General features: G+C 40.3%; 2 protein-coding genes across 8 annotated transcripts; one reads left to right on the top strand and one right to left on the bottom strand.

Moving 5' to 3' along the window:
• Nucleotides 1-416: 416 nt before the first annotated feature.
• Nucleotides 417-42,849, top strand: ESRP2 (epithelial splicing regulatory protein 2). Of its 4 annotated transcripts, none has more exons than XR_006169256.1 (17): nucleotides 417-564; nucleotides 798-950; nucleotides 1,841-1,969; nucleotides 21,782-21,895; nucleotides 23,701-23,815; nucleotides 24,572-24,670; nucleotides 24,792-24,846; nucleotides 26,045-26,155; nucleotides 26,336-26,468; nucleotides 26,638-26,680; nucleotides 27,140-27,441; nucleotides 28,992-29,213; nucleotides 30,089-30,287; nucleotides 31,082-31,274; nucleotides 32,244-32,421; nucleotides 34,267-34,349; nucleotides 38,779-38,857. XR_006169256.1 is itself a non-coding variant. In XM_042821307.1 (17 exons), the coding sequence occupies exons 2-16, from the start codon at nucleotides 816-818 to the stop codon at nucleotides 38,866-38,868; spliced, it is 2,106 nt and encodes a 701-aa protein (XP_042677241.1). In that variant the 5' UTR covers nucleotides 417-564; nucleotides 798-815; the 3' UTR covers nucleotides 38,869-38,890; nucleotides 41,451-42,849. The 4 variants fall into 4 exon arrangements, 3 of the variants coding, with proteins under 3 accessions (XP_042677241.1, XP_042677240.1, XP_042677239.1); XM_042821307.1 differs by lacking the exon at nucleotides 34,267-34,349 and adding an exon at nucleotides 41,451-42,849 and having other exon boundaries at nucleotides 30,089-30,275; nucleotides 38,779-38,890; XM_042821306.1 differs by lacking the exon at nucleotides 34,267-34,349 and adding an exon at nucleotides 41,451-42,849 and having other exon boundaries at nucleotides 26,048-26,155; nucleotides 38,779-38,890.
• Nucleotides 42,850-58,416: 15,567 nt separating this feature from the next.
• Nucleotides 58,417-118,755, bottom strand: NFATC3 (nuclear factor of activated T cells 3). 4 transcript variants are annotated; one of them, XM_042821286.1, is made up of 11 exons: nucleotides 118,608-118,754; nucleotides 102,623-103,754; nucleotides 95,819-95,981; nucleotides 83,998-84,197; nucleotides 82,799-82,971; nucleotides 81,913-82,053; nucleotides 80,080-80,135; nucleotides 79,319-79,445; nucleotides 76,679-77,725; nucleotides 68,102-68,203; nucleotides 58,417-61,768 (listed from the first exon to the last, which is right to left on the bottom strand). In XM_042821286.1, exons 1-11 carry the CDS (start codon nucleotides 118,705-118,707, stop codon nucleotides 61,644-61,646), a joined length of 3,366 nt encoding a protein of 1,121 aa, XP_042677220.1. In that variant the 5' UTR covers nucleotides 118,708-118,754; the 3' UTR covers nucleotides 58,417-61,643. The 4 variants fall into 4 exon arrangements, with proteins under 4 accessions (XP_042677220.1, XP_042677221.1, XP_042677222.1 ...); XM_042821287.1 differs by lacking the exon at nucleotides 68,102-68,203 and having other exon boundaries at nucleotides 118,608-118,755; XM_042821288.1 differs by lacking the exons at nucleotides 58,417-61,768; nucleotides 68,102-68,203 and adding an exon at nucleotides 75,872-75,962 and having other exon boundaries at nucleotides 118,608-118,755.
• Between the last annotated feature and the right edge of the window lie 8,678 nt (nucleotides 118,756-127,433).

Raw genomic sequence — 127,433 nt, forward strand, 5'->3', positions numbered from 1 at the left:
ACAGCAACGTCCACAAGTGCAATTAATTAGAAGCAGGTGACGATTTTTCGTTTTGAGGATTTCAAAGCTAAGAAACACGTTGTGCTTTGGGAAGCACACGTGCATACTTTCCAGATTTGAAAATCAGAAAAGGAGGAGGAGAGGGCCGGGGGGAGCGCTCAGCCCCCATTGAAGCCCCCGGGCGGGCTCGCCAGGATCGCACAGAACTGAAAGCAGGTAGAGACACTTCCTGCAGGCAGCACCGCAGAAGGGAGTTTTCCTCTGATCTCCCTCAAAAACCAATCAGGCCAGATCAGCCAGGCGTTGATTCTCCTTCTGTCCCTCCTACACCTTTCCCAAAGACCCAATGGCCTTGTCCCTCTGGGAGATTGACTAGAGTCACATGAGCCGCACCGAGGGCAGGTAACTCAGGAGAGGCGAAGGGGGGGGTAAAAAAAAAAAAAAAAAAAAAAAAAAAACCAGGCTCAGGCTGGGCTTCTGCCATGATGTCAGAGGGAAAGAAACCCACAGCTTGCTAATTTCACCTCCCAATCGGCCCCGGGAAAAGGAGATCACCGGGAACAGGTAGAGATGCGAGTTTTCTCCGTTTTCCTTTTTTTGGCTCTCCAAAGATCTGACTTCTGACCAGCTCTTTCTCTCCTCTTAATACCGTACTCTTCATCTCTCCTTTCCCCTTCGATCACTTGGAGGTAGGGGGTGAACCTTTGCGGGATTTTGTTGTTCCTTTTTTGTCCGTTTGCGTGTCTTTCTTTTACTTTTTTTTTTTCTCTTTTTTTGACCTCTGCTTTTGATTGTAGTTGTTTCCCCCTGTGGTCATGACGGCTTCGCACAGTGACTCTTTGGTGGTGTTGTTTGGGGCAACAGCTGGTGCATATGGGGCTAAACTGGGTTCGGATGAGAGGGAACTAATTCTCTTGGTGTGGCAAGTTGTGGATCTCCCCAGCAAGAAGGTACGGCTTCGACACCCGGCGAGGGCGCGTTGCGGGCGGCTGCCGTTTGTTCATTTCACAAATGCACCCCGGGCAGGGCAGACCGGCCCTCCGCTCACCGCGTTACTCCTTCACAAAGCCCTTCCGTCCTTGTCGGTTTTGTGCCCGTTTGAAGGGAAGAGAGAACGATTTTAAGGAAAGCTAGGCCGCTTCCCGCCGCCCCCCGCCCCGTCCTTGCCGATCCGTCGGTGGTTCCCACTTCGGGGACGTCTGCAGCCTCCCAGCACAAAGCTGGCTGCAGCTCGGACGCGCACGCTGCCCCGGCGGCTCTCGGCGTAACCGTCGGGCCCGGGGCGGCCTGCAGCGGGCGGCTTTTGTTGTTTTTTAACCGACGTCTGGCAAACGCTTAAGAGAACCTTAAATTCCTTTAATTTTTATGCTAATCTGAAAACGTGTTCCAGTTTCCAACCCAACCCCCCCCCCCCAAAAAAGAAAAAACAAAAAAAAAAACCCTATTACGAATAAGAATCCCTAGAGATAAAAGGCTTTGACAAAATGAAGACGTTTGCTTTGATAAAACGATCCATTTTGTGAAGAGATCTGGGAAGCTGCCTTAACACTAGATGATTTTCCCCTTACGTTGAGCAACTCCCTCTAAAATGAGCTCTGCGTGCCATGAAGGCCAGCTCTGGTGCCCGGAGCAGACAGCGTGGCTCTCCCGGGTGGGAGGGGAAGAAACCCAGGCGAAAGGTTTCGATTTGTGAAATCGACAAATGCTTTTTCTCATTGTGATCGTTACCGGGGCAGAGATACTGCACCTTGCTGATTTTTTTCTGCAGTCTGAAAGCGTGTTACCAAGAGCCCGTTCGTTTGTTCCTCACTTTTGTCCCTTGTTTCTTAAATGTTTTTAGGTAGGGACGCTACACAAATCCCTGGTGAAAGCAGACAATTTGGAGTTAAGTGACCAATGTCGTGAAGTGAGTGGTTTAACACCAGAGGGACTGGGCAAAGCTGAGCCTCTGGACCGGGTTCTTCAACAGGTGAGATGCTGCTCTTCGGAAAAGGGGCTCTTCAGGGTGAAATCTGGGGACGACACCCAACTGTTTGGTAAAAGAAATACTTCAACTGTCTTTCACTTTGAAGTCATTGGCAAGTTGTTGTGTTTGTGACAAAGCTAACCTAAACAAGACCTGAAACAGTTGAATTGGGAGCCCTGGAATTCTGAAAGAGTTGTGTTCAATGCCAGCTGATTCTCAGAAGCTCTGGCTTCTGATTATTCTGATAGGCACACTTGTGTTCCAAATTTCTCTTGCCCGAGACTTTTTTTTTGTTTTAAAGTAGAATGATAACAGCAGTACTGCTTAAACTTTTGAAATGCAGGTGGCACATGTTAATATACGGGCTCATTGCTGAGTGTGAATCATCTCTCAATTGTTATTCTTCAAACTGGATGAATTCTTTAAAAACTATCTTATGTGGAACGCAGCTTTTTTATCTATATCAGTCTTCCTGATGAGCTTAATTAGTGATTGATTGTTTCTTCAGTTTCTGTATTCTACTCTGACTTATATCACACTGATATGTGATTTGGTATGGTCCTTTCACTTCTAGAGGCCATCAATTACTTTAAAGCTTTTAATGTGAATACTGTGTACTTACTCAGTTCCTGAAATTTTACTTTCTTTCCCTTTTATACATACAAAATGTGCTCGAGTGGAAAAATACAATAGTGCATTTTTGTGGAACATATAAGACTGGCTTTCCACACCTTGTCTGAGTCACTTGTAGGTGTGTTTCAGCAAGAAACTTGCTTAGGCAGTAGAACAGGTTCGTGTTGCTGTAAGTTCTGGTGACACAGAGATAGCTTGGCAGACTGACTCCTAACCCTCTTTGATATGGAATGGCTAACATTTCACTCTGGAGGGGTATCTTTAAAAACAGAAATATGTAACTGCAGTGTGTCTTAGAATTTCTTGACATCAGCCATGAATGCCATTCGTTACACATTTTGCTGGATTCTAAGATCGAGAGGTGATTTTAAAAAAAAAAAAAAAATTTAAGCTTCAAAATAACCCCTGAGAAAATGCACAGCTGCAGGTTTGGTCTTGTCCCAGATCTTGCACTAAAGACATCTGGAACAGCTTAGCCTAGTACACTCTGTTTACCTTTATAACAGACACACTTTAATTATACTCAATACTTTATGAGAGATTGTATCTTATTGCTGTAAATTGCAGTGTAGGTGGGTCTGCGTTAGCAAATAAAAGGAAATACTACCTTTGCGTGTAGGTGTGGTAGGGACTCTTGAAAAACAACAATTTTATCCCTTTTGTTGGACATATCTGTGCAACTAGTGATTTTGTTGTTAATTGTGGCATACCCGTTGTGATGCAGCTGGTTCTGTCTTGGGACTCCTGGAACACCCTTCACCTCAGCTTGTGTCCCTGCCCCTCCATGCTTCCTGTCTCTCTGGGAGTTTGTGGAGAATTAGTTCCTCCTTTCATCCTTTCCCCTCCAATTGTAGCGAAAGGTCAAATTCTGTATTTTTTTAACAGAAAATCCTTTTCTGCATATTTTTTTTTAAGTCCATTAAATGATTTAACTGCATTGTGTATTTTTAAGGATGTTCCAGCTGTTTATAGGTACATGTAGATTTTTTTTTTTTATCCTCATTTAAGTATTTTGATTAGCCAAAGCACAGGTAGATGAAGTGATTATTTGAAAAGGAGGAGGAAAAGGAAGTAAGCTTGTACCTTGATTTGAGATAATGTTATAGAGTCTGTGAAATTAGCTTTCCACACCCTGCTTGGGTTGTGGTAGAGAATCTGATGATGCAGCTGCGAATTGCTCACTTGAACACTCAGCCTTACAAATAAACGTTCTCAGTGCCTGCTTCTGGCTTTTTCCTTCGGTTCTCAGCCTCTGCATGTAGAGGGAAGTGAGACTCTCCAAGCATAAAGCCATTGTAACTTCTGTCTGCATTTCGGAGGTTTCTTCCGACCTCAACCACTCTTTGATTCTGATTTGGCAAGTCATAACTGATAAACAGTAGATGAACTTCTGTGGGCCTGGAGTTTTTCCACTGACTGTGGAAGACCTGCTAATTTTCAGTTCACTTTCCAGGAATGGTGGAGTCTACCAGTAGCCTATAGTCTGTGGTTATGTCTGTCCTCCCCAACAAAGCACTTCCACAAATGTTGCATCATTTCAGTTGTATTTCATATTCTGCAGCATTGCATCTTACACAACTTATTACTTGGATTTGACTTCAGTATCCTGGAATAGATGTTTTCCCTGATATATTTTACTGTGTAACTTTACAGAGAGACATTCTGAATCTCAGTGCCCCCTAAATAAACAACATTTATATTGTGTACATTTTGCTGCAAGGTTTTAAATATTGGTTTTGTCCAAGCTCACAAATGTTTGATTCCACACGTGCTAGTGCATTTATGGGATCCACCTGTATGTTCTGGCAGGTGATGTGCCATGTTTGGCATGAATGTTTAGATAGCTATTTTGGTTGGGGAAGAGGGAATCCTCGCAGCGTACAAATATTAGGGTTTATTATTATTATTTCACCTTGGAAGCAGTCTGCTTGATGTATTTAGTTCAAAGTGAAAGTTGTAACTTGGCTCTGTTTTTGAGCCACAAATGGTGAACATATAACTGCTGACAGAAATGTGTTGTTGTAAGTGAAGAATGCTACTGGGTAGAAAAAAAATGAGGATTTTTTTTTTTTAAAACAAAGTAGGAAATCTCAAGTTCAATGTATGTCTGGAACTGTCTTGAACCTGTGATGTAAACCCCTTAGCACATGTTACCTACAGGACTTACTGAAGGGAGCAGTGTCCTACATTGCTTCCTGCATTTCTAGGACTTCCTTGCCAAATTACTTGGGTCAGATCTAAATCATAGCGCTGGCTTGTTTAGGATGTGATTTAGAGTTTTCTGAATAACTGCTGTAACTTTATGGTTTCCCAGTTTCAAAGACTATAGGGGAAGAAGAGGTTTCAAGTTGCTCTCTGAAACCTCACAGGATTGGAAGCTTGCTTTAAAGGAGCAAAACCAGAATGAACTTTGCCTTTCTCTCATCCCCATGATTCTGTCATTAAAAGGGCTAACATCTTCAAATGCTTCTCTTATTATAGCCATGGGGATTCTTAAGTTAAAGATTGAATATGAAGTTGAAAGTGTTGTGGATTTCCCATGCAGAAAACCTGGCTGAATCAGCATGATTTGCCTTAAGACATATTACTTTCCTTTTGCAAGATGTTATTTGCATGTCACCCTGACAAAGGATACAGTCTCAGAAGAGCTAACAATTTTGAAGATCTGACTGAAGTATTTAGCTGTAATTACCTTCTTACTTTGAACGATATACATGAAAAGGGAGTTTCTCATGAGAGCTGGGTCTGCTTTGAGCCCGTTGAAAGCATCCAAATTTCACCTGTGGAGTGACATTTCAGCATGAAGAATTTGTCTGCAAGACTGTCCTACTCTTGCTGATCTTTCATCACGCTGTGTTGGATGCAGTATGTTAGTGATGCATTTGGTTTGGATTCTTAAACATAGAATGACCAACATGTTCATTTTGCCCTTCTTTGCTAAACTGTGCATAAAGTAAAACTAGTGAGACTGTCAGGTCTCATCAGGTGATAACAAGGTACTAGTTCTCTAAAGCCTGTTTGAATGTTTATTGATAGTTCACCTCAGTTGCAGGAGCAGTTTATTTTCTGAAGTATCAAGAAATTCTGCAAGAAACAAGCTGGTTAGGTGAGCGTTGGGAAAGAAATGGGGGAAGAGGTAGAAGAACCACTGAATTCCTCTAACCTGATAAACCGGGTTTACAACTCACAACTTTTTAAAGAGAAACTTGTTCTGCAGCCTCCTCTTAAAATGCTAGCAGAAACTGTTCCTGGCTCCTTCTTTCCAGCTGTCACACTTTCACTTTGGATAAATGATTTTTTTTAAAATTTTTTTTTTTAACGCACCTCTTAGGCTTCAGACTGGAGAAGGAAGCCTGAAAATGTGTGCTGACTGCCAATCAAAATAAACATGAACCCAAAAAATACAGGATACGAAAAAAAGGAGATTCATATGTATGTTAGTGGTAATGCTGAGCTGTTCTCCTGGATTAGAAGGTTAATTCATGTTGTTTTGTTTTTGACCACCTTAAGTATAGCTAACTCAAGAAGAAAGAAGCATATAAATATTTCTCTGTGTTCAAAGACATTTTATTGAAACTGATAATAGCCTAAATTTTATTTCTTTATTTGGTGCTGTGTCTGGTCTTCCAGCGTGAGATTATTTGGTGACTGTATTGGCCCAATGTAACACTTGTTAGAGTCTATATGTTGGAGTATTTGCTGGGTCTGAGTCTGGAAGTTTTGGAGCAGGTGTTTGAGAAACCTTTGGCAAGTGTTACTGAGCAGGCTGTTCTTTCCACAGCAAATATTTAGGGTGTAGTTTCACAAGACTTGGCTTCAGCAGTGAAGCCAGCTTTTTCTTCCCGTGTCATAATTTGCCATCCTCTTTGTTGTGACAGTAAAGCTTTTTGTGAAGCTGTGCTATGATCAGGATCACTGAAATGAGCAGATAGGGTGGGATCTTCTAAACTGCTTTGCTGTCCAAGCTTACATCCCATGAAACTACACCCTTCGACTTCTTTCATGATCCAGCTTGTTTGATGGTGATGCCAGCTTAAAGTATTTCTGCCCCCACATCATGCTCTCAAGCTGCAGTTGCACAAAAACTTTGTGGCACCTTTCACTTAGTGGTTCTCACATGGACGTCTCTCCCCTGCATTCTGATAGTTCACAGGGTTTGGGGGCTGCAAATGGAGCAGGATGCAGTTCTGAGTTGAATACCAGCTCTGGAGTGGATCTTTCTGAGCAGTGCAGCAGGTAGATAGTTTGAGGACAGCCACAGTGCCAAGGTGAGGGCAAGCATGCAGGTGAAATGAGAGAAATGCTTTAAGGCAGGTAGGATGCCAAGCAGTTTGTAGTGTGGCCTTGGTTTTGTGTCAACAAGAAGTGATGAGGATCCCCTGAAAGACAGAAGGTGGCCTTCAGGTTGTCAGAGCAGGTGAGACACAAAGCCCTGCTCCTGGAGGATGGCTGAGACATACAGTCTTATGTGTTGTTCTTAATTTGTGTTAGCATCTAATAGCTTCCTGTTCTGTCTGATAAATTTAGCTGAGCATTAGTTAAATGGTTTGACACCTTATACTGGAATACTTTCAGTCTTTATGTTGGGGAAGTAAGGGTGTGGTAATGCTTCCTGTAGCTTCAGGCCTCTGCAGTTTGGAGTTTTGCTGTTTAGTAATGAAAATGGACAGCAAGTGAAAGAGCTCTAGTGATTCTGTTAACTCTGTAGTGGGCTAGGTAAAAGATTTTTTTACTACTACAAATTCTCTGTGCTACTCAACTCCCCCTGAGTTATCATTAAAGCACTGAAATCTGCTCTCTTGAACAGTTGAGAGTTAATAGAAGAAACAATCTCTGTGTTTTATATCTATAATGTATGCATAAATATGCATAATGTGGGTGCATTTGTTGTTAACAGCATTTGTGCTCTGCTAGCTTTCATGGAAAAAAGCCAGCTAAAGGCTGTAACTTTTATCTGAATTCCTAGAGTATTTAAACCTAGCTTTGTTTAGGTGCATTTAACTTTAGAATGACCAGAGGATTAAATAAAGAAATTTGTCTAAAGCTGTGTATTAGTTTCTCTGAAAGCGTAAAAATGTGGTATTCCCAGTGAGACGGGCTATCTTCTTCCTTCTCTTAAAATGAAGGGAGATGGCAGTATTCATTAGGGGTGAATGATTTGACCTGAGCAGGCTGCTTGTGGCAGTGGATGCTGCTGCTTGTTCCAATGAAGATAAGCATTAATGTTAATTCTCTCACTGGGATGAGATGGATGAGAATATATAGAAAATAAACACTACAATTACAGGTGTGGAGAAAGGCTGCTCAGAGTGGCTTGAAGTGCCTGATTTTGTTCAATGTTTAGAGCTGTATCCCTAGCAGTTTGCAGTGTCCTCACTGCTGTGTTACACCAAATACTGGGACTTCTCTTGAAATTGTATTTACAACTTTTAAAAAGCCTCTGGAAGATGGTAAAGTGCAGGGTGGAAGCTTGTTAATGAAAGCATTGCTGGTGGTGAATATGTGATCCTCAAAATTCTTGAACTTTGTTTTATTACTTGCCATAAGTAGTTACTGAAAAAGTCCTTGGAAATGTGTTAATGAACTATTTTCAGGGCTTTCAAAATTGTCAGAAGGATAATAGAAGAAGAATAAAGGACTTGGATTCCACTATTTTAATAATAAAGACATGCAGTGCTTCTACCAGTCCTTACACGTTAACATGGAAGCAGTTGAGAAAATTCTCTGTGGATACTCTAATGTCTGCAAACCTGCACTGGCACTTAATCTGGCCCTTGTCACAGCTTGTGGGAGGGCTGTGCTGTTCTTGCATCAGTGTGTTGGTTTGCACAGAAAACAAAAGCACCTTCAGGTTAATATGCAGCAGATCTTGTGTGGCTGCATGCTTCCAAATGAGAGCAACACTTCTGTCAGAGTGTTAGCAGCACTTCCCTGCTGAATGTTTAGGTTTAAGAGTGACACAGTTACAGATGCTGACAGGAGTTGATGTTGTCAGCAGAGCAGAGTTGTGGCCAGTGCCATAAAAATGCTGATTGTGATTTGATTTGTTCAGGAGTAGCTATTTACATAGTGTCAGCTCGTTATTGTTTTATGCTTCTTGTGGTTAAAATTAGAGCTTCTGTGTCTTTCAGTTAGAAACATAAATAGAAACACTGTCTTTTCTCTCACTTGTATCTGTGGCCTCTCCTTAGCAAATTGTTGCCATCTAAAGCTTATGAACGTGAGTGACTCCTCTCTCTGTTCCTCTATCTGTTTGGCAGTCTTTCTGGTGAAGCCAGAAGGCTAAAACCAGCAGGCTAATATGGAAGTACTGCGTACAAGTGGAATAGTTACAACTGACAGGATTGTAATTAGGAAAATGGAATATCAAATAATTTAAGGTTATTAACAAAGCATCATAGAATCTCAGTGGCTGTGGATCTCTGTGTCTGGCATGTTATGTGAAACTGCGTGGTGAAATGCTTACTGTAGCAAGCAAGTTTTAATCTAGGGCCATTTTGGTATCCTCAAGTGAGAGAGGAAAAAGCTGATGCCATGTAATTTTATTCCCCAGAAGTAGGACTTCTATATGTATTTGAAATTCAGTAGAATAATGAAAGATTTGTCTTAGACAAATCTTGTGTTAGAAATCTTTAGCAAAAAAAATAGGAACAATGAATTGAAAACCTATGGATGTGTTAATTGCATTGGTCTCAACTAACTTACTTTGCTGCTTTTAAAATTCTTTGCAAGTTTAGTGATTTGGTGTTGTCCTCATATAGATCTTGGCAAATGGTCTTTTTTTCTTCCCTGTTGTAACTCTTATTCCCTCTACTGATCTAGAAATATATTTTTTCGTAACAGTTGCTGCTTTTCATGAAGACTGCAAGGATACCATATTGTTCTTTTTCATCAATTTATGCCAACTACATGCTCATTTCAAGCCAGGAAAATATCAATACTTAGAAAGGCAATTTTGTGTATGTATCCTCAGTAGATACAGGATCTGAAGCCACATTTGCTCTGGAAACCTTGTTGCATTGCTCTGATAAATGTGCTGGTATTCCTTAAACTGTTCACAACTTACTCCAATGTACTTCTATATGGTAACCTCTGTTTTGCTTTGTTATAAGCAACTGCTTTACTTATCTGTCCCTTGCTCGTTAAATCCACATGCTGTGAACTCTGTGGTATGTAAGGTAAATATTACAAGGAAATTATTGGGAATTGAAACTTTAATGTGCTCACTGTTTGTGAGCATTTGTAGCTTGTGAAAAGAACAAAAAGCCATCACTTCTGTTTGAAAACTCTTGAGTTTTTCTTTCCCATGGCTACTGTGCCATACAAGAGAGGGGCAAAATGTACTCAGAAGGGGATATTGTTAGTGCTAAAATATTGGAAGGAAACTTAATTTCAGGACTGTTACTCCTTGTATCACAAATCGTTACACGATGAACTTCTGCTTATTGTGAAGATTGTTGAAGGACATCAGGTAAATATCTAAGGCAGAAGAAGAAAGCTGCTGCAATTGTGATATACATAAAGAAATACAAGAGAATATGAATCATCTCCCACTGCTACACTCACACCTCGGATAGAAATTACTGATCACAAGGAGCTGTGTGGTTTGCTTTGTATTCTGTACAATTCCCATCGAGTCTGCTCGGTCACAGAGTTCCATAAGCAAAAAGCTACCTGGGAAAGAGAATGCAGTTCTCTGAGATTAAACAGCATTTAAATAACGCTACCATTCATGTTCTTGTTCTGCATTGGGTAGGTTTGAATCCCTTGGAAAGCCCAATGTAAGTGGACTGCTCAAATCTCAGAGGTAATTATTTTGCTTATTTTCACTTGTCCTTTTATCAAACTTAATATTTGATGCGTGGCCTTGTTGCTTCAGTCTGTGACTTCAACATTTCAGAGGCTAAAGGCTAGCTGGCTTAGAGGTCTGCTTCTCGTTTTTGCTTTCATAATGGCATGTTGAACAAGAAAGGGAAAACTTGAAGCAGTTTCGTGGAAGTTTTACCTTTTTTGCTCATGTTTGTAAGTTTGTGCAAGGATTACTTGGATTCTTTTATAAGCAAAAATACTTAATGGATCTCAAGTCTGTTATTCAGGACAGTCAAAGTGTATTGTATTCTTACTGTACAGGTTAAAGTTGAGGCAGAAGTATGAAAGAATCTAGAAGAAAAGAGAATTGTGGATGATATATACGTCTTCTTTTTATACTTCCTCTTCTTTCCTTGGTCATTACTGCAAAAAGAACTTATAAAAAGAAAAGGGAAGAATAACAGAAAAAAACATTTAATGTTAAAGGCATTGGCTGTTCTACAACTGGTTAAGCTTGCACTACAAACAGTGAGGTAGTTGAGTAAATAGAGCAGTACCATGCATTACAGTCAATAGAGCCAGTGCTAAAGATCACATTGCTATTGAAATTTGTCCTTGAAACAGAGGTAAGAGAGAGTGGGGGGTCATATAGAATACTGTGAGAGAGAGCTTGTGCTTAAATTTAAAAAAAAATAGGAAATGCTAATAGTACCATGTTGAAACTTAGAGTTCAGGAGGTGTGTTCAGCATTTTCTTTCAGGCTGTGGTGAGTTGTTCTGTGAGCTGAACTGACAGCCAGCAGCCTATGTGGTGTGTGAGGCACTACACTGTTGTAATCCTGCTTGAAATATAGGTAAAAGGTTGACAGAATATGGATTATTATTGTTTTTGTTGTTGTTGCAAATATTTCAGGTTTCCTGAATCTTATCTTTTGTATAATGACAGACTTGTGAATCACCCACACAAACACATGCTAAGGTGATCTGCAAGGTTTGTAATTTTTCTGCATTTTGTTTATTATTGCTTTCTGGTGGCCTCTTCCATAGGGGTTAATTTAAACAGAAAAACAACCTGCTTTTTCTCTGCAAGTGTTTCTTATTGGTTGGTTCCCTGACACATAATACACTTGTGAAGTAAGTCCAGAAACTGCAGTTCTTATGCTGCTGGACTGGGCTTCTTTTGTCTCACACAAGACTAACCTCTGGTCCTGTGCACATTTCAGCACTCTCTTATTAAAACAGACCGTGCTTTTGAAGATAAAAGCTGTGACCTGATTGCTGTGACATTTAGGTGGTCTGAACCACGCTCTCCTCTTTTATGCGTAATGCATTACCCGAATTAGATGCTATAGATACCGTAGCTGGAAAGCATACAAACAAGCTAGGGCTGCAAACTTCTATCTGAGAAATAATTAATCAAATATGGTCATAAAATCCTCAAGTGATGTGGGTTGGACAGGTCTTTGTCTTGGCAGAAGGCATTCTTTCCTAGGAAAAACTAAACTTTTAGGTAGTTTTGTTTACTTTGTGACACAAAGGCCCAGGTCCAGTTAAAATGAGGCAAGGAAATAAATAAGGTATAAACTGTTTCGAAAGTGTAAAGTTTCTGATGATGCTGAGTCACAGCAATATTTTTGATGCTGTACAAGCTGTCCCTGGGACAGACAATCCATGACAACCATTGCTTTGTTTCTGTATTTATATTATACTGGTTACTGAACCAGCAACGGCAGGTTAGCTTCATGTAAGCTAAATGTACGCCCTCTCCGTGTAACTGTGAAAGAATATGGTGAATTTAAAAGTTGTTGAATGGAAGAATGTAATCAACTGGAATTTTTTCCCTAAGAGGTGTATGTGGCTATGCAGCTCCCTGACTTTGCCGTCACACTGGTCACCATAGAGTTGTAATGAGGACAAAGTAGTATTATTTATTGAAATTTCAAATTCCCAGCAACCAAGGATGAAAATGGATATCTTCAGATAGCTTTAAAAATAGTTATCCTGTATTTATTTATTAGCTGCATGTTGTTTTGAAGGCTTACTGTGTTTGGAATTTATGGCAGAACTCCAGGCAGATGTTGATTGAGGCTTTAATCGCACTATCTTTTTTGGTAGAAGTTTGTGCCATGTATGGAGAAGTGTGAAGATGAGAAAGGAAACAAGAAGGGTTTGTGTCTATACAGATGCTAAGTGTAGATGAAACTGTGTTGCAAAAGCATCAGAAGCAGCAGGACGTGTGGTGCCTGCTTTGCTGTTGTTGAAACTCTGTTCAGGTAAGAATACAAAATGACAAGGTTAGTAGGTAAAAAGAGGTTGCAGAGAAGACTTGAGTGGAAGCCAGCTTACAGTGCTTGCATGCTGGGTGCCATTTCCTGCAGCTCCTTGAGGCTGAGGTAGGCAAACCTGTTCTTACACTTTGGAATTCCAAAGCTGGACGGAAACTGTGCTGGCTGAGGGTAATACATGGATCAACAGTGGTATAACATCTCAGGTATGCCTATGGTGGCCATTGTGATTGATTACTCAGTTATTTCGTACCATTTCAGTACCTTCATGCTATAGGTGACCATGCTGAGCACTGTTGTACCATCTGTGGCATGCTAGAAATGAAAGCCACACCTTTGTCCAGGCTAGTTTTCAGTTGCTCAGTAATCTCAGGCATTGGTGTTGAAGAGAGTAAAATCAAACTGGCAGTATTGTTTTCTAGTATTTCTCGTGAGTGGACCTGGGCTGCTTGTGTCATCTTCAAGTTTTCTCCACAGAGAAATGAAGCCCAGAGGCAATTCTTTTTTCACACTTAAATGGTATCTAAATGTAGTAACTTCTATGTAACAAGGGGTGGGGGTAATCAGCTGCAGCTTGTTGGCTTAAGTGTTGCTTTTTCTCCATACAGCAGTTTCAGTACAAGGTCACCATGCATCCATTATCAGCCATGTGGAATAGCAGTTAACAGATGAACAAAGGCAATGGCTTACTATAGGGTTTGCTGTTTAAAAAGTTACCTAGCACAATAAAGGGTTATCATACTTGTAAATACTGCTGAAATGCAGTCTGCACACTTTCCAGTAGTATTGGCATGCTTTAAATTCCACCATTGCATGGATAAAGCTGACATTATCAACAAGGTTTGAAGAGTGAAGGAGTAGAAAACTGCCAGTGGAGAGTATTGTAAATAAATGTGAAACCCTTGTGGGTGTTGAGTCTAAGGCACAAAGTCCAGGTGAGAGCATATTCCAAAGCCATCATATCACACATGGATATAGTGTGTATGTTCAAGCTTTGTATACCACACGGATGAGCTGTTACTCGTGAGATTTCTCATGCTGTTAAAGCCTTTAATTCTTAAGGGAGACTTCCCTGGGTGGTTTTCTTTTTTTTTTTTTTTTTTTTTTTTCCAGCAGTGCTCCAATCTTGCTTATGTTTGGTAGCAGAAGAGTTATTTTATCAAACTCTGCTGCATCTCACCCTTTCTCTCAAGACACACAAACTCCACATATGAGCTAAGGTGACACTGTAACAGTCTTGTTGAGCTGCAGAGTAGACAAAACGAAGAGCCCTAAGAGACCAGAGTCATAGAATAGCTGAGGTTGGAGCAGACTTGTGTTTCTAGGTCAACCCCTTAAAGCAGGGGCAGCTAGAACAGGCTGCCCAGCACTGTGTGCAGTTGAGTCTTGTGTATCTCCAAGGATGGGGAGATTGCAAATTCACAGGGCAGACAATGGAAATCTCATTCCAGGAACTGCACCTGCAAGAATATGCTTGGTTGAGGCTGTTCTCTGGTGATAAATTGTAGAGGGCACTCTGTGAAATCAGTCTCCAAGGCCTGCAATATCTTTGCCTGTGTTTCGTTTTTTCATTTGTGTTTGATGCTTCTCTTAGCAGGAAGAAGACATCATTGTTTTGTGACGTGTGCTACAAGCAAAGAATAACTCACACCAAGGCCTAAAAGACAGCTTAAAGCTCTGATGTTGTGACTTACAGTAATGTGTAATAAGTAATGGTTATTTTCTATTTTTTTTTTTTTCTAAACACAAGTCTGAATATCATATATGGTGACAAGTAGTCTGGCTTTAGTTGAGGCATATGAGATGCACATTTAGGCTGCACTTTGCAGTGAACTAATGTGTGGTCTCATTGCTAGGAGAGCTATAATTAGGAGGAAAGTTTAGTGTCTTTTTCAATTGACCAAGGACATGTGTCAAAGTGGGGGAGTTTGCATGAAAATGGACTCTGATGTTTATGGGTTGAAGGAAAAAAGCACTTTATAGTTGCTATTTAAGTTGTTTCTGTAACATAAAACTGTTATATGTGCAAATCTGAATAGATCTTAGTGTCAGTGGTACGCTGAGGTAGATAAATTTCTTTTGTCAACCTGTCCAATAAACCGTAGTTCTCAAAATTCATAATGCTAGTAAAATGTAATGAAAATGTGATAATTTTCAGCATCCAAAGCAAAGCTTTGAGAAATAATGATGTGAAATTTAGAAACCTCAATTTCATGAATTTAGAAAGCCTGAGTTATTAGACATGCAAACACAGATGCTCAACTGATCTGATAAGATTTCCTAGTTTAACTTGTCCGTATGCATAACTCTGTACAAAGAAGATCCTTACATAGACATCTGTATGTAGGAGCCACATGCCTGTAATGGAGCCTATGCTGTCCCACTCTTCATTCTAGCAACTTGTTGATGGAGGAGATCTTTTACATAGATTAAAGAAGGTGTTTGCAAAAGAGACCTGAAGTAGATGTTAAGTTCCTGTTTTGCATAGAGATGCATGCTTATTAGAGACAGAACTTATTCTATTTTAGAAATAATGGGGGCCTTAAGAGATAGGGAAGGCACATCTAATTTTACAGGTTTTAGCAAAGGGGATGTAAGCAGCTCGACTCCTATGACTCAGATAAAACTTTTAATCTCAAACAGCACATTATAAAGTTCTGTGGAGTGTATCTTTGCTGTTTGTCGTGGACAGCTGTGTATGAGTAATTTAAGTTCAAGGGAGTATAATGGAATATAGGATTCTAGGTGAGCTAAAATAACTTTTTTTTTTTTTTTTCTGAGTTATTCATGAAAGTGTTCCTTTTAATTGTGACCAAAAGATGTCACTCCTGCATAAGGTTGTTGTTTATTTTTTTTAATTAAGCATATTCTCTGTCAAAGCAACAGTTAGAATCTTCTTTTTGTGGAAGAGGCAAACACTAATGTGTGTGTATTTGTGTATGTGTATAAAAATGGGACTCCACACCTCTTTTGCAAAGGACTCTAGAACATGGAGGCTGTTTAGTTTTTTTTTTTGATGGGCTTCATATTAAATCAGGTATCATCTGTTGGGTTTGCGGTCTTAATTTTTGGCTGGACCAGGTGTGACTTGACTTCCTGCAGTCTAAAGATGCCATAGAAGTCAAAAATGAGCACTTTTAAATAAGATAATGTGGCAGAAAATTGATTATTTATCCACATGTATTAGCACCAAATTTTAATCTCTAGGTAATTTAGCAGCATTCTTTTAATTTCACTGATATGAAATGATGCTCTTCCACGGTGAGGACCATCCAATTGTGCAGAGAACATTGATAAATCTTCCAGTACCATCTTTCTACGTGGGGATATGGATACATGTCTAGCTTTAGTGTGGGATGTAAGCTGGGCTTCTTTCTGGGAGCTGATTTTGTCCAGAGTTAAGTTCCAAAGATGCCTTTAATTCTTTGGCTTTGTGAACAGTTTTGTGTTTAACCTGGTTTCATTAGATGCATTGGGTCAGTAGGGCTAACAGAGTGAAGCAGATAGTGCTATAAACAGAAATGGTCCAGGTTTGAAGAAGGAACAAACCTGATGAGAAAGAAGCAGCCAAAAGTTTGTTAATTTTCAGAGGTGAATGGAAGAGAGAATCTCTGCAGATTATCTTGGTTTTAGATTTAGAATCACAGAATTATTTATGTTGGAAGGGATCCTGCAGATCATTTAGACCAACTCCCTTGCAATGAACAGGAATGTCTGAAGCTCAATTGAGTGCTCAGAGCCTGGTCCAGCCTGACCTTGAATGTCTCCAAGGACAGGACAGCCATGATCTTCTTGAGCAAACCTTTTCCAGTGACTCACCACCCTTATTGTAAAAAAACAAAACAAAAAAACCCAGAAAACAAAAACAAAAACAAACAAACAAAAAAAAAAACTTTATCCAGTGTCAAGCACCCCTCCTTCAGTTTGAAACCATTTTCCCTTGTCCTATCAAAACAGGCCCTGCTAAGGAGTCTGTCTCTTTCTTTCTCACAGCCCTGCTTTAGATGTTGAAAGGCTGCTGTCAGACCTCCCCAGAGCCTTCTCTTCTCCTGGCTGAACAGCCTCAGCTCTCTCAGCTTGTCCTCGTAGGGAAGATGTTCCATTCCTTGGATCGTTTTTGTGGCTCTACTGTGGATGCACTTTAACAGGTCCACATCTCTCCTGTGCTGTGGACTCCACATCTGGATGCAGTGCTCCAAGTGAGGCCTCACCAGTGCAGAGTAGAGGGTCAGGATCACCTCCCTTGGCCTGATGACCATACTCCTTTTGTTGCAGCTCAGGATACAGTTGGCTTTCTGGGCTGTGAGGGCACATTGCTGGATCATGTCCAGCTTGCCATCCACCAGTGCTCTTCAGGTCCTTCTTGACAGGGTTGTGCTCCATCCTTGCATCACTAGCCTGTACTGATAGTGGAGTTTATTGTGACCCAGATGCAAGCTGCTGCACTTGGATTTGTTGAGCCTCGTGAAGTTTATCTGGGCCCATTGTTCCAGCCTGTCTAGGTCTGTCTTTGGGTGTGTTGACTGCATCACACAGCTTGGTGTCATCTGCAAACTGCTGAGGGTGCACTCAATCCCACTGTTGATGTCATTGGTGAAGATGTTAAAGAGCACAGATCCCACTACTGACCCCTGAGGGATGCCACTTGTCACCAGTCTCCATCTGGACATTGTGCAGTTGACCACCAGTCTCTGGGTATGACCCTGCAACCAGTTCCTCATCTGTTGAACAGTCTACCCATCAAATTCTTATATTCTCAATTTGGAGAGAAGCATATTATGGACAACTGTGTCAAAGGCCTTACTGAAGTCCAGGTAGATGTCATCAGTGGCTCTTCCATTGTCCTGTTACGGTTAAACCATCCTAAAAAACAGTTTTGTTGGTCAGGCAGGACCTGTCCTTGGTGAAGCCAAGCTGGTGAATATTTCTTGGTGAAGCTGGTTATCACGTATCACCTCCCTGTCTACCCTCTGCCATAGTGTCCAGCAGGATTTGTTCCATGAACTTGTCTGGCACAGAGGTGAGGCTTGCAGGTCTGTAGTTCAGATACAGTTCGCTTGTCAGATGGATGGCTTCTGCAACTGAATTACGTCTGTTTCATTACCATCCCAGCCACAGACACAGCTCAGATGCAGTGGCCTTTCTCAAGGATGGGAGCTATTTTTAGTTAGGGAAATGGGAATATCCAAATAGCCAGAGGTTTATTTTAGTGCACTGTAACTACTGAAAGAGCTCTGAGGAATCTTCGTGTTTCTCTAAGATCTACAGCTTTGTTCAGTTAAGGCTCCAGGAAGGGGGCTGTGTCATTTCAGCCACTTGGGATTCATTTGTGGAAACACAGCAGCTTGTGCTGGCTTTCATCCAGCTTTGCTGCTGGCAAAACATGTCTCTGCGCTCTCTTTGTACTCTCTGCTCCATGACCAAAAGCCTGTTTAGCCAGTTTTTCAAAGTAGTCTTCTGACTCCCTCCTTCCCTCTCAGCACATTTTCCCTGAGAAATGTTTTGTGTTTCGTGGAGGTAAATGTATAGAACAGCTTGTTTAATTTTTTCTCTTTTCTCTGCTTGATTTTTAATCTGTGTATCGAATTATTGAACACGTTCCTTTAAATATTTAAGAGTGATTCATCAGAACTCTAGCACAAACTGAGCGGCGGAACCATGAGGGGTGGAGGATGATGCCTGTACACTGTGCTTCCTGCAGTGAGGACTGGTTGCGAGATGCAAACAGCGATAATTAGCGCTCTTTAACTCAGTTACTACAAAATGACTAGGTGAACAGGGAAGACAAGAGGGTGTGTGAGCTTGGGGGAAACCTGAATGTGGGGCAGCGCTGTGGAGAGCAGGACGAAGGGGGATGACAGGAGGTAAATAGCTGAGATGGTTTTTCTAAGTGGAGTTGAGGGAATGTGGGTGGAGTTTACAAAATGGTTGAACTGTGGACAAGTTGTTGAAGGTGTGAGAGAAAATTGTAATGTAAATCTGGCACTGGTCTTAACGTGTTTTTATCTTGCTGTATTTGGTGTACGAACGTTGCAGGTTGTGTTCTGAGGTGCTGCCTGAAATTTGTAGCGTGAAAAAGGAGGCTCAAGTGGCCTTTCAGCTGAAGCTTGTAATCACTGAACTTGTATTTACAAAGCTGCATTAAAATGTATGTGCAATAGTTGCTTTAACTCCTGAACGTGTGTGATAGACTTTATCTGTCTTCTCAGTTGTATGGGAAACACAAAAGAAAAAAGATTAATATTTCAGTGCAACAGTCTTGATTTGTTTATTTTTACCAATGTATTTAATACTGTTTGGTCTAAGTGCTTCCTCTCTTATCCAAACATTTTTTCCTTTTTATTTTCTAATTTGAAGACTTTTTGAGAGCAATTTGCTTTACAAATAAATAGGAGTTTCCACTCCTGCATTTCCTGCTTCACTTCTTGATTCTGATCAGAGCAGCTCTCCAATTGCACTTGAGTTATATGGCCTTCTGTGCACCTTCAGAAGCATAAGGTGCAAGGTTGGAGATCTAGGAGTGTTTTGTAATTGCTCTACAGTAAGGCTCTGCTTTGCTTTGGCAAGAGCTCCTGTACATCTTCTGGAGGCTAATGCCTACTTCCATTTCCAATCCTTTCTTACAAATATTTGCTTTTTACTGTGCCTAGAAGTTAAAACAGGAGAAAGATGTTGCATTTAGTAAGAAGGCAATTCTCATTGTATTTGTTATAGTGAGAATATTTGTTGCTGCCCCATAACAGCGTTTCTGAAGTGGTTCTTTTTGAGCTCTGGCATTTTCTTCTTTTTCTGGTGTTTACACATCTGTTGAGGTATTTAGAGCACTCTTGGAGCTCAGTTTTCTGACTTTAAATCATTCCTAAACAATGACTTGCTTTACAGCCTCAGGTTGTCCAAGCCTTCAGCTCATGGTGGGAACCTGGGCTACCAGTCAGGAGGAAACTGGCATTCTGGTCTGCAAGAATGTCTTGTGGTTTGTTTGTTTGCTTTGATAGTGTGCAAAGAATTGCTTTGGAAAGGATTAGAGGAGATATTTCACCCTTTAAAAAGTTTCAATTATCTTCTGTTTTTATATAAAATGAAGTTATTTAATATCACATATATATACTTACCAGGGCTGCTCTGACAGTAATGCCTCCTATTTTATCATGTTGGCTTGAACCTTTCCACTGATATTCTGTTACGCTGTGTTGCTGTGCGACAGATGGCAGCAGAGGGGCAGTCTGATGGAATGGTTTCTGACATGGGAAGTGTGAAGAAACCAAAGGTGTGTTGCTGAATTCCTCCTCCAGATGGAAAATAAATGGCACCCACTGACATTCACTGATACTTGCTGAACATGTGTGGAGACCAAACAGTGGATGTGAGCAAAGGGAGGCAGTGGGTGATGTTTCAGCAGTGTTGACAGTAACAGTGGGTCACCTCTGCTACTGTAGGATTTTGAGTGTGGTAAGCAGGCTCCCGGTCATTGCTGGTGAGAATGCTAATGGTGGTGACTATGTTGATAAACAATGTTTTGTAGCTGACAGTTTGCTCTACCAAGTACTGTTATTGCCCTCTTTTTATCTGTTGTAGTTTCCATGGGAATAAATAGGAGGCATTACTTTCAGTGTGACCTACATACAGAGATATGTAGATACATCTTCAAATTATATCTTTATTATCTTTAAATTAGGCAAGCTGCACAAGATGCTGATGTAAGTAGCTTTCCTTACTCACTTCTGTCCCCAGTTCTCTGTCTGGGGACATGCAATAGCTGTCACTACAGTGTTTCTGAACTCAGACTGGCAGAAGAACACGAGCTAGCTGTCCAAGCCTAAAAAGTGATTCTATGGTTCTATGATTCTAAGTGGACCCATGTTGGGTTTAAGCAGTTACTTCAAATTAAAGCCTGGGTAATCTTGTCTTTGCTGCTACCACTGTGTCTAATGTAAGATTTCTCCCTTGTGAGACTTACCTTTGGGACATAATTGCTATGTTTGTTCAAAGTTATTGTGTCGCTGTGAGAGCAGATCATTAGGCTGTTGTCTTTAGAAAGCAGAGACTGTAACTATGTACAGTGTTGCATGTGTTGATAATAAAACAAACCAGCTGTTATTTTCCACATACACAGATTAAAAGACAATATATTTATATCTTTGCAGTTACAGATTTGTTCTTATTTAAAGGAGAGGTGTTTTTCTGCTGTAGGTTATAGCTGAGAGCAGTGGGTGGCTGCTACTGCATCATGATTAGTTATTTCTTTGTTTGTGATGTGATGCTTTCCTGGGAGTGAGTAGCATCAAGAGGGAAGCTTAGAATAATTATATTTGTCACCTTGAATGTTAGTTAACAAGCTCCTTTGTACAGATTTCATATATGTAGAAACTATACTGTGTTAGTTACCAATTAGGAACAGGGAATTTAATCCTGATATGGGCTAATAAAAGGCCAGAAGCTGTTATCCAAGGATGGAAAATAGTACTGAGTGAGACAGATGCAGCCCTTTCCTCTTGAGGATTGACCTTTTTGGGGATAATCCATTCTACATGGAATAACTTGATTTTAGCTCACAATTTCAGTTCTTAAGGCATCAGACCAAAGTTTGTTTGTTTTTCCTAGCATATAACTTTTGAAACAGTAAATTGTGATGGGTTGGATTTTGTTTTGTTTTGAAGTTTAATTTAAAGCAAAATATGGAGGATATAACTGTTGTCAAAGGTGTCGTAGGTTAAGAAAGATTGTCATACAGTTAGTATTCTGATTGATCTTGGAGGGATTTTTTCCTTTAAAACACTGCACAGCAATTTTTAATTATTAGTTCGGATTTTGAAGCTTACTATTACAACACCACTTCCTTTATATGATCACTAAATTCTTCCTAGTTGTCCTTTTTGTCTTATTGCTGGTGTTCTTGATGGATTTGCAGAATATAAAATGTTTTTTGTCTGCATTTTACTTAGGAGCACACGTCTGTTCTATATCATTTTTTTTCAAAAGTTATGAATTATTGAACTTTTTACCTTTCTAAAAAAAGAGTTTTTATAGTTACTGCTTGTTTTATTGCATTACGTGTGTCAGTCAGTAAATGCAAGTTATCTCTTTTTCAGTTTATTCAGCTGGTATCCAGTGATTTGAAAGTATTTGGAAGGAACTCTTACACCCTTTGCAGTGATGGCCAGTTACTCATTCGACAAGTCCTCCACCCAGAAACATCTAAGAAGGTATGAGATCAGAACTGACATAAAAGAGCACTACTGTGTTTAACTATATTCTCTGATGTCCTTCATCCGAGTTTGAGATGAGCAACACAGTTCCACCCTGGGAACTGTAGTGCTCCAGGAATACTTCTGATGATCCTCACCTTGTAGACTATTACTGTATTTCAACGCTTATTCTGGAAAATCAGCTAGAGCACTAGAGGACAGCCAGAGAAGCATTATGAAGAAGAAAATAAGGAAAGACAAGTTAGAAGAAAAACTACAAGTTGCCTGTATTCTGTGTTGTAGGGCATGATTACAAAGGTCTGACCTCAGTGGACGTGATAGAAGTGTTCCTCTGTTTAGGTTTGAATTAAGTCACTGGTCGCTAGCAGGGTTATGTGTTTGTACCAAACCTGAAGTTGGTGGGACCATATGTCAGTGTCCTGTAGAAAGTAAATGTGCAGGCAGTGACTTGGCCTGGAGAATGGCAATTGTTTCCCGTCTGTATTTATTCAGCAGAATGCAGTACTACAGCTTATTTGCTACTCCCACACAAAGCAGCAGTTCCCAATCAAGCCTGATTTGCACAGGAAGAAGCTTGCCATTGTTTGGGGTGGTGGCTGCCGAGTTAACCTGCTTGACAGGGACTGAAGAAATCCCACAGGAATGGGAGCAGCTGACATTGGAGTTGATCAGCTGTGTTTTTTTTCTTCTCTGTATAGGTGTACTGGTCATGCTGAGTTTTTACAAATACTTGTTTGGCATTTGTGTTGTATTATAAATCATATCATTGTGACTTTTCATAAAAACACATGCTTTTGTGGGAATGAAACACGGAAACAATGATATTCAGTGTTCAAATGTGTTAGCATTGTTTGTTTCTCTTTTAATATGCCATCCTGCTGTATGGATTGTGGGTAATTCTTTATATTTCTGTCTTGACACAAATGAACTAAAGCAAGACAAACAAAAAAAATATCCTGGAACTGGAACTGCCCATACCTGATCAAGCAATGGACTTGATGACATTCTTAATCTTCCAGTACTGCATTTCTTTCTTTTCTCTCTCTCTTTTTTTTTTTTTTTTTTTTTTTCTTCAATACATTTTCATTTGCTGCAGTTTAATTTTTCCTGAACACTAAGTATTATTAAGCCTCAGAAGCTGGTTCTTGCAATTGCTAACAAGGGCTGCTTTGTGATTTTTCTCAATTATTTTCAGAGCAAAGGCAAACTTCCATATAGTGAAACAGTTGGGGAGAGTAAAAGAGAAATTATTAGCAGAACTTGTTCTGGGCTATAACATGGGGACAGGAGCCAATGTTCAAATGAAAGAATGCTTAAATATTTGTGTAATAATGTTATATAACTGAAGTTGTTATCAAATATGTAATAGTGAAGAAGGAATGTCTTTAAGTTTGTGAAGATATTTTCTACATTGTGACAATATTGATACGTACTGTTACCATGTCTCAGTACTATATTGCTTTTAAATGTTGCCTCAAAAGAGGAAATAGCAGTGTCCTAATGGGAAGAATATATATAGCAGGAAAAACAATTTTGGAGGGTTTTGTGACTTTTCCTAGATGTGGAGGTGTTTTGCATAGGCCTACCTCTCAGCAGCTACTTGGGTGTGCTCATGTAGAGAGAGAATTCTGCAAGACTGCAGTGTCTGAACTGTTCAAAAGGGGGAAAAAATCCAACCTGGTCTATCTTAGACAGGCTGATGACATGCAACTATGTAGCTCTTGAGATGGCATCATTCAGTCCAGAAATACTGATTAGAGTGTGAAGGAATGTGTACAATGCTTTTTTTGCTTTCCTTGTAGAATTTCCTGCTCTCAGAATGCTTCTATTCCTTTTATGATCTGCGCAAAGAATTTCACACGTGCTACCCTAGTTCAGCCGCCGTGAAAGACCAGACAATCAAGACCATGGCAGAATGTATCCTTTTGCTGCAGTTTTTGCAACAGAATTGATTCCTCTTTTTTAGGTTTTATTCTTGTGATTGTTATGGGTTTTATTCTCCTAAATTAAGATGGGTTTTAAAAAGTCTCATGGCTGTAAAATCAAATTAACGTTTGCTGAAGTGTGTGTGTGTGTGTGTGTGTGTGTGTGTGAGAGAGTCTGTTTGTAATGGTTTTTAATCTTTGTCTCTAGTAATGGAATCTAGACCATATTTAGTAAATTACTAAGGTGCACACCAACACTAAAATAAAACCATCCCTTGCATGTGTATTTGATCTTAATGGAGAAAGGTTTAGCTATCGGTGGGCCTTTTCAGAGCTAGATGGCCTGCAAATTTCCAATGTTTGCAGACAATTATTATTCTTTGATTCTGTTTTGTGTAAAACAAAAAACTAATTGAAAAAATGGACAAAATAAACCACTTCTATGTCTAAATTTTAGGAGTAATTCTGTGGCTCCAGAAGAATGTGGTTAAAGTTCAATTATATTTGAAGTGATAGGAATTTATTCTACTTCTTTTGAGCTGTTAACACTATCAGTAGTTCTCAGAATGTTGACTGTGAAAGTGAATATTAACCAGTTTGTGAGCACAGTCACAAATGCCTGATGGCCATGTGTCCCTGTGAAGGCTGGTATCACTTGATTATCAATTTTTTGTTAATAACAGGAAAGCCTATGGCTTGTTTACGACTATTTGTTCAAGTCTGTTATTTTCTCTAATTGCCTGTTCAGATCTAGGCTTAGGGACAGATGAAGCAGAGGAGGACTTTGGCGTGTGGCAAGTAAAAACAATGGTGGCTATCATTTTCAGCATGCTCTCTGAAAATTGCGGTAAGTGATCTATTTACACAGAATGCTGAAATTTTTTCTTTCTTGATGAATGGCCAGTGGAACTGTCATTCTTAAGTAACCTCTGACCCTGGTTATGTTTAAACTTCCCGCTTTGTTGCAGATCACATATTTACTGACCCTGAAACTGTGAAATACAAGTACGAAACAGGTCCTTGGTAAGTGCCTTTGTCACAGTTCATTACAACCAAAGCTGAGTCTCATCTGCAGCAGAGAAAGCTTGCAAGTGTTTCCCTGCTGTCACTATGGAAGTAGGTTGGATCCTGAGAAGAGTAGGTGTATTCAGTAATCTGGTGCACAGACCATAGCTAGTGTACTGAATTCTGTGTTTTACTCTGCCTTTCAAGCCACAGCAGGTGGAACACTGTTCACTGGTTTCTGTTTTGAATGGGAATGAGGTTGACTTATCCTAACCAATCGTGAAAAAATATTTGTGAACGCTCCCTGTGTCAACAGGGGTTTGTGCACTCTGTATGGAGCTGAGCTATGTAATACTTTTGAAGAATTACCTATGAAGCTGTAGCTGAAGCAAATGAGAAGAAAATCATTTCGAGAGACTGCTTAAGGGGTTTTTCTGTCTGACAGAAGCATAACTTACGCTTTTGTGAAAGCCTTGATGTCTAGCCAAAGAGTACCTGGATATATTTTTATATTTTCAGTTTGTTCTTTGTTCGAGTGTCAAAATGGAAGCTATTGACTAAAAGAAATGTTCCTTACCCAACTTCGGGTGTTTTTTCTGTTCTGCCTCTTCAGAGGCTCATCAAAATGGGCATTTCCCTGTACCATATTTTGATTTGAATTACAACTTTGGAGGCATTTTGACTGTATACAGGTCTCTTGTTGTGGGTTGTTTTCTAGACAGACAGCTCTACTTTTCTGCAATCTTTTTTCCTCCTTTTTTTTTTCCGATTTAAATTGAATTTGGCTTAGGCCGACAACAAACAGAGCAGTTCTCAGTTTTCAAATATACTTCATGAACTGTAGAATCAGATATACTAAGCATAAATAATTCACATTTAGGACTGCTTCATAATCATCTACAATGATTTCAGGATTTAGGATAAAACCTGAAGATTGTTAGAACTTCTGAATAAAATTTGGAAGCTCCTTATTACTTCAGTTTGAGACATTTCTTTTTTTTCTTAAAGAACTGGATGTGATGACAACACACCTTGGGCATTGTGTATCTGAAGGGATTATCCCAGTTATCTTTGTTTTCTTTACTAAAATGAGCAGAATTGAAGAATCTCAACGATGAGTATACTCTAGATTTTCAATTTAAATGGAAATTTGATAAGATAATGGGAAACCTAGACAAAAGCTTAATTTTACATATTTATTTTTCTTTCTGTGCAGCAGCAAATCAGAAACAGTGGATAGTGAGACGGTAATACGTGCTAGAGGTTTGCCATGGCAGTCTTCAGACCAAGATATTGCCCGATTCTTCAAAGGGCTCAATATTGCCAAGTAAGAAGACAAAAACTTGTTTTGCCTTTATCGCTTTCTTTAACATCGTGTGTGTTTAATATTTAGTGCACTCTCTCTCAGAAGTCCATGCTAATGTTTCCCCTGCGTGGAAGCTGAGAAAGTGACAAACGGCGTGAGATCCAACATCACACTGCTTAATTTGTTGGCTTTACGTTCCAGAGGTGGCGTGGCCCTTTGTCTGAATGCTCAAGGAAGAAGAAATGGTGAAGCATTAGTTCGATTTGTCAATTCTGAACAGAGAGATCTGGCACTGGAAAGACATAAGCATCACATGGGTAGCAGATACATTGAGGTAAGAAGTAGCAACTTGAAACAAATATTTGAAAAGCAATCTAAATATTTTAGAGTATGATTTTAAAGAACAAGGTGTGCTCCTAAGTTGCTCAAAGTAAGCAAAATACACTGCCTCACACACGAAAGAGTTGAATGTTGTAATTTTCATGGTTTCTTTTTTCTTTAAGGTTTACAAAGCAACTGGGGAAGAATTCTTAAAAATTGCAGGAGGTAAGTGATCATGGAGCTCAGTGTTACTTTCATTAAATTGTTATAGTTCTGATTTTTCTGTTGGCTGAGGGCATAAGTAATTCCTGAGGTAGCTTTTCCTGCTTTGCTGTCTAAGATTCCTTGACCCTGTGAAACTTTGCTTTCATTTGGTTGACTTATAGCTGTGAGCGTTTGGACTGTGATGTTAGCAGGCTCAGTTTGCTGAGAGGAAGAGGAGCCTTTGCAGCAGAATTATCTTTGTACCTGACACTAATCTCTTATTTGTTTCAATTTTATTAAAATATGAACAACTTTAGGGATAGAGGGTCCACTTCAAAATAAATCAGTTTGGGAGTAAGTAGTGCTTCTGGTCTTCTGTGGGTTTCTTGCTAGCTACTTACTGCTGTGTTGCTCCTTAATGTGCATCTGCTCCTGTGTCCTATGGAATTGGCTGTCCATACACTGTTCTCTTTGTACTAGGTACCTCCAATGAAGTGGCTCAGTTCTTATCTAAAGAGAATCAAGTTATCATCCGGATGAGAGGTCTTCCATTCACTGCTACTCAGGAGGATGTTTTAGGATTCCTGGGGCCAGAGTGTCCAGTCACAGGAGGGAAAGAAGGACTTCTCTTTGTCAAGTACCCAGATGGCAGGCCCACAGGAGATGCATTTGTGTTGTTTTCCTGTGAAGAATATGCACAGAATGCACTTAAAAAGCACAAAGAAATACTTGGGAAGCGTTACATTGAACTCTTCAGGAGCACAGCAGCAGAAGTTCAGCAGGTTGTAACTATTGGCTGTGAAACTCAAAACTTAACAGTTAAAGATTCCTTTCAGTACTTGCACACAAATATCCTGTGGACAACTGTGCGAGTCTGATATACTAAAGATGTTTAGTTCTGGGAAGGGAAATATGCTTACTGATTGGCAAGGAAAATTGTGCAAATGTTTTTTTTTCTTTCTTTTTTACTGTCACGTCCCTCAGATCATAAAGTAATTATTGGATTATTTTAAATAATTAAATCAATTAATTAATTAAAAGAAATTAATTAATCTGGAACCTGAAAAATTATACTAGAAATGTTCAAGATTGTAGTAATTACATGATAGTAATACTTGAAATGCTGCAATATTGTCTTTAAACTTATCTCCAGTGCACAGAATTGAATGCAAAATTTAATCTAGCTACATTAAAATAGCTTTTGCTACAGTTGTTTTGTTGGATGCTAAGAATTAGCTGCAGGTATCTCATGTCTGGCGAAAGGAAGTGAGATGTTTCTCAATCAATTCCAATATTTTTCCTCTTATCTTTCACCAGTTCCTATTGCCATCTTCTTAAACCAGTAAAGCACCAGTTTATTTTGGCACCACCAACTTTGTACTGAATCGCATACTAAATTTCTCTGCCTGACAGAGTATTTCTAGACTAATAATGCCAAAAAGCACTATTATAAGATTTCATCTTGCCTTTGAGAAAACAGTGGCTGTATTTATATAGCCATTTATATATATAATATATTTTTAAAATATATGTGTATATGTATATAATATATTTCTGGCCTGAAATGTGTTTTGAGAATAGATTCTTGAAAAAGAGACTCCTATTGAGAGGAATTCCTTTTGCTGAATTGTTACTGACAAAGCTAAAGATTTGTAATCTCTTTATTTGGTGCCTCTTTCAGTGGAAGGTGTTTCTGATAATCACTGTTAAATACATCTTTCAGCAATAGATCCCAATCATAAGTTGTTCCCTTTGTCACGTGGGATGAGTCAAGAGAAAATAAAATGTTGAGATCAAGGCCTCCTATAGCTCTTACCTTCATTTCAGAAACCCTGTGCCTCAAGATAGTTTTTCTAGTTAAACAAGGGTCTTTGTTTATTAACCTGTTAGCTTTATGAATGAATTAGAGCTAGACTTTTTACTTGTCATTTATTTCAGGTCTCAGTTCTTTTAAATTGGCTGGCTTTAATTTATCCTAATCTAAGAAAAAACTGTAAGTGGCAGTACTGATATATTAGTGAAAATGTTGTTCCCAAATGTTTCTTTTTGGGATGGTCAGAAATGAACTGTTATCTTTTCATGTAGTGAACTTACAAAAGTCTGTTAGTAGAGTCTAGCAGGTTAAATATATCAGATCTGTATTGTCTTCCTTCAGAGTTATGAATTTGAAATGCCCAACAGAAAGCTGCCCACAGAAATTGGTTTTAAGAAAATGTTTTTCTCTGATGTTGGACGTGGATTTATTTAACTGTATGAAATAGCATCGTGGAAACTGATTTGTGCTTAACTAGATGCTGTGTAAATCTCTATCCAAGTGTTTTTTTCCTTACAGGTACTTAATCGATACATGTCAACGCCTCTTATTCCCACCCTCCCAACTCCCATCATTCCTGTTATACCCCCACCATATACAATTGCCACGGGTAGCATACGGGACTGTGTCCGGCTTAGAGGCCTTCCTTACACTGCTGGCATTGATGATATCCTGGACTTCATGGGAGATGCCACAGCTGATATAAAGCCTCATGGAGTTCACATGGTCCTTAATCAACAGGTAACAGCACTGCATGAAAGCTAAGTTATTGAAGATGTTATTTCCAGTTATTGGAGATGGTTAGAAGTCATGGTACCCTACCTATTATTTGCTATGCCTTAGGTCTTCTATAATTTTGAGAAAATACTTCAATATATGTCTTTTCTTCTCCCACATTGTGCCCTCCCTTCTACGTACATATCTGTGTTTCTTTCTGTACATGTAGGCTTAAGGTAGGGGAGGACGATGCTTGTGGCAGGACTTGTTAACAATAGCTTTGTCTTGGAGGCTGCCTTGAAATAGTCCTTTGTGTTTCAGACAAGTTCTGGAAATACACAGAATAGAAATGGCTTTTTTTTTTTTTTTTTTATTCAGTGGTAGCTGCATTGTTTGAGTGGCATTTTTGGACTTCTTTTTCTAACATGATTAAAGACTTACTGGAGTTTAAAGGAAGCTGCTTATTTAACTTATGTTTTGGATATATTTTATTGGTGCAGCTATAAGGATATTTTTTAACTTGTCTTCCTGAGTCAAGAATAAGCACCATTGACCACAGAAACATTGAGATGCTACTCTTTGTGTAAATAAATGAGAGAGATCTACAGCATCTTCATCTCCTGGAGATGTTTGAAATTCAAACAGAAAAGATCACATGTGGGCTGATGTAATGTGAATGTTAGCTCTAGTCTTTTTTCTGCAGAAGGAGGTAGTATTAAGTTAACTGGGTGATGGATACCTGAGTCTTGCCTTTTTGCTTCTAAAAGTAATTATTGACTTATTAGTACTAGATACAGAAGAACAATATGTAAGTAGGTATTTATCTTGGGACTTTTTGCATTTCTTGTGTTCTGAATGGCCAAATTACACATTAGCTTATTGCTTTTTCTTTTCCAAAGGGACGACCATCAGGTGATGCTTTTATCCAAATGAAATCTGCTGACAAAGCCTTTATGGTGGCTCAAAAATGTCACAAAAAAATGATGAAGGACCGTTATGTGGAAGTATTCCAGTGTTCAGGAGAGGAGATGAACTTTGTTTTAATGGGTGGCACTTTAAATCGTAGTGGCTTATCCCCACCGCCATGTAAGTTACCATGTAAGTCTGCATTTCTTCTGCTCTCTGCTGCTAAAGGCTGATATGTGGTAGGTGCTGAAGCTTTGTGGCCTTTCGCCTTTTGACTTGGGTTTTGCCGTGATCAATAATCATTCATCTGTATACATGCTGAGATTGGAGTTGTTCCCTCTGGGCAATAATGGGACTGATTGGAGGCATTTTTTTTATTGAATTTTCGGTGGTGCGTAGAGGGCAGCAAGGCCTTGCCAGTGAAATAGTTGCACACTTTGCTTTTTGTGGGTGTACTGTTCTTCTGAGCTCTGCAGTGGACTTGCTTGTCATGAAATCTACTTGGAATTAGAGGGATTTTTAAAAAGGGAATAATTCTGTATGCTAGCTGTCAATGAGTGTTCTTGCTGTCTTGCCTTAGAGCATTAAGAAGGTACTCTTTGGGTATAGCTAATTATGGTTCTCTTGTCTCACAGAGAACGACTTCTGTTAGAAAGAAGAAAGGGTGTGTTGGTGTGCACGCCTGCTTTCTCTATGCACATGGCTTTATGCTTTCTTTGAATAACTCTGAAGTTCCCTACTTACCATTTACATATAGACAGGGATGCTCAACTGTAGGAGTTGTGAACTCTTAGGAAGAACTCACTTCAAATGCTACAGTTTTCATTCGCGGAAATGCGGCTCAGGGAGAGGCTAGAGAACAGTATTTGTATGTGTTCATAAATCATACCCAGACGTTAAGCTCACTGGGATGAACAAGTCTTTTCTTAAAGCCAGGGATCTGCGTTCTGACTGCTTTTTGTTCTCATATCCTGGTTTGTTTTTAGGTCTTTCTCCACCAGCTTATGCTGCTTTTCAAACAGCAGCTGTGATCCCAGCAGAAGCAGCGCTTTACCAGCCACAAGCCCTCTTGCCAACAGCAAGGACTCCCCAGGCCTCAGCTGCTGCTCCTCCAGCTGTTACCTACTACCCAGCTCAGGCTGCTCAGCTTTATATGAACTACACAGCTTACTATCCCAGGTATCCCCTAGACTCGGCTGCTTCTCTTGTCATTTTATTGCGACAGATTAGGCAGCTGTGTAATTACCTTTCAATAGCTATTTAAATTGTACGTCTCACGTAGATAATGCTGAGAAATTGTTGATCAGTGGAGATATTTTAACTACTCTGTGGCCTTTTAATGATGCTCACTCTTCTCCATAGGATCTGGTTGAACCTCGCAATAATGTAATTCTAATGTTTAGCAGCATTTTTGGCACTGATGTGATGTCATCAAGACAGTTCTGTTTCTTGGCTAAATATGAAGCCATGCCTCTACTGTCTTCTCTTAGCTTGATGTTGTACTTACAATACTGTTTTCATACTGAAAGGCTTATAATAGATATGTACTAGCTTAAATGTCTTATATCCATGAGACCAAAAAATACTTTGTTTGTATACAGAGCAAATTATCTCCGCCTTTCTTCCCTCACTGATGTTATCAAGATGGTTCACTGTAGCCTGGTGGTTGGATCTGTGGGGAAATAGTTTATTGGCTCTTCCTAGGCTCATGACAATAGCCTGAGTACGTGGTAACTTGTCAGATGGGCCTTGAATGGAGATGCTGCTTTACTCACTTTTTGTGGCTTAAAAGCACCAGATTTTTTCCCTTGATCTTCGTTCTACAATTTTTCTCCCATGCTTTCTTCATGCTTTTGTTAATGATCTTAGAAGAAGTCATCTGCAGCTCATTTTTCTCCTCCCCAGTGGAACATCTGCTTTTTTTACCTTATCAACTACAAATGCTGGCTGTTTTCCTCTATGTCCCTTCTGCAAGTCATCAAATGCTGAAGAGAAGTTGGAAAAATTGACAAAGTTTCTGTATCAAAGCTGCTTGTTACCTTTTTTTTTTTTTTTAACCTTATTCTTATATTTGAACTTTCAGTTTTTCTCTGCCTGCTAAAATCAGTTATTTCTTTTGATAACAATTTTGCCTCTTCTCTCTTATAGTCCTCCAGTATCCCCTACCACAGTGGGATATCTTACAGCTCCTCCAGGAGCTGTAGCTGCTGCTGCCACTGCCACCCACACTCCACTTCTACCCCAGCCTGGAGCATTAGTCCGAATGCAGGGTTTGCCGTATAACACAGGAATGAAGGAGATTCTAAGTTTCTTCCAGGGATACCAGGTTAGTGTGAAGTCACTCTCCCTCCCTGATGTTTTATTTACACCTTTAAGTAATGATCACACCAAGCAAGACTGCTTTTGGAAATCTATCAACAAGTATACAATTTCAGCGTTCCCTATTTAATTGACAGACAGTAGTAGTAAAATTTGCTCTATTTTTTATGTAATAAACACAACTGAATTTGAAGGCAGTGATCTAGTGCTCACATGAAAGACTTGTTAAAGACTGCTCAGAACAAAGTTCTAGTTAACAGGCTGCGATGCAAGTCGCCACACCCAGGTTACAAAAGAGGAAAGATGCCAGTGTCAGACTCTTGCTTGGGCCATTTGTTTTGCTTGTAGGCAGCAACACATGCCTATAAGCAAAATAAACACATTTGCATTACAGCTATTCCAACTGCATTACACTGCAACCTGAAGAGAACTGTATTCTCCAACGCAGGTTGTACTGATAGCAAGTATGCGAAGTGCTGCTATAGGTAATTTCAGTCAGTACCTGCTGCTTCAATACTGTATCAGCAGGAAAGCATAGATATTCATCTCCTAGAGTAAAAAAAAAAAAAAAAAAAAAAAAAAAAAACTACTACCATGTGCAAAGACTTTTTTTTTCAGCAGTCTATATTTGAATTTGTGGAATGGGTCTTTCCATGTCATCTTCTTTTGATCTTGGAGGATATTGTATCTACATATACCTATGTTTTGTCATCAGATATTTACTAAAATGGAAGATAATTGAGTGTGGTGTGTATTCTGATGAGTATTTATCTTGTTTGGGTGACAGCATTTGTACAAATACCAGAGCTTTCCTTTGGTACTACTCAGAAGACCTGACTTAGAATCTACTTGGTGTGTCTCGAGCACCTGTTAAGTGGTATTCATAAAAAGAATGCAATTTTTGCATGAGTTTGTCTTAGAAAATTCAGTAGGTTGGTGAACAGTGGTATTGTTAAAGGCTGGAATTGTTTTGTTTTGTTGAGCATATTTGTTTAGCAGTTAACATGAAACATTCAGGCATGATATTTTTTTTTCATCCTGAAGGGCAGTAGGCATTAGTTTGTAGAACCAGGTATTTGCTATGCAAATGTATGCAGAATATGAACAGGTACTTAAATATATACGTCCTCAGTTTTAAGTATTTGGAAGATACGTGCCTCTTGAGGCATCTCTTAAAATGTTACAGTTATGTTCACAAATAATTTTGCATACATGCTTTTTTCAGTGGAAAAATGTGAGGGTCAATTTGTAACAGGTGTGCTGAATTTTTGACACGCTAAGAACGTGCTAAACTTAGTTGTATCTTTAAGGATTTTTCTTCAACAGAGCATCTACAGAGTTAAAACTAAATCAGATGTTTATGGATTTATTCCCTTTTCTCTCCCCCTTCTTACACCTCTTCCCCAACAGAGCGATAATAATTTGTTTCTTATCTGTTGATACTTCACTCTTTTTCACCTGACTGGGTTTTTTTGATGGATAGACAGTGGCTGAATTAAAACCTTAAGTGAGGACTGTCTTGTTTTCTAAACTGAAATTCAGCCAGAAGTGTAAGTGTGCTGTTGAAAAAGGACATGGTCCTATCCTGGGAATGGAGCAAGTCGGTGACTTCCAATATCTTCATCCACTACATCTTCAATTTAGTGAAGCTGGGCTTTGGGTCTGGTACTGCATTTGACCTTGTACTTTTTTCTGCATTTAGAGATTAGCTTGTAGCATTTGATTGCACACTTAAATGTTTGAAACTAATAGAAATTTTACCACAATGTGAAAGCAATTTATATTCTTCTGCTGCAACCTTGTGTCGTCATCAGTTACTTTATTAAATTGGTCACCTCTTTGATTTCTTTAGAAGATGTTGTCCAAATGAGGTCGGGTTCAATATCTTAAAGGAGCCAAGGAGTTATTTTGAATTGTTCTTGGATCCCACATGTGGTAATGCTAGTTTTATAATCCCTCATTCCTTTAGGGGAAAACTGAGGTGGTGACTTGCTTTACTGGGACAATATTGAGTCTCTGGAGGAAATACTAATTTTCTTTTTTTTTTTTTCCTTCTCCTCCTCATGTTATGTATTTCACTTACTGCTGCTGCCCAAGGATGTATTGCTCGATGCTTCTGGTCACTTATAAAGTGAGCCCTTAATAATTGTCAGTGTTCTGGGCGTGGTTTTAATCTCTGCCTAACTAATTGATGTTGGTATTCAATGGGCTTGGGAAACAGATTGGAGAAGCTGAAATTGGAGGGTGATTTTTTTTCTCTTTGTCTGAAAGGAACAAGTTTTAAGTTTGAGTTCCTGCTTTATGCTCTGTTTTCTTCCTTCAGTCTTCATGGGCTCCATATATTGCATGTATGCACACGTTGCTACTGAAGTGAAAACACCTTCTGTACCAGACCTGCCTCATAAAAGACAGACTTTGTGTATAATGGGCTTCAACAAGCTGGTCTCAACATCAGTACATGCTTCTAATAGTAAATAACGTAAACATCTGCAGATCAGCATTTTATCACTTATTTCCATTTTCAATTATTTTATCAGCACAGTTCTCTTGTTGAGTGGTTCACATAGCTCAATTTCTTCCTATAGTTACGCTTTTTTTGTTATTTTTACCATTGAAAATTCCTCCCAGCTTGCATGTGTTTAATGCATTTTGCATTAAACACAATCTTAGAAAGCTTGTGAATAATCTTAATAGCGAATCTTGGAGATAGTAACTTTCCCAGTCACCTTTCTGTATGATGTTGTAGTGCACTGTAACATTTAAAATAGCCAGTATTAAAACTTTCTGATTTAGTAATTACTCTGTTAAACTGTTGTTTGTTTTTTCTAAGTTGTGTTCTGTTGTAGCTGGGCCAGTGATTTCACTCCAGTCATGTACAGGATTTGTAGCTAAAAGATGCTTTAAGAGGGGAAGATAATTAACAACAAAAAAAAGTGTTTATAATTAAAAGTGGACAGCGGTTCTTTAAAAATGTAGTGGGCTTACATGCCTTTTATCTGCAGCTGTATAGAACTTGCAGTGTGTTAATCCTCCAACTCTTTAGGGACCCAAAATTCAAGACTTGCTGGAGTAGGAAGTTGTACTTAAAACCTTAGTAAGGAGTTAGAAGGGGAAGGATGGATGGCTAAATTCCAAGAGCATTAACGACCTTTCTCCCTTGTATCAGGACAGCAGGCTTCATTGTTACAGACTTCTTAAGGACTAGTTCTTTTTCTCTGAAATGCATGTTTGAACAAAGAACTATTCTCTCTTTCCATTGGGTTCCTTTTGAAATCTGATGCTCCATAGTCAGAGATGGATAGCCACTGTCTGTGTGCCTGTTCTTGGCGCAGCACCTTTGGTCCAGGGAAGGGAATAAGGGGATATGATGGAGAAATCCCACTTACTGTTGCTTTGTTCCTAAATTTATCTTCTTTCTGAAACTTTGTTCTTGTAGGTAAAGCCTCTGTGAGCATGGGACTAGTAAATTAGTGGTTACAGTTTCTGTCAGTTGCCTCCTGCGTTTGATGCAGCAAAGTAAGGCAGTACTCCAAGCTGTGATTTTCATAATCTCTTTAAGGACAGAGGTGTTTGTTGTTGTTTTTTTAATATACATCTGCCACTTAATATTATTGAAGATTATTATAATACATACTATTTAATATTATAGTGTTATTTAATATACATGAGTTGAAATGCCTCTGCCAATTCAAATGTTAATACCTAGAAGGGTAGATACACTTGTACAATAATTCACTGGCTCTATTAAGAAACAACACATTCTTCAGCAAGCATTGTTTTGCTTTACTTTTGACAATGTCCCTGTTTTTCAGTCCCTTTTGTTCAGTATGTATGCATATTCCTTCTGCCATCGTGCATCCCCCTGTCCCCGCTGAGTGGGTGTGGGGGAGAAATTGCTTGCTTCTGAATCACAGGATCATTTAGGATGGAGGGGAACTCTTCACATCAACTTCAGCCCAGCCCTTGAAGAGCCATGGGCTCAGAAGGTGAAAAGGCAGCAGTCTGAGGAAAGAAGCTGTGTTTCAGTTCAGAGAAGCAAAGAAGGTGGGACTGAGATGATAAGGAGGATACTGGAGACTGGAACAATGAGATATGCTTATAATTTTATTGCATTTAAAGGCAACTATTGCAGTATTTCTTATTGATTGTTTGTCTGTTAAGGGTAGAGTTCAAAAATACAGTATGAAGTTTCATATTGTCTCAGTAATATTTATGGCAAGCAAGCTCTAGAACCTAGCTCAGTGAAGTTGCAACTAGTCGTACGAGGCATTAAATCACTGGGTGGAATTTCTCAGATCTAAATGGAAGCAGAATTTGGCCATCAGCAGAACAGTATTTTCATTTGGAGCACTGGGATTATAGATTCAGCCTGGATTTTACACTGTCCATCCTGAGTTGTTTGATGTTTTTATTTTGCATGGGTTTCTGAATTGTGAACAGAATCAGAAGTATTCATGATTGTGTTTTTAATCAGGCAAACTAAGGTCGTTTCTATTTCATTCACATGTTTTTGTTCCCCCACTTCTTTTTCCTGTCTTTGTTTGCAATAGTTCTTTTTGTGTAACCTGTAAATTTGAATAATTTACTATTCCATAACTTATGCTTTAATTAAATGCAATCTCACTTTCACTTGCTGTGATTGAAAGCTACTTCTATCATTAGGTATTTTTATTTCCATTTTCTTTTTCAGGCCTATGGCTAGGCCTAAGCTACAACTTCCATGTTTCTTTGCTGGGTAATTTTCCTACTTTCATGTTTTCCTCATTGCTTGTGTTTTGAACACTTGCCCTCAGTAGAAATTGTAGACCTTTACTTACTATACATCTACTGATAATCTAAAGTATGTACTATCTTGAGACATTCTTTCCAAAGAGTAAACTTACATTTTGTAGATTTGTTTCAAGGGCAGGTCTGGGAACTGATAAATCTAATATTTGCACGTTCTGGTTGCCCTGGCAGAGACTATCTGGAAAATACTTCTTACATTTGTCTTTTACTTACTGGCATGGTTCTAGATGTAAGAGGTGGCTAGAAATAGTAGTAAAAATTCTGAGAGTCTCTTTTCTTTTTTGTTCTCTGGGCTCTTGGTTTTTGTTCTCTGTGGAAGGTGTATATTGTGATGGTTGATTTGGTTTTGTTTTTTTTCTTCAGCTTCGCTTTGGATGAATACAATGTGTATTGTACACCCAAGTATAGTATCATTTCCTCCCTAAGCTGGCAGGAGACTTCTTGTATTATAGAAATATCAAAGAAAGCAGTATGTGTACTTTGTGTGCATTTGGCAATCTTCTAAAAATATTAATTCAAAACCATTTTCGGGGATGTAGAAAACTCTCCTTGCCACTGAAAGGTTGTTCTGTAACTTGAGTTGTGGTAGACATTGTCATCTGGGTTACAGGAACCACTCCAGTAGCGTTTGTACCATGTGCAAGTATGCTCAGTCCTTTTCCAGGATATGTCAGTTTGGAGACAATGAGAGACGTGCAAAACAATGTTCCATGTTTCCCAAGATAATCTTTCTGATCATAGATCTCATATTTGTACCAGGCTCCCCGGCAGTGTGCATGATAACTGTTCAGATTCAGGATCTCAAATATTTCTTAAATAAAACCCACATATGTGGGGGTTTTATCTTCTATTCATTGGTGTGACTGTACTGTGCAGTCAGTGTTTTTATTAGAAATATTCTACAAGTCTATTGTGATGCAGTTAACCTGAGTAGCTTTTCTTTTCTTACGTGGAAATAAGCTATATTAGTATAAATGCCTTCAAAAAAATCTATTAAGTACATTCATGCTGGGACATCGTTTTTGATTGACTTTGTTGATGTCAAGTCTGTATAATGCAAGTATTTTATACAGCTGAAGTGTGTTTAGCACTCTGCACTAAGGAAACTGCAGATTATTTCCATGACTGCATAGAAGATCTGAATGAGATCTGTACACTTCTAATCCCAGTATGCACGCTGAAAGATGCTTAGCTGTCCCAGTGAGAGTCATTTCTGGAGCATGATTGTGCAGACTTAAAATATTTGTTAACTAATGCTACTGTCTCACGAGTACAAGTTGAAAAGGAATACTTCATGGTCTAAACTGTTTCCTTTTGTTAATTAGGAGCAGCTCAGATACACAGTTCAGAATATTCCCCACGTGCTTATACTTCAATTCCATTTTTACAACCAGTAATTCAGTTGATGGTTGTTTTTCAATCTTGCTTTAAAATAGCATCTGTCAAATTCACTGTCTCCTGCCAGTTGTTATAGCTAATGCTCTTAATTGTGGTTGCAAATGATAGTCTGTGTGGCTTGCTGTACCAGAACTGTTCCTTCTCTTGCTGATTATCATATGTCACACTTGTACTATAGTATGCACCTGATGACTACAATGGCCTTATTCAGCTGAGCGAACAAGCAAGGAGTGTGTTACAAGCACCGAAAGAGTGGGTCTGTTTGTAACTCTTTGTAACTTCCAAAGAAGGTAAGATGCAACTCGAAGCAACTGGATCTCCAATGGTGTATGGGAAGCTAAAGCAGGGTTTCTTGATGCAGTTTTTGTTTTCTTTCCCCTTTCTTAGCTTGCGTCGGGATCCTTGCTTTAATCTTTTGCTTTTGTCCTATTAAAAAAAAAAAAATCTACTAACCTAAGCAAAAAGGCCAATCATGATCTGTAATTGGTGGAGTAGCTGTGGTGAGATTGCCTGGTTTTGCTCAGATAGTGTGTTAGCCTTCCAAAAATGTGTTTGTTTTCATGTAAAGCTTTCAGTCCAGTATCTAACATACAGGCAGATGGTCTTTTTTTTTTTTTTTTTTCTTGATGTGACTATAGAATGTGTGCACAAAATTCCCAAACCTCTGGATCTTTTCTCTGCCTCTTGATTTCACTGAAGAAATGTGAACTACTTTTTTTGTTTTTGTTTTTAGGAGAGATTTTTTGGTATAGTGGTTTTCTAATACCACAAACTAATGGCGTACTTTTCAGTACTACCATATACTTTGAAGAGAAATGCCATTGATACTTAGGTGCAATTAATCATTTCTATTGTATTCCATTCAAAATGCTACTGATTAGTTGCTGTGGGATTTTTTTCCCCCTTTTGGAGGGTTTAAAAAAAGTTTCAGTGCAACAAAAGGGTAATCAAATACTTTGCCTTAATAGCAGTATCTTCATGCCCTCCGTAATCAACATAACTACTCTCATATAATCAGCATTTGCTCAGTTGTTTTTGAATTACTTGCTTTATAATGTTACTATTAGATCTGCTAAGGAGAAGCCGGAGCAGAGGCTGTATTTTCTGTGGTATGCAGAATACCTGCTACTACTTGGAGCATTTTTGTGTTTATGTAGTCTTGGACAATCCATTTGTCTCTCTTCATTTACCCAGATTTTCTGGAAAGCCAACCAGCAATAGGGTTCTACTGTGTATTAGATGGAAATGGTCTTTGACTAGAAAAGAAGTTGTAGAGTAGCTCAATGTGAATTCTACATACTTCAAAGATTATAGATAACATTCCTGCTGTCTTCTGTGCTCAGCAGTCTAACTATGCTCCATGTATGTTTTCAACTGATTTTTAACAGCATTATTTAGCTTAAATAGAGGACCAGCAGAAAATGACTTGCTGTTACAAGGATCAGCAGTAAAGAGCTATTTTAGAGCAGACTATCTTATCTCAGATTTGTGCAATTTTTCTCTTTGAGCACAGTGTCATTCTGGAATGAAACTCAATTTAAATCTGAACTGGGCTTCAGACATGATGTTTTGCCTTTGAATTTCTTCCTGCATGCTATTTCTTAACTAACTTTATAAAATGAAATGTGAAGTCTGTGCTAGCTGTCCTTATGCTATGTCCATGCTTTTAGTTTCTAAAATATGTTGTTGCTTCTATCTTTAAGAATAATTTTATTGCCTGCCAAATATTTGGGTTTGTGAAGCTCCAGCATGTGTTACTTTATTTTTCTATGTTTGAATGTAAAGCTGATCAAAAACTTCTTCTGATAATAACTGAAAAATCTAGTATTCATTTCAGACAGTGAGGCATACATGAATTCTATTCAACTTCAGTATTTTGATCCTTCATAAGCTCAGGAGGGCAGATGTCGCATGAACTTAAGTCAGGAAAATACTCCTAAAATGGTTGGCCTTGCAGCATAGCTTGTGTGTTTTGTTTGGCACTGAATTCTGCAACAGACTAATCTTGTATGCTGGGCTTTTTTTGTTTGTTTGTTTTTAATCCTTCAATCTTTTGTTTAGAAATTTCACTCAGATCCATTTCTGTCCAGTGTACAAGTGGGACTTCTGAACTTAACCTGTACAGGTTTCCAGTGCTGTAAGAGATGGCTGGGTACCACAGGGGAGCAGACACATCTGCTTTAAACTCAGCATTTTGAAACTGTCTTCTATATCAGGAACTGCAGGTGCACTCTGCAGTAAATAACTAATTTAATTTGCTATCCTGTCTTTTTCTTAGCTTCCTTAAAATGATTAAAAAGTTTTCCTTGGTTCAGTAAGATTTGGTGCAGTACTTCAGCTTTCTTTCACTGAGAAGTCTTTCTTGCTTTGTAAACCTGGGTTAAGATCAGCGGATCTTCACAACACAGAACTGTAATACATCTGTCTCTTTTTGTAATCTTTGCATGCAAGTCACATGCTGTTACAGCCTTTGTCAGTTGGCCAGTAGTCCACATATTACAAGAATTACCTTCTGAATGCTTGCATTTTCTTGCTCCTTTAATCCTTTATTAACATCTAAGTCTTTCCGGTCAACCTTTAAGCTGAATTACTTCTCTAGCAAAAACTCTGCATGGAATTATGTCTACATCATTCTGTTCAGTACACCAGCAGAGTAGGAGCTGATGCTGAAAGCATATTTCTGTTAATCTTTGGTCTCCTCTCTTTTTTTCTCATTCTTGCATCCAGAATCTCTTCACTGCAAACACAGGAGTGGAATGAACCTGATACAGAGAATGAAAAAACTGCTGTTCCAGATGTCAGCTCTGGTTTTAATAGCACATTTCCTTTTGTCTTTTTGTACCGTTGCAGCTCCACACAGATTCCATCCTCATGCTTTACAACTTTAGTGGCCAGCCCAGTGGAGAGGCATTGGTGACTTTTCCAAGCCTGGATCTAGCTAAGAAAGCAGTGGCTGAGAAAAACGGACAGCTCCTGGGAGGCTGCTGTGTAGAACTGTTGCTGGTCTAACTAAACACACTCTGGGGCATGGGGAAGGAATGTCATGCTGAACACTGTGCCTTTTACAAAATAAGGAGTCTTCCCTTGCCACCCCTGCAGCGTCAAATGTGCCTTTTCAACATGCTGTGTTGGAATGTAGAATGGTACATGTCCTGTATTTAATTTGAAAAAGGGTGTATTGTATGCCAAAGATAAAGCAACAGGAAAATATATGCAGTTAATTTACTTATTCTCTTATGTACTTGTTTGAAAATAAGCAAACCCCTTATTGGCAACTTGTTAATTCTGAAGACAGTCTAATAGCACTTCAGCTGTCGCAGCCATGGGAGGAACCTATTGCCTGTTCAGTAGCATTTGAAGTGGAAAGTGAAGCTTGAGTCATTCAGATTCTTCTGTGTTTAGTTTTTAAGAGTTTACACTTGGCAAAGTGTCTGTTTTTTGTAGAATTGAAATGTCTTTATAAAGGGCTTTTGGAATGTGTAGCATTCCCATCTCAAAGCATATAGCTCATTGATATTTTTTTTTTTTTTTTTTCATGGTTGTTCTTGATTGGAAAATACCAGGATGCTGGATCCCAATACAGTTGTGCTTTCTCATGTTTTCGTTATGTTGTTTTGCAAAAGCCATATTTGTCTTTCCTACCAATGTACTGTTGCCAAATGTGTAAAGCAAAAAATAAAAACAATGGCAAAAACGGAAGAATCCTCTGTGCCCAACCAGAATTCCCTACCCAACCCCAAATTTTTAATCTCTACAGGACAAAAATGGCACATAAACCTGAGTACTAATAAGTTATATTTTTTTATTTAAGCATAATAGCTTTCAAATACTGTATTAAAGATTTTGCTCTAGTTTATGTGCATGCAGTTTGTTTACATCTTTGAACTACTTTATTTGTATATTATGAAACAACAAGATATGTTGAAATCTAAATTCTCTAGTGCATGCTTTTTTCTTTGTGTGTATATACATAAGCTAGAAGAAGTACTTTGTCATGTAGCATGTGTTTAAAAAAAAAAAAGACATCTGCTGTAGAAGCACTAAATGACTTTGTTTTTACCGTGCCTTACTTCAAAACTATTCCAAGTGCAATACCAGCAGAGCAAAACATGAGTCCTTTTGTGACATGTTCATGGATGTCTGGATTGATTTTTTTGTTTCGTTTTGTTAGCGTACAATGCGTTGTACTTAAAGGAACTGAATGATGTATGCTTCTTTATATTACAACAAATAAAAGAGATGCTTACGATGTGTGTTGGTTTCTTAAAGTAACTTACGCTTTAACGTAATCTCACGGGGCATCATTTTCTGATAATAACCTTTTATCTACTCTGTTCACCCCTTGACTTCAGAGAGTGTATGTATTTTGTGAGGGAGTGCGTAGGGGTGTCTTGTTTTTCAAATGTTCTGGTAAGCCAGAAATGTGTGTAGTAAACACTTATTTTTTCAGTGGAACTTTTCTCAGAGGGTGTTGTAACATTTCATATGCTCACTTCTCATTCTGGTGCCAGAAGAAATTGAGTATGGAACCTGAAATCCAAAAGTGCACACAGTTTCCACTGCTGATGGGTCATTCCCTTTTCTGTGCAATCCAAGTGCTGCTTTTTGTTGTGACAGAGCTCAATATAATTTCTGCAGAAAAAAATGAAGAGGGAAACATCTGATTAAGATGGTTCAAATCAAACACACCCAATTATCTCACGGCACAGCTGCTGTCAGCGTTACCACCTCCAGGTGAAGCCTTGCTGCTCACAGCTGTGATGGATGATGCTGTTTGGTGCTCTATGGAGGCTGTTAGCAGCAGGCTCGCTTCAGGCAAATCCTACAACCAGAAACAAATCTGAGGGGAACTTTCACAGAAGATAGAACCACGCCATTATAATTACTGCTCTTCTCGTGTTTCTGAGGAGCACAGAAGGTAGAAACTTGGTTAGCAGACAGTTTATTACACTGCTACATTGTGCCACACCACCGTTGACCATATCTCGCGGCTTTGCCAGCAGTTGAAAAGACTTGTTCTTCTCTTAGTACCCTGCATTAAATCCGTGATTGTCTGCTATCTGAAATGATGCTCCATTTACCCGGGAGCACCTCCTTTCTTATGGCCCCTTCCCTGTTCCTACGCGCGCCTTCCTCCACAGCCTCAGGGCTGAGGGAGGCTGCGGCCGTTGCTCCCCTCAGCGCCGGCTGCGGCGGTGCTCTGCTGCTCCCGGCTGCCGCTCGGCCCCAGCTACGTGGCCAAAGCCCCACGAAATCAAAAGCAAATGAGGCTTGCGAGCCTCAGGACCTCTTTTCCTCGTCGGTTGCCCCAGGACGGTCGGCTGTAAGGCCGGGGTTGAGGAGAGAAGCCTCGAGGAGCCGCAGCGGGCTGCGCTGACCCGCCACAGCCTCCCCGTGCTGCGTCCCCTCCGCTCCGGGTTTCCTCCCTCGCCCAGCAGCGCTCCACGTGCACGTGAACCCGGATAGCCGAGGCCCGGCTGGCGGCCCGAGGCGCCGTGGCACAGCTGTGTGCTGCCGAGGGGAGGGGCGGTGCGGGGCGGCCAAAAAAAGGCCGCGGGAGGAGGTGCGACTCGTGCTGCTGAGGGCCGCGTGCTGCTGCTGCGTGATGCGGCCGCCTTCACGCCGACAGCTCTGTGCGAACGGATCGCGGCTTCCCTCGCGTGCTTCCAGATGACGACTTGCAGCGCTGGAGAATTCACGGTAAGGTCGAAATTCACTTTTTTTTTGTCTTTGGTGTGCGCGTTTATTCTTTGCAATTGAATTTTTTGACCTGCCATGTCGCAGAGAATGCATTGAGGAGTTTATTTGCGTGTTCCTGTTTGCTTGATGCTGGTGGTTGTACGTAGGAATTACTGATACGTTTGTCCTTTGGTGTGTTGCTCCCAGTTTTGGGAGAAGGTGCTGCGTGCTTATTAGCTGAGATTGAGGTGAGTTGAGACTGAAGAGCTTTGAAAGGCAGCTCCCTGTGCTTATGGCTGCAGCTGTGCTTCTGGCTCAGGTGTTCTGTGCTGGAATTGCTTCATCTGCAGAGCAAACTCTTGCCCTATGTTAAGTTTTGCTTGTTTATGTTAATGAAGATAGTTTCAGTGAACGTTAGCTGGTGAAAATCCACTCCTTATTTTTTGAAGCGCTCTTTGTATCTTTTTGGCCCATTAAAATAAATCAGAACTGTTGCTGTTTAGCTGCTTGCATCCCGTTCTGTAGAGATGTGTTTGGCAAAGTCCACGGTAATAACTTTTGGGGCTGATACAGCATGTCCTACGAGTTGGTTGTACCTAATGGTGCAAAAGCCTAAAGCAGAAATCTCTCCTCATCCTTGTCGAGGTCTGCCTAGCGACAGGAGCCTCGAGATTTCTCAGCTGCTTCAGTGGGTTTTAGCTGGGCGCTTCGTTAAGCCGGCCCATTCCTTTGTTCGCTGCCTGCACTGAGCCGTGTTGCCGCTAGGGGGCGCCCTCCCACCGGCTGTGCGAGCGGCTCGCGTGACGTGCGAGAGCGTCGATAGCGGCTGCAGCGGGAGCGACGTGCAAATGGCGATGTGCCATCCGTGTCTGCTGCTCCTACAGTTCGAGGTCATTAAGTTCACAAAAAAAAACAGATTTTTTTTTATTTTTTAATTTTTTTGGTTTGTACCTGTTTTTTGTTGTTCTTAGTTTCTTAATTGTTTTAAATGTTTTCTGCCTGCGGTGGTTTGACAGAGGTGTTTAAAAATGTACAAAACCCCTCAACCAGAGGGAATAACCGCTATGAACTGACAGTATTCATAAATTCTTTTTGGTGAGGATCTTGTGTACACTAATCACTCAGAGGACAGTATGTACATCATGTAGAAAGAAAGGTCACAGAGTCACAGAATGGCCAGGGTTGGAAGGGACCTCAAGGATCACGAAGCTCCAACCCCCTGCCACAGGCAGGGCCACCGACCTCCACGTATCATAGCAGCCCAGGCTGCCCAGGGCCCCATCCGACCTGGCCTTGAACACCTCCAGGGATGGACGGGGCATCACAGCCTCTCTGGGCAGCTGTTCCAGCACCTCACCACTCTCATAGTACAGAACTTCCCCCTGACATCCAACCTCAATCTTCCCTCCCTCGACTTAAAAACCATTTCCCCTTGTCGCGCTGTTATCTACCCTTTCAAAGAGTTGACTTCCTTCCTGTTTGTAGGTGATGGTGATGGTCATAAAAAACAGGACAGGTTTTTAGTGTTGCTCTCCTGCTTCCCATATCTCGAGACTTTTGCTTTTAACAGTCACTTGTCATGAGCACTAAATTTTCTGCTTGGTGGGGAGGGAAGTTGATGGGTTTTTTTTGTTTGTTTGTTTTTTTTTTTTTTTTTTTTTTTTATGCGTATCTTCACTTGAAAAACAACTTGGAACACTTCAAATGGATGTAAATGTAGCTTTTAGAAAATGCTTGTGTGTATAGAGCTTCAAAAGCTTTACTCTGAGTGTTTTTAAAAGAAAAGTATGTAAAAGTATGTGAGAACAGGATGAAGAGAGCATATTTCCATGCTATGTAGTAGCAAGAGAACTTACCTCTTTTTGTTACATCAAAAGCTAGTGCTTAGGTCTTACTTTTCCTTACATGAATGCTTTTTCCGAACATTTTCTGCACTATTTGCTGTTAGGGCTGTGTCTTCCTAAATCCATCTTTGTGGATGGCAGATACAGACTGGCTGTGGGAGAACAGCATAAGCAAGGTGTAACTGAACTGAAGGAAGAGGTGAGCTGGCTGCAGGTGTTCCCTGGTCTGCAGTCAGGGCGTGAGGGGTGAAGTGAGGAAGGGACAGACTGGGTCTCCTCTGAAGTCTAATGTATTTTGCTGTAACTTAATCCAGTGAGTTCTTAAACATGCTCTGAAGCATGGGTCTTATTCTCATTGGGCTTGGTGGGTCTGTCTTCTGTTTAATGAAATGCATCCTTCTACCACCATAATTTTACTGAGAAAATCCACACAAATCACATTTAATATTAGTTGTAACAAAAGCATTAATTTTTAAATATCCATTTTTGACAATTTTGCTTAGTTTTTTTTCTAAGTGATGTAATCTGTGCTTGAGTATAAAGTTGCAAGATCACTTGTAATGCTGTAGTATTTACACTTTCCACTTGCAATTGTGTAGTATTTACCTCTTAAATCCTCCTAAAATGACTAATCAATTCATGGGCATCATATTGGTAATGCAACCTGAAAAGCAGGCCAGATGATGATCTGCAGACACCCTGAGCAAGCAGTAAGTAGTTAGTTATACCTGCTCACAGTCCTCTGAATAATTGGCCACTTCTCTTGCTTGTAAAGAGGGAAAAGCTTACAGTAATGGCAGCTTCCATGTGTTCAAGGAAATGCAACTTCTGCTTATCTCTGAGCTTAATCTCTTTGTTCAGCCAAAAGAGATTGGGGAGTGAGAGATTACAGTGTGGCAGTGTCCTCATGAGAGGGCCTAGGCGCTGCTGATGGCATCACACGTGTCAGTATGCTAACACCGAGGGGAAACTTGGGATGCAGTGGCAACAATATTGAGGGTTTTCTTCCTATTCTGGTCACTGGCACCAGGAGATCTCGCAGCTGTTCCGTTTTTAAATACGGCAAGTCTGAGGAATGAGAATGGTGACGTTACAGTGTAGCAACTTGCAATTAAAGTGGACCTCAGACCTTTCAGTCAAGGGGAAGTTCAGTTCTGTATGCTGTGTCTTTTGAAGCTCTGTAATGACTGGACTAGTTTGACTAATGATACAGAGATTAGCATCTGCCTTCTAAGGATTTAGAAAGTGCTGTGATTTTTTTCCTGACCTGTTTTGAACAGGAAAAGCAGGTTAGGAATATGCTGAGGACGCCGTCTGCAGCCTTAGCAAATACTCTGGGTAGGATGGGATGTGGTGGAGGCTGAGGGCATTACTGCTAAGAGACTCTTTTGGGGATAACTGAAGCAGTGAAGGTGAGGAGAAAAGTGCAGCAAAGTGAATAGATTCAGCTGCCTATCTCTGAGCAGGTAGCTGTGGAATGGTTAGCACCACAGCCTCAGCAGCACTGTGTGGTGTTCAGTCAAGAAGCTGGGCAGACAGAGATGTGGTTACAGGACAGAGGTGGCTCTGCTCATGTTGCTGGTCTCGTGAGCTGCAATGACAAGTGGTTACAAAATAATGGGCTCTAGATGTTTTGAGGCACTCCAGATAAACCAAGTTGGGGAAAGATTGCTGGGAACATGATCATGACTTTTTGGTTATGTGTCTGTCATTGAGCATAAAAGAAAGTTTAGACTTTAGATACAGAATGGGAAATTGTATTTGGAGTACAAAGAAAGGGCCAAGGAATCACTTTTCTTGTGCCAGCTCTGCAGTTTTCATAGCTGCATAACAAAGCTTATTTAGCAAGAGGGAACATGTAGTATTTGTATTGAGGTCACTGTAAAAGCACTGTTTGCTTGAGGTATAATTATGGAGCTGGTAAAGAACCAGACAGCCTTGGATCTAAGCAGCCTTAAATTTATAACTGTGCTATTTGAGTCAGAAATTCTTTACAAAAGCTGTTACAATTAATAAGTAACTTCTGAATTCTATTTGGCAAGCACAGTAGGTCTCAGCAGAAATTCTTCTTATTCCTGTCTATTGTTACTAAACTCCAGAAGTGCTGTCTCACATCAGCTATAGGTATAAAACTTGTACAAAATACATGGGTATGGTTGCTGTTTAACAGACTGTGCCACTAAATCTTGAACTCTACGAACTCTTTGTGTAAGAGGACTTGCATTTTTCCCTGAATGCTCTAAACCACTGCCCTCCCCCCCACACTTGAATGTTTTTCTCTATTGTTCAGAGTACCCAGGAAAAATAAGACTGTGGTTTATCGTTCATTTTTGTTTTTTGCCCACATGAAACATAGGCTGTTTTTAAGCTTTATTAAAAACACTCTGTTCTTAGTGCTCCAAATCAACTGGTGAGCAATGATAGTGAAGAGATGAGCTTTTCAGTAATTTTCTTGACATAAGCAACAAATGGTGCTTTGCAGATGCGTGTTGTTCAGTGTGCAATGTGAGTGAGTAGCTGTGCAGAAGAGTAACTGCTATGAGAATCTGCTTCTCTGGAAGATGCAATGTTAGAACACCAGTCACTCATTCTTTTCTCTCAAACAGATTCTGCTGGCATCCTTTAGGAATTACAGAACGCTTCATACTTGCTACTCTTCAATTGCTTCTATCAAATTTCATAGGTTTAGAAGGTGTCTTTCAGAAATGACAAATGAAATCTAAGATCTAGAACTTAATGTGTTCTATTCCTCACCAATGGATTCCTCACCAATTGGCTTGCAAATAGCTGACCATGAAGGATGTGGAAGACAGCCTGAACTGCTCTGTCACTGAGGTAGCTTTTCAGTACTAAAAGGAGTAAACAGGCCATTGGTTTGTTTGTTTAGATGCGAAAATTGAAGTGGCAACTTATACCAAGGATGCTATACTAAAACTGCTGTGAAGGGAAAGCTTTTGTCCTAGCTTTGATGCCTACAGGTATCTCCTCAAACTGTGTTTGCAGAACTTCTTTGTGGCACAGCCCTGGGCTGCTTCAGATATTATAAGGATCTTGCCTTTCTCTGACCTGTTCTTTGTATATCCTGCTTCTGTACAGTGGGCTCTTATAAACCTGCTTGCTATGCGGAGGTTACTATCATTAACTGTTGCATGATTTTCTTCAACCTTTCTCCAAATGGATTGCACAAGCAGGCTAGACCAGCTTTCTGCTCAAAGCAAGAGGCATTATGGCCTGAGTTTCCTATGACATTCCCCAAATCTAAGCTTCATTTGCAAAATGAGCTCAGCTTGTTTTTGTTTTAGTAGTTGGGTATGTTTGAAGCATCACATTTAGTTCAGGATTACCTTGGTTTGCACGGTCATCAAGAGTTTTGTCATGCAATATCTCACTGAATATCCTCTTGAATACAAACTTGTGATTTTTTTCCCTCGATTTCTTGAGGTTTTTCCCCTGCATTAATTGTTCAGGCTTTCATTTACAGGCACGCACAGCTATTCCTAAAACATGCTTTCTAGGCAAATGCAGTCAATTTCTGGCCAAATGTCAAACCACACAAGTAATCTTTTGACTCATATGTATTAAAATATTGAAGATAATGTTCTCTTGATAATTCTTCATGATGGGAAAATGTTCCTCCTTTTCAAAAAATGCATTTGCATTTATCTTACTGTAGCATTCGCTGAAAGATTACTAATGTGGAGCCTTATAATTAATCCTTTCTGTGCTGTTGTAAGAGTGATCTAATGGACATTTCTGGGAGGACTGCTGATGGGAAGATATTTATAGAGAGTATCAAGGGATGTCTGACAAACTGAGGCACGTAGTTTGGCTTTTAGATATTTGTAACCAGCTCAGAGCAGAGCTGGTGTCAGTGCTGGTGAGTCCGCAGCTTGCTGCTGTGCAGTGTGAGCACACTCTGTGCCTACTGTTCCAGCCCACCCACCATGTTCTGAGAAGAGCTCAGCTTTTCAAATGTTGTAAACACTGCTCCAGCTGTGTGAAACCAGTGGAGTGGCTACAGGAGTTGCTGGAGGGCCAACCGAGGCCAGCCTTAATTATGCAGGCTTTAGAGAAAATAATTTAAGCAGTCCCAACACTGAGCAAGCAAAGATTTCCTCTTAACCCCGTGATAGCAGGAAACCCTGATCTGGAAGGACAAGGCTGTTTTTCTGTGTTTCTCTTTCAGAATGGCTTTTCTTCTTAAAAATCCACACTGAATCCTCAGCTGTACCTGGCTGTGCCTCTGAATCCAGGCCCTTTAGTTTCTTGTTTCTTCATAAGGGAGATTTACTCCATGCGAAACTCTGCAGTGCTATGCTGTGGATGTTCTTTTGTCTCACCTTATGGGACCTGCATGTGGTAAATTTTGGGATACCAGGGATCTGCTCTGAAAATGGTAATGCTGCCTTTCAGAAATGCACCTTCATGTGGTCCTTTCCCTGGTTGTGTTTTTTGTCCTATCAAAACAACCGTTTGTGTAACGCAGCCTTTCAGGTAGAAGCTGTTCTGGTGGGGAAATGGGGTGGTTACTTGTGCCCCGTGTTTGAGGCACTTTTTTCCTGTGTTTTGGATGGTTCTGTGCTGATGGAGGAACAATACCAGGAACATTGAATTGTTTATGTATAAATTATTGATTAATTTTAAATGAATGGAACTGACAAGAGAAGCACATGTTAAAAGTTTCTAGGGTTCATCAGTCACCATCTGTTACTGAAGTGAAAGTGCTGATGGGATGTGAATAAGGCATTAGCTAGACCTGAGTATCTTTCAGTGACAGGAAAAAAAATAAAAAAATAAAAAAATAAAAAAATTAGAGCTGAGAAAGAAGACTGTAGATACAAAATAACAGCAACAGAATGGAGTGAGATAATACAAACAGCTCTACCTGCAGGCAGGAGTCATTACTGTCACTGTAGATCTCTGATACAGATAATGTAAGTGCTTGAGTAGCCGTGTTTTTCCCCCAGCTTAGTTCATCCCCACACATTTGCTGCCCAATAGCTTGCTTGGTGGGTGCAGGGAGAGCTGGGGACTCGTGGCCAGTGCATCATTTGAACGTGTCTAATGCTGGTTCTTGAATTAGGGTTTGTAACAGGGAGGGTCTGTGTCTCTGGTCCTTTTCCTCTCCTAAATGGAGTCTGATATGGATTACTAGGTGGCATAAGGGAAAGGGGGACAAAAAAAAGTGATTATCTTTTCATTCAAGCCTTAGATTTCCTTGGGTTTCTAGACTGACTTTAAATGCTGAATCTATCTGGAATGGCAGAGAGATCCTTCATGAAGCTGTGAGCAGTTAAAAGTTTGAGTTACGGGAAAGATAGGTGATGAAACAACTCATGAGGGATATGTGGTACGCTGACAAATACTGAGGCTGTTGAAGTGCGTGTCATAACTGATAAGGCTCTAAATTGCTTTATATACGTGACCTGAAATGCCAACCGTTGAGTTCTTGGAATTGAGCATTACAGTACTTCAGAGATTTTATGTTATCTCTGTGGGATACAGTGGAAAATAGCCTGATGGAATTCAGATGATGATTGCTTGATACTACTTAAGAGAACAATTTACCTTAGTGTTCCACACAATTCAGGTGATGATGTCACACCTACTTGAAACTGTTCTGTATTTCAGCTAGCTATGATATTTTGTAATGTCTGACTTCCTATGGTTACTATTAAATACTGCTTTCTGTCTTAGTGGTGGTTGTCTTCTGACAACCACTATGACTTGCATGATTTATTTATTTATTTATTTAGCATATATTTGAAAAAGATTGTAATGAAAAGTGATTTAAATTCAGAATTATAGGACAAACAGTCTAAGATACAGCAGTACTGAAAATATGGCAAATCCTAAGGCATACCTCTCCACTTTACCCAAGTTTGTTCGATATTCTGATGCTCTGCCATGTAAGCCTTGGGGTTCAAGTACGTACCCAGTAACTGACTGCCCCCCATAGAGCCTCCAGTATGACTAGTAGTTATTTTTGCTCTCTGGCCCAGATTGTCAGCTCTTCCCTGAGCAGCACTGACTGAATGGGAAGCATCTTTTTCCACACGCTTGGTTGAAACTAACAGAAATGGGGACCTACGTTACTCACTGAAGTGTTCTGAAGTCTCAGTTGACAGACACAGCTTGTGCCAGGGCAAGGACTGTCTGGCAGCTATATACAGGTTGCTTTAACTATCCTGAGCTAAGTGGGAGTTAGACTGTCAACATAGAGCTTAATAATAATGCTCAAAAGCAAAGCACTTTTTTAAGTATAGAAGGAAGTAAATAAGTTCAGGTTTAGACTACTATGGAAGTTAGCTCTTCTTTTGTGCATTTGGCTCCTTCCCCTTCTGGTAAGAGCTGCTGAAGAGTTTAGCCTTTCTTTTCATCCTTTTTGATTGAGTACCTTTAGGTTTTACAGCCAGTATTCTCTTTTCAAGTCTTTGGGGGTTTGTATCAGTTAAATCTCTCTTGCTATCCCCCTGCTTCCACACACTGTGCTCTTCTTGAGGAGACAGTCTGACCATCCTGCTGGTTTGAATATACCTCCACGTATTAAGTATCAGTTCTTTTACTAAACCATTCCTTTTCTTCTCTGAAGTATTAAACTCTCTCCTCGTTCTCTGATGGATAGCACAGAGTGCAGTTTTATTGAGGCCTGTACTCAGTTTGTCTGCACAGTGGAAAACAGCAAGCTACCATCTGACACAGCTCATTACTGCCTCTTGATACAGACCACACACTGCCCACCCCTTTGCAGTAGCAGATTTCCAACCTTTCCTGTTTATATACTTCACAGCATTTTCTTTCTTGTAAAAACAAATTTCCACCAAGCTACTTCATTTTTTTTTTTTGTTTTGTTTAGTTCTATGATTAAGCATAGGTGATTACTGTATTAGCAGCAGCACCGGAAGTCCAGACTTCCCTTTGTTTCAGTTGGAAACGACACGTTTTGGTGACATTGTTTCATTAGTATCTTCTGGGAAAGGCTAAAAGGTTATTTTCTATCACTGTGGTTTTTTGGTTTTGTTTTGTCTTTCTTCAGGAAAAGGTAAAAGATAGGCCAGTCCTTGGTTAACTGAAGTAAACCAAGGTAGTTTGGTTTACTTCCAGTTAAGTAGTAGTGCAGTAATGACTTTACTAGAAGCAGTAATGACTTTACTAGAGCTTGGTACAGAGGGGTGCTAAACAAACTGCAAACCTCCTGATCAGTTCAGTGCAGGCAAACCAAAGCTCTTTTCCCATGTCCTCTCTACATGTGCAACTTCGTCTTCTGTTCTCGCTTATCTTACGTGGCAGGGGGTCATACTGAGAATGGAGTGACTCAAAATATACAAGAGGTGAGAAATCATTCCCACTCCACATGATCCTGGATTTACCTCTTGGCTAAAGCCCAGTGTGCTATAAACTTCTCGCCTTATGCTGTCTGTGCCTTGAGAAATCTCACAAAACGTGATTCAGACGTGCGCTTCTTGAGCACTCACCCCACCTTCCCTACGCAAAAGGGACTTCAGTTAAATGTTGTGAGCTTCTGGAGGGAGAAGGGAGGAGAGCTGTATGTCACCGTGAACTTTTGTTTCTTACCCCTGACTTTTCTAAGGGGTGATTAGAACACGTGGCAAAAAGAGGGGATCTCTAAGTTGATTGAGTGTTTTACCATCCTCTCTACACCCCATCTGCATTTTGTCTTTATTACCAAAAGAAAAAAGGCAACAGCAACAAAAATAATCAAAGAAGTCAGAAATAAGTCATATTGGTTTTATCCATCCGAGTGCCAGCAGCACCAAAGATCTGGAGGTACCTGCATGTTTTAAACAAAGGTGTTTGAGATACGCTTTTAGAACAGCTCAACAAACAAGCTCTGTGCATCTCAGCAATGTGTTTCTTTCAACTTCACTTCTGAGCATTTTTGTGGCGCCCAACCACCAGTTTGATCTGATCACTTGAGCCCACCTGCAGCAGATTCTTGATGTCTGCAAAATGGCATTCTGTGCTGAGTGAGCTTTTGGTGTAGATTTTGGGTAAAGGCAAAGGTTGTGAAGTTACAATGTATCTTACAAGCTGAGTGGGAAGATGTGTAATCTCCTTTCTCATTTTCACTTCTTTGTTTATGAAAGACTTAGTCCCTATTTAAATATTTAATGTTGTCCAGTATTGTACTGTATTTAGACTGTGGTCCTCCAACCAAAAGCAATCTTTGTGTTGCAAATAATAGAATCCCTTTTAATCGAACTAGCCTGAAAACTATTCAAATTGCTAAGGGTTCATGTACTGTTTAGGGAGGGGAAAAAATATATACTGCAATACATAGCAAGTGATGCATAACAGTGAAGGCACAGTGTCTGCAGAGGGAATCAAAAAGAAAGAGTAAAAATGACACAAAAATTGAACAATAAATATTAGAGCATGCTATGCTTGGCCAGTGATACATTTAACTCTAGCTTATCTAAGGGATATTTTGTGCAACTTTAATATCTAGGAAGTATCACAAAGGTATTTGTGAAGGGTTTTTCTGTTCTCTGATGCTAGGCAGAAGTTGAGGTTACCTTTTGTAGCAGTGGAAGACTGCAATTGAAGACAGACCTGCTCAGTAACCAAAATCTTTTTTGTACGTGTGCTCTGTATTCTTTCTAGCTAAGGAAACGCCATTGGTCTCCAGTATCATTTTAGCAGCTGGATTATTTCCAAAGGGGCTAGGCTCAGTCAGTCAGCATTTCAGAGTCCCAGTGAAACCGTGCTCCCAGCCACCAAACGCACGTCCGTGTCTCCAAACCCCCATGGCATTCAGCCCGGTTCTTGGCTGGTGTTAGATTGTTCATTACCTTCATTGTTTGTGCAACTTTTCCATTATAACCGCTGTCAGTGGTGAAGTCAGATGGCAATGATGACATTCTTGGCATAACTTTCCCCTCCTACCCCCCTTACTTAGAAAAAATATCGCGTAGTAGCACTTAATTCAGTTTCAGAGTTGCCTTATTTGTCCTATTGGTTTGATGAGTCACACTCCTTATCCAGCTACTGTGACACAGCCAAGCAAATGGTACAGGGTGAGCAACCAGTGTGCCGGAGACGCTGCTGTAAAGCATGTTGAGAACATGTTGAAATAATGGCAGCAAACTGGAAATCTGCAGATCTACTGTGAGCTAAAAGTGCTTCAGATTTGTAAATGCTTGTGCCTTTATGATGTGTTTTTTTTTTTGTTGTTGTTTTGGTTTTTTTTTTGTTGTTTTTTGTTTTTTTTTTAATGTCAAACTCTAAAACATAACTGAATCACAGAAAACCAGTATTCTGGAGCAGGCTGCACAGTGGCTTTGAGGGCACTTATTCAAGTGTCAAAAGACAGGAAAAATCTGTTCTTATGTGTCATACTCACAGAATTTCCTACTTGAAGTGACTTCTAAAAGTAGTGTGAAAAAGACTTGGCTGGTGAATACACCTAAAGGCTGACAGAACATGTATGAACAGATCCTCTTAGTGCAGGTCACTGAACTGACAGAAGGACTTTTGAGAGAACATTATTCCTTTATCCATCCTGCTTATTTCAGGTGATACCTGAATACACAGCACCACATGTCCATACACTATTTTCTTGATCATCTGAGTCCTCTTTAGGTGCAGAAGATTGCAGTCTATCATTTCAAAAGTCGTGATGTTGATCACAAACCACAGAAGAGGACAAGCTGGTAGTAGCTTTTTCATGTTAGAGGTGTGGTGGGTAGGAAGGAGTCTTGAGTGGGGAGTGATGGAGGAACTGCCTTGATAATGGAAACAAAACTGGAATGATGGTGAAAAATGCCCTACAGTAAATGGCATCTAGGGTACAAATACTCATTGTCAGTTAGATGTAATAGAAACCAATGTCAGAAAATAACCTGCTGGCACTCAATTTCCTGATACAAAGGGCCAAGATCTCTCTGGTCAGAATTGCTCAGACCACCTTGCCTATACCCTTTCCAGGCCCTTTAGCTCATGCTCCCCGCCCTCTTACCAAGCGAATCAGTCTGTCCAGCCTTCACAAATTTCCCTGTTGTGCATCTTTTTTATTTTATCCTATTGATTCCCTTCTACCTTCATGGGTACTGCAGCTCTCACATGCAGAAATGGCTAGCATCAATGCGTTTTTATTTGCTGCATCACAGTGAGTATTTCTGTAAGATGAGTGTAATGTCAGGAGCGTCTTTTGAAATAAACGTTCGAGGCCTGTAGCCTCAGGCTTCAAATTGCTGATTTGAGAAAGATTTGCCTGCGTTACGAAAGCAACATTTAAGAAGATCATACTGGTTAATTAATGATCTTGCTCCAAGACATTGCCTTAAAAAACAAACCAGACAATTACTTTAAGATTATATTTAGTTGTTGTTTTTTTCCTTATATGCCCAGCCCAAATTCTGCCTCTCTTAAATGCTTGTTTTGTGATTGCCATATACAAAGGAGGCAATGCTTTCAGACTAACCCGTTATTTTGGCCTGCGGTGTCAGAGGCAGATGGTGGTGGTGCTGCAGTACAGGTTGAGCCTTCCTGCCAATATTCCATTACATGTTGCTGTGTGACGGGTGGCAGCAGAGGGGCGCTCTGACAAAATAGCCTCTGACGTGAAAGTGCAACGGAGCAAAAGTGCAGAACTGAATATCTTGAAGTAGGGGAAACTGCACCCACTGACATTCATTGATTGCTGAACATTTGTGCAGACCAAGCAGCAGATGTGAGCACAGCAAGGTGATGGGTGGTGCAGCTGCAGCAGCGACAGTGAGTCACCTCTGCTGGTGCAGGATCTCATGATTGCAGCATGCAGGCTCTTGTTCATGCTGGCAAAACTGCACAGCTAGTAGTGGTGACTAAGTAGAGAAACAGAACTTGCTCTATCAAGTAGCTTTATTGTGTTCTTTGTTATCTGCTGTAGTTTCCATGGAAATAAACAGGCGGCACTGATTTCAGGGCAACCTATGTGTATGCAAGTGAGTTCTGAGAGATGTTCTAAGAAACAGCTTATGGAGAAAGGCCTCTCTTTCTGCAGTGATATAAGTGGTCAGGACTAAATTAACCTAAGTCAGACAGCAACAGAAGAAAGATGTGGTTTACTTAAATGAGATTTTGCTTTTTTTTTTTTAAGTACATATAATGCTTCTGTTGTACTGCTCCTTCAGGATACATATTCAGTGAGAGCTGAAAAGATCAGTAGTTAACATGGCTTGCTAACAGGCGCAGGCAGCTTGGTGTGGCTTCTGGTTAAGATTCCCTATGTGCTATGGATTTCTTTGTGATAAGAAAAATTCTGATTTCAACCCTCACCTAACTCATTACAGTGGAGTTAAATACCACTGTAGGCTTTGAGTGTGAATTGGGCAGGGAGAGACAGCACAGATAGGGTCAGAAGCCTGGCAACAAGTAGACGGAAGCAGGTAAAACATGCTGTGGAATGCTGTAATTATACGTGCAGATTAAAATCCATTGTCAAACATGATCAGTTAGGATATGCACTGTAAATAAGAGGCTAATCCTACATTGGTCTGTGTTCTCACTGTGCCATGTGAGCAATGGCTGTGTGACCTCTGTTCCTCATCTCTCCTGGGCAGGTGTGCATTGTAACCAAAGGCCACAGCTTTTGCTTCAGAGTTGGAACTGGAACTTGCATACTTGAGTACACTGAGGTACACAAGAGGGATTTCACAGATGAATGTAAGACCCTGCAGCCAGACTGCAAGGGTACTAAATAACTAAATCTTTTCAGTGGCACTAATATCACTGAGGTGGGATGTAGATTTTAAGGCATTTCCATCAGTACTGCTTTATTTAGCCAACCTTTGATTAATAGAAAATATTTAAAACAAGACAGTCTGTAGGAATTTTACACCTATTTCTGAAACAATTTATCTCACCTGTGATTACCCCCTTTTTTCAAGAATGAAGATTTTATGATCATTTTACGATGCCTGAGCAGCAGTTTCTGGAGTAATCTCTGAAAATCATCTTACATCAGCAGAGTGGAAACCACCTGCAAATAGGAAGTCACTGGTTATTGTAGAAACTGCTACTGTCAGGGCTGCTGGTCACTTGCTGAATACGTATAGGTTTGCTGCTGTTGGGCCTAAGCTGAGCCCCACGTGCACTGGTTCAGAATCGCCACTCTTCACAGGGAAGTACGAAATGTTCTTCACTTCATCTGTCGTGTCTGAGCACAATGTTAGCACTGCAGTGCAAGGAGGGAACAGAGCCCCACTCTGCAGTCAGGGCTGCATTCTGAATAAGTGACACCACATCTGCATTCTTTTATTTATTTCAACACTATGATTTAGGAGCCTAAATGCAAGTTCTTCCCTTTTATTTCAGCAAGTAGCACTGCAATCATAACTTACAAAAATGTTTAAAATACAAAATGTACATGAAATTACAATACAAGGCTCTGTAAACATCTAGAACTTATTCTTTATTGTCCCATATTTTTAAATATAAAACTTCAATTTGAATGATTTCCAAACCTGAAGGAATGACATCCATTCTGAGTATCAAAAATAGAGTTTCAAAGCTCTGTTTGTATCAGGACAAAACAGTCATGTTCTTTTCATTCTTTGGTTTAAAAAGGATGGCAGTTCCACTGACAAGCTGAAAGTTTCACTACAGAAACAGAGATGGCATGTTTATGGTAATTCCAAAAAACTCCCTGCCCCTTTGATTAAAATATTATCCCTTTTTTTTTTTTTTTTTTTTTTTTTTTAAATTTTTTTTTTAATGTTGATCTCTTTTGGCCCTTCTTATAGAAAAGCAACCTCATCTTTAAGGCTTTCCTTCAGGTTAATCTAAATTAGAAGTTTTGGAAGAGGAAGGAGAAAAGACTTCAGGGCAAGAAAGTGGATGCCAACAAAACATCAATAGTTGCCAGGTTCTGCTGTTTAATTAAATTTGCATAGTCCAATAGAGATTGTGTGCTTTTTATATCACTAAAATTATACAAGATAAACAGTCTTTACCTACGTTATCACACAAGCTAAAATAAAATTAAGACCCTTGTATTGAAGCTTTTACAAGGCAAATACAAAACTGCTTTAGTATCCAAAGCTATATATATATTTTTTTCATTTCTTTTTTAAATAGGAAAGCATCTATGTCTACAGGCATCAAGGTATTTAAAGGCATCAGAAAATTTAGTGCATAGCAACTCTGTATTGTATGGGCTCCTATATTTTAGGTACAGTATGAATTCCAGCTACTTACTTGGAGAACTTGCAAGGAGAATCTGTACCAGTAGGATAAAGGAGTATAAATCCCATACGGTATGAAAAGCTTTTAAGTTAGAATTTTCCTACAAACAATGCTTAATGCAAAAGACCCAATAAATGATTGAAAACTGGAACATGCCTTGTCACCAGCACACAGTCTGAAGACAATTGCATAGCTTACCGTGGGGGCTTTTTGGTGTCTTTTTAATGTCAAAAACGTAAGCACATGTACTTCTGAGCATGTCACCCTTATCTATGATCACAAATGAGTAGAGGACAGAGTAAAGCACCATCACTAAGGGACAAGTGTAATATCACACCTTTCAGATTACACCCCTGCCAATCTTTTACTTCAGTTCTTCAGATTTGCACCACTGAACAGTACATTCACTAGGAGGATGCTTAGATTCCCAGCATACGTGCCATGTCCCCGCGTTCAGTTGTCTGAAGAAACTATGAAACACCACCACAGTAGCTTTAGGCTGGACTCTAAGAGGAGGGAACTGACAAGAGTTACAGCTTCACCTCCTTAGTGAATGGCCTTTTAAAAAGGCACATGATTCAGCTATTTATAAGATGTGATTATAGCTACTTCAATGCTAGAACTTGCATGCTGACTTAAATGTAGATGCAATGCTTTGCCTGCAAAAGGGTGAATGAAGTCTTCTCTATAGTTTTCCAGCAAAATGCAACACTGGGAATCTGAATTCACTCTTATGGGTATGGATGTTACAATTTGGTAATGGAGTTGACTTAAAGACTTAAATTTTACTGTAATTTTTTACGAGCCTATGATAATCTAGAGAACAGAGATGCATCCTCCACGTGTGATTAGCTGATAAAATGTCCGCTGAGCATCTGAAATTCAGTATATTTCTCATCTTATTTGGCTGTGATTGTTGTACCCTGTATTTTCCATATCAGGAAAGCTCTGTAAACGACCATTTCTTGAGGGGGGGGGGAACGTTTGTGGCCTAAGCAGGCAGTTTTAGATCCTCTCCTAGGTGCCTAATCATAGAGGCCCGAGATTTTTAGTAATTATGTAAACAGATTGTCTCAGATGTATCACATAATGTTGGTGAGGGAAACATGTCCTTGGGGCGCAGCACTGTGTACTGCTGCCATGAGTCTGGTGCATTTCTTTGGTAGCTTATGCTTTACACATCTACAATTCAACACGGACAAGTTATGCTACTTACTCACTAGCTCACAGTAAATTACTTTTTTGCAGACTGAGTTTATAAACAGTTTAAGGAGCTGCATTATCTCCTTAGGACTTCAAAGTGGCATGGTGAGGCATACAGCACATAAAAGATACAGACGTGGTCAAAGGATTTATTGCATGGAAAACTTGAATGCCACTGAATTGGTGACTTGAAAAATGCATTCTGCAGGGTTACCAGGAACACTTGGATCCTCAGCAAATATTAAAATTTCTCCTGTTATCTAACATGGCTTTGATGTTGCTGTTCTTTAATCTAAAATCCTACTTCTCAAATTTGATTACAAATGTAACTTTCTAAGAAAAACCTATTTCAAGGAACCTGTGCTAATAAAGTACAGGAAAATTATCCACAAAGTTATAAAAGTTAAATTTTGGAATGTCATTTCTATCCCAACACTTTCATGATGGAATGGTCTTTTTGCAGCCTATCAAGTAACATTTTCAGTTTATAAACAAGTGCAGATCTACATTTGGCTTTGCTTCCTATGATTCTAAGAAAGAAAACACTACAGTATTTGTATACACAATGGCTTCCATGGCATTGGCTTCAGATGACAGGTATGATCTGCCACTGGAAGATCATAATAAAAATAAAATTAAACAATATAAGCTTAAAGGCTTTCCAAAATGACCAAAAGGTGTTAACAAATCATCAGTTACAAACTGCGCTATCTCTAAGGGAAAGCAGCACACTGAAGATGTGTATTAAATCTTTTTCCACATTCAGTTCTGTGAATATTGTAAGAGCAAACTAACATCTCCACACATTTGAAGCACTTATAATATAAAAGTATTCTATTTCAATGCAAAAAGCAAAGCTTATTTGTATCTCCAAAACAGTTAGAAGTATCTGGCGCAGATTGTGTGTCCGTTTTAAGAAGTCTCTTTACAGCATCCGATGAACTATAATTATAAATGCTCTGTCTCTACATCAAAAATGTAACCCACTAAAAGGGCTTTGCAAGGATCCACTGTTCCAGTTCATAAAGGCCACAGAGTTGGAAGCACAGGAAGTCTAAAGAGGAAGAGGACGAAAAGTATTCAGAGAGACTGTGAAGTTTTCATGTATGTTTAGCTGTAAGCTTATCTGTTACTGGATTCCATCAGATATTCTTGTCTCCAAAGATCCAGGGCACGTACATGGAGACTGGGTGGCCACTGTTGTTCCATGTGACACTGAGATCTGTGACATATCTCTTCCTATGATCTCATTTACTAAAAAAAGAAAAGAAAAAAGGCTGTTTTTATGCTTTTCAAAACACATCCCATCCCTTTTGAAAAGGAGTACTGTGGTGCTAAGCCGTGATGCAGCAAGTTAATAGGGTGAATGACACTAACTTCAGTAACAGTTAAACAGGAGTGCAATCTATGTCATAGCATCTCTGTAACACTTGCAGAAAACAAGCAAATGCATATTCATGAAAGCCAGGTCAATAATAGGCACAGTACAGGTCAATTTAATACAGGTTTCTTAGAACTTTGTGCTCAGGAGAGCTACTGGCACAATTACCAACCCCAGGCTCTCTAAAGCTACTTACAGAACTTCCTCAGAACTTGGATGCTGTTAATGTTTTATTATTTTTTTAAAACTCCATACTTATTTAATTGGCCAGTTTTCTGAATGTTTATGTTTCTAATGCTGCAGTAACAAAAACAGTCAGTTTTTCTACAGTGGAGGATTAATACTGACTAATATTGACTGGCATGTCAGTTCAGTTTGGGTGCCACAGCAGGTGTAGAATCTGTCACTCTGCAAGACATAGAGTACACCAAATTATAGTGATATTAGGAATGCCTCTGCTATGAATTTTATTTGGATCTTCTCTAAGCATATATATATAATATGATTCTTTTGTTGAATAATGATCATTCCTAGTGCAAGAGGACATGATTTTTGCACCTAGAAGTATTATGCTCCATCAGTTTCTGTCAGGGCACTTGTTGGCTTACTTTAAGGGGCCCCAATAGCTATAATTTCCTGCATGCTGTTGAACAGGATGCTGCTGCACAAATCAAATACTGCAAATACTCAGTTAAAATGTTGATGAGTGGTACAACAAGAAGCAACGTAGCTAAATCCTTATCTTTTGAAATTATTAGACTTCAAGTTACTTCAGGTTTCAGTCTATCTTATATGCAGTGTGTATGTGCATATATGGTAGGCAGCATCAGTACAAAGTGGTCTATGCTGCCTATGCCTTGTAGCTCCCACAGTGTTTACAAACCGAGTAACGCGCGGCCAAATGGCATTAAACTTTCTGGAAATGACTTTATGTCATGAGAACAAGAGCTGGTCATGTGGTGTGTTATTTGCCAAGTTTCTGCACAGTTCATTATGTAGAGTATTAAAGTTATCAGTTAGTTTGTTTTAAACAATCGACTTCTACACTAACTTTCCTTTTTAAATCTATGAGTTATAGCTCTGTCATGCTTTGTATCTTGGAATTAGAGAACTTTTTTGGCAGTTTTTAGCTTGATGTTAAGACAGGTTTGTCTGTAAGGAACAAAGGGGTAAGGGGAAGCCTGCAAACTCCAAAGTCTTTAGGGTGATATCAATTATGTACATATGATGGTAAAACTACTTCAGAGACAGCTCAGACTGCAGAAGGCAACAGCAGGGGTCAAAGCATGCTGACCTTCTGCAGCACAGCAGCCCGGCTGCCAGGTTTGAGGCAACCAGGCGAGGCTGTTCTGGGAGTCACGTGCCATGGGCTGAGGCACATGGCTGCTGCTGTGCTGCTGTGCCCAGCATGCTTTTAAGTAGTGGAGGGGTTGAATGGAACAGTTGGGGAGTCCCTGTGCAGCATGCTGGCTATCAGACGGAAGAGTGGGCATTTAAATCAGGAAAGCAGATTTCCTAGAGGAGGCTGATTTTCAGAAGCTTTTTTTTTTTTTTTTTTTTTTTCCTAAACCAACAAAAAATGACAGTAACAAAACCCTATCACTGCATGGAAGTCATGCTGGATTAGGTAGCTTGGAAGTCCTTTGTAATAGCTCACTGAAGATATGTACAAATCAGGGTGGTAAACATGATACTCAGCTATATGTACATGGCATTATCATAGAATGGATCAGGTTGGAAGGAACCTTTAAGATCATCTAATTCCAACCTCCTTGCTGTAGGCAGGGACACCTCCCATAGACCAGGTTGATCAAAGACCCTTCCAGCCTGGCCTTGAAAGCCTTCGTGGAGGGGGGCGTTCACAACTTCTCTGGGCAACGTGGTCCAGTGTCTCACCACCCTCACTGTACAGAATTTTTTCGTGATACCTTGTCTAAATCTACAGTCTCCCAGTTTAAAGCCATTTCTGTTTTCGCTTATAGAAAGTTCCTCCCTAGCTTTCCTGTAGGCAATCACAATTGTCTAACTGTGCAGTAGTATAAGTTAAGACAGCTTAAAAGGTAAATAATGTAATTAATAAGAAGAGCTGAAGTCTGTGTAGAAATGTACAGAACTGAAGGTAAAAATCACACTGTTTGCCTTCTGTGTTAATTTTTGAGAAAATACTTAAGACTAAATTAGTATTCCAGAAGTTAGTATTAAAATGCACGACACACTGCCTTCCTCCACAGAGAATCAGTATTACCCCAGAACATTTATTTGTCCGTGATTAAAACATTTAAATTCATGAGTGTAAATGCAGGCTTCTTGTAAGGCTGGCTAGCAAAACTGAAGTTCTTATGTGACAAATTGGGATAGGAAGTCTGTTTTGTCAGTCCAGAGAGAGGCCAGAGCTGATGATGGTTTGTTTGTTTATTTTAAACCTGCACTTATTTTTAGTAACATTTCTTCTCTCCCTTCAACAAAAGTTTCCTGGGGAAGGCTGCTAAGCTCTCAGGATTCAGCAGCAGTGCTCTCAAGTGTGTTCTCAAGTTCTGTGGCCTGTCTGCCAGGCTCAAGAATGGTGTGCAGCTTACAGCTGTGTTGTCCTTTTGAGGAAGCCCAATCTCATGAGAGTTAAGATGGGGAATAGCACCTTGGCTCTCAGTTTGACTACCTTTTTCCTAATAAAGCTTCCCCTGTACATTTCATGCCTGGTGATCTGACTGCTAGTCCCAGAACTCTACTCACTAGGGATGAGGAATTAGAAATATTTTATATACAAATAATTACAGAAATCCAGCTAATATTCAATACTCCTGTGTATGCTAACAATATACGTTGCTGATCTTGGATCAGATTTAAAACAAACAAACAGGGCAGTGGCACACATTGTAATTCACATTGAAATGTGGCAGATTCTCCCACTACCAATGTGACAACTGTGTTCTAATAACTTGATTGTCAAATACAGCATGGCTCAAAATGCACTGCATTTTGGTCCCTGCACTGGGACAGCTGATAAAAGCTATTGCTCCAGCTGCTAGCTGCATGAACAGCCAGGCCATTCATGAAGATGTGCTGAACTGTTGCAATTTGCAATCCAGAGTTTTTAAATAAACTAAAATTAGGTTGTGCTGCTCACCATTTGTGCAATGACACAAAGCTAGGGGGAGTAATCCTTACAGCTGTTCCCATACAGATGTGTCCTGTGTGCTGTACTGATAAACTTTTTAGAAGAAATTCTCACCTTTTGAAAATTATCTGCATTAGCTGATTTGAGCAGAATGGAGATCTTTTGTTATGAAACACAAGAATATCATAAGACAAAGTGCTTTCTAAGAACAGGTTGTGGTTTTGGATGAATTTTTAGAACAGTCTTGAGGAAATTGCAGTAACAAGCTCTTAAAAGAGACAAACCAGTCCTTTTACATATTTGCAAGGTCTATTTTCCCCCCCCCCCCCCCCATTTCTTTTATCAGTTCTACAACATCACTTTATGTTCCAGACCCATAACTTGTCAGTCATCTTGCACACCTTACCATCTTACTAAATGTTTCTTATTGAGACACAGTTAGATGTAAACCCTGAGACAGGTGTCTTCAGTGCAATGATCAGAAGTGTAATCATCCTCTTTTTAGCTACAATGTCAACCAAAAACTGACATCTGCCTAAATTGTTTTAACCACAGCTCCCCATCTCTGTGAGTGCTGAGAGACAAACATTTCATACAGGAATGCAGCAAATGATTCCTACACCCTAAAGGCCTTCCTGCTAATAATGCAAGCAGCCTCCTTTCCCTTGCAGGAAGCTGGCAATCTGGGATCAATGTCCATGCTTTCTGTAGAACAAGACAGTCTCTGTAACAAGCAGTTGCCAAGCATTTCAGGTTTTCATAGGCCAAAAATACTTCTGTGGAGGACTATCAGGAAACCAGTTCAGATTAAGAACTATTAATGTAAGGGCAGTAGTAAAGACCAAGGGAAAAGCAGGAAAAAACACACAGTGCTGCGTCCCCACAGTGTTCGCCAGGCTCCAACACGTGTCTGTCCTAGGGAATTCCAGAGGCAGTGTACTTTTATGCGCTTAACAATTCTGTCTGCATTTTTCTCTATGGTCTTTTGGGTCTGTGCAAAATTCTGACATGCACAATGTACTGAAACATCTCCCTTCTGAAGCTTAACTACAAGTAGCCATAAGGACTGTAATTATTAGCACTGGACTTGCTATGTGATTTTTCTACTTAGTGTGAATGCATTTACTTTCCCAAGATGATGTTATGTGTTACCCTTTCCATGGCACCCATTCATTTTGTCATTTTTCCATGCTTTTTCCTCATTCATTCATTCATTCATTCTGCTGGCCACAGAGCCAGGCTGATTCAATGCAACTTCTGAGTGGGTTAGCTGATCTTTGCTGAAACGCTCCCAGCAACTGTATGCATCTAATTCTTTTCTGACATCAGGGAGGACAGCCGGGGACAAGATGCAGGCACACAACTGATGTAGTAGTGTGTTTTTCTCTGCTCATTTCATGCTCATTCTTAGCATTTATCATCCTTATAATAGAACTGTGAATCTTTTCACAGAAGTGTCCCCTTTGAATTTAAGACTGCTTTATTTGAAAATAGCTCGGTGACAAGACCTCTGTCTGTACGGAATCAGGGCAGTTCTGCTTTTTCACCTCTTCCCACTCTCGCTACTATAATTCCTTTTAGCAGTTCAGGGTTCAGTAGTGTAATTCTGAAGCTATACTCCTTCAGATTTAAAGCTGGAAGCAGGATCCATAAGCATCCATCCCACTGACTGACAGCTCACTTATCTGATGCTAGGCATTCCTTAAGATACAGAACCTAACATTCTAACATTCATGTGTAAATATTAGTTTCCATTACAGCGTTAGTATTTCAGTGATTTTTCCTTCTTAGACCGAGCACCTGAAGTATCAATTATTCAACTTTAAAAATGCCATTTTTCCCAACCATGTTTCTCAGATGCTAGCATGTGTGCATAAGCAAGTTTCTCTCTGCATGTGGTTTTCTGTGTATGTGTCTTTGTAAAAAGGGACCTGAATGTCAACGTACAGGCAGGCTTCGCCAATCTCGGTCTTAAAATTTGCTGGCATGCGTCGGTTCTTTGGTTTGCTTTATTATGATTACAATGACTCTGTCACCCAAGAACTCTTTCAACAGATCCTACTAGATTCTGAGTTGTGCTGGTTGCAGTCTAGAGTAGCCCTAAGTAGTACTGTACTAATCAACAGGTAGTTTCAAAATCCAGAAATGTCAGCAGTGCATTCTCTAGCTTTGGCACTCTGAGTTGTAGCTACTTACCTTACTGATTACATTCTGACAAGCAAACAGCTAAAGCAGAACTAAGTTCTGAGAGTAAATTTAAGCTCACACGCTAATTGTGTAAGAGTTTTATTAAGACTACCTAGATTCATTAAGTGTTAGCAGTCCTCAATTGAATGTGCACTTACAGGTATCACCCTTTAAAATATTTGGGTAAAAGTAAAACGTGTTCATACATACGTGTGTATATGCATAAATACATGTGCATTATTTATTTAAAGGGTTAAGACAGTTCTTCGGCACCGCAGACATGTTTGTAATAAGGTGAAAAACACTTAAAAATGACTATAAACACGAATGTGACCAATAAGCTACTTATCAATTTCCACTATCACTACTAAGAGTCACAGTGCATAATTATTTTGTTTATATGTGAAATAAAGAAGATGATAACATCTTAAAGCAAATTCAGATGATCATTCTCAATTATAGTGCACATTCAACTAGAATTCTTTCCATACAATCTGTATTTCTGGTACTTAGACTGGTAGTTAAACTGACATCACTTTGTATCTGTAAAAAAGGAGAAACATTCCAAGTTTCTCAGTTAACTGATCTGGCCATTCTACCACCTTTGCTTTATTAGACTTAAAAATCTCACATCCTTCTGTTAACCCTACTAGATTCTACAGCACTCAGGAAGTTCTGTGGCAGCTAGATATACTTCAGGTGGAGGCTTTTACTCCATTAAGCGTACACCAGGTTCACAACTTCTGATATTTCCAACTATTTCAGAATGCACGTGTCCAGTTATAGCAATACTGAAGTACTACGTTGTGCTTTTCACTTGTATATGTTAGGACTATTAAAACACCTTCCCCTCTCCTTTGTGCTCCAATTTTAAACATTGAAGCATTTTCATAAGCAGACTCACCCTCTAGATTTTCCACATAGGAGTTGGACATGAGTGCTGAATGTTGAGTCCATTTCTCTGTTGAACCTGATGGCTGGTATTCCAGGTCAGAGATAAAACTGTCTGTGTCAGAGAAGAAGACAGACATAACTACTGACTGGACTAAACCAAGAAGTTACAGTTCACTCAACCAGGAAGTGACGTTCAGTTTTCTTTTAATAGTACTAACTTCAAATACCCAGTTTCATCCACAATTTCTACATACGTTGACATAAATAACTATTTATAAATTGTCAATTGTATTGTTTTTCAATTTGTAGCCAGAGCCATAAAGGTAATGTTGATATTTTTCAACGTCTACCTAATTTTATACCAGATGAACTTCTTTCAGTATTTGCATTAGAGTATTCCTCTTGCAGTTTTCTCAACTTGCTTTACATAGTGCGGTAAAGTTAGTAGTGCTTACGCCTCCTGACAGCACCTCTGCTGAACATGGCAGGCAAAACAATGCTAGTCAATAAAACCTTCATTTTTATTTCTCTTATCTCTTAAACAAAGGAATTCGTTGCTGTGAACAGCTGTTAGCTTCCCCTTACTTGTCAGACTGAGTGTTTTGCTCAAGGTATTGCTCTTCAGTCAGCTGGGTCACAAAGTGTAGAAGAAGTGCAGGAAAACAAAGTGTTATCTCTGTGTAGGTGGCTCTAGCAGATAGAGGCAATGTGAGAAACTAGGGAGGAAGCAGAGAACTGTACTTCACTGAAGTAGATCCTGGAGGAGAAATTAATGTAGGATAATGTATTTATTAATGTAAGCAACAAGACTGTCTTTATTACGCTGTTCTGACCAGCAAAAATGGCACTAGGATACTTTTTTGTTCTGTCCAAGATGGTGGTGTACACTTTAGTAAACTGGACTTTAATACAATCTGAAAAACTACTCTGAAAGCTGACTAAATGGTGCCTTCTGGACAGAGCCACACATCTGCTCTGCCAGTGTAGTTTCTGAGCACTGTGTAGGAATGACTACTGGGAAGAACTTTATTCCCACTCCCTCCTGAAATTCGAGCAGTTCAGACTACATACTTTGGTGCTGCTTTTGCTCAATTGTTTAAAGCATAAAGTTACACATATTTAAAGGGGAAGTGGAAAGCCTGATCTGCGTTTTGAAGAAATGTCCACTGCCATTTTGAAGGACAGGATATTAAGCATTTTCCCATTGGCTCTGGTGGGATCTAATGAATCCAGGGAGATGAGCAGTAAACTGCCTGTGGATGAAACAAATTAACTTTTACAGAGAATCTTCTCAAGCTCAGGCTTTAAAAGGAGCAGACAATAAACACACAGAGCCTCCACGGGTAACAGTGGAATTAATTAGGCCTTTTAAGCAATAGCATCTGCACTGTGAAGTTGTCATAGTTTATACAATAGAGATTATCTGTCACTCTAGCAGAGAAAGATGACCGAGTAAATTTTTCTTAATTATTTCAATGCATGGAAAGGTTTCAAGTCATTTAAGTGCTCCGACAAAATTGACAGTATTGAATTCTGACTCTAAGAAATTCCTGACAAGATGTGTTGCAGGTGTCACACATGTAACAAGTCTTTTCCTGCCAGCACCACTTGGAGTGAAGCATGCTTTGCCTCAGGCACACAATGCTTGCTACTTGTGAAATGCAGTACATAAAGCAAGGCCCTTTTAAAGTGCACAATATAGCACTATATAGATTTTTTTCAATGAAGTTGGACAGAACTTAATGTACCAGACAAACATACGTTAAAAATATCTTTCTATCTCATCATTCTGCAAACATTCCAGGAGGGTTTTCTGTATTTAAGTAATGTTAGAATGTATTTTGTATGCAAAGAATGTAACACTGAACTTAAGGCTTCTCAATTTAAATGAAATCAAGAAATCTGATGCACTGTAGTTGTACCCGCTCTTGAGTGGAACCAGGCAGACCAAGAAGTTCATGGAGTTCCACCATTTGGTTTTCAGGAGTCAAGCAGCTTAGTATTTTTGTAGCACTACTCAGAAGCTCATATATGTTTTACTGCTATGAACTGAAAAGAAGGTGTGGGCAGCCAGACTTAAACCAGATGTGCTGTTTCTAGAACAGCAGATCTCAAAAGCTATGAAATGCATGACTGTTTCTAGTGCTGCTGCAGTAAGTAGCACAGATTGGGTTTCTTTATATTCTTTGCAAAGGAAGTTTGTCTGTAGCAGACTGTATAAACTGCCTAGGCCTGGTAGCATTGCTGCATCTACCTAGGAGATTGTATTTGAGAAGACAGGTCAGTGAATTGGTGTACTTGCAGATGGAAAGAGTGTCAGTAAACCTCAAAGAACATTATGGGCAGACCCCAGCACAAGCTTCCTTGAATATAAGCTGCCTTTTGTCTTCTCCAGATAGTTAGATCAGCTGCATTTATGATCAGCTGTTACATCACACTAGTTAGTGCTGGGTATTAAACCTCATTTAGACTTCCCACAACCACCAAGTAATACGGTGTCAGCTTTCCCTCCAAAAAAAAAAAAGCAGCTGCAGGGCTATACTTAACCCTCAGTCCTCCCTGCTCTGGAGCAGCCAGCTGTGACTGTTGGTTTGTGATCAAAGACAGGCATATGGAAGCACACATTTGGAATGGCAAACTACCAAGGGTATGGTGAGCTGCCTTGCTCACCATCTTACTACTTCAAGTGATAGAATGAGCTTACTTTAGAAATTTCAGCTTCACTGATTTTTATTATTATTTTTTTAACTTATTTAATCAGGATGTAAGAAGTGTTAAGAGTACAGTCTTCACAGGCACATAACATTTGCAGCTGTACAGACAGGTGTGCACACACCTTCAGCCTGTAGAGTAGCAGTAGAAGATGTAAAGTTACTTTGTGCAGTAACAAGAATCTCTGTGCATGCCATGGTTATGTCACGCTCTGCATTTAAATGAATTGGTTTTACTATGATATATGTCACACAACTGCCTCTTTCTTTCAAGCAAGAAAATGAGTTTAATACAGTAAGCATTATGTGTGAGCCTTAGAGCTGGGCTGTGGAAAGCAGTGCAGAAGTGTCTGGGTGTGTTTTTACAGTGTTACAATGACATGTCTAACTCCCTCCAGTTTTGCTACTCTTGGTAGAATCTGCACCATGGTGTACACATAGCATTTGCATTCCCAAAAGAAGTTTCCAACCTCTTCTAATTCTTAAACCGGAACCTTTTGGGGGCGGTACAATGAGGTGTTCTTACAGTAGTTATGAGGCATCGTGCAGCCATCCGAGACACACAGCAGGATTCAGCTGGCTGTAACTTCCTGATGATTTATCCAGACAACTTAATGCAGTAGCAATCTACAACTGATCATCTAAAAAGATACTGCTCTGGCATTGGTTTTATGAACGTAGTGAATGACTTCACTAGGGTATATGATCATAATATCTTTTAACTGCTGACAACCACAGATGGATAACATCCTTTCACTTGTCATCATTCCAACCTTTTCCCTTCAATCTAGTACTCAGTGTCTGGATCTTTCTTCCTTCCACTCTTAATTAAAACTAGCACATTTCCATCCATATCAAGTTTTTTCTTGCCATCCTGTTCAACCTTAGGATGTATTGAAGCAGTCCATAAGCTTAAGAGGAGAATTGAGGGCTGCTCCAAAAGTAATGCATCCTATTATTGGCCCTCAATGTCAGAGGTGGATGTGAGTGGTGTTGCAGTCAAGACTGAACCTTTCCATCAAAATTGAGTTATGTTTTGTTGCTGTGTGACAGACAGCAGCAGAGGGGCAGTCTGACAAAATGGGTGTCTGACTGAAAGTGTAAAGGAAGAAAAGGTGTGTCACTGAATTCCTACTCCATTCAGGAAAAGAATGGCACCCAATGACATTCACTGGCGCTCACTGGACACTTACGGACACCAGGCAGGGGCTGTGAGCACAGTGAGGCAGTGGGTGGTGCGTTTCAGCAGTGGCAGCAGCAGCAGTGGTTCCCTTCCACTGGTGCATATTTTGATGAGCGTGGTATGCAGGCTCTTGCTCATCGCTGGCAGAAATGCACAGCTAATGGTTGTGACTGTTGAGAAACAGTGTTATGCAGCTGAGAATCTGCTCTGTCAAATACTGTTATTTGTATCTGTTGTAGTTTCTGCTGTAGTTTCCATGAAAACTACAAGAGGCATTACTTTCAGAGCAGCCTATGTAAAACTGTTTTATTGCAATTCCTGCACTGCTTGATGGTATCTAATATACAGAATACAAAGAGAGATGGTATTTAAATGCAACCTTGATGAATGGCTTACACTAGTCTGATTTTCTGAATGGCTTTTAGAATTGCAAGTATTCTGCAGGTCCTGCATACAATGCAGGCTGCAGCTTTTGCATTCTGCTGCATGCCTTGACCTGGACACGTGTGGCAACAGGTTGTTCTAGCATTCAGTATTCCTGTTTCTGTAGACCTTGATTGCTTTGCTGTGCAGGAAGCTGCTTAACTAGTAACTGTTAATTCAAACGTTTTAATTAGATATAGAGAAATACCACTTAGTCATTCTTCAGAACTTCCTTGCTAGTTACTGCTATTAAGGTTCAACTACAGCTTGTACAGAAGTTAAGCTGGAGGTAAAGTAAAAAGCTACCTGGATTGATCTGTTCTGCCTTCACTAGAAAATCTGAAGTTTGAGCTTCCAAGCAAGAGAGCTTACTGACTGGAGAGATATCATACAGAACTATTATAATGAATGAAGGCAAGTGGCTTAGAGTGCATCTGACAAAGCCGAATTATTGCTTTATGTACACAAAGCTGTTGGAGGATTTCTGGTTATGATTTATAATAAATCCATGTACTAGATTTTCTAATCTCCTGCTTGAGGTAGTGGAGATGTAATGAGTAACAGAATGTTAGAGGATTAGCAGAAGGTCATCCTGAGTTGCTGAATACAGACTAATGTAATACTTTAAAATGGTTAAATACAGTTGTTAGAAATACATGCTAGAAATCTCGTCGTTGTAGAAAGCCATGAAATACAAGGTAAACTTGCTCCTAAACCATAAAATAAACCTAGGCTCTTGTAAGATCAACAGAATTAGAATTAAAGCTTTAAATCTAGAACTTGACAGCAGGATAGGCAAACTACCACACTGGAAGCTTTTTTTTTTTTAAAAAAAAAAAAAGTGAAAAATTAACAAGGCCTCACCAGAGAATTGGATTGGAGGCAACTTTGACGAATTTTTTTCTAGTTGTAAAGAGAAATGGGACCCTTATTAGATGACTACACAACAGAACAAAGAATGGACCACGTATACAGGAAAGGACTGAAATGACCAACTGTTGTAGCTTTCTTGTTTATACTTGCATCCCTAAGTATTCTGCTATCTCTACAGGGAAATGTCAGCCTGGGAAGACAGGCAGAGGAAGGACTTAGTGAAAGCTGTTAAAGGAAGGAGGGGAGGAGATGGAGAAGGGAATGGGACAAATAAAGCATAGGAAGCTGCTCTTATGCAGTGCAATATCAGCTTGTGCAGATGGACTACTGGAAAGTCCTGAACAGGAGAAAATAGCACTGGTTTTCACGATGTCCTTTAAGTAGCAGCCTAAAATACAAATTACTTTGAATTTGTCTTATGTATCAAACATTTTCTTTAATCTTCTAATATCCTTAGAGTCTTTAAGTGAATTATAAAGTGTGGGAAGCAAGGACTGGGGAATAAGGGCAAATTCAAGGCATCAACTGGAAAGGCCTAAAGTATCAGTCAGATCCTGTTGGAAAACAAAAAGCTACACTGGCTTAACTTTTTTTTTTTTTTTTCCTGTAAGTGTAATTCAGGTAAAGGATCTGCTTTCCAATTCTGAAAGCCTTTTTCACTCAGTCTGAAGAGGGCCCTACTTGTGTTACGGGCAAAGGAATAGAACTAAACTAAAATGATGCTCTGTTCTGTCACTGCCAAGTGTTTCTGATGTTGCAAAAGAACCGAAAAGTGTGAATCCAGACACTGCAGCTTCCAAGAGACGCTGGATCAAGACTGAAGTAGTAGCTCTGCAGTTCCATATTAAGTTTTGGATTTGTCCTGAAGAAGCAGCCAGGATGGTGGCTGAAGGGAAGCACACTGAAGCACACTTTAGGAAGTCTTGCTTAAGGGGATTTACATAATTACCTTCATTTTTTTATTTTTTTTTTTTAAATAAATTCAGATTATACTCTGGCAAGCTAAACAGCTTAGTAACTAGAAGTAGCATTTTGTACACCACTCAAATTCTATTCCAGTACTTTATTTTCTTGACAAAGAAACTATCTATGCTGATTTTAAAATACTGAACCTTTCTGAAAGAAGATTATTTATGTTGTCAGATTTTGTTTGTTTGTCTTGTTTGTTTGTCTTAAGCTACTGAGTGCAGTAATCAAGATATCATTCAAACAAAAACTTTAATTGGCCTTAAAATAATTTTGGGGGCAGTTTACTTGTCTTCATTGGTAACCTATTTAAAAGCCCATTTTCTAGTTAAATGTAGCTCTCATGTTTGATACGTTACTTGGGAGAACACACCCTATTATTATTTATTTTTAAGTCCACTTATGTTTAGATTTTTTTTAGGTTTTATAACATTAATTAATCTGCAACTTGTGTCTAGCTCTATCTGAATGAAATCTAAGATTCAATAATAAACAAAAGTAAGTTTTTCTAATTATTTCATAAACCACAGTAAAACATTAGATACATTTTAAAAATAAAAAAAATGTTTAGACAGGAACTTTTTTAAACTACAAACTGGTTAAAGACAGGGTGTATTTATGGTGAGAACATGAGCGGCTTGTTTCATGTCACTGTGCTCTTTTAAGACTTTTGGAACAGCAAGTTTCAGGTTCGGCATCCAACCTGAACTGGCAGACTGAATAAGAATAAAACCCACCAGTTTTCCATTTCTCAGAATTCTACGTCTGAACAATTCAATCACTGAATGGCAGTAATATTGAACTGCAATGAACATCACTTAAGCACTTGTAAACGTACAGCTTATGCCAGGGGTTGTTTAGCATTTAAAAATACGTTGTTTTCCATGTAGGAAACAGTGTAGCCACAGGTTATGAGACTAACTTCCACAGCCAGCATTATTTTAATGAATAATTATTGAAACTGTGGTCATTTGTATCTTCTGCATACTGGTTTTATTTCTCTAACATATTAGCAAATGGGTACACTTTAAGCTTGGCTCTTTCAGGTTTTCCTGCTTTTGAAAGAATATGTTTGTCAGCATAGAAACAACTCAATAATTTCATTGTTAAGCAGAAAAAACAGTTTCTAGAAGAAATTCCAACTTGTGCCATAGGGGTAAAAAGTTTGCTTTCTTTTCTCTACTGTGCATTTATTCTGACTTCCAGGCAGGAACTTCCAAACTGAGCTGCTCATAAATGCTAAATGCCTCTGCTTACAGTGTGAAGAGTTTAACTACAGTATTTAGGTGGTTTGTTTTTTATTTTCCAATTTCTGTATCTTTTTGTGGGTGTGAAGGGAAGCAGGCTAAGAGACAGGTTCTAATGTGACACTTCTTGGAAACATTAGATTTCGTTCTCACTCCTCTAGCATGGACGTAGAAATTTTAAATATTCTGTTTCCTAAGGTCTTCCCCTTCTCTCAGCATGTCCTGGAAAGAGCTGGTCTCTTTTTTTCCTTTCTAATTCAAGGAAAGCTGACTGATGTGGATATTTAACAGATAGCGTACGCTTGCAAGGAATAACTAAAAAACTACAGCTAAACCTACTGGAGAAAACATACTAGTAAGGTGCCCATCATTAATATCAAATACCTCTACATACCTGTTAAGGCCAGGCCTTCTGCTCTTTCAGTCACTTCAATCTGTCGCTTTCTTTGAATTCCTTCTCACGCATGCCTAAAATACTCCCAACACTCAGCATCTGGTAACTGCTATTTTCCACTTGGTTTTCTAAATGAACGCTGTCCAGGTATTAGAAGTTAAGGATTTTATGGTCTGGCCTTAGCATCAGAATGCCTCCCATCTTGGTCCTTGTTTACAGGAAGCTGGTGAATTTCTCAAAAATGTAGCCAAAGCAGTAAGGAGAAAGCTAACAGCTACAGTGAGCAGAGGTGCTGAATGACGGCAGCTTTTCTGCAGTCTAGGCAGAGACTAAGATGGTGCCAAAATGCACGTGCGGTACTTTCAGCAAAACAGCCCGCCTCTCGAAACTGGGATAGCTCCATGAAATCATGATCTGAACTACAGTTATGTAACTCAGATATTTTGATGACTTTCACTGAAATATGCTGGAAAGACAATTAGAAGAGGCTTCAAATTAATTCCCCGTAGATAAAGTGTAAGTATGCAGGAATTAATTCTCTGGCCTTGTTTTATGACTAAAAACAAAGGCTACAGGCAGACTGTATGCTAAGCTAGTTCAACAGTATGACTACTATTAGTTTTAAATAAGTCATTGCTTTGGATGCAAAAATATATTTGTACTATAAAAATGCAGTCATACTTCTGTGAAGAGGAGTGTGATCTAAACAAAATAACCCTTTCCTTCAATGAGTTTTGGTTTAGTGTAATTTGTAATTATACCCTAGTATTAAACCATTAAATCCACTTACCGTCATCCAGTGTGATGTCTTGTAGTCCTATCTGAAAATTCAATTCTCGATCTTCAGGTTCTGGTTTAATGTTAATAGCTGCCCCATCTGGTGAAAATGGAGATGAATCGCACACGGGATGGTGCACTAAAGATGAAGCTGCATTAAGACCTCCCAGTGCAGGACTATGTGCTTGAGGGGAGTGCTGTCCCGACTGACTTACAGTGGCTGGTGGGGGAGATGAGGCAGGTCCTGAACTAGGAGATTGGTAAGGCATAGGTTGTAGCTGGGGCGACGATGGTCCGGACAGCGGTGAGTGGACCAAAGGATGGGAAGCTGTTGGGGATGGGGAAGTGGACGCTGGGTTTGTAGAATGGTATGGGACTTGCTGCAGCTGGGGAGAAGACTGCCCTAGGGAGCGACTCATTGCAGAAGGGACGGAGGCCTGCCCGGCGCTTGGGCAGTGGTATCCCATGGACGGCAGGTGCGAAGATGACTGTCCTGAATGTGCTGAGCGTGCTAGCGGGTGCCCTGCTGCACTCGATGTTGACACAGAACCTGGATTTGAAGAATGGAACGGCATTGGTGGTAGAGCTTGGCAGCTAAGATTTATCAGATGAGGTACAGCTGTGTCTTGCTGAAATGAAATAGCATCAAACCCTTGGCTGGAGGCAGAGTTCATAGGAAGACCAGACTGTTCGTTGTACACATCACTGGACTGCATAGGCTGATAGGAAGGCCTCACAGGAGGTGGTGATGTTACCTGAAAAGACTGAACCACAGCAGGGGGCAAAACGTGACACTCTTCACTTGGACTAAGGTTTCTACCTTGCATATGCGACAGGTGGGATACCGCTGAGGTCACCATTGCTGTATATGGTGGTTGAACTGGACACACAAGGCTCCTGGGTGATGTAGACAGTAAATTGTCATGAGGATGGCCTTGCTCCGGTGAAGGCAACTGAGTTCGGATAGAATGTAGGCCTTGGACGTTGCTCGTGTGAGGCAGTGCCAAGGATGGAACAGCAGACAAATCCACCTCATCTCTGTGCTCTTGCTTCATTATAACTAGAAAAAGTAAAATTGTGTATTACAATTCCGATTCATTTTCATCCTGCGATAAACGCATACGCACTAACTGTCATTTAACAACCATGACAGTACTGTTAATATCCTTGTTCTAATTTCCTTTTTCCTTTTGCTATGCTTTTATTTTCTTTGACTTCAAGAATTAGCACTATGGGCGTAAAGAGTGAAGAATCCTCCTAGCATTTATTCAAAGGCAGTTTTCTCCTTTCTGAACTACCCTGCATGCAGTGCATGGCTCTTATTGCAACCCAGCCCGTAGCACCTCCAAATGATACAGCTTACCAAGGGTGTGTGTGCAGAGGCTGCTACCAGGCTCTGCTAAAAACAGTCAGATAAGAGTTCAGAATGAGGCACAAGGAAAAAGCAAATGCTTTTTTTTTTTTTTAAACAGATACCACTTTTACTTGTCTCTTTTTTTTTTTTTTTGAAGCCAGAGGTAGGCTCAGGAAAAGATACAGATTTTAAGAACAAACAGTGGAAAAATACTGGCTTTTTTAAGGCTTGGTTGCTGTTCTACATTTTACATTAATGCTGAAGTGTTAAACATATTAATAAATGGGTGTTTAAATGCTTGTGCAATTACAGCTGCAGTTATAAGTAGAATAGCTTCTTATTTAAGCAGTAGGTTTCATTACTTCATTCCACTTTGAATATGCATCACAGGATGCATCTTAGATGATATTTTTGTAATTATCTTAGGAGCTGATATTCTTAAGAATAGCAACAGCTATATTTGATAACACAAGAAATGTACACCTAATGCACAACTTACTTAGGTAATGTTGCTCAAATTATGCACAAAGTCTGTATTTTTACAGAACAAGCAGCAAGCAGAGCTTATTTAAATGGTGTAAATTAATGGAAGCTTTCTTTGCCAGCATACAAGTTATCTTCAAGAAGATTGTTTCAATATTCATAGAAAAGACTCCGTTAGGTATCTGACCTTAGGTCCTCCAAACAGCAGTAGAGGATCGGGACTCATCGTTTGTCCCCTGTAAACTATGACCACTCTCAGTGGGCACAAATTTCTTAATAGCAAGGTAGTGGCAGGCAAAGCAGGAGGCACTGTATATCTAGTATTGTCTCGTGCCAAACATAAAGGATTAAGACTTGTTTTGTTTTTTTAACTGAAACACGGTTTTCACTTCTGTTCAAATTCAAAAATATTATCTCAGAAAGGGCTGCAATATGTCTGGGGAAAAAAAAAACTTTTCTTTTCCTTATATCTGAAACTGTTTTTGTGGATATTTGGGAGGGAAAAAAACCACAGAACCAGATGCACAGAACCTGATATTCTGTGCCCTCTCTGTCATCACTGGTTAATGAGAAGCAAATTCTGAGACTTACAATCATTCTCAAAAATTGGTAAAATGCAAATTATTCTGTAAAATGCGTAACAAAGAAATAATTGGCTGTAGCTGTAGCACTGTGGCTTATTACTCTAAATTTCAGACTGTTAAGGCTAGTCGCATCTACCTGTCAAAGGTACAAAGACTGTCCGAACTACTTTCAAATGTTTACCTTAAGAAATATACATAAAATGCAGCTTTTTACTTTTTTTACATTTAGTACCTGGTGTGTAAGTAAAACGCTGAGATTGGCTTTTTTTCCTCTTGCCATTGCAGAGATAAAACTGCACCTGAACTGCAGCTGTAATAGTTTTGTTGTGGTATGGTGGGATTTCAAGTATGATGTTTGCCTGTAAGAAAGTTTTGAAGAAAAAGTTTTACATATAAAATGCAAATGAAACTGCTATTAATCACAGAAGAACCAAAACAGTTTAATAGTAAAACTAAAGCAAACTGATATTTCTCAACAGATGAACTTCAAATTTCTGCTGATATTACATATCAAAGCAGCACCATTAGCAAACTGTAAACCAGAGACTTCTTTTCTTTCTTAAACCGAAGCGTTCTGAAGGTAGCACTGGTAATTAAAGAGACACTTGTAAATGATGCTTCATTTGGCTGCCAGTGCATAAAATACACCAGGAGTCAAAGAGAATTGCACTTTGGCTCACTCAAGCTTGAAAGAAAGATTCTAATGCGCTGGAAATTACTTGTCATCTTACAGAACTTATTTTCAGTTTTCTTTCTGTCCAATTTGAATTTCTTTTTGCAATGCTTTCTCAAGCATGCTACTTCCAGTTCTTTCAGCACATCATCTTAATGGCTACTTTAAAGAATCAAGGCAATTTAGAAGTCTCCAGTTGTCTGTCTGAATCAGACAATATCTGCTTTTGCTAAACAAAGTCTAAATTTCAGAACAATGAAGAGGAGTAGATCCTCACTTTAAGACATAATTTCTAAAGAAAGAAAAAGAAAGTTTCTCACCCCTTGACACTTTTCCCTAATTATTTTCCCTTCTACCTCCCACTGAGGTCGTCCATCTGTTGGGAGAAATTAACAAAAAATTGAAACAAAAAGCATCTTCTACAATCCTTAAATACTTAATGTTAAATACTTGAGAAGTGCATTTACTGTCAGTCATAAAAAAGCAGTTCTGTGAGATACATTTTAAACAGATTGCACTGCATAGGGATTCTTTGGAGTTTAAGTGCTGCAGTCACTGAAGCTGAATGTTGTGTAAGATTCTGCATTTAACAGAACCTGATTACAAACAGCTGGATCTGGCTCTAAAGGAGGCAGTGTAGTTGGAGCGATTTTCTTTTTCCCAACTAATTTTTAAAAATGAAGGTAAATAACTAATACTGCTTAGGATTATTCAAACAAACATGCTGAAGATTTACAAGTTCAGTCACCATGTGAGAAACAATATATACCATAGCTGCCTGTACATATCCAAAGGTTATAAAATGAAGACAAATACGTGCTGCAGAACCAAAAGGCCCTGTAGTTCAACTCTGGGCAAGCTGTCTGTGCTCTGAGGGAAGTCACTGCACCTTGGCGAACATCCTCCTCGCTCTGACCTAGCACAACCTGCCATCCCTAATCTACAGTCCAGCAGCAGTGTTTCCTCAAAAGGGCTTAAAAGTACAACCTGAAAAAATGGATATCAACACATACCATACATTAAAAGAGCAACTTATGCTACATTTGCCAATTACAACAAAATCACCACACTTCTACTTAAATATTTAAGAAAAACAAGGATGTGGCAGAATTGGACTTAGCTGCAACCCCTTAATTTACTTTGTTTAGTGATAACACAGGTGCACACGTTACATATACACACTGCTCCAAGATGCTGAATTATCCAACATTTGAACAAGTGAAATTATCACTGCTGGAACTGGAATACTGGTTTCAATTTTTCAGGAAAGAGTAGCAAAGATATTTTCATAGCATTTTTGAGTGTCGAATTCCCCAGTTGATGTAGTTGCATTATTAAACAAAATTTGTTATGCAAATAGTAGGTATTTCTGGAAAATGACAAAACTATGGAAAAAAAAAAGGCTTAACTCCAGCTAAAAAGCAAAATTCTTCTGCTGATTTTCCACACTGACATTCTGTTACAGACAGTTCTTACATCACAAATGTAACTTCTCAGTGAATTTTCTATCTCTATTTGAGATTTGCAGGAACTGAGCCTGTATGTTTCTGAGGCAACCACCAAAACTAAATGAGCCCTTAGACTGCAACTCTGAAGAATCAGAGACTTTGGGTAAAAAATTCCATTTTAATATCAGGTTTTGTGATACACATATTTAACCATGTATTTTTAATACATTTATTGAGATATATTTTAAAATTTTAACCTAAAATAACAGGAGAGCTAAGCTAGTGCCTTTGAAAAAGCTCTGATTGCAACCACAGCCTCGAAGCAGAATAAATAATTAAGTTCCACGTAATGATAAAACATGAAGTAACACCAAAAATACCAGTGAAAACCAGTACATTTCCATTAGTTCCCATTTTCGTTTCTCACCTTTTCTTGTTATATCAAGGAGAAGAAAATAAATGATATGATCTATTAACTGCATTCTTTTTCAAAGCCAGTTCTGTTGCAGCTGTCTTCCCGAATCACAAGCTCTGTTGTCAGCAATCACTGCCAACCACCTATAGATCACTGCTCAAACTCAAGTTTCAAATTCCTACTTCAGACTTCATTTTGTTATTTTTAAAAACATCCTTTCTTCCTAAAATTAAGCTCAGGTGCTGTTTGTTTGTTTTGTTGTTAAGGAATAAAAGGAGGGAAGCATTTACCTTGTCCTTTTTCAAAAAATATGATTTTTGATTCTGGAAGGAAATTAGATCCTGTTACCACCATTTCATGGCCTCCATTGACTGAGCAACTATTGATGCTGTACTTCTCAATCTGAGGAAGTTCTTGAGCAGATCGCTGAGCTTTAAAACAAAAGGAAGAAGGAAAACATTACTCACAGTTATCACCATAGCAGCAATTCTCCTATGGCCCTAAACTAAAGCACTGGAGTAGAAACTAAAAGTCACCTATAAATATATATAATGTATAATTTAATATATACAAATATATAAGTATATAAATTGTGCTTTGTTTGTTCTATTTACCTAATTTCAACATGCTTCTCATTGTTTGTTAAAAGAATTCATTAAACCCAACAGATTCTACTGTTACAGCAAATGCAATTTTCAAGTTAGGAACAGTAAGTTAAGAAGTATTTTAAAAGCTACTTTCTTATTTGATACGTTTCCTTACTGCCAGCACTTAAAGACATGAACTTCCTACAAGTTCAGCTGCTCATCAGGTGTTGCTGTAAAACAACAAGTAATGGCATACAGACTGTTGTAAATGAAAGGTATCATTTCTTCCTAAAACAAATACTTTCACCACTGCCTCCTTCTGCATACAGGTGCTTCCTAAGCTGATATTGTGTGACTGCAGTATTAGGTTTAAAGCTTAAAACACTGCTCCTCAGAACCTCCAGGTTACCCACTGCTAAGTACCATCCTCAAATAAACAGGTATCATTTTTTCTTAATTAAGCTCCTTACACACAATACTTTTCACACACAATTATTACATTCTGACAGTAAATGTCATCAGAATGACATTATTACAGACACGTGCAGGAAACATGAGTATGAATTACATATAGTTAAAGCAATCTTACAGCATTCAACAGGTATGGAAGCAGTCTGCAGAGATAAGACTTTTCCACTAGGCTGTGGGATGTGAACACGAAACACGAGTCGGACTCTGGTGTTCTTTCTTCCAATATCTGTCTCTCCCTTGCGGAGCTCAATATCTGAATTGCGAAGTTTCAAGATACCCGCACAATCGATACTGGAGGGAGGTGAGGAAGGATGGATTAGAAGAGAAATGGAAGAAAACAAATCAAACTTTTGCTTACGTATACTCTGATTAGCCTTTCCGTTAAAGAATGAAGATGATGCAAATTTTCCCCATGTTAGGCTGTTTTAATGTTTCCATTAACAGATGTTAGTGTCAAATGTCAGCAAATTTTATATATTCTGCCTTACAAACACCTAGCTGCTGCTTTTTACAACCTCTAGTGTTATTCAAAGCAAGCTGTGTAACACAGTAAACATTTACAAGGATGATATTTAGTTCAGCTTAGGAAGAGAGAATGACAGAACTGCAGCTGTCACGTCCCAGCTTCCGTTCCGTATGGTTATTGATTATTCACATAAACCACACAATACTTCAATCAAATAACACAGAAGCTTCTGAAGACTGTTACTGTGATTCCAGAGCATTCAGTGGAAGAAGCCTGAGATCTGTAACTTTAGGAAATCTAAGCTGGCCTTACGAGTCTCATTAGAAACAGACAACAAGCTACATTAACAAATAGCTGCTTCACTCACTTCATGGACTCTCCAGGCAGAACAGAGCAGTATAACTGTTGCTGAAACTAAGCAGTATTAAACTATTATTTGGCACATTCTATCTGTCAAGGCTGTTTAAAAAAAAAAAATCTGTCAAGCTCTGTTAAAAAAAATATTAAGAGAAAATGTCTGTCAGGATATGAGAAGTCAGACAACCACGTTACTGAAAAACAAGCAGCTGAACTCTACCAGCCAGTTATAGTTCACATGCAATTCTACAAATGTGGGGTCATACATATGTACAGATTAGATGGAAAGTATAAACCCCCAAGTCGTTCATCTTCCCATCAATCACATGAGCTTCCTTGTTTCCCTGCTTCATTACTTCTAACATTACCTGCAGACTTATTTCTGAGCGCTGACACATTTATCACGAATCATAAATATGCTGTTTTACCAAATGTTCCTTTAGTACAAATGGGAAAGAAAAAAAAGACATATCAGCTCAAGAGCTGCAAAGTACCTGGCTGACATATTATTTTCAGGAAGAAGTGGTATTTCCAAAACTTTTGTGCTGGCAATGATTATCTCCTGACTTGCTGTAGCAACAGTTTTTCCAGTGATTCGGTGCACCTGGTAAAATGCATGAGGCCTTAAGTAGCGATCATCTGCAGTTCCGATGAACATCTGCAGGTTTACAGGCTTTTCGCTGTAGCCCAGGAGCTGATGAAAAAAAGGTGTATTTAAACATTAGTTCATTTTTCTGCATTTGTGTGAAAGAGCAGTACTTAGTTTGCGTACTTATTCAGTCTCCTGTGTTTGGGGTTTTTTGTTTGTTTTTTTTTTTTTTGTTTGTTTGTTTTTGTTAAGAGTGGGAGTGTGAGAAGAAAGAGAAAGGAAGCAGTTTGGAATTGCTGTTTCTATTGTTCTGGGCTGAGCAACTTCTGGACCATTACTACAGCAAGGGAACTATTGGAAGGCAAAGAATTCTGGATTCTGCTGTCCCCAAATCTCCCTGTACCTTTGAAAGGCCAGCCCAGTCCAACTTCTACCACAAAACGTCCATAACTGAACTACACTGACTTCAGCTCTGAAACTCAAATTCCGCTTCCTCCTTGATTCCAGCTACCGTCAGCAATTCACTTGTTTGCAGGCAAGCAGAAAAACAGATGTAATAATGTTAAATCAAAAAGTCACATCTTCTTATAGCTTGATCAATCCTTACCTCTTGGGATCCTTGTTACCGTGAAGGAAAAGTACCTGCCACTAAAGGTACGCAAAGCTTAAAGTCACGGCAACTTTTATTAAATGCAATATTCTGTCCTATAATTGACTGATTTCCATCAGGTTTCTTAAAGGATTGCATTTATTTGCATTTATATACGTATTTCTACTGCTGATAGGCTTATATTCTTTCAAATATGTAAAATCTTTTTGCTCTGACTAGAGTTCTCAGTACGAAAAGCTAAATTCAGAAAAAGAAACCTAAAACCTCAGTCACTAACAAAAGTCTAGGCTACCAGAGTTGATATCCATGTAAATAAATGCAATATTGAAGCATCTACTGATGTCAAAGTACAGACGAAGCTGCTGTGACTGTCAGTGTTCTGACAGGTTTCTTGCCATGCACTTGTTCAGTCACCCATAAACTACAGCAACACAAACAGCTCGCAACATCCTTCTCTTATCATCCCACTGAAAGTGGGACAGAGGGACTCATATTAATCAAGGATAATTTCCTTTTAATACTTGATGCAAGACTCCATCTTTACAAAATATTTTACTGTAATACCAAAACATTCTTTGAACAGATCTCCATTCTTTTAGAACACTTAAGTATTCTTTACACGTTATTCACACTAAGTACATATATTAATTTAGCATTTACAGCAGCCACCTTTTCCAAAATTCTCAACGCTGTGACTCCACCATCCTTTTTCCTCAGCTAAAATTCAGTCTTAACATGATGAAACACAGGCTGAACGTGAGTGCTGTGGAACGTATTCACTCTTAATACTAGGAACTATAAAAATTACAAGCCAGACCTATTCAAAAACTTGAATAACTTCCAAGCAGGGTCACTGTGACAAAGCTGACTTCCAATTAAAGCTATCTCCACCTTCTTTAACAATGGATACACACACAACATACACACAGATACATACACAACAGTTCTAGAGATAACAGCAATGACACTCAAGACTTGTAACGCCGTGCCAGCCTGCCAGCAGAGACCATACAGAAGCCTGCACAGAGCAGGAGCTAAATTCAGTGAAGCAAAGTACATCTGGTGCTGCAGGGGTACAGCCTCCCAGGCAGCATGGCTGCTCCACATAAGCACTGCTCAGATCTGTTTCTAACACTACTTCCATTATTCCTGAGTTCGCCCTCTATGCTTGGCTCACATACGCTATGGAAGACACAGGGGGCTGAGTTTCCAAATGTTATTCTGCAAAGTGTTCTGGAGGAAGGGAAAGAGGCAGAAAAGACAGACAAAAAAAAAAAAATCCCCATCCCACCAACAGATTAGTTACGTATCAGCAAGTTATCAAGAGCACTTTCTGAATGATGATCTTGTAATACAAACTTTTTTATGCATGCACTGTACTCCTGGTTCATATATACCAGATTAACCAACAGATGAATGTGAAACTGAATGCTCCAGCAACATTGCAAGGAAGAATGTTGTAACGAAACAGAATACAATAATTTAGAGAAAACCTATGCACGTTACAAATCAGAAACATATAAATCAGGCTTCTCATGATTTAAAGTGTTCTATAATAACATTAACATAACCCCTAAGAATTTCATACACACTGAAAAGCAATAAAAGCTTAAACCAATCTCAAAAGAAAAGCAAACAAGCTTCCCTCCACCTCCACTGAGCTGTGTTAATCAGACACTTACACTACGGCCTTCTCATGCACTGCTGTAAAGCACCTGTGGTGAAGGCTGTTAAAGGCACTGGAATATATATGGTTAGGCAGAGTAATAACATGCTGGAAAACTAGAAGAGACTTCATAAAATTTTACTTTTCCATAAAGTGATTTACTGTGTTTATTTCATGTTTAAAATTAAAAGAGAACGTGAAAAGTAAACAAAATTAAACTATAAATATAAATAATGTCTACAAGTGAGCGTGACAAGTAAGCAAGCAGTGGCAAAGTAAAAGAATAACCTTGTCTCCTACACTGCAGTGTAATTCTGGGCCTGATCACAGAAACATGAGCTACATAGAACCAAGGAAATATTTTTTTCTAAGTAAGCAATGAGCAGCTTAAGTGTTTTCATATTTAAACACCGTGTTTCCAACAGCAAAAAAGATGGCAAACCTAACTGCCTATGGAAGCTGTACACGTGGAGCTGAAACTTTTGGCAGCTGGAGAGAGCTGCTTTAGATTTTAGCACTTTCCCTTCTCTTGTCTAGGTATGCATTACAAGGATTCCACAAGAGTACACCAGTAAATTTACACAGCATTGTTAATCAAAGAGAAGATGTTGTTGGGGGACAGTGAGTTAGTAAAAGATGAGATCTTGTGGAAAAGATGCCTGCACTTCATTAGTAAGAAGGCAGCTGGAGACTACTGGGGGCTACAATGAACTGTTTTACAGTGGTGGTAATCTCCAGAGCCTGCTCAGCCTGCTCAATGGCACACTTCTCTTGCATAATGTTTTTCTGAGGAAGTTTCCCATCGTATCTATCTTTGTAGCATTTTTTTGGTCCTTTAAAAAGGCCAAGGTAATATCAAAGCAGGATGGGTTAGTCAGAAACAGCAATAGTTATCTCCCAATTACATTCCTGCAGTGTCTATGACTGTGATTCACATTCACGTTGTGACAGGAACAGCTACAGATCTCTAATTCTGGTTGAGAGCTGTTTTGCATTTAAAGCACAAGTTCCCTTTTATTCACTAAATATGATATTAATCTCCCTTATTTTTAGGCCTGCAGATGACTTCCAAAGACATACAATCCATACATACTGTGGATTAGCTACTCTTTTTACGCTGCTTTGGTTTATGGTCAATACTAAGGACAGTCCAGTGGAATTAATGCTAATTGCTAATGCTTCTGAAACTAAATGATGGAGCTAAGGTCTAATGTGAGTCCCAATACAGTATCACACTAACAACAGAATTCTGTGAGCATGAAGATTATTTCTTTTAGAGAATCATTCATGACCCTCCTCCTGAGCCACATTCTTTGCCTAGCACAACATGAACGTGCAATTAAAGACAGCCTATTTCATATCATTCCTGAGAACACAGGACAATGCTGGATTACTTGGTTAATTTATCTTGAAATACTCCTACTTTATTTCACTGTAGTTGTATTCAGCAGTACGCAGAAGAGCATGAATGTAACATCAGCACAAGAATAAGCCTGGTGACAGCAAGCCTAAGATATTGTGATAGAACCTCTACACCTTTACACCCACCATCCTTGGTCCCCATTGGAGACTGAATTACCAAGGAATCCAAACGGACTAGCAACATGACAAGCTCTCCCCAAGGGAAAGGTGGCATCTGGATCCTGAATCACCACTGTTGATGCAATAATAGAGGTTTGCTATCCACAATCAACTTCAAATTATGAGAAATGACATACTTGGAAATTTAAAACACATTAAACTACAGCTTGGTTTTCATTCAAAAAATGTTGACTCTTAGAAATGTTGACTCGGTGACAGTGGAGTCAGTTACACTTCCTTCCTAGCTCATCTTAGGCACAATACTGTGTGGTAAACAGCCCAAACATTTAAGTTCAACAAAAAACATGCCATTTTTTCTTCAGTGAAAATACCTACATAATTTAACGCATATAATGTTCTGTTCAAGTGTCTAGTGAAACTCCGGTACCTGTTATTTGAGCTTACTGTAGTAGATAACCCATGATTTGTACAGAGAGAACATAATGCTTCTGTAGAGATTATAGGTATCAAAACTAACCTGTTTTACAAACTTCTGGTCAGTGCTGCAGAACTGCTATGATGAAGATCCATTACAATAAATTGCTACGATATCAGCCTACGTGAGCTTCAGTCACGGGTCATTCACAGAAAGACTAACAAAACCAAACTTTTTGTTTGTTTTTCTCCCCATGCACATCAATGGAATAAATGTTGGAACGCACACAATCCTACAGCTGTGTGCTACAAAAAAACATTATTTTTAAAAAAATATACCACTTTCCCAGGAGTAGCCAGCAGTGCGCTGCAGCCAGCTAATAAGTTACTGTGTACTGTCACTACTGACCTCTAGAAACCCTCCTTTGTAACAGAATACTGATACACCACCCACTGCTTTGCAGAGGAAACTCAGCCAAGTTGCTTTTGTGTTTCTATATCGTTTCCATAGCAAAGGTCAGTGCATGCGTAAGTTAAACTAAAGCTGGAAGGCTAAAGACTGAAGGTCACAACAGGATAAGCCAGAAGAGCCTCACGCCAAAGCAGTTCCAGCCTCATTAACTACACTGCACACAGTAAACTCATGCAGGTCAATAGTTTGCAATTTTTACCAAGTAAAAAGAGAATATGTTAATGAGACATTTTCAATCATCAAGATCAAAATAACTAGTTATTTCTTCCTTAATGGTCTCATGACAGCTGGATGCATTGCAGTGGTGTCTTATTCCTTAGAGCAACCCTAAAGTTACACAGTAAGGTCAACAGAGGAGAAAAGGTCCAATTATATGAAGGCAAAAGGGAAAGGAAAAACAAAGCTGTTTTCTTGCATTAGGTATTTTTACTTTCTACAACTGTATAAATAAAGACATGGAATAATTCACCATGATATCTAAACAACCCTAGAAGAAAGGAACTTTTACTACGCAAGTTTTACTTTACTTTCAAACAGCTGTTTACCAAACAAAACCTGCCAGAGCTCCCCACAATAATATCATAGGGAAAAAAAAAAGCCTCTGAGATATTTTGTCCTTGGAGACAATGGAGATGGGACTAACAAGCTTGGCATACTCTGGCTAACAATACCCAAGAAGCACCAAAGCAACAGAACGACTAACACTGGTGGTGCAATTTCCAGACATTTATCAACAGTGGCATTTTGAAAAGCTTGAACTGACCTATATGTACAAAACCAAGAAATTAGTTCAGGGAAACTACTGAAAAAAAATATCAGTGACTACAATCATCACCTCGTTGGCCTTGCAGAGGTGCAGAAAGGGCTCACCTACGATCTCCTGTGGACTGTTCACATGAAATGGGAGGCATTCATTGCAAAGGAACTCCATTCAGATTTCTCTGACAATACCCCAAGCACCAGCTCAGAAACACTTAGTGCATGGGAATAGGTTATTTTTTAAATTTCATTCTGAGTCCACAAAGCTTTTAATGTTACAAGAAGTTAAATTCCTGGTTTTAAAATTAAATGTTAGAACAAAACATCTACTTCTTCTTCCTGAATTGTGGTACTATTATCAATCAGCTGATTATTTGATGTAGGAAGGAATAGCATGCACATCAGAAGAGTCCTCCTTCCTTGTTTGCTAACAAATTTGTTGAGTAGACTAACTTAAAGATGTTATAATAATACAGACCTCTGGGATTCAGAATAGATAAATTAGAAATAATGAAGTATGAAAGAGCAAAAGTTAATAAACTACTAGGCTGCGGCACAAGTCCAGATTAAAAGCATTCTGAAGGTCATCACAAAGACGAATGAGTCCTGCAAAGGACCAAAACAAAACTGCCAGTGCATTACTGGCATATTACCATATAATCATACAATGTACTGAACATCCTTCAAGGTTTAAAAAGCTAGATTTTCTGTTTCTGAAATTTCACACACACTCGCTGCTTGCAGATAATTTGAAAGTATTTTAATACGAATTTCAAGCATGTTTTGAAGAGTATTTTTCAGCTCTGACTCTTGTGCCGTTCTATGCTACTAAAGAAAGGAAAGCAACTCATAGTTAAAACAGCAGTAGAATCACAGAATTGTAGGGGCTGGAAGTGACCCCTATAAATCATCGAGACCAACCCCCTGCAAAGCAGGCCTCCTACTGCAGGGCGCACAGGTAGGAGTCCAGGAAAGTCTTGAGTATTTCCAAAGGAGAATCCACAACCCCCCTGGGCAGCCTGTGCCAGTGCTCCATCACCTTCACTCTGAAGTTCCTTTGCATATTGGTGCAGAACTTCCTATGCTCAATTTTATGGCCACTTCCCCTTGCCCTGCCCCCACAGCCCGCAGGAAAGAGGTTGGCCATGTCCTTTTGACTCCCACACTTAAGATATTTATAAACACTAATAAGATCACCTCTCGGTCTTCTTTTCTCAAGGCTGAACAGACCCAGGTCACTCAGCCTTTCCTCACAGGGGAAATGCTCCAGGTCCCTTATCATCTCTGTGGTCCTCCAATGGACACTCAACTTCACACACTGCAAAACTGCTAGCTACATCAAACCAGCCATCACAATACATGCTGTGTTCAGTTTGCTCTATGCTACCCAAAAAATAGCATTATTTCTGGTCTTCCAAATTCCAGTGCCAAATTATGCGATGGACAGTTTTCCAGATAAGCCTTTCAGGGAAAGCCTATGTAACTTATAGAAAAAGCATGACCTGGCTTTGGGAAAAAATGATGGTTACCTTTCCACATCTTAGTAACCACACCACACAAAAACCAGACAACTGCCATTACTGATCCAGTATGCCACAGTACTTTTTTTTTTCATATTCAAGCATTTTCTAGATTGAGTATTCAAACATACATTAGATGCATCAGTGTAATTTTGCTATCTATCTGGGGGATTCTAGAGCAGATGTTTATATAGCCATGTATATCTGTTCTTAGAAATATATTCATGTCTAGAATCTCATCCAAAGGTCACTGCTTTATCCAATACAGCCAGTTACATGATTCACACAGGTTGACACTTACTTACCTTCTCCCTTCTACATATATTTGCAGGTTACTGTTACCAAACAATACTGAACAATTAGAGCTGGGCTGCAACCTGTCTTCTGGTGATGTACAAGTAAGGGGAAGAATTCAGGACAAATAAAAAAGCATTAGAATTGAAAAAAATGAAGACAGAAGGAATGGGAAAGGTCATGAGACACACAAAAAAACCATGCTGTTTATTGGGCTGTGAGAACAACAGGGAGAATCCTGATATAACGCCTGTTGCTCAAGAAGTTACATGAACTGGTTGCAAAGAACGCTTGGAAAAAAGTGACAGCACAGAATTACAGGCCAGGAAGCAAACGCTCATTTATATGATCTTTCATTAACTTCTTTGACCATCTCTGACATTTCTCAGTCAGATCCTTCCATGTAGGTTACAGTTACAGCATACATGCATTCAGGCAGAGTTCGACAGGCTTTCAGAGGACACCCTTCTGGTTCAGAACTTATCATGTCGTTCAAAAATCAGTATATTTTTTCTCCTCTTGCAGCTCCTCAGTCATGCCCCTCATGCTCTGTGACCATATTAAACAGAGCTGACATTCAGTCCCTCCTTCACAGGCCTCAGGTAAGAAGTTTCTGCGACTACAACTGCATACACCACTTTTTCTTCAATACTTTAATTTTTAATCCAACATCTTTCCTCAACTGTAACACTGCTGAGTACATACAAATTTCACATGATGCTCCCCCTCCTCTGTTCTGGCAGATACAACTATTGTAAGAGCTCTGCACATGGCAGAGTAACTAATGAAAGATTCTACCCCTTAAGTGTTACGGCTGAAAAAGACACATATAGTTCAAGCAATTTCCTAATATCTACCACTGCCCCAGATTTACATTGCATATATGAGACACAACCCATGAGTGGAACCTACACAACACCTGTTGCAGATATGCCATCATTTGAGATGAAAGTTCCTCTTATCATTGCTCACACCTACAACTCATCCCCACTGTGGGAGCACCTTGCCACAGGACACACTACTTGCATAGAGAACGAGGAGCTCAAAAGCCCCTTCTACACTGACTGCCAGGTCAGAGATCACCTTCCTCAAGACGAACAGAACAAAACATGAAAATATTTGTTGTGCACAACAGAAAGTGGTTTTTTTGTGTGTGTTTTTTTTTTGTGTGTGTGGTTTGTTTTTTTTTTTTTTTTTGTTTTGTTTTGTTTTATTTAATAAATAATTTTAGAACAGGAAGCTAAAAAAAGAGAAACTATTCCTGAGAGATCCTGAGATGTGTTTCTGTCCATCCTGAAATGCTCTAAATCACACACATGAGGACTCGTGAAAAGCCTGAACCGCTTTAGATAACAGAAAAATCTCATTCTAGTAAACTGTAGAGCAAACAGGTTATTATGTATGTATGATCTGGGGCAAGAGTGAGAAGGCATTATGATCATTCATACAAGATTCAGACAAAATGCAGCAGCTATTTGGTCAGAAGGCTTCTTAGATATGTAAAACACTAATCTACTGAGTTAGGTGAAGGCAGAGGCTCTCAGAGGCTGCTTTTGTCTCCTGATTATGCATTACAAAATCGTCACACAATTTGCATGACAATTTCAAAATGTCACCTTTCCCCTTGCTAGCCCTGCTGCCAAGATATTTATTTCCTCCCTGTGAAAACTGACAGGGAGAAAAATCTCACGGATTTTTCTACTCAGGTAAAGTAAGTAATGCCAAATTACACGGACTAGCTGAAACATACCCTCAGGCAAGCAGAGATTAAAGCAACAGTTATCTGCTATTTAGGAACTTTTGCCACTAAAAAGCTGAATATAAGACAACTGCATTACAGAATTACTTCCTTAAAGTCAATGAACTTACACAACAAAGCACGATGCTCAACTCATTTCATTTCCTCACATTTGGAAATAAGCTGATTAAATGTACTCACAAGAGATGATGCCAAATTTGTCAGAAGCTTAGTTTCCTAGCAACTGGTATAGTACAGTATTAGTAATAGATTAATGACATGTGCTAATAGATTAATGGCTTGAAGCTACGCAACATCTTAAAATCTTTATTTTAAATAACATATCAACTGTACATGCAGAACTAGAGGCTTCATAGTTAGGAAATTAAGTGCTCTTTGCATATGCTCTTAATTCAAAAGCAACAAAAAGTTTGAAGCAAGAAAGAGCCTTCAAGCACCCATATCCTTCCTCATCTCTGACCTGCTTAACTTATAGACACGTAACACAAGAAAATGCCCAGTACGCTGTTGCAGTGATCACACACATGGATCTAAGTGGTATAAGGCCAAGAGCACAAAAAAAGTCAAATTGTAACACATATCTTGAACTGAAGTTGTGCAGTAAACTTCCGTAAGAGCAAGAAAAGACTGCATCTTTGCATTTAGATGGTTTGTGTCTGCACACAATAGTATTTACTTTTCACCAAACTTGGCCCTTAGCGTACTGTTTTTTTTTACCAGCAATGAGTGAAAAGTTAATTCAAATCCTTGTTTTGTTTCATAACAATTTCCTCTTTCCCATCAAGAACAACAATTTCTAATCCAGCCGGAAGAGACCAAACTGCAAAACTGAATATTGATCTGAATTTGTGTTCATTTTACTTTAGAGCAGCACAGCACAATGCACATGTTTAAGCACAAGACTGTGAAACAACTATAAATACTATGCCCTTTTTTAAGACAGCATTCTTGTCATGGCAAGGTATTTCACAATCCTTACATGAATAAATACCTTTGACAACAATAAATCACATAGGTTACAGAGTTGTTGTTTTCTGACTTAGGTCTAAGCACTGCTACAGAAGCATCCAATAGTACTGTGAACAAAAGAAACCCCATGGGTATCTGTTAAGTCTGGAAAACATCAGCAAAACTGGTTCCCTTAACACAAATAGAAGCGCAGGACACAAGCACCAGGGGAGAAGAAATAAATAAATATATAGCTTCCAAAAGCTCAGCAGAGACTTATTTTGTCAACTGCAATCTCCCAAGATTGTCTTCTTACTAACAATGTATTGAATGCCAGTGCCAGCTACCTTGGCATGTGAAAGTTGTGTCTACTTGTCCTCCACTGACTAAAACAACGCGATGCTCCACAAAAAGAAATGTCCCCAGTTAACCTCTTTCAGATTCCAGCCTAGCTCAGGCATCCTCTCTTTTCTCTAGCACACAGAACAGACATCCCTGCTGAGCACCTGACTGTTGTCTCTACTGCACTATGAAATCGAGCATGTCTGCCAACAGGAGGTTTGAGCTGGTTGGGTCATGGTATCATCACTAGGAGGAAAACACTGAGGAACTCCACAGGGAAAACGAAAGCTGGCTGAAAAGCTCACAGTAAGAATGGAAATGAAGGAATGGCAGAAGATAAGAGTGATGAAAGACACTCCAGGAAGAAAAGATGTGATGACAAGATCCGGTCTTTTTTTGGAGAGAAAGAGCAAGGAAAGGTACAGATGAAAAAGTCTACAGGAAGATGAAGAAGAAAAGAGGAAAAATTAAAAAATAAAATTAAATTAAAAAAAAAAATCAAGGTAAGCTATCATAAGAAACAAAGTTGGGAATGTAGCCCAAAGAACATGACTAAGTGTCAGTCTTCAAGAACTGCATTAGACAAAGGGCTTGGAGACTGCAAGAAAACAGTCAGTCCAACAGATTTAATTTCTGCTGGTACACCTTTGTTTATATTGCATAGCTTCAGAGCTTGAGAGAATCAAGTACTGGTAAACTAATCCTGAAGTCTGCTCAGCACTGAGACATGTACACACGTCACCTCACGGGGAGACATCTCAGCTTGAGCACCGTACCTACTTGTAGTCGCAACATCAAACGCCCATGCATTCTGCCCTTCAAAGATCACTATGCCAGAACTTTCATATGAAACCCAAGCCAAATTTATCAGGACCTTACATCTAACTCTGATCTCAGCAACATTTGGTTGGCATTTGTGAAGCATACAAGTACTATGCTTCAGATGTCTTCAGCATTTGGAACATTTAGCAGTAAGGAAGAAGCCAGTCAAAACAGCTCATCAACAGCTGTTAATGGCCAGTACTGGGTATCAAAACAGGTAGTGCATCACCACCCTCTCAGTCAGAGAACTGCTGTCTGCATTGCTGTATCTACATGAGTTTCACTACTGAAAAAAACAAACTGTTCTAAGGGACAATAAAACTTGCTCGATTCAGTTAAGACAATGGAAACAATGACAAAACAGAAGGCGGGGGAGGAGGGGAACAAGTCTTGCTGTTACAGATAAACAGTCCAAATCTAAGCTAACTCTTACATTGCACAGGTTACAGCTAGAGGAGAATCTTACCCAGGAAGGAATACGAGCTTCACAGAAGGCAACAATCCACAGCATCATAAATGCCAGTAACTGTACTTAAGAGAAAAAGTTATCTTGGATTCAAGAAAGCCAGACATCCTACCTTCACTACAGGGTGTCCTCCAGTAGACGCTTTTACAGCTCCTCTGCTTCCTTCTGTTTCATAGTGAGCTCTGTGATGAGTTTTAGGCTGGACTTCTATTTTCAGTTCACACTGCCCATAATGACTTGGTAAAGGCCAGTCAAGAGGTGGCAACGAAGATGTGCTGCAGTCAAGAGATGAACACTATGGTTAAATGAAGCATGACATTTGGCCAGCATGGTATCAAAACAACATGTGTATAAAATATCATGATTCACTTTCCTAACAAATGGTTACCAAACAAGAACAGCTATTAGCCTAATGCTATTACTTGAAAATTCCCCAAATTTACTGAAGCATTAAAATCTTCAGTTAAACATTTAGGGATTGTTAGTGCTGTATTTCTTTCTTCCAACGCCTGATTAGAAGAAAGATACTGTATGACTCCCTGCCTCACATTACCAGTGCTGTTCCTTAATGCTATTAATTTTTATCCTCATGGGTACCAACAAGCAAGTTCAAGTGGTGTGAGAGGAAACAACCTGTATCTCATTTTCAACTGTCTTCATTATTCTCTTCAAATATTTTTTGCTTTGTTAAGATTGGTAAGCACAGCACCTTGCTAACTATCATGAAAACAAACACTATATGATGGTTCAATTTTTCAAGACCAGTAGTCCTACCTAAGCATAAAGACTTACTGCAATGGCCACCTTGAAGTGCCTGCTTTATTTGTCCACAGTTTGTACCCTTACATCCAGTAGCAATGTTGCTCCAGGGAAGGAGAAAAAATAAAATTAAAAAAATTGCAGCAAAGTAACATGGAAGAACCTCAAAGGAAAACAAGGCATGTAACATCGTCAGTTTTTTCATACCTATCATTTACCTTTATGAATTCACATGCTTATTCTGATAAGAACAGCCAGATTCAAGTCAGTAATTACCTGGGAGAGCAGATTAATTCATAAACATTTACAAGTGAACATTTATAGTGTTGTGTATCACATAAGAACATACACAAGAAAAATTAAATTTTTCTTATTACCATGCTTTGACCAATAGGGAAAGCAAAGTAGGTTCTAAAGAGACGGACAGATACTGCTTTGTATCACTGCCTGAGAAAGCTCATTTTCATTTCTCCTTCACAGCGAGACAGGAAAAGCCTCCCCACCTATCCAAAACCATGCACATTTTCACAAACACAAATAGCTGCAGATGCATAACAGACAAATGTTACCCTCTGCAGAATTCAGCTACAACTCATAAACATACCCACAGTTGGAAAAGGAGATAACATTTAGATTGAAGGGGAGGAAAAAAAAATTCTGTCCAGTAAGTACCTGGATGGACTTGGGCTCAGCCTGCAGCAGCATACATCCACCTTTTACTGCAAACATCACTGTCACTAGGCACAAAAAAGGGGGAGAAGAAAAGGCACCACTTGCTGTCATCCTCCCATGGCAGGATAACCTACAAGCCTGTTGACCTGCTGCTTCATGCAGTACTTCTAATGCACTTCAGGAGAGAGCTCACCTGGTAAATTAAACCTCATCTCCTGAAGTCCCATTCGGGAGTCAAGGGGAGCAGGAGTACTTCCCTTTCTTCTTACTGAAAGGAAGAAACGTGAGCAGTAAATCACGTCCATGAGCACTCAGTGTATAGCAAAGACTCTTCTTCTCCCAGCATGCAGCTCTGAGGACTGGTCCTTCCACAGCAATAGTATTTACTGGGTAGGAAGAAGACCGGTGATGTCAGCAATAAAAGAGGAAACAGAGGAATGCAGTATAAGCCCAGTCCTTCCAGTTACTTACCATAGGCCAATGTGTACTGCCTAAATGCTATTACTGGCTATCAACTAGACCTTTCCATTCACTTTTATAGCTATTGAAGAACTGGACTCAAGTCTTCAGTCTGAAAAAGGAAAGAAAATGTCAAGATTAGAAGATACTAAACTCCTTTAAAAACTCTTTTTAGCAGGCAAGAATTTTTTCTTTACTATTTTCAAAACTATTTTTCTCTCCTATAAACAAATACCCTATGCCAAAATAGCTGGTATGCATAGTGAGCAGATACAGTCCCTAAGAGAGCTTGGTATACTATGCACACCACAGACAACATACCAACTACTGAGAGACATTATACTGAGAATTCTATGTTAAACTCTCTCAAGAAAATGTATTCATTGCTATTGACAACTCCACACCTCTCAGAGAAGTTAATTCTGCAATGAACTAGTAAAATTATAGCGCAAGCTGCCTCAGAGTCCCATTATCTCCTGAAAAAAATATTTGGAATACTAGAACAAACATGGACACAGGAAAATAACCAAGTGTCTAGATTTTGTCATTCTTTGAAAGACAAAATATCAAAGGGAGGGAGGGAGCAAGCACACATGCATATGCAGATCCCAAAAATATAACAACTCAAACAAGCAAACAACAAAGACTGGAAACCCTCAAAAAGTTCCCAATGACACAGCATTAAGATTTAGAGGCTGTGTCACATCGATCTTCTACATGCAGCAGAATACAGAATTTGCTTCAAACCAAATCCCAGCATGTTGTTGAGGGAGCACCACTCTGTAAACCTGCACACATTCTACCAGTAATACCAAGAGAATTTCATAATCTGATTAATGCTAGTCTTCAAAAGCTCATACTCCTATCACATCAAGATTAAAGGCTTTAGGGAACAGCTGCTATTATAGGAAACTCAGAAGAAGGAACCCTTTAGATCAGCAGCAGAAGCCACTGCACTTGAAACAATCACTTCAGTGTTCAAATACTAATTCAGTCAACACCTTCTTAACCTGCAGTCACAATTTCTAATGCAAAACTGCTTCTGGCTGCATGCACTGAACAAACACCTCTTGTTCATCCAAAGGACAACCACACGACTTCCACATTTCATGTTCCAAACCCACAGAAGTCAGGGCTCAGCATGGGCTGTGCCTCTCTCGCACAGGAAGAAACAAACTCTAGAAACAAGACTACTTGCACTTGACTTACCCTTTATTTTTCCTTCTATCCTACATGCAGTGTTCTGGAGCCAGTTACAGCCATAGAACACGATTCTGTTCAAACCTTAAAATGTTTATCTTTCATTTGGAGCAGTCTTCCTGGGAAATTCATTGGGCAGACAGCAACTGCTAACCTTGCTCCCTCAGCTGAAACACGTGCGACTAGCTCAGGTATAGCCTGATGCTCTGTTGGCATCCACGCCTAGAATGTTGCTGAATGCAGGTGGAATGAAAGCTCATTTTAGCAACTCAGCATGAATATATTCCTGCTTCTCGGTAATCACAAATTCTAGTAATAAATTTTAAAGACACACCCTGGGATCTCAATTGTTCTACTACTAGCAGACCAAGAGTTAAATATGCTTTAGAGTATTGATACAGCATGCCATCAAGTAAAATCCATATTCTGTCACGTCAGAACAAAGTAGAGAACTGAAGCATCTGCATCGCACAGAGGTCATATATTAAACTCTATGTGAATTTCTTTGGATTCATTAATGGTGTGTAGACACTAAAGCAACAGCCTCCCTTATTACAAATCCAAGAGGTTCGAATTCCTCTTCCTCATCTCACCTAAATGAGCATCTACCCTGAAAGCCTGTGATTTGCAAACAGTTTCACTTTAAAGCTTTGTTATCGCAGCACAACTGGCGTTATCTCATGTAACAACGAACTGATGGATAACTACACACAGACTAAGTTCGCCTACAGTCAGCTCACATTGAAAGATTTATTCTTCTAAAGCAATTAAAGATGCACATCCCAATAGTCATGCTAAAAATACAACATAAATCCACTGCTCTCTCTTCTCCAGACTAACAACAGAAATATTTAGACGACAGAACTGCCTGCTGCAAGTATTTCACCATCTGCCACTACGGTTACAGATTCTTTTCCTGAAAAAGTAGGTAACATTGTCAGCAATCCTAGTGTTCAGCTGTAACTGCTAGATAATTGCGGGTAAAATACTCTCAAGTTGCTGAGAAGTACCTACCACTAAAAAGAACTGTCCTGAACTGCCAATAGATGCATCAAAGCCCTTCTGTTCATCGCCACTGGGACAAAGAAGCTGTGTGGCAGCCCTTCAATTCACAGCACTTCAGATTAAATTTTGATACAGTATTCTGAAGACAACTGCCAGTTCATGAAGTTGTTCTTAATCAATTTACAAATCTAACAACTGCACAAGGAGAGGCACAACAGAATAAACTAACATTGTATTTCAAAGATTTTGCTTGTTAATACCTATTTCCAGGACACAAAAGCACAATTTGTTCCAGGGGTTAAATAAAATAATGCACGACTCATTAATATCCTACGAACTGTCTATCTGCAATTTTTCAATCTATTATTAAATATTTTGCAAGATATATTACCATTAATATCATGCAATACAGTGCACGTAAGGACTGCTCTGAAAGTAATGACCCCTATTTTATATGTTGGCCCACAACAGCAGGGGTGGATGTTGGTGATATGGCAATAGAACCTTCCCACCAACATTCTGTGCATTTTTATGAGTGTGACATGCAGGCTCTTGTTCATCACTGGTGACAACACACACCTCATAGTGGTGACTGTGCTGAAAAATAATGTTTTGTAGCTGAGAATCTGCTCTATCCAATCGTATTATTGCGCTCTTTCTATCTGATGCAGGTTCCATGGAAATAAACAGGAAACATTACGTTCAGAGCTACCTACATGTAATATATAATAAACACATGAATTGCAATTAGTATCTAACTTATGACTACTGAGGTGCCTGCTTTTGTTTGCTGTCATAGACTACTTCAATGAGATTTCCCTCTGTTTCATTTTTATTCCTAAAACAGAAGTTAAATGAGCTTCCCTACTTCGTGAGCATCAAAATCAAAACAGTTTACAATGAAACACCTGAATATCCTGAAGTCGTGCAGGCTCACTGCACCAGTGGAACAGGCTACAAATGCTAAATAGCTCAACATTTCACTGAGGATACAGCTGCTAACGTAACCATTTCCACAAATTCAATACTCAGGGTGTATTTTGGGCAGCAGAGGTACACAGCTTGCTTTGTTCAGTTTACTTGTCAATAGATTTGGTCTTTACCTTCTTCTGCACGTACACCCATTTTTTATTTTTGAAAAGTACCAGCTTTTAAATAAATTCTGACATTCTGTGTTAAGTCAATCATTAGCTCTTGCTTTTGCTTTCCCCCTACCCCCTGCTAAGAAATTGCTTCATTCACTATATTCATCTCTCCATCTACCACATCCCTGAAGAACTAATCTCAAGCACTGCCACTACAGAATGACATTATTTCAATCCCTTATTTTCAAATCAGTACACAGCAGTATGGGAACACCAACATTTAAGCCTACAGCATGTTTTTATATGGATAACTTTTACATACACTAACCTAAGATTATTAGAAAACACCTACACAAAACCAGAAGGATAGCTTCACCTCCCAGCCCCTTCTACCTCTTGCGTTTCAAACCTAGCAGAGCAACAAAAAGGTTCAGGAAGGAAGCAGATAATTTTTAGCTGAGTAATTGCAATAGCTACCCAGTCAGCAGCAATGTGACTTCAGTTCTCATTTCTACTCTACCTACTGCACTGTGGCCAAGTGGTCCCAGAAGTTCTGTGGTCCCAGAGATCACAGACCTGCTTCACCTAAAAAAATAACAGAATGGGAAGGAGGGAGAGAGAATTCTTCCTCCAGCTGAACTAGTTCCTTCTACTGAGTCTCCACAAATTATCCTGCAAGCACACAACTACAGAAGGACAAAACCCAATTAACTCAGCACCACACAGTTAGAAAATACCCTTGGAGCCAAAGCTCAAAAAGGAATTCCTTTTATTAAAAGAATTCTAGATGGCCTTCAGCATGACACGCAAATCTATTTTCTCTACCCCAATTTGTAGAAGTCTATCAACCCAAAAGAAGCAAGTGAAAATATAATGAAATGAAACCTCCACCTCTTTTGTGTTGTCACAGTTTTATAACATGAGCATTCAGGTTTCTTTTCAGAATCACAGAATAGTAGGGGCTGGAAGGGACCTCTGGAGGTCTTGTAGTCCAACCCTGCTGCTAAAGCAGGTTTCCTACAGCAGGTTACACAGGAAAGTGTCCAGGCAGGTTTGAATATCTCCAAAGAAGGAGACCATCACCTCCTCAGGCAGCCTCTGTCACCCAGTGCTCTGTCACTCTCACAGTAAAGAAGTCTTTCCCCATGCTCGTATGGAACTTCCTATGCTCCAGCTTGTGCCTGCTGCCCCTTGTTCTGTCACAGAGCACCACCAAAAGAAGCCTAGTCACATCCATTTGACTACCGCCCTTTAGATACTTATTAGCTTTGGTAAGATCTCCTCTCAGCCCTCATTTCTGGAGGATGAACAGTCACAGGAAAAATGAAACCTTTCCTTATGAGGGAGATGCTCCAGGCCCCCATCACCTTTGTGGCCCTCAGCTGGAGCCTCTCCAGCACTTCTCTGTCTTTCTTGAAATGGGGAGACCACAACTGGACCCAGTGCTCCAGACGTGGTCCCACCATGGCAGGGCAGGGGGGAGGATGACATCCCTCAACCTGCTGGCCATGCTCTTTTTCCATGCACCTCACTTGTATTAAAATGCTAACTGTTCAGAATGGATCCAACTGCTTACAATCTAAGCATGCACAAAAGCTGCAGACATTTCATTTAAAAAAGAAGTTTTCTTTTAGAGGTCTCAGTATAGCATAGAAATATAAGCACATTAGCATGCCTACATAGGATGCATTGGAAGGAAACCTTCTGAAGGACTTGCATATTTTCTTACAACTTACCGAAATATAGGAGTATGACCAGGCTTTGGTTTGTTCCAAGTAAAGTGCGAAGGAACAGACAGAAATTGGTCTCCGGGCAAATCTTTTTTCAAGGCATGTTGAGAACCAGAGCAGTCATCTACTGCATTTTCAAGGGAAGATGATAAGTTACCCTGTTCTTCAGGGCAGATATCTATTTTTCCAGACAAAGTAGCAGTCTGATCCTCTGAGGTCTTTCTTGTTTTAAGAGGAATATCAGTCTCTGTACAACACTGAAATGGTGAAAGGCCGGAATTAAGACCTTGCACGTTATGGATGGAAGTGTTTAGCCATGTGTCTTCTGTTATGCTTCCTCTGGGAGAATGACCAGGTGATGGAGTAGGAGAATGGTGAGGAGAGAGAGAACCAGCATAGCAAATCTCAGCACTGGAGTGTCGCCGTTTCCCACAGGGGGATGTAGGTCTTGAGGAGGGCCTTGATGTTGGTCTAGGGCTTAGCCAATTCTCATCCGTAATGCTAGTTCTAGGAGAATGACAGGGAGACTGTCTAGGTGACAAGGCATGCCCAAAGCCATAAGGCTGTTGCCAAGATTCATCATTAGGACCTCTTGGAGAACCACCGGGAGAGGCCAGAGGGGAGCCAAGGGTAAATCGAGCAGCTGCCTCATTTAGCTCTGAGTCTACATCATCATAAACGTGGGAAATGGACTCACAAGAGGAAGCATCTGAAAACCAACTTCTGGAGGAAATGCTGCTGGCAGGGCTTGGACTAAGGGATGATTCCCTATATGATGGCTCAAGAGGAAGATAGAGATGGTCCCGTGAAGGCCTTTCCATATACTCATTTTCTGTGCCATTTGTGTGCAATTCATCTTCATTGGCTTCAATCCCTTGATGACAGTTAGGTGAAATAGAAGTAATCTGAATACTGGGGCACTCAAAGGGTTTGGGTCCACCTAGTGGACTGTATTTGGATTCTGGTACCTCACCGGTTCCTTCATAGTTCTTATGACTCTGAAGTCTTGTAGGTGGTGACAGAGGAGAGGAGTGAGACTGCAGTCCATGGCGAGGAATACAAATTGGCTGATTTACAGAAGATGATGGCTGGTCTACATTGAAGATGTATATGGATGCACAGTCATCAGATTCAAGATCTGAAAAAGAAGAGGAACTGAATCAGAGTAAATTACTTGAAAAATGTCACAAAACCCTTTTGTTTCCCAGACACCTTTTCAACACCTTAGACACATCTCATTATAGTAGGCACAAAAAATCAAGCTAATTATTTTAGATCCCTCCCATTTACATATTCATGACTACAGCTCAAGTTTTCTTTCGTAAATCTTGCTTTCAATCAGATTCTGCAGTTCATCCACATCTTCAGTAGCTGAATATGTAATATACACAGAACATGGGTTTAAAATCTTGACAGTGTCTAATATGAAACGCTCAACTCAATCATCATCTTTCATAACTATTTTCAATTTATTCACCTCCTAATTGTTTTATCATAATCAGATGCTTGATCATCTTAACATGAATATGAATAAATATGACACTTTCTGCAATCTCGCCAGTCAACAATTACAAGCACTAGAATAGGACATGAGTAATATTTGTCTCCTTTAACATCAGAAAGTATCTTCCACCGACTCAAACTTCAATGAAGATGACAGATAGCTGCAAATATTTAACCAGAAGAAGCCTAGCAAGAAATATTATTAAATACAGTACAAAGAATCTCATTCCAAAGGTCTTTTTGGCTTCCTAGAAAACTGTAAGCACCCATCTCACACAACAGCATTTTTTCAAGTCTCACAAAGTTTGAGCGAAAGCTATCCAGCATAAAAAAGGCAATGCAGAACAGCCTCAGATCTCACAAACTGAACCAAAACACAGGACACATTCCAAAGAAAAGCATGCAATCGTGATGGATTCAGCAGCTTTGTCTCATAGAACCAAAGCAGGAACTCTTGCCCTGATTCTCAGTATTAAATGCCAGTATGAGATACTTGTCTTTGAAATGACTTATTTCCTTATTTCCTGACCACTCCTATTTGTTTCTTTTCTCTTCTGAAAGGGATCCCAAGTAGGATATTAGCACTTTCCCAATCTTTTCAGATTTCAAGATCCATTAGAAGTTATCATCAAGCAAAAGATCCATCTAGCCAATTCTGTTCACACAGCTCAGAAGTTTCTGCTCATTTAAAAAGATACACATCTACCCTAACCAATGTTTTAACTCTGCCCCTCAGTTTGCTGCCTTGCTACTTAAAATGAAAATGGTTTTAAATAAATTTATTCTCACAATCAAATAAAGTACCCAGACAGGAAGCCATGCATTTTAGCCTTCTCCATAATGAAAAAAAATGTAGGATGTTAATCAAGTCATTCTATTCTGAGTTTCATTCAGAGCAATCAGCATAAAATTAACTAAGAGGCATTATTCAGGAACAAAGCAAGAAAGCATCTCCTCAGAGACAAGAAGAAAGCATTTTCAAGTGGAGACAGAGCACAGTGCTACCAAAAAGCAGACTGTAACACTGTATTCTGAAAGAGGCACAAAAACGCATTTAAGAGTAACATTCAGTACTGCGTGATGTTGCATGCAATACTGCAGTCATACATAACACTTTTTATATAACTATGCCATTACTATTACTACACGTTTTAAGAGCACCAAAAACTATTACGTGCTGCTTTATAAATAAGCATTTACTAACAGCATCACGACACTGCTAAGGGACTATCATGCCTGTCACACACATAATTAGCAACACTGTCAGAATTACATTTATCTTCTCTGAAGATTTTTTTTAAAATTTGGGGGGAAAAAAATAATCTTATGCTGTTTCCCATCACAAAATATGAACTGCAAGCAGTAATTAGTTACAGATTTTCCACATTTACTGGTATATTCATATGCAGGGTCACAGATGTCTTTGTTCCCTTATTTAGTATTAGGACAGCTGGTCAAGAAAGAAAAAAGGCAATCCTGACAAAAGGATGACTTAAATTACTAAGCATTTATCCAGCTACTTGAAAGTTACAAACAAAACACACAGTTAAAGACATTCTGAAATAACGTTAAAAATGCTATAGAAAAATCAACAGTCCTGTTGAACAACCATTTACTGTCATGAACAGCTTTAGGAACAGCAGCAGTACATTGCTGGGTTAAAACTCTCAGCAATGCAAAGAGCCTTATTTATTTATCTTGCAGAAATAATCAAGAAATCTTACTATATTAAAGACAGCTTCTCTTTCAGCGCCACTGGGTTTACAAAACACACAGGTACACTCAGAATTCACGTTTCACAGAGCTGAGGTGGAAGAGCACAGGAACATCAGTGCAGGCTGGGAAGGCCTGCACAAGAAAAGCAGGCGCGTTCCTGCACCCAGCTTTGCAGCTCCTGCTCCGTGACAAACTGCCTCCAAGGATCCTGGCACAGCTGCTGCCGTTATCCCATGTGCACACTCCACAAACAGGAAGCCAGGAACCAGGAGTAAGGCCTATGAATCTAACAAACACTCCCCCAGCAGCAGCTTATGGCTGTGGAGACAATGTATTTTGAAGTCTACAATCAACAGCTCTCGGACAACATCAATAAACAGGCAGCTTTATCTCAGTTTGGGACCATCCTCTGACTCTCCCCTCATAGCCATGTGTTAAAATAATCTGTTAGCTGCTTATACAAACAACAACGCTGGGACTTTTACAGTGTGTCTCATCAATTCTACTGAATGAGTTACCAGTAATTTTCTTCTGTCATATTAACTGTAGGGAGAATTTGATCTGGATGGGCCCCCGAACTAAATGGAAGGAACAAGGCAGCCTACAAAGACAAATACAGCTTGGGCAAAAGAAACCAGTGGGGGGGGAGGGGGAAGGGGGTGAGGAGAGAAAGACTGACAATCCATAAAATGGAGACAATGGCTCAGAAAAAAAAATTCCAATGCAGGGCTTCGGGAAAGCAGAGAATAAATAAATTCACAGAAGTCTCACAAAAGGCAGTAGAAGGCAAAATGGAGTTACAAAGCAGCCCAAAGCAAAAACGGAGTCATGGGCATCTGGAATCTTAACAGGAGACCTACTGCATCCCAGTAACACTATGGGGACAAGATGCAAGTTGGCCTAGCCGTGAGGCCTTCAACCTTAAAAAATATGAAAGAACCATTCAAGAAACAGAAAATAAATCAGATTAGTAAAGTAAAGCATAAAAAAATACCACAAACACATGGAGGCAAGATGCTAGGTAGACAGATACAGCAACACACAAGGATTTAAACAAAAGCACTGCCATCTGTATCAGAAGTCTGCCACAACCTTGAAAGGGCAGATGGTTAAATGTCTTCTCTTCATGAAGTCAATTAAGTAAATTAACGAAATTAATAGTAATGCAGAGTAAAGAAAACAGGACTGAATAAAAGGTTAAGGAGTACTGAAGAACTACAGACCAATCAGTTTAACTTTAGTTATAGGAGTAATTTGTTCCAGTTAGCATTTAAAAAGAAGACAGGGAAACAAAACAAGAAGTCCACGTGGTTATGAACAAAAGCGTGTCAAACTAATTTTGTTTTACGAAGGAAGGTCTTTCTGGTAGCCAATGCAGAAAGCAGCTCAGCTTTGCTTTAACTTACTGAGGCGTTTAATGCTGCCAGCACACAGAAGCCGGTGAGTCTTTAGCAGCACAGCAAAGCCCTTTTCCACACCCTGCTGAGAACTCATTTACCACAGAGAACATAAAAGGCAGCGTATCTCCCACATCCATGAAGTGTGTAACAGCTATATAAAGCTGCAGACCTGCAATGCAATCCGACATCAGGTGCCTGTGCCTCCCCTTAACAACAGGAGCCGGGCAGGCCGTCATTCTGAGCACACATTTGCAACAGTCTGGAAGCAGGCTGGTGTACAGCAGCTCCCATTCAATGTTACAACAGCCCTGGCTCATCTCTGACAAAGCTGTTAACTACTCTTCAATGTAACCAGAGCATATAATGAAATAATACCCAGAACAACTGTTTCTGAAGTGCACTTTGCTCACTACTTGCTGCATCAGACTGCACATTCGGATCTAGTCATGCTGCCCACCAGTTGCTCGCTGCTCAGCCACGCACTGGCACACACTTATGTGCAGCTGTGCAACGTGCCAGATTTCTCCACAGAAGGAAGGTCAATTACTATCAAATGTCTGAACACGAGCCCCATGCCAAATACATTCAAACCACTTTATTATCCTAGGTTTGTAAGCCCATAAACAAACAGGCTCAGACAATAGGAGTTGCCATAAGGTACTAAGCAAGTGCAACACGACCCAGGTCTTACAAAAATACTACTGTGAAAACAGGATCAGTAATCAAGTCCTTTAAATAGCATCAGGAAAGACTTGAGCACCGCCACAGACATCATCTGTGTTCTAACACAAGTCACATAATCTCCATCTCCATTCCCAAAAACTTAAAAAAAGAAGACAACCTGCTCTGTTTTTTAGGTCTGCCAAAGTCAGCCACCATCATCTCTTTCCAAACTTGATGGTATTACAAGAATGCCACAAAAGTATCTGTTAACGTGAACAAAAAGTGTATGAAGCTCCATTTCTAAAATGTCAGTATCCTGCTAAGTTGCAGCCTTCTTTCTTGGGGTGAAAGAAGAGTCTTAATCTTCACAAAAAAAAACAAAAATACTCAAGAGCCACTGTTTTCCCACTATGCACTTAAAACCACAACTGATCAGTTCTTGTTGGTACACCACCATGTTAAAGCTCTACAGTCAGATATTTCATTCCAGCTTTCCACTGCAACCTGTTAGCTCTCCAGAGACAATTCCTGTCTTCTGACAAGTTTAATCAGTGCTAGCAGGCAGCTTAAAAACGACCAACTCAAAAAAGCTTGAGAAACACAGCCACATGTTTGTTTATAAAGGAGTAGAACTGACTAGTAAGCCACCTAATATGGTAATAAAAAAGCATGAATTGGTAAAACAATTGGAGTGACAACGTGGAGCAGACGGAAAACACCTCTTTGGACTCCAAGCTTACAGAGCAGCAGTGCGAAGCTTTCAGGAAAGAGATTATTTACATCAACCTCATTCTGTAAAGGACTTCTCCCTGTTCGATGATTCTGTGCTCTGTTTCATGCATATCTGATTACTCAAAAAGGACAGAAATAAATGTACTTCTGTCAGTCACATACGCAAGAGGCCATCAGCATTTCACTTGCCAATATTACTCATCTTCTTGTGTTAAGCAAGGACAATGGAAATGTGCAAGAAAAAGAATCTTTTCTACAGGGGAAGCTTCCAAATTCTAGTCTGATGAGAATGAGCTGTCCTCAGTAGAACCGCAGAACAGTAACGAACTGCAGTAGTTGAAGCAAGAGAATCATACAGCATATCAAATGTTTACAACTGACACTGCATTGAAAAAGGAACAGGCAAGCTGGCAGGATGGAGCTCCACCTTAGGTTTTTTCAGCAGTAACTGCCCACCCACCCACACAAAGGGGGAAGGGCAATGAGAAGAGACGTATTTTTAATCCAGATGATTTTGGCAATCTGATTTACAGTGCAGTAACGTAAACCCTAGGATATATGGAGAAACAAGCAACCAGGACAGGAACCGCAGGTGGCTGCACTACCAAACAAAAACGTAACATGCAGTCAAAGCCTCAGGCCACAGCCTGGTACAACACTTAATGTGGAATGGCTGGCTGTGGAGTAACACACATCAAGCCTCACCCTAACGTAACAGAATTCAGTTCCAAATAGGGAAATAACAGTCATTAAATTTTATTTGGCACATAAGAAAGACTAAATAAACATGAAAATCAAATAAGCCATAGGCATGTTCCAAAAAACTATTGCTTGTTTCTCAACTGAGATTAATGCACTTTGCTACTTTCTTCCATGTTTTTAAAATACAAGTTTTCCTAATCCTTCACTGCAAAGTGCTTTGAGATATGCTGATTAGACCAATGTAAAAAGCAGCAGAAGAGTCCAGCTTGTAGCAGTAAGGTTCAGCAGGACTGTCATGCTCAGTTACAAGAACAGAAAACAGCAACCAGAAGCGCAAGGCACTGTTCAGACCTGCGCCCTCTCAGCCTTTCTCTGTATTTCTGCTTAGTATGAAGCAAGGTTTTAAGTGAAAGCTTTTTAAATCTTGTGATTCGGTATTTAAGGATTATCCATTAATATTCATAACAGGTGAAAGAAAAATATTTGCTTCTTGCTTTAAAAATCTGCAAGTTCCAAGGCTGCTCTTTGCTTCCCTTCTCCCCCTGTGGGTTTGTCACTCCAGAGGACATCCTACTTCAGGGCACCAGACCCTCACAGCTAAAGGCAAGCTGCTGCCCTCCAGCCTGAAGTCTCATCCACCGTTCAGTGTAAGACTGAAAGTCAGCTCAACGCGACCCAAGCAGTTCAGAGATTCTTTACATGGTGCAATGCCTCCACACAGCATTTAATAACATGCAGTTGTTACTGCTCTTTTCCAGATAAGAGTACAATATTTTACCTGTTCAGTTAACCAGATGCTGTAAAAGAACTTAGTCCTGCATCCCCTGAGCATCTGGTATGTGTGGATGCAGGGACCAAGAGAAGACCAAGCACTCAAACTGTTGTGCTGTGCCTGACCACAGTAAGATGAGTGGTGATAGAAACAAAATGACAGTAAGTGACTGAGGAGAAAAAGGGAATTGCGTGCTGGCCAAAGGTTTGTCTGGATTGTTGGTACTGTAAACTGAATTATCACTCACAACCCATTTCACTTCTGGGGGCAAACCTTCATAAAGGGTTCTCCTTGGTTACTGCTCTATCTAGAAACTGAAATTGTCACCTAACTACACCTACATGACTGCACTGGCCACTGATCAGCTCCTAACACCCACGAGCTTATTGACAGCAGCCTGATCTATATTGAGACAACCAATGTATTGTCTGCTTCAGTCCCAGAGCAAGCACTGCAGAGAAGCTGACTTTCCATGACCAGAGCACTTAAGTAAGGCCACAGCAAAATAAAAGCAACACACCCAGCACAGAAGCGTGCGAGAAAATGAGTATCTTGGTTTATAGGAAAGCATGATGACATAGGTTGTGGCCTCAGAGAAAGTTTGCTGAAAAAGAACACAAGTGGTGAAGGCAAAAAGTTTCAGCAGGGAAAGCTAAGTTACACAGTACGAGAAAGGGAGGCAAAACCTGGAGGCATGTCTTTTTCTGATCAAACAGTGTGACACAGATGCTGAGATTGGTGTTAATGGGATCTGAGCAAATTAGTTCGGGAACATCTCACACTTCATCAAAGCCACACTGTACTTCTGCAGCTGTCCTGCAGCACAACCAGGGCAAACCCTTCCATTCCACTGCAGGCAAGCCTGCCCTACAGATAACTCAGTGCTTCAACTCATCAATATGTAAACTTTACATACACAAATCTCAAAGAGAGACTGGAGCCAGAATGAGAAGTGTTCGCATCAGTGAAGAATTAGCAACCCCCTGAATTCACTCTGTTAACTGACTGACATGGTATAATGAGCAGAAATGAGAATCTAACAGCCAGGCAGGTGCTTGGGGAAACAGCCAAGGGGAAGCCAACCCAACAGCCAAGTGAACACTGAGTCAGAGAAAGAATGCCAATTCTTCAGCAGCTTTCAGAATAATCCTCCAAAATAGAAAGAACATGACTGTGCCACATGCAAACTCTGGAACTTATATATTTCTTTGTAGAGTCCTAAATAACTCTGTTTATTCCAGCAGGAGCGAAGGCTTCACCAGATACCGATGCAATCAGTTCAAAAACAAATCCTCCCCCTGCCAGCAGAAGTGCCAAGCAATACAAAAGATACTAGCAGCTGCTGCTTGAACACTTAGACCTGATAATTTACACCGATGAAACACAGGAACTCTGATCTAATTTAAAGAAGCTGTACACAATACAAAACGTTGGCAGATTTTTTTAGTGGTTCCTTGTATTAAACTACAGATTCTCATCTCACACTGTCACCTGAGTGCGGCTGTCCCAAATGACCCTGCTAAAACCTGTAATTGTGTTGTTACTCCATCTCTGCTGCTCCCCTGTGTCTGTGACTCAGGCAACTGTTATGTTTTACTTAAAGTACATATGCGTGCTTATAAGTTACTGCAGACATTATTACAGCACTGTATCCAGTCAGCCAAAGCAGCAAACCACTGTCACAGTTAGTAAAAGCATCCTGACCTCACCATCAGCTTGAAATTCTGTTTTTGGTGTGGGTTTCATTTCGGGTGATGCAAGGACTTTGTAAATCAATTTAGTTAGAAGGTAACACTGGGTGTTGCTGTCCCAGCCACCTCCAGCCACAACACGAATTCCCTCCGGTGCAGCACAATGGCTGCTAATCGCCGAGTTTATCTTTAAGCGATCTTCCCATTTCTCTATTTGCTCACAACAATATAAAGCAATTTAAAAGACAGAATGGAAGAAACTCTCTCACAGCGCTGGCTTCTAAAAACTAAAGTTAACAGTCACAGAATACAGATTCTCGTTAAGTAATGAATTCAAGGTTTTTGCCTCCTGCAGTCCCAATGGGCTCATATCTAAAAAACAAAAACCTAGATTTGAAAGGACCTAAAAGTAAATGAATATTCTGAATATTTCCCTCAACAAACGTGTTAAACATTCAGAAAATCCCACCTCAACTAGCAATATTCTGTTAGAACTATTTCTCCCTTTTTGAAGTGATGAACAATCTAAGAAGCAATTTTTTAAACAAATGCTAATAATGACATTCTACATTTCTAGGGGTGTAGGTATCAACTGTAGGTACCTGCCCATGTGTTCACCTACAACTGTTTTTTACGCAGCTAAAAAACAAACAAAACCACCAAACCAAACGACTTCTTTTTTCCTCCCATTTCCCCAAGTACCTAAAAACAAAAACTAGACCTCCTCAAAAACCTAAGGAAAACAATTTCCATCACCCCATCATCCTTTCCTTGACAAGAATCCACAGCACGCGACGTCGGTGGGATATTCAGCCAGAGGAGCAGTAAATGATGAAGTTGAGCCGTGCAGCGAACTGCCGAGATGCGCAGCCCGCACCCAGCCAGCTTACCGACAGCCGGCAGCTCCTCAGGCTGAACAGCTTCACGAGGTTTGCTAACGACCTACGCCACCAGCGTTTGACAAAAACCCGTACGGATGGGTGTTCTGAAGGCAGAACAGAACTCTGACTCAGGAATAAGCTTGCTCCTGCTTTGCCATTTCACCTAGCCCTACCGATCATTTCACTCATCTTAAATTCCACTGTCATCTGAGCCCCACACGGCACGCCTGGACAAGCGCACGGACCTGGATGCTGCTTTACAGGCTGGGCTGACTGCCAGCGCTGCTCCACGTAGTTCCCTGGCCCGCTAGGGCAGCTGCAGGCAACAACTCCAGTATTTACGTTATTGCTGTGAACAGCCAAACTGCTGCTTACTATTGAGCAAGGCCCAATCTACTCTTATTTCTCACTCGTTCAACAGCAACATTACTTAACTAGTCCTCTAGTGGGATATAATCAACTGCTTGCAGCTATAGGAAACAAACAAAAGGAAAAAAGACAGTCACATTTTAAGCAGAGAGCTACTTTCTCTTTAAAGAAAGTTTATTTCCAGCCTCAGCATTTGTTCTGGCTTGCACTGTGCCCAACATCCAGGTGGGAGCAAGGGGAACAGAGAGCGGCATGTGAGGCTGAATGCTCACATGAAATAGGTGACGCTTGGCCAAGCTAGTGATATTTCTGAAACTTGTGCATCAGTGTGCCTCGATGCGCAATGCAGAGAGCCAAACCATGAAAGTTATGACATGAGATCACGTGCAACTACAACTGCCTTGCAACAGCACACATGAGAATTGGGTACTTTGCCAAATGGTCTCGTTCTGGTCAAGCTTCATTCAAACAATGGAGACCTCATGTAGTGAGCACAGTATGGAAAGAAGCAACACATCTGAATGTGTCAGCCTCCCATGATTTCTGTATTAGCACAGCCCAAGCAACTCTGACTTAATTGATACCAGATTTCATTTTAATACAATTTTTTCTTCGGTACTTCCTCAGTACCTCTCTATTATCTCCACGTCACAAGGTCCATGTCACAGACCCTCTATTCTCAGCCAGCTGCAGCTGCTTGGCCCCTCTGCCCTCCACCAGCACATTATATAACCGCAGCCCATGCATCATTTGCATCGTGCCCTGCGCATCGGCCTTCACGTGCACGTCACAGAAATCACCACTTTCTGAAATAAAACTGTGGCAGTAGTTCAATTTCCCCTCAAGTGGTGGTTCCTCCTGAAATACATTTAGTGCTCAATATCTAATAAACAAATATTTTGGTTTACCTCTAGAGGGAAAAAGGAAAAAAAAGAAAGAGACTCAAGCAACTTGCTCATTTGTTTCTTTGTTGCACCAGCTGATGTTGGCATTAACCGAGGAGCTCTCTTTAGTACAGCAAAGCAAACATTTACAGACCTACACAGACTGCTGTACTTACACGAATGGCTCAAATTATAGCCATTAACCTCAGTTACCATCCTGTGCAAAGACTTTCTCCCCTACCCACAGCCAACCAAACCTAAACGGACTAAAAGGGCTTAACAGGTGGGTAGAAAGATGGACTCTGAAAAAGACTCCAGCAGATCACATCCCACGAGCTGCTCCTGGTGAAGGAAAGCAGACTTTGTGGCAGTTCAGGGCCAGAAGTACGCAGTCACAGAAAGGATGTCAGCACAGCAGCCCTGCTCTGCTCGCACCTTGAGCGCACAATAACTGCCAGCGTTCAGCCTTCAATTTTCACCCTGTCTAATTATGAGACTATTTTCTTTCCTAGCACAACTTGACTTTCTTAGCTTTGCCTACCTTAATCACCATCTTAGGGAAAAGAACAAGAAGTTCAAGCACACTACAAACTTCTATAAACACTTTAGCCTGTCTCCTACTCTCTACCAACAGCCTCTGACAGCAACGTCATAAATACATGTTGAAGAAGTGGAGGTTACTTTAGCTATCAGTGATCAAAGCAAAGCTGTAAAGACTAGTATAACAGTATTGTTTCAGTACAAGTCATCAGTTCTAATATTTTTCTACTACATTCCTAAATTAAAAGACTCTCATGCAATGCCCACTTCTGCTGCAGAGAACAGCTGAGTTGCTGAGGCCAATGCAGTGGCAGACATCACTTTGGAGCACTCAGCACACAGGCAGCAGGACATGCAGAGCAGCCCAAGGAGCTCCAAAGCGCTCACAGGGAAAGAAGAATAAATACAGAAGCCTGAAAGAGAAAATATGGTATTACTTTGATATTCACGATGGCATCGTGTATCGGTATTTGGAAATGGCCTTGAACCAGTAAGCTAACGGCTCTAAGCTAGAAGAAAAAAACTTGAAGTGCCACTGAATTATGGAAGCTTTCAAATAAACTCAGAGCCAAGTCCAGTTATAGCGTCCTTCAGTGGAGCACAGCTCCAGCTAACAAAGGCATTCTGAATTGTCACTAAATTCATCACCAAACTGGGACACAAAAACAGAACAAACAAACAAAATAAATCAAACAACCCACAACTCCGTCTGTTTTCTTCTCAGGAGGTAAGGAGGACTGTGAGAAATAATGTACCAGTAACAAGATTACTAAACAGTATTACTTAACCAAATATCAAGTCACGGAAAATATGCAGATTTTTTTTTTTTTTTTTTTTTACTTTTCTTCACAGTTTCCAAGAAAATAAAACAGATATTATGAACAAAAACTCCAAGGAGAATAATTTTGGCTTTTTGCAGTAAAGCAATCAAATCTGGTGAAAGCAAACAGAAAGTGACACAGGATGACAACCAACACTGAAAGCAAGCAGGTAAAAGGAATTTCTCCTCCTCTGTAACTGCAGAACAAAAGGCTGGGGGTCAGGGCAGCCATTCTGGGTAACAAGGCCTCCGCCTGCCTCTCGCTCTTACAGAGCTTCTGCAGGGTTCTGAACTGCACTACCAACCACTCAACTGCCTGTATTTCCTAATTAAATAATTCCTTTTCTGGATATTGAACTGCTTGCAGCCTCTGATTTTAAACCACCCCACATTTCACATACCAACAAGAAATAATTTTGGATGGTTCAGAACTTTACAAGATCCTGAATTCCCAGCTCAGTACTACATACTCTGAGTTCTTTAAAGAGCCCTTCCCTTGTAAAAAGCACAGTTTTTGAAACAGAAGATAAACTCTGAAAATAAAAATTCAGCTTAAGAAACATCACAGCAACTCATCCTTGCTCCCTTTCGCACAGCTCAGTATTTCAGCGGTGGACTTCATCCTCAACAGATGAGCTTTAACAGCAGCACGGACACCACAATGCTTATTTACTTAACGCCTAATAAATTCAAAATTCAAACTTCTCAAAATTACACTGAATTGCATTGAAGTACTGGGGGCAAGCAGGGTAGGGGCATCAGAAAAAAAGTATATATACATTTTTTCAATATTCGAGTATCAAATGCAGAAATCTCAAAAGTCTCCTTTTAGCAAAAAGGTGGCAAAGCCACTTAAAGGACCTCAATGCAGCTGACAGAACGTGGCAAGATGCAATCAGATGCTCCTGCAACAGAACAGTTCTGCAGCAAAGGGATTTGGTTCACTTCAGAGTGCTCTATCACTGAAGGCCTGGATTATTCTGTCAGAAAGACGAAGCCCATCAATCCCCAGAACTCCACCAGCTGTACTGGCTGCTGAACACTGCCAGATGAAAGCAATCCCTTGCTGCTTCCTTGGGACACGGACACTGAACTACCAAAGAGAAGAGGAAGGCGCTACAGAAGGCGCTCAGTGCCTGATCACCATTTACAACTACCTGAGATGCTTCTGAACCAAATTTGCACGCCAGCTCACGAGGTATGTGAAATGAGCAATCCCTCTGAATTTAAAAGAAGTATGCTGCAGACTGCAGTATCACAATGGACTTCTAAGCACTTTTGAACCATCCTTCATGCATTTCCCCCCATCATATGAACTGCCACTTTCAGACTAGATGTGCAAGCACTGCTGCAGAACACTGATCTCATTTTCTGCCACTCAGCACAAAACTAAGTACTCTGGTTCAAGTGTCCTGAAAACCACTGAAATTGCTTTATGTATTAACTTGGAAAACAGGCTGCTTTAATTCCTCCTACTATCCTTTTAAAGTCGTACAAAAAGGTAACCTCCAGCCTGAGATCAATATCTGCGTGGTAGTTCAGGAATCAGAAGTACATTACATGAAAGAAAGCTCATATTTTCTTACTTTTGATTAAAAAGTCAAAAATAAAAAATAAAAAAACTTATAAATACATCTATATATCCAGAATAATTAAATGCTATCACTACAGCAGTCTCAGCACAAACGAAAGCATTAACGTAGATTTCTGTGCTATTTGTGCAAGAACTTTGTGCCCAACACCTCTTTCACAGGGATGCGATCCCAAACATCCAGAGATACAGCATGAAGCACAAGAACTTGTCTTCAAGTGATCCCAAGAGACTTGGCAATTTGAATATTATTTATTTCAAATTAAGCACCTTTCCCTGTGACCTACATGTTTTAACATGACCTTCCATTAGCAAAGAAAATACCCTTATGCTCATTCTGCCACACAACTGCCATCATCACTGAAGCTAGAGATATAGGGCTATGAAACATATGGTCTAAATACTCTCCTTATGGAGATCTAAAAGTTTATCTTCAATTGTACAAAAAAAGTTTCTCTACAATTGTACTCAGATGAGGGAAAAAATGAAAGATAAAAAGATTTCCAATTTGGATCTTTGCTTTTACAGATTCCAGTCGTCAACACACGGGCAGCATTAACAGCTGAGCTCTAGCATTGACTGATCCCAACCCTTCCACCTCCAGCCCACGTCTGCACACCACCAACCAGGAGCTCCTCAGCCAGGGATGCAGACAGGATGCAGGCACACGAGCTCTTACTGAGTGCTACAGCAACTGACTACTTCATGGTCCAACTGTCACGTTTTCAAACTTGCCTTAAAAATAGTCTTACCATATCAAACATAGAAATTTCTGTCTATGTAAGGCAGCATCTGAACCACTTGTTATGGAATACTACCAAAATACAAATATTATAGAATTGCTAAGGTTGGAAAAGAACTCCAGGATCATTAAGTCTAACTCCTGACCCATCACCTCTGTGCCCACTACACTGCCCTGTCTTCCAACCAATGTTTTCTCATTTTCATCAATCCCTCACTGAGTAACACAGTATTATGTGGAATGTGCATAGAAATTGGAATGCCATCAATTTTTTTTGTAATCAAGAAGCATCCCCACTGTTTCCCGTTTGACCTGCACGCATCCTGTCCATCTGGTCCATAATGCATTTATTTTGGCTAGCAGAACTCAGGTCTCCTTCCCAAAAGCACCATCTGCTTTTTAACATTCCCGTCCCGTTAAGTTGGAAAACAAGGAAGGAAAATCTTTTTTTTTTTTTTTCCCCTTTTTTTTTTTGTCCAAGGAATCTGTAAGCTAAAACTTAACACTAAGAAAGCCGGAGTTCACTTCTGGCACAAGCCGCACGGAACGCGGAGCACTTCTCCCACCGAAGCGGCGCGGCCCGCAGGCGGCCCAACATGGCTGCGTGCAGCTCCGCACCCACAGCCGTCCCGCAGCTCCGCACGATCGCCGTGCAGCCCCGCACGGCGCGGCCGCGGCAACAACGCCCTGCGGACGCAACTTTCCGCCCCGCTCCTCCCGGCCCCGTCCCTCCCCGTCTCCCGGGCAACCCGAGTTTTTCGGTTTTTTTTTTTTTTTTTTTTTTTTTCTCCCTCCCTTCAGTTTTTCCCCTCCCAACGACGGCGGGGCCGGGCCGCCCCTCCTCTGATCGCCCGTCGTCTCATCGCCCCGCCGGGCCCGGCCCGAGCGCAGAGAGCGGTACGGCCGCTCCCCGCCCCCCCGCCGCGCCGTGAGGAAAACAGGAAGCCGCCCCCCCGCGCCCCCAACGGCCCGGCCGGCACCGCACCTGCAGGGCCCAGCGGCGGCCCGGGCCCGGGCTGCCCGTCCTCCCCGAAGATCAGCCTGAAGTCGAACTCGTCGTTGGCTCCGCAGTTTGCCGTAGTCATGGGTTTGGCCGGCGAGGCGAAGCGGGACGCCGTCGCCCTGCCGGGCCTGCGCCGGGCTCCACGCCGGGCTGCGCTGTGGCCGCCGCCCCTCAGGGCCGCCTCATGGCACCGCGCGGCCGAGGGGAGGGGGCGCGAGGCGGGGGGGGCGCGCGGCAGGCGGCGGCACGAGCGGCTGCTCCGACCTCGGCGCGAGCGGCCGTGCCCGGGCGCCTTCTGTCACTCACGGGGGAAGGGCGCCCGCTACGGGCCGACGCCGGCCCCGCCCCCGCCCCGCGCGCGCCCGCCGGCCCCGCCCCCACCCGGCGATTCCCACACCCGCGCCCTCTCGCGCGGCGCTCGCCCGTGACGTCGGCCGCACCGAGGGCGCCTCGTGACCCGCGCCGCTGAGCGGGCGGCGAAGGACGGAGGGACGTCACGCGGCGCCGTGGCGCCGCGGGGACCGCCGGGGGATGTAGTCGGTCGTCGGGCGCGGAGGCGCCGCCCAGCGGGAGCGGGCTGGCCGTGCCGAGGGGCGGGGTGCCACGTGTCGCTCCGCTCGCGCTGCAAAGGCTCTGCGGCCGGGCAGCGCCTGGGGGCTGCGGGGTGGGGGTGGCCGACGGCGCGCCGTGCGAAGGAACGGCCCCGCGGTCCCGGAGTAGAGCGTGGGAACGCCAGAGCGTCGTCGTGCGTTGTCCCGCATCTCGTGCTGAAGGAAGGAAAAGGCTGAAAGCACGTGCGGAGCTGCGGCTGTTGTTGCAGCCGGCCCGGGCGGTGCCGACGCTCCCGCTGCAGGCCCGGGGTGTGCTGAGCTGGTAGGGTGAAACTCCGTGTAGCCCGTGCTGTGCAGCCGTGTTGCTCCTCAAATGGGGAAAGCAGGAAGGTTCTATCGAGCTCTGTGCTGTCGGTACGGATGGGAGCTCAAGTCCTGCTCGTACTTAGCCGTGTGGTCTTGAAGGTCAGTTATGGGGTGTTCACAGTTTTATTTGTGATTGAAACTGATAAACTTCCTGAATTAGCCCTGCTGTGCCTTTCAGGCACTAGGAACCAGGCTGTGCTGCCAAGTTCTAAGATCAGTTAACTAGAACCACTCCTGTGATGGCCATGTGAAACCGAAGGTCTGTGTGTGTTATCACCTCGTTAATCATGCCGTCTTGGTCCCAAATGACAAACTGAACGTGTTTCGGTGCACAGGAGCTTCTTAAGACTGTAATCTCAGAATTAAGGGCTGGAAGGGACCTCTGGAGCTCCCCCAGCCCAGCCCCACTGCTGGAGCGGTTCCTGCAGCAGGCTGCACAGGAAAGCATCCAGGTGGGTTTGAGTATCTCCAGAGAGTGAGAGTCCATCACCCCTCTGGGCAGCCTGTGCCAGTGCTCTGTCACCCTCACAGTAAAGAAATTAATCCTTGTGCTTATCTGGAACTTCTGTGTTCTAGTTCGTGCTTGTCACCCCTTGTTCTGTTGCTGGGCACCACTGTAAAAAGCCTGGCCCCATCCATTTGACTTCCCTGCCCTTTAGATATGGGTAAGCATTGATGAGATTCCCCCCTCAGCTTCCTCCTCCCCAGGCAGAACAGCCCCAAAGCTCTCAGCCTTTCCTCATATGGGAGATGTTCCTGGCCCCCCATCATCTTTGAAGCTCTGCACTGGGCTCTCCAGCAGTCCCGTCTGTCTTGTTACTGTTGAGGTGGATCCAAACGGACTTATGCCAGCCCCACTCCTGTGTTATCACTGGATATTCTCTTCATAGGCTGAGTAGAAGCCAGACAAGAAAACTGATGTGGAGAGAAGGAAGCTCAGTGATCTGTGCTAAAGAACACACATTTTTCTTCCCCCTTATTGTCCTAATGTGGCATCCTTTCTGTTGCTGCTCCCCACACAGTGGTTGTTCCTTGCTATGAAATGCATGTGCGGCTGCAGCTGCTGTTCACTCAGTGCTGAGGCTGTGGGTGATGCTCTCGGTGTACCTGGGTCTCCCCCTGGGATGCCCAGTCCCACACCATGAGCTCAGCCCTGGCTGCAGCCTCCTCTTACTTCTTAAGGCCAAGGTCACGCAGCAAGGCAAGCTGGAAAAGAATGTGTAATTGGATTGACCAAGGGTTTAAAAAAGCCTTTGTGCAGTCCTGAATGAAAAGAGGTCTACAATGAACACTTTGGGATGATGTGGTATATATAAAATGGTTCTTGGCTATTTTTTCTTTGAAAATTTTTGTGCAACCTTTCACAATTTCAAAGCAGATATATCAGAATTCATCTTATTGTTAAATAATGGCTGTGTCAGATTACAGCACGTGGAGTAACTGTAGCTGTTTCCTGTTCTGCTGTACCAGGAGATTATTCATTATGCATGTCCCTGGAGAAGAATACAACCAAATTTGTTCTCTCTGTAAGGGGCCACGTGAATGCAATCCAGGTTCCTTGATAAGATGTTCATCATGAAGTTTAATCAGCATGCTGAATATGTAAAATACTGCCTTGTTCCTTTAGATGCAAAACATATCCTTTGTGTCCTGCTTGAGGCAGGTATCCAGCAACCAGTGGTAGCTCAGGTCATCGGGGAGTGCTGTCAGTGAAAGGGAAAAAAAGGCCGCATGGACTTTATACCCTGAAATACAGCGGAGCAATCTGCTATCTTATGACCATCAAGCCAAGAGGAGCAACATACAGACTTTGTAGAAAGTAAGGCTGCGCTCTGAGCAATTAATGGCTATTTACAATTATCTCCACAAGGCTTTGTACTTCAAAGTCAGATATATCCCGCTCTTTGTGCTTCTTGCCAATCCTTTGTCTTTTCTCCACCACATCTTTCATTTCACTCTCCCCCACTGCACCACATATCCTTTCTGTACTGAATCCCCCAAACCTAAAAAAACTGCGAACCTTTCCACACAGCCAAAGAGTAATTGGGGCATAACCACATTGGCAGCAGCCCTCAGTGCACTGACGTGGGTTTGCACCAATTTGCAGGGACCTGGGTCAGCCCGATGCTCCAGGCTGCGGCACGAATGGCCGACCTGGCACACACGTGCTGCTCTGAGCTCAGCCAGCAGCACAACTGGGGCGGCCTTCTTTCACTGTGGTTTTGTGCCACAGCAATGCTTTTGTGTACTCCTTTGTTCAGTATGCATAGGTGGTTCCTCTCCTCACTGCTTTCAGGCTGCGTTACTGCATCCAGATGGGGATACACCTTGATGTGCTCAGAAGCTGGAGTTACTGCCTGTGCCTTGGGAAGGAAAGAGCATGCTTCCTGTGGTGGTTGAATCCTTTCCAAACTGGGGCTATTTTCTAGGCGTGTTGTGACTTTCAGCTCCAAAAACCTGAGGGCTGCATTGTGCTGTGTTTTATTTTCCACGCATCATCCTATGCTGGATAGCAAGGAATTCTGAGCTGCAGCCACATCCCAGATCTGTATTTGTCTTGGAGTAGCAGGGATTCCTCCCCCTTCCTATGGGCAGCAAATCAAACCCAGCTGTGCAATTGTAGCCAGAATAGGCTTTGGAAGAAGCATGGCCAGGCATTTGTTCTGCATGATTCAATAAACCAAACAGCCTCGAATTAGGAATATAATGCATAAGGTTGTATTTCAGATGCTTCATCTCGTTCCCTTCTGTGGTCGGATCTGGACCTGTTTAGAAGCCACACACCAGTGTGGCAAGGAAAGGGCAGATGAGAAAGCACAGAGAAGGACTCCTGGAATCAGCAGATAATGCTCTCTGGCTGCATCTATGGTCATGCTGTTTACAGCTAATACTGGAAAAAGCATGAGTACAGGAAAGGAGAGAGATATATATTTTGAAAAAAAAACCACTGCAAATATCTCCTTAGACACTTGCATTCATTTGCAAATGGCATCCAAACAAAATAGCATAGCTTTTATTTCACTCACAGCTAGCAAAGCAAATCCATTTTTTAAGCATGCAGAAGAGTGTTATGTAGGAGAAAGATACTATTTCAGTAAGGAGGCAATGTTCAGGACAGTTAAATTCAGCAGCCATATAGAAAAGGGTCTTGCATTCTGCACACAAGGTCATAGGTTATTTATATTTAATATGTGACATCTGGCATTTTGAATAATTTCCTTGGCTAATTACCAGTGCCTGGGTGAAATGTGAAACTTCTGCCATTGGGGAATTAAAAGGAAAACAAAAACAAAAGTATATTGCAGAGCACTGGAAAGTTTTGTAGGAAAATTAGGAGTTGTCCTAATTCAGGCATCAGATACACAGTAGGAGAAAATAGAGTAAAAGGGAGTAGTGTGACTGAACTTGGATAAAATTAAGTTTTCAGGGAACATTTGCAGTCATCCTTTTAAGACTCACTATGCCTTGATTGTTTGATTGCAGTACTCCTACCTCCCTCTCATGCTCAGCACTGAATCAATGGGGTATTTGTAATAACAAGATTTCAAAGTGGAAAGCAAGAAAGAAAGGAAGAAAGAAAGGATTGCCTACAAGGTGTGTGTTGACAAAAGCACACCTACATAAAAATTTAATGAGGTCATAGAGTCTCATTTACCCATTTTACAGTTTACCCCAGGAAGCTTCATCGCTCCCCTAAACTTCCTGCAGTCACAGTAGTACCCTGCGGTATATTTTTCTTCTATATATATTTCACATTAAATAATCATTGCTTTGCTTTATTGTTTGTTTAACATTCTGCACACATTACTTCATAAAGTTTTCTGCTGCTTTATATTTCTATAGTTTTACAGAGCGTGTTGGAGTCTCATTTGGCAGTTACCATCACACACACATTAGAAAGAGCAGAGGGTTTGGAAGTCTGGCACTCGGCTGCATGGCTCTCCTCACAGAATTCCTGTTCACAGTATTTTGCTTTCAGCTCATCCTGTGAAAGCAAAATAAAATTACAGCAGCATTATTACTGGAATTAAAACATAAGGTCATTCTTCCAGGCACAGGTATTTGCTCCTGAAGTGATTGCTTTCACAGGTACCTAAGAGTCTTACTACAAAACCTAAAGTGGTTTGGGAGTGAAATCAGATGACAATTGAGATTGTCAATTGCTGCCAGAAAAAGAACAAAATCCTTTAATGCACAGTGATGATTGCATAAGATAAATATTTGTGGAAACTCTGATGAGGTTTCATAAGAGCTCTTAGGCTTGATACAAAGACTAGGGGGGCATTTTACTTGCTTTTATTTCAACTTTGATCTTTGAATGTTTGTCAGCCAGCAGGCAGTTCTCTTGCTAAGGTACAGCACTGGGACTTAGAAAATATGGGTTCTGTTCCAGCCTTCCAATTTCTCGTAGGCTAATTTTCAGACTTTCCCAATGGACATAAGTAATTTGCTCTCTGTATATTTACTACAAATACTGCCTTATTTCCCCTCTAAGGTGAGGACAGCACAACTTTTGTAGTCTCTCCTTTACTTAGATTGCACACGCCTCTGCATAAGAACTTTGAAGTCTGAAATAGCTCTTAAATGCTGCTTGAGCAGCCAGGCAGCCAAACTGGGCAATCACACAACTGTCATAGCAAAATTACCCCCGTCTCTGAGCCTCTAGCTAGCTCTATAGGATCTATACATAATACGATAATCCTATGACATGGCTCTGTTTTGTCTAAGTGTACTGCCTGCATGAAGCCTGCAGGGCTCATTCTTCAGTGAAAGGCCCTGTCAACCTTGTGCAAATTACTTTTGTCCTTGACTTGGGTCAGACTAAGCCAACAGAAAACAATAGGCTGTAATGCACAGAATGCTCTAAAGGCTTGCTGGCAGTTTGGCTTTTGGACTGCTATCTTTCAGCTTTGTGAAGTGGATTCATTTTGCAGTGGTCAGGTCACATGCACACACCACTTGCTTGTCTGTGCCTAATGAGCTTTCTGACCCAGAATCTTAATTTGGATACAACAGCTTTCAGATGAGAGGCAACAGGTGCTGAACAGGATTGCCATGTCCCAGCTGTGGCAGGTGCTTGCGTGTCTTTTTTCTGTGATCCATGCCAGTATGAAGTCAGACAGGCAGCCAGGTGGTTCACATTTAGCTTTTCCTTTGCATTGGAATAAAAGCAGAACTGACAGCCAGTTTTGAGTTGATTGAGTTTCTGCCTGGTTTGCTGACCAGATTGCATGTAAGAGGGTTGATGCTTCTTTGACCGAGCACGGGTCGGGAGGTTTAACTATTTGATTTGGTTTCAGAATCAATTCTCAATGCAGGACGAGGCTGCTAGTCCTGGTCCTTATCTTTCTACCATAACCCCTTCCCAGGAATAGGCTTTGTGGCTCCTTACGTGCAAAACTGGACTGCAGTAAATACTGCTGCATATTAAAAATGAAGAGAAAGCAGAAAAAGCAAAAAGATAGCAAGAACTGATTAAATACTGAGTATTCTCCCAAGCTGGACAACAAGGTATTCTATTAACAAAGTCAGGTCTGGAAGAATATTACCTGGTAAAGGTTCATGCTTTTAAAATAAATGTATTGTTGCTGTATTTGCAGTTGCTGTGTTTTCATTTCTCATATATGCATAAAGAATGGGTTAGCTGCTAACTTTTGTTGAACAAAAAAAAAAAAAAAAGAGAGTGAGTTTTAATGAATGCTCAAATAAAATGGATTTTTAAAACATATTCAAACTGGAAATTTTATCCCAAAGTTGTCATCTAGTCAGGGATAAAAACAAATCATGTATCAGTCTTTTTGCTTTTATCAAAAAGGCCATAAATGTTTGAATATGCAGTCTGGGTTCACTGTGCATGTCACAAATCATCTGTCTGCAAATGCAAAAATTAATGTTTGACCTCTGCAAAGTCCTCTGGAGGCCATGCCTGTGCTCCTGTACACTAAGAACCAATATTCCAATAGGTGGTAACTAATGGCAAGCTACAGAACAAATATTTTCAGAGACAACTGGTAGGAGAAAATGTTAAATTTGTTGAATTCAACATTATGATGCTATAGGATGGGTAAATAATTCTGAGTTCTGTGCAGTGGTTACCAGTGCAAAACTGCATTGCATTTATTTTTGTTTTTGCTCATTTTGTTTCATCTATGCAGCACTTGCCGATAACAAAGTTCATAACGTGTAGATTGAGCAAAAAGTAGACAACAATTGCTCAGAATGCAGCCTACTCTCCATTCTTCTATGTTACATCTAATTTCTGCCTCAGTTAGGTAAAAATATTGTAGCTGCATCTCAAATGGTAGTAATAACTAGGAGACAAGATAACCCATCCAGTCATCTCCAAGAGAAAATAAAGTAACTGGTAATAGTCTGAGATCCAGAAATGAAAGGCACTATATCAAAATTCAAAGCTACCTCAGGAGAAAGTAGGCTGCAAGGCCAAAACTAAGTTATTAGAAAATCTCCACATACTGTATACATAACATCCGTGAGGGAACAGCAGCACAGCAAAATGTGTTGGCCTTCACAAATTAAGTTCCTTAAAACCTAGAGGGAAATAGTTTGTGAAGAATGCCAGACCAACACCACCAAAGAAAAGCAGAACTCCCCAGTTCAGGCATAAACTAATGGATGAACCTGGGATGAACCTCCATGAACTCCAGTGATACTCTATAGTGGGGAGACTGATTTGCAGTGATGGTACCAGAGATATTTCTGTTCTGTCCACACTTGCTAAGTGCTAAACTAGTAGTTGGAAAGAGATGCTGGTCAGAATGGATTTGATAAAGCTTCGACCATTAACCTGAAGATGAAAAGATGCCATGTACTCTGCAAATGATCTTCAAAGCCTTTTTCTACAGATGGAGGACTATCACAAACCAGAGTTTTAGCCACAGCTGCTATAAAGCATATATCTGGAGGAAAAAGAATGCAACACTGGTGAAGATCTAAAAAAAGGTCAGAACTATTCAATGGCAAAGAGTAAAGTGTTCTCTGATAGGGACATAATAAGGTTTAAAAGCTACATTTTTTTAATAAACTTATTACAGTAGGGTAGAAATCAGGAAAAAGAAGAAAAGAAAAAGAAAAAGAAAAAGAAAAAGAAAAAGAAAAAGAAAAAGAAAAAGAAAAAGAAGTCAAGAAAAAGAAAAAGAAGTCAAGAAAAAGAAAAAGAAGTCAAGAAAACAGCAAGGAAGGTAGTCCAGTTGGGAATTCATCTAATTACAAGGGGGAAAAAAAAACCTTGAAGATCAATGCTCTGCTGATTTTTTCTCCCTTCAGCCTTTGAATTTGTACGGAATAAAAGCCAAACAAGACATTATTAAAAAGATGGATGATTTTTCCAGCTGAAATATCTGCTGTTAATATAGAATCTATCTTTTATCCTATTGTAAACAGAAAACAGACAGGCAGTAAATATAAGGGTTTTAATGCAAAGATGGAAAGTTGTGAATAAAGATTATAGAAGAGGAAGACGGTAAAAGGGAAGAGTGATGTAAAGAAATGAGTAAATACATTAGTGTGTGAGCAATGTGCCCACCTCAGAACCACAGCAAATGAATGAAAGAAAATAGGTGCCACATATAAGGACTTTTATCTGGTCAGCCATTGAGACAGCTGGAATTAAAGCAAAATCTGAAATTCAGCCTGAAATCTAAGGTAGGCCAAAAAAGGACACGCTTTCATAAGATTACAGCAGTAATGACTACAATTTGGTCATTGTAACTGGGTAGATACAGCCCACCATAATAAGCATCAGGACTGATTCAGCCTATTTCGTATTGAAATAAAACCAAGCATATCTTTTCCAAGTCTTGTTCAGTCTGCAGTGCCGAAGATCCTAAAATGTTTTCTGCAAAGAGAAGGGCTTCAATCAAGGGGAGGATCA

The sequence above is a fragment of the Centrocercus urophasianus genome, unplaced genomic scaffold, assembly GCF_019232065.1.
Source record: "Centrocercus urophasianus isolate 14NV4802_14NV808 unplaced genomic scaffold, USGS_Curo_1.0 seq_2, whole genome shotgun sequence".
Taxonomy (NCBI): Eukaryota; Metazoa; Chordata; class Aves; order Galliformes; family Phasianidae; genus Centrocercus; species Centrocercus urophasianus.

Excerpts from the sequence above, each read along its gene's own strand:
- ESRP2 (XM_042821305.1), top strand. The coding sequence starts at position 816 with ATGACGGCTTCGCACAGTGACTCTTTGGTGGTGTTGTTTGGGGCAACA. Across the intron at positions 21,896-23,700 it reads ACCCAGAAACATCTAAGAAG|AATTTCCTGCTCTCAGAATG; the intron begins GTATGAGATCAG and ends CTTTCCTTGTAG. Across the intron at positions 26,156-26,335 it reads AAAGGGCTCAATATTGCCAA|AGGTGGCGTGGCCCTTTGTC; the intron begins GTAAGAAGACAA and ends TTTACGTTCCAG.
- NFATC3 (XM_042821286.1), bottom strand. The coding sequence starts at position 118,707 with ATGACTACGGCAAACTGCGGAGCCAACGACGAGTTCGACTTCAGGCTG. Across the intron at positions 82,054-82,798 it reads TTCCATACCTGTTGAATGCT|CTCAGCGATCTGCTCAAGAA; the intron begins GTAAGATTGCTT and ends TTTGTTTTAAAG. Across the intron at positions 77,726-79,318 it reads GCGTTTTACTTACACACCAG|TTATAATGAAGCAAGAGCAC; the intron begins GTACTAAATGTA and ends TACTTTTTCTAG.